Raw genomic sequence first — 139,759 nt, forward strand, 5'->3', positions numbered from 1 at the left:
TGTAGTTCAGTGTGTTTATCCAGCAAGCTTGGGAAGCCCGGTCGTGGCAGAGAGGCGTGAGAAGGGAAAACCCTAGGGCAGACTGTGCTCTGGCAGAGGTCTCCAAGCAGGGCAGCCCCATGCCAGAACCAGCCACATGCTGGGATTCTGCAAGCCTGTACCCCCGCGGCTCAGGCTAATGGGGGCTCAGCTCACCCCCGGGTGCAGCCCACATGCCTCTTGGCCCCTGTCTGCCCTGGGTTCCGCTGTCCCTGCAGCTCAAGCCTCCGCTGAGGGGGCAGAGCAGGGACAGCCCCCCACCTGGCAGGGCTGGCGTTTTGGCTGCATCGCCAACCCCACCAGCTCCTGGCTGGAAGTTTCTAGATCAGAGCCACAGGCACAGCTGCACCATTTGGAGCTGTGCTCTCATGAATATTCAGGAGGCAGCCCCAGCCAATCGGCAGAGCAGCTACCGTTAGTGAGCATCTGTCAGGTTTTTTAAATGAACTTCTTTTGACATTTTAGATTTTCCCTCTGTCGGCTTCATTTCCCCCCCCGCCCCAACCCCGGCCCTTCAGCCTGTGAGGCGGAGAACACGCCCGTGTGAAGGTGGGGGTGTGGAGGAAAGAAAAACCTCAACACAAGCGCCTGGGGAAATCGGCCACCACCCAACTTGACTTTCACAGCCAGGCCCTGCGACCACCAAATTCTGACAGTCAATGAAACTGAGCGTGGTACAGCGTCATCGACCCACCCGCTCAGAGCAGGCTCTGCTAGTGAATACGGCAGGCGCCGTGAGGGAAACGGACTCCAGCCTTGCTCAGCGTCGCGGGTTGCGTTCCTGGCTGCAGGGTGGCCCTCACCTTCCGCCAGCCCAGCCTGCAGGTCACCCACCCCTGCTGAGCTCTGGGCACAGAATAGCAGAGCCTGGCCACCGCCAGGTTCCCGCTCAGCAGGCAGCCTCTCCGCCGTTCTCTAGGGCCCTGCCGGTGGTCAGCCCCCTGCCGCAGCCCAAGGACATAACTGGGCCTACGTCCTTGTGTCCCTCCCACCCCAAAGCCACATGCACGTGCCCCACAAACCAAGCCCCTCTGCTCCCCGGCCACGCCGCTCCATCCCCTTTCAGCAGTACTAAAGCCAGCTCGGGCTGGGTCTCCTGACCAAGCGTCCCACGGAGCCCGAGAGAAGCAGGTTCTCTCGCCCTGCAGAGACGGAGGATAATACCGAGGCCCCTTTGTCCAGCCCTGTAGGAGCCTTGAGTGAAAGATGCCCTAGCAGGGACGTATTATTTGGGGAGCCCAGCCTGGAGGAAAAGCCCTTTCGCCCCCCCCCCACACACACAGCTGCAACTGGACACTCATCAGCTGTCACGATCTAGTGCCCAGTGCGACAGACGCAGGGATGGTCTCTGATGGCATCTTACCCTGCCCCAAGCCTATTGCTTAAGATGCATCAGCCCCATTCTCCACCAGACGTAAATCACCAGCACCCAGTAGCTCACATGCTTCACATTTATTGCAGGCCAGAGCACTTCAGCTCTGCCTTCTGAGCCAGGACAATGCCAGACGATGGGCTGGTGGAAAGATACAGGGAGCAGCAGAATAAATGGACCCGATGGGCTGAAAGCAGAGAGGCCCTGGTGGAAGCTGCAGCGTGGGATTGCCCATTCTTTACTAAGGGATTCTTTCTTCTGTTCTGCTCCCTTATGGCTGGCTATAGGGATCACCACCCTTTGCCCTTCCCCTTTGCCCTCTGAGCCGTTAGGCAGGTCTGTGCTAGCCAAAAGGGTTGTTCTCCTGCAAGAAAGCCCAGCTTGAGGGGTGTCCCACACAAAAGGGGAGCACAAATAAAACCACCTTCTGGCCTCATTGTCCCACCACAACACATTCCCCCACCCCTGCTGCAATGGAGGAATCAATCCTGCAATAGAGAGCCCCCAGGGAAAGCTCATTGGCTCATTCCAGCTGCACGCAGCCTGCAGGCCGAGCCGGGCTAGGAGGACCCAGGTGTGGAGGTGGTATCCATACCCAGCGTGTGGGCTTCCAGCTCAGCAGCTGTTTAAATGTGGCTCTCGGATGTGCAAAGGAGCACCGCTCGTGCCTACGTGGCCGTTGGTTTTTCAGAGGGGAATGCTACCAAGACTGAATTCTAGTTCTAAGAACGAGAATTCCCTGGGCATTGCTGGGACAGCTGCCTGATCTGTTGGACAAGGAGGGACAGCAGCTCAGCCCAGGGATCCAGACAACCTCTCTCCTGGAGGATCTCTGCACAGATGAGCATCCGCCTCCATGACCCAGCTCCAAGGGGACGGAGGATCAAGCCAAGATCAAGGGAGCTGGCTTTTGTTTTCAAACAGCCCCCATCCCTAATACACACAGGTCCCCCCACAAGAGCATGACACAGCCCTGGGGAGTAACAAACTTAGGTTCTACTAAGCACTGGTTCCCTTCTCGTACAGCTCAGCTGTGTATTCACCCAGCACCTGCCTCATAAGAGGACCGTCCAGAGGCGGCAGGAAGTGGCCACAAGCTTCTGGGAGTAGAGGGGCTGAAGGTGAGGACCACATGCCATGCAGGGTCCCAATCCTGCACCAATGGGAGCCACTCAGCTGCCCTCCTCAGCTCTCCGCAGAGCAAGAGCCGCTGCTCCCAGACAGGGCGTACAAGATCGTTTGTGCTGCTTATTCCGTCTCCGGCTGCTTCGTGGGAGAATCCAGGCTATCCGAGTGGTTGTCTTCCAGGCCGAAGTCACTCCAGCATGAAGGGGGTTTCAGGCAGCTCCGAACAGGGGGGCTTCCGAGACCAGCGCAGCTACAGAGAGAAGGCACAAGAAAGTCAGGAAGGAAGAGGGGTTCAAGGCAAGATGCACCGCCCCAGCTGTCCAGAGCTACACAAGCACCCTGCCCCGTGTAACAGCAGTGAGCCACTGGCAGAGAAGTTGTGTGAGCACCTCGCTCGTTCCACCCTACCCCCGGCTCCTGTGAGTGCTGGGGCCAAGCTGACAGCAGCATGAGGACCCGAGTGCTCTGAAGCCTGGCCCCCGACCCCAGCAATCCTGGGAGGAGCAGCGGGGGGGGGCTGGGAAAGTTGCCCTACTCCAGATCCACCTCTGCCCAAGTGCTCCCACGGAGCGGGGAGAGAGCAGCAGGCGGCTTCCTTTCAGCCACCTGCCCCCATCTGCCTGCAGCCGCTTCTCCAGGCTTCCACGGGGGCCTCTTCCGCAGCTGGCCCAAGGAGGAGCTCAGCCAGCCAGCTGCTCCCCTCCTCCAGCTCCGCACGCCCCTGCACCCCTCCTCCGCTTCCAGGCGCCCCATCCACCGAAAACAGCACAGAGCCCTCTGCGAAGAGCGGAGGGGAGGGGAAAGAGATGGGCGAATCCCACGGTGCGGCCAGGACAGGCGTTGCCAGGGAGGGGCTTAGAGCACGGGCAGCTGAGCCGGCGAAGCATCTAGCCTGCCGAGCTGCATGGATACCTACCCGTCAGCCCAGCTCACCGTGCCCATTCCAAACCCTTCGTTAAACCAGGGGGGCTCTCTTAAAAATGAGTCTTGGGCTGCAGCCCGCCCACACCTCCTCTCCTGCTATTTAAAACCAGGAGTGAGAGGCTTGATATTCCGAGCCAGAAACGGATCCCCCCAGAGGAGCACGGGGGCACAAGGAATCTCAGCTAGGCCTGGACTGAGCCCACCCCAGGGTCTTCCTAACTGGTGGGGGGGACCCAGCACCAATTAAAGAATTTGGTTAATTGGCAAGGGAACACACAAGCAATGCAGCTGGATTCATTTGCCTCCACAGTGGCTTACGGCAGATGTTCTAGGAGCCTAGGCACGACGATCTTGTCATGGCTCTATTCACCTCCCTTCCGGTTTGCCAGGGTGAGAAACGCATCTCCACTCCTCCAGGAACTAGGATTTTGCACAGCTGCTGGTGCATAGGAGCCTTTGTGCTCGGAGGGCAGCGGAATACAAAGTATTCTCAGCACCGCCGTACCCTGGGGACAGGTGCCTTGAGGTCTTGCAAGAGGCCGCACGACAGCGCTTCTCTATTAAATGGTTGCTCAGAGATGAGGGGGTGGCTCCCCCCACATCACACAGGAGGCTTAGAGAGATTCTACTCTTGGTGCCTGCAGTAGAGGGGCTGAGGGTGAGGACCACAGGCCATGCAGGATCCCAATCCTGCACCAACTACCAGCTCCCTGACCCAACTACTCCCCCCTAGAGGAGAGGGGCAGCTGGCAGGCTGCAGAAACCGACTCACTGAGTAATGGAAATTGGTACAAATCCTGAGCACGAGACGCTTCTCCTGTTACAAGATTACCACTGGGGCCACGGGTGGGGACGCGCAGGAGCTTGTCTCGTGGTGTCCTTTCCCCTTCCAGGATCCCTCCCGTCCCAGAGGGTGCTCGGGTCACAGGATCCCTCCCCTCCCAGAGGGTGCTCGGGTCACAGGATCCCTCCCCTCCAGCAAGGAAGGTGGAGGCGACTCCCCCCGGGCAGAGCCACGTCAGCCACAAGGCAGCTTTGCCACTGGAGAATGACCATCATTCCTCACCCGTGCCAGTCTGAGTTGCTCAGGACACGGTCTGGGTTTGCCTTGGGCCTAAACCAGGATGTGCGAGCCCGGCTGTGCAGTAGGGGAAAGGCCAAGGGAAGTGGGTATTAGATGAGTCAGGTGCGGGCTCCGCATTCAACACAGGGAGCATCAGGAAAGCGGCGTGTGCTTGTTTTGGTGCCCAAAGGGGAGCTGAGCCCTTCGGATATGCGGCCCCCATCACTCCAGAGCGCCAAACCTTTGCTCCTGATGAAAGGATGCGCCAGAGGCCCCTGGTGAGCACAGAGCAGCGATGGGACTCTGGACTGCTCCTTCCGGGCAGATGGAGCACAGCGGGGAGAAATCCTCCAAGCAGGCCGTGACGAGTCCTGGGGCGCTCAGGAGCAGATGGGGGCTGGGGATTGTGTGAATTAAAGCCACGTCCCTATTTGGATGTGGTGTGTTCTTTGGGAGGATCATACCAAGCACATTAGACCCCACTTGGTCACAACAGCTGATGCAGTGGCTAAGTTGCGGTAAGGCCCATAGCCACTGCCTTGTCTGGAGAGGGCACAGCCAGGTTCCAACTGTTCTCCAGCTCCAAACATGGAAAGGGGCTTGGTTCTTAGCCTAGTTCCAGCTATCAGTCTCACTGCCGGCAAGCCCCTCAGATGGCTCCCAGTACCTGCCGTGGAGTTCTGCCCTAGCCCCGAGCGCAGGGCGGGTGTCTTCTTCCTGCACCCAGCCGCAGTTAGACATGGCGTAGCGGAGGATGGCGTCCGTGACGGTCAGGGGGCTCTGGCCCTGCATGCACGCCTCGATCTCTGGCACCGACAGCTGGCTCTGCAGGAAGAGATGCAACTGGCTGTCTGACAGGAGGACCACGTTCTGCACCACCCTGGAGAGAGACAGGAAGTGAGGGGACAATGCAGAATGCGGTATAGTCCCCCAGGCCTGCGTACCAGCCACAGGGGCTGGTAGACAGCAAGGGCAGGGGAGGATCCTGCTGAAGAGGATAGTGAGCATTTTCCTGCCCCCCCCACCCAAAAAAAAATTAACATTACCCTCTCCCAGCTCAGGCTCTCTAGTGGGAACACTCTTCTCTGACCCCAGACCACCACCACCCTCAAGCCTGGGGGAACGGAGCAGTTAGGCAGTCTTCTTTCCTCCTGGGAAGCAGGGCTTTGGAGCGAAATAGCCCTTGCCCCAACCCATTTTAGGCACCAAGCGAGCCGTGTGGGAGAGCTGCATCCCTTCCACTCACTTCTCCAGGAACTGCTGGAGCCCCTGTCTCCGTTTCTCAATGAACTCATCGGTGCTGCCTGCAAAGAAGGTGGATTTCCCTGGCAGCTCCGGGACAGGCCTGAGGGAACAGAGCAGAGGAAGGAAACGGCTCGGTATCCAGAGACGGAACAAGGTGCCATGGGACGGACCTGGTGGGAGAAGCGGCTCGGAGCCGGCCTTGTGCTCTTGCCGTTTGCACGTTTTCACCCACTGCCAACCTTGGGCGATTGTAGAGATCCTGGGCCCAGGAACAGCCAGCATTTCCACAGCTGGAGCTTTAGACGCCCTTCCGTCCCCTGCAAGCGAGAGGTTGCCCAGCGGGGTGAGCGCTTTGGGTGCCGAGCTCAAGGCCTTTGTTTAGGCATCTACTTTGGTGCTGGGCACTCGCTCACGCCACGTGACTGGCCCCCGGTCACAGTTACTAGAACCCAGCTCACCTGACTTAGAATCTGTGGGTGCAGCCAACCTTTTGGGCCAGTTTCTATTTCCCCCGCTCTCTTCTGCCTACAGTGCCTTATCCTACGGAGGGTCAGGATACCCAGCACCTCTGTGCTAAGGGGAAGTTGGCATCTGGCATCAGAGAGGCGAAGGAGGAATTTCACACTCACACTAAGCCAGCGTTTTTCTGGAGCTGCTTCCTCAGCCACACGAACTCACGGTACCGTCTGCGCACGCACGAGGTCTTGGCAGTAAAGGCCTTGCTGTTGGTCTGTGAAACGAGACGCGGGAGGAAGGGAAAGATCAGAGGCGACTCCCTGTAAGATGCCCCAGGGGTGTGGGGTCAGATCGCCCTTCAATGCCAGCTCATTCTTCCCATAAGGTCCTGCTGTCCTGTGCTCCCAGGGGAACGTTCTGATCTGAACCAGAACATGGTATTAAGTTGCAAGCGGAGGGTCCAAGCCAATCTTTGGATGTCAGGAGAAGCAACAGGACTTTACGTGCAAACGAGTTGGGGGACAGCATGGTGTCATGGCCTGAACATGGAGCTGAGAGCCTGGAATGGCTCTAATCATGACCCCAACTCGCTGCTGGAACCTGCTCCGACACCAAGGCGCTAGGGATCATTTAATTCCCTACATCAGGGGCTCTCCACCTTTTCCTTTGTGAGGCCCCGCAACATGCTTTAAAAGCTCCACGGCCCAGCTGTGCTACAACTGGTTTTCTGCATATAAAAGCCAGGGCAGGCGTTAGGGGGCAGCAAGCAGGACAATTGCCCGGAGACCCTCACCACAGGGGGCCCTGCAAAGCTAAGTTGTTCAGGCTTCAGTTTCAGCCCCGGGTAGCAGGGTTCAGGGCCCCAGGCTTCAGCCCCATGTGGCGGGGCTTTGGCTTTCTGCCCTGGGCCCCCCCGAAACCTGCTCGTGACCCCCCCTAGGGGGCCCCGGATCCCTGGTTGAGAACTACTAATCTAGATAGGGGCCTGCAGAGATGGCTTTCCTCATGGGTGGGAGTTAGAGATGATCTAAAGATCAACTAGTTAAAGCACCGTACAGGGCTAAGCAAGCTCCCCAGACCTGAATCCTGCCGGAGGGGCTGAGTGGACCATGCTGGGATTTGAATTAGTTGGAGTGCAGCGGCCCTGGGGCTCCGATTGGCCAGCACCCTGCACCGTCTCAGACATGGCTGCAAAGTGGTGCCAGATTGGAATGTGGCGTTTTACACCTTTTCACGGGGGAGAGGTGACAGCACGGTGCCGCGTCAGGCAGGCCTGTGCTGCTCAGCTCCATTCCTGTGTCCCCCCCGGAGCCGCTCTGCACTTACATGGAGGAAGATTTTATAATCCACGTAGGAATTCCAGGAGCCTTCGTTCTGGAGCCGAGGGTCCTGAACACGCACCGTGGTCAGCTCCTGAGGGCAGAGAACCTGTTGCCGAACTCCAAGGAGATGTTCACAATGGCCCCATCCCAAACAGCCTGTCCCTGACTTCCTGTCACCCAGCTGTAACCCACAGCAGAGAGCAGCTGGTGGCAAGGTCTGCAAGTGGCAGGAACAGGCAAGCGGTGCTGCCTTTGAGAGGCTGGGTACTGACCTCAGCAGCACCAGACTTTGATGGGGAAGTGTCTCAGCCATACTCTGAGGTTCGTTCTACCCGGTGATTCCCCCAAACTATAATCCTCCCACCCCATCCTACCCTTAAAGGCCCACACTGCTGCTGCCATGCTAAGCAGACAGCGCCTGCCCTGACCACTCTGACTAATCCCCCCACCTGACCCTGTAAAACACTTTACGTTATCCCCCTGGGTACCAGCTAAGGGCTGCCCACCTCTTCCCCGTATGTGTACCTCCCGCTTTGCTAGCATTAAGGTGCTCACACTAGGGTTCAATCTTTGAATTCAAAGGCTCCATACATCCCCCCAACCTGCCAGCCCCCCAAACATGGAACAGGAAACGGCAGAAACTCGGGAGAGCCTTACTTCTTGCTCTTGATTCTCCAACATCCTACAGCCAGAGCCCAGAGGGAAGCATCTGTCCAGATGAAAACAAACACACCCTCAGTTAGACGAAGCAGAGATGATCCTAAGATACACGTGTGCCTGGACTCATTACAGGCTCACATGTTCAGTTGAAGGTGATGCCCCCCTTCCCAGTCCTTCTTACTCTCCACACCAGGGTCCCCCAATCTCCCCCCTGCTAGAGATTCTGTATCCCCTCCCCCTACACCAGGGTACCCCATTTTCCCCCTGTTCTGCCCCACAGCTGTGTGCACCCTTCTTCTGCTTCCCCCCATGCCAGGGTCCTCCATTCCTCACCTCCATGTGCCCGTCCCCTTCCCCCACCATTGTTACTTCTCTTCTGTCTGGGAGATTAGTCATTCAGGGTGTCAAGATGCTAACCCATTGGGAGGACAGGCAGAGCGGAGACAGGGGTGGTGTTCTACTGAAAGGCGGTAATGGGTGCCATCAACTAGTTCTTTGATCTACAACCCATTTGCAGAAGTCTTGAAGCTGTGCATCTGCTAAAGGGTTGACAAGGGCTCTGTACAGCCCCCAAATCAATATGGTTCCCCCCATGGATGCCTAGAACCATGTGGAATTGATCAGATGCCACGTTCAGAAGTTACCGGAGTACAGACGGAGGCCATCAGATTGAGCGCCCGGCCTCACAAGCTCAGCCAACAAAGGTGCTGATCTCCTGCAAAGGGAGTTCCCCCACCATAACCCGAGTACTGCATCGGAAAGGCTACAGCTCTGGCCAGCTCTACGCTACAGACCTACGTCGGCTTCAGCGCCTCACTCAGGGGGTGTGAAAAATAAACAACCCGAGCGACGTCGTTATACCAACCTAACCCCCGTGTGGACAGCGCCGTGGCGACGGGAGAGCTTCTCCCGCCAACGTAGCCACCACCTCTCCGGGAGAGGGATTAACCACGCCAACAGAAGCTCTCCCATCGGCCGATGAGCGTCTTCACTGAAGCGCTACAGCGGTACGGGAAGACAGGTCCTCGGAGAGGCTATCCTAGCGGCGATGCTCAGCCTTCCCCCTCAGAGAGAGAGCCAGGTTCAGGTCTGAGCGTCCCAGCCCAGCAGGGATCCAGAGGCCATGCTCCCACATGTTGTAAGGAAGCTTGTGTCTGGATAAGCAATAGCACCCACTGTGGCTCAGGAGACCTACAGCTGGCCCGTAGCAACCATTCGAAAACCGTTGTTAAGCTCAGTCAACCTGTGGAACTCCTTGCCAGAGGATGTTGTGAAGGCCAAGACCATAACAGGGTTCAAAAAAGAACTAGATAAATCCATGGAGGTCCATCAATGGCTGTTAGGCAGGATGGTCAGGAATGGTGTCCCTAGCCTCTGTTTGCCAGAAGCTGGGAATGAGCGACAGGGGATGGATCACTTGATGATTATCTGTCCTGTTCATTCCCTCTGGGGCACCTGGCACTGTCCACTGTTGGAAGACAGGATACTGGACTAGATGGACCTTTGGTCTGACCCAGTAGGGCCACTCTTATGTTCTTATGAGAATGTTTTACCTGTGTAGCACCTCTCATCCCAGAGCACTTTCCGATCTCTCTGTGCATGGCGCTACTAAAATGCGGCCAGCTCGGGGGGGGGTCGGGGGGGGGAATGGTAGCCAGCTTCTGTACAGCGCAACAGTCACAGAGGTTGTTTTAAGCAAAGGCCCTTTCACAGGAAGGGTGACCCAAGATCTTTGGCCACGCAGAGCAGAGAGGACCCCTGCTTTTAAGGTCTAGTTCAAAGGGCCTGTGTGGACTCTGTTACTCTACCTTGGAAAGGTGGAGGGTTGAATCAGCCTCACTAGATTTTCAACCTGTGCCAACGAGTGGGTAGGATATTTCCCCTCCAAGATAACTGGTACTTCTGCCAGCCAGTCTTCCTTTACAGCTAGGTTACATTTCTAGCCAGAAACAGCCTTTTTTCCTTTGTGTTTGTACTTTGCCTAACACAATGATGTCCCGGGTGCTGCGGTAATACGCAGCGTAAGAAATAATTGGTGATCAGACAGGACGTTAGTTCAGTTCTTCAAAAACCAAGAGAGATCAGTCGAAAGGACAGGTAAGTTCCACCCAGTTCTCCATACATTTTTGGCGGTTTCAAGACCAGCCCTGCAGGCAGAGAAATGTAAGCCTGCCCTTTGGATTCATTAGGTCCTGAATGCGTGCGTGCACAAGAGGATGGCTGAAGATGGTCTCAGCTTTTGCTAGACCTCAGAGGAAGTTATCCTCTTAAAACAGCTGCAACTTTCATTCACTCCCCATGCTGGGAACTTGATTGATTTTTGCAGTTCACCATAATAAAATCTCAACCCAGCCTAGCAAACATAAGAACGGCCATACTGGGTCAGACCAAAGGTCCATCCAGCCCAGTATCCTGCCCTCTGACAGTGGCCAGTGCCAGGTGCCCCAGAGGGAATGAACAGAACAGGGAATCATCAAGTGATCCATCCCCTATCGCCGATTCCCAGCTTCTGGCAAACAGAGGTTAGGGACACCATCCCTGCCCATCCTGGCTAATAGCCAATGATGGATCTATTCTCCGTTAATTTATCTAGTTCTTTTTTGAACCCTGTTATAGTCTTGACCTTCACAACATCCTCTGGCAAGCAGTTCCACAGGCTGACACTGCGTTGTGTGGAAAAAATACTTCCTTTTGTTTGTTTTAAACCTGCTGCCTGTTAATGTCATTTGGTGACTCCTAGTTCTTGTGAAAAGAAAAGGAGTACTTGTGGCACCTTAGAGACTAACCAATTTATTTGAGCATGAGCTTTCGTGAGCTACAGCTCACTGCATCCGATGAAGTGAGCTGTAGCTCACGAAAGCTCATGCTCAAATAAATTGGTTAGTCTCTAAGGTGCCATAAGTACTCCTTTTCTTTTTGCGAATACAGACTAACACGGCTGTTACTCTGAAACTGGTTCTTGTGATCACATGGATGAGATTGTGGCAAAAAAAGGGGCAAACAGAGATCCCATCTTCTGAAGCTTTACAGCCCCCCTACCCCCAGTTTTCAGTCTTATCACAACTTATTTGCTTCAATATCCTGTTTTGCCAACACCAATGGAACCTGAGGAAGGATTACACTTTAACCTGTGTGGTGGAATCCAAAAATCCAGCCTCCCAAGTTGTCTTGATAAGCTATACAGTGGAGGCAGTGTCATCTAGTGGTTAGAGCAAGAGACTGCGCCTCTATTTCCAGCTCTTCTGATGCACTGACTCACCTGGAGCAAGCAGCAGAACCCTTGTGCCTCACCTTCCCCCATTTGTAATTATATTCATCATTTGTGCTGTGGTCGTACACAGGAGCCCATCAGAAACCAGACTCCATGGTGCTGTAAACACAGATAGCAACACCCAGCACAGGGTTAATTAACCTTTGTAAAGTATTTGGTAAGCCCTGAATAAGAGGTGCCAAAGGAGACCCGTGTATTATTAGTCACCAAGCTTTAGCAATTAAGTTACATAGCAGAAATATTAGCACAGTACTGTCATACAAACCACTTCCTTTACTGCATCCCTTCAGTAATTCCAAGTTGTACTGGATGGCATCAGTTGATCTGATGCACCATTAAATGCTTCTGACTTAAGCTGTTTGCAATACCTGTTCTGCAACATAATTAGCTTTCACTCTCAATAGTTTGAAGAGAAACAGATACAACAACAAATGGTGGCAATCGTCCAGCCAGTGGGACCCTGCAGATTTCAGAGACAAGGTTCTTAAACCAGTTCAGCTTGCTTTATATATTGCAGACACATCTGGGTCACTCATTGGGGCAGCTGGAGGGCTGAGCCTGCCCAGGGCATCCTGGCTTCACCTCTTCCAACTTGATTGTTTGTAGACTGTTTTTGAGGGATGGATTTATGGCTTTGTATGCAGTGTTGTTGTAGCCATGTTGCTCCCAGAATATGAGTGAGACAGGGTAGGTGAGGTAATATCTTCTATTGGACCAGTTTCTGTTGGCGAGAGAGACACGAGGTCCAGGAAGTGTACTCAGCGTCACAGCTAAATACAAGGTGGAACAGATTATTTAGCATACTGTAGGAAGTTAGCATATATTTCAAGAGACCATTCAAGGTGAAGTGACCCATTTACACCTCTCCTGTCATAAGGGGGGGAAATCCAGGATACACACTTTAACACCTTCAAGGTGGGTATGGGAATATCTTTTATTGAGCCAACTTCTGTTGGTGAGAGAAAGACACCAAACAAGGACACTCCGCCAGAGAAGTAGATCACATTCTGGAACATGAATGTGATCACTTTTGGGGACAATGTATACCTTTAAGTCAGCGGCGCTGCTATGGTACCCGCATGGCCCCACAGGATGCCAACATTTTTATGGCTGACTTAGAACAACGCTTCTTCAGCTCTCATCTCCTAACGCCCCTACTCTACTTGCGCTATATTGATGACATCATCATCATCTGAACCCATGGAAAGAAGCCCGTAAGGAATTCCACCATGATTTCAACAATTTCCATCCCACCATCAACCTCAGCTTGGGCCAGTCCACACAAGAGACCCACTTCCTGGACACTACAGTGCTAATAACCGATGGTCACATAACCACCACCCTATACCAGAAACCTGCTGACCGCTATGCCTACCTACATGCCTCCAGCTTTCACCCAGACCACACCACATGATCCATTGTCTACAGCCAAGCTCTAAGATACAACTGCATTTGCTCCAACCTCTCAGACAGAGAAACACCTACAAAATCTCTATCAAGCGTTCTTACAACTACAATACCCACCTGCTGAAGTGAAGTAACAGACTGACAGAGCCAGAAGAGTACCCAGAAGTCACCTACTACAGGACAGGCCCAACAAAGAAAGTAACAGAACGCCACTAGCTATCACCTTTAGCCCCCAACTAAAACATCTCCAGTGCATCATCAAGGATCTACAACCTATCCTGAAGGACAGTCCTTCACTCTTACAGACCTTGGGAGACAGACCAGTCCTCGCTTACAGACAGCCCCCCAACCTGAAGCAAATACTCACCAGTAACCACACACCGCACAACAAAAACACTAACCCAGGAACCCAACTCTGTCCACATGTCTATTCAAGGGTCACCATCATAGGACCCAATCAGATCAGCCACGCTATCAGAGGCTCATTCACCTGCACATCTATCAATGTGATATGTGCCAGCAATGCCCCTCTGCCATGTACATTGGCCAAACCGGACAGTCTCTATGCAAAAGAATAAATGGACACAAATCAGATCTCAAGAATTATAACATTCAAAACCAGTTGGAGAACACTTCAACTTCCCTGGATACTCAATTACAGACCTAAAAGTCGCCATTATTCAACAACAAAAACTTCAAAAACAGACTCCAATGAGAAACAGCAGAACTGGAATTAATCTGCAAACTGGACACCATTAAATTAGGCTTGAATAAAGACTGGGAGTGGATGAGTGATTACACCAACTAATTTTAGTATTATTTTCCCCCTACTGTTACTCATACCTTCTTGTCAACTGTTTGAAATGGGCCATCCTGATTATCACTACAAAAGTTTTTCTTCTGTGGATAACAGCCCACCTTAATCGATTGGTCTCGTTAGAGCTGGTATGGCAACCCATATTTTTTCATGTTCTCTGTATATATATCTTCTTACTGCATTTTCCGCTACATGCATCTGATGAAGTGGGCTTTAGCCCACGAAAGCTTATGCTGAAATAAATGTGTTAGTCTCTAAGGTGCCACAAGTCCTCCTCGTTCTTTATTTTGGAACGTGCCACTCCAATGCCCTGAACTGCTTCAATACAGAAATAAAACTCACTCCAACCACACAACCCTATCTGTCACCTGCCACTAACACTGGAACCCATACTGGGTATTGTCAAACAAACAATTACAACCTATACTCAATGGGAACCACATCTACAAAAAAAAATCCCTCCTGAACCCCTCTTCTGGCCTTCAAAACAACACCCCAATCTCTCCACAATCATCATCAGAAGCAAGCTCCCCACACATTAGGGCACACCAACTCGAAGCAGCACCAGATCTCACCAGAACAACAGATGCGAAACCTGTAGACATATCTCCACTGTTACAATGATCAACACTCCTCACAACACACCTTGCAAGATCCCTGGATCCCACATATGCCTATCACAACACATGGTACACCGCCTCCAGTGCTAAATACTCCAGCAACAACTAAGTGGGTGAACCGAGAATCACTATGCTCGCGAATGAACTCGCACAGAAAAAAAAAAAAATCATACATGACTAAAACAGTCTCACTTGTGGATGAACACTTTTCACAAAGTGATCACTCCATATCTGACCTCTCAGTCCTCATCCTCAAAGGAAACCTGCACAACACTCTCAAAAGATGAGCCTGGGGGCTTAAATCCATAACTTTGCTAGATACTAAAAATCATGAACTGAATAGCCACTGGATGCTCACTATAACAATCTCTAAAACCCACTCCCCCGCCCCCCTGCTTCTTCCCCCATCCCATGACTGGAGAGGCGTTAGGCCACTTCACTTCACAGCACAGCCGTGTCACTAAAAGCTGCATAGTGTAGCTATAGACTAAGCTGGAAAACTCATCTCTCTCACCAACAGAAGTTGGTCCAATAAAAGATATTCCCTCACCCCCACCCACCTTGCGCTTTGTGTCAGGCTACCCAAGCAGAAAGCTTCCCTCACGCAGGAAAAGTCCCCTTCCACCTATTCCTAATTTACCAGGCTCGTTCCACTTAGGTCCCTAAATGAGGGCCAAATTTCCAGAAATGCTCAGCACCTAGATACTACAATGGGAGCTGCTGGGTGTGCAGTAGGTCTGGAAATATGGCCCCAATTTTGAGTGCGGGCCATCGGAACAAACGAGGCACTGCATCCACAGTTCTCCCCCGAGGGAGAGGATGAGAGAAAGAACAGGCCACACACACGAGAGAGATGTTAGTCACAGCATTTAATGCAGTAATGGAAGGTGCTCAGACAATAGAACCAGCACCAGATGGCTTATCCCCTATGTTCCCTCTCCTCCCCAGAGATGTATGGTTAACAGTATTGCACACATAAAGTGGTTTAAAAGCATCAGCCCTGTTCTCATAATCTCATAAGGCCAGAAGGGACCATCATGATCATCTAGTCTGACCTCCTGTTGGCTTAGCTAGGTTAGAAACACACAGAAGGGGAAGAGGAGAATCAAAATGTGCCTAATGGAATGGCACAGAATTGGAAGGAAGAAGAATTCAATTTTCCAGCAACTGAATGGCAGAGAGGACACAGCCTAGCTCATGTGCCCAAATCAGCCAGGAGCCTGAGAAATAAGAGTGAGGGAGGATCAAGACAGATATTTAGGACTCGTCTACATGGGAGGTGATTTCTGATTTACTCCATATGTTGATACTATCTGAATCAGCAATGGATTAAGCTCTGGTTCAGAATAAAGCAGTCTTACTCTTATTCTGCAGGGGTTCTCACAACAAATTTTGCCGCTCTGACAATTTTTCCTAAAATACTTAATTAACTTTAGGAAAAACAAATGATATGCACATATACATGTCCAAATCATTGTAATTAATTTAGGAAGGAGTTGGGTTTTTTTGCAGACTCAATAATAAAAATAATGTACAGTTGTCTCTATTCTTTACTGGACCTAAACAGAATAGAAACACAGATAAGGTGCTTTGCACGTTCTTGTATTTTTTCTTATTGTTTCTTTTGCTTTTTGGGTGGCTTTTTTTTTTTTTTTTTTTTTAGACTTGCTAGCTACTAAGTCTGCTGTGAAAAGTGATATTAACACACACACAAATATCACTCTTCACAGCAATCTTACTCAGCCCTGGCAATCCTAGGGACAAATTGAGCCCTGGATGGGGAGGTGGGTACGGAAGCAGCGGGAGCCAGGAGCAATGGGGCACTAGGGGGGGCAGCGGGGGCCAGAGGTGATGAGAGGGGTGGCGAGCTCGAGGAACAGAGCCCAAAGTCCCGTGGCTGGAGCCTGCAACCCCAGGGCTGAAGCCAACTCCAGCGCCCCGGGAAGGTGGGAAACTCATTGACTGCCTGCTCCTCCAGCTTGTGTGTCTCCAGAGAGGGACCATTGTTTTCTCCCCCCCCCCCATAACCACCCAGAAGGCCATGGCTGCAAGAAAAGCCCCTGGTGGCCGCATTTGAGAAACGCTGTTCTGGAGTAGTCACACATGGAGTTAATCAGGAACAGTTAATCTATTTGAAATCAATACCCTACCTTATTCCAGAATAATTTTCAAGACATTAGAAGAGGCAAGAAGGGAGAGAGAGACCTTTCATGTCACTCTGCACAGTGAATCTGGACCTCTCGGAATTGCCTTTGAAGACCTGGTTACTATGAGTTTTAGCCTTTGCATTTCCTCTGATATTCCTTAAGGCCCCCTGCCTAACGGCTTTAAGGAACGTGCTTCTGTCTGGTGCTCCCTTGTACGTTAGAGATCAGGAAATACCCGACAGTGCCTCTGAGGCCCTATGTGCACAATCAGAAGACAATGTTATATTCACAGTGTAGATAGGATCTTAACCCCAGTCTTCATTGGCTGTGGAACAGCACTTTGAACAGCCAGAAACATTGATTTTAAGCATGGATTTATCCCTATTTGGACTCATCTACAACAGATTGCTTAGACCAGGGGTTCTCACAAGAAAATTTTTGGTGGCTTCAGAGTATGGCCACCAACTCTTGCTGGTGGCCACTCTGGCAATTTTTCCTAAAATACTTAACTAACTTTAGAAAAAACAAATAAATATGCACCTATACATGTCCAAATCATTGTAATTTATTTATGTATTTTTCTGGGGCAGACAAAATTATCTACAGTTGTCTCTATTCTTTACTGGACCTAAACAGAATAGAAACACAAATAAGGTGCTTTGCTCTTTTGGTTGATTTTCTTTTTCTTTAGACTTGCTGGCTAGTAAGGCTGCTAAGTGAAAAGTGATATTTGTTATTACTTTTCACAGCAGACTTACTGAGCCCTGGCAAGCTGGGGGACAAATTAAGCCCTGGATGGGGAGATGGGTAGGGAGGCGGGAGGGTGCAATGGCGATTGGGGGTCCATTGGAGGGCTAGAGGAGGCAGGAGGGGTCAGGGCGATGGTGGGGGATGAGCCTGGGGCCAGAGCATGAAGCCCTGTTGCTGGGGGAACGAGCCCACCGCCACACGGCCAGAGCCTGCCATCCACCACCCCAGGGATGAAGCCTGAGTCCCACCCCACCCCCAGGAAGGTGGAGAACTCCCACTGATCATCTGCTCCTACAATGTTTGTGGGGCTCCAGAAGGGGGCAGGGACCAGTGCTTTGCCCCCCTGCCCATCACCACCCAGGAGGCTGTGGCCACACAAAACGCCCCTGGTGGCTGCATTACAAAAACTCTAGCTTACATGGCGCAGAAACCAGTTTTTGCTGCAACTGTGTTTAAAGAGACAGATTCAACCTAAAAATGCTTAAAAACATGCTTTTTAAAAAATCTAGAACCTCTTAAATTAGAAGTGAATTAAAATACCCAATTTGTCACTCTGCTCTTTATTGTTTGGTGGATTTTTCAGGGGGTGGGGGGGAGTTAGGAGGCGCATTTGTCACCTTGGACAAGGAAAATAAATGAAATAGGTTTCAGAGTAGCAGCTGTGTTAGTCTGTATTCGCAAAAAGAAAAGGAGTACTTGTGGCACCTTAGAGACTAACCAGTTTATTTGAGCATAAGCTTTCGTGAGCTACAGCTCACTTCATCGGATGCATAGCTTTCAGTTTTGTTTGTAGTCAGTTTCGCTTTAAAGTTCCAAAGGCTGAAAAATTTCGGTCTCAGACACTGCCAATGCATTTTTATATGTTTAAAGGCAACCTACAAAGAAAGTTGGATTGCAACTTTGAGTCATGTCTCTATTCAAAATTGCACCAGAATACACTTAAATTTATAGAAGCAAAGTTCAAATTGGATTATCTTAACCTGGTTTATGTAGATTTAGCTTAATTGGATTCCTTGCCATCTTTAATTTGCATGAAACAGAGGTGCCAAATCTTGTGATATTTGGAATTTTTCTTAAAGACCCAGCTCCTGGAGTCACGTGACAGTTTGAGCTTTAATTTTTTGTAAAAGTTCCCAGCCCTCATGGTTGTGGAAAAAATGCTTTAAAATAGGACCCTTACAGAGACAAAAACCAGAACCAAATAAAAAACCCAACATTTATTCTCTGAATCTCATAATTTTTAACCTGATCTCATGACTGACTCATGATTTTTAAACAATTGTGGGTGACAATGCTGATTAGGGGTGTCTTCACTAGGTTTAGCTAAGGCAGTGTTTAAACTGATTTAAAATTCAAGTAGTGCACCCTTGAATATAGGCTAGGCCTTCGTTTTGTTGTGAAGTATAAAAGAAGTCAGCTCCACCCCCTGAAAAATTTAAAAGTGACTTATTTTTGCCTTAAAAATAAGGAACACTGGTTTGCCTCTTTTGCTGGAGAAGTTCCTAGATGACTCAAATGTCTCCTTGGGGACGCTCATCCTCTTCTTCCTCATTATTTGACAGGATGTGCTTTCCTCCCAAGTGTTTGTTGAGTAAATGTTTCAAAATCCTTGGGGTTTTTTAACGGTCTGAATAAAAAAGTGACCGCCACCAGCACTCTCTTCCTTCACACCGCGTGCAGGTCTTAGCCTCATCTGTCTAGAAATCCACACCAGTAATCTTGGTTACTGGGGTATCGAGACTCCAGTCAGCACAGAGACTTCCAGGTTAAGAGCTAGAGAAGACCTAGATTGCCAGGGAAAATCTTTTGGGTTGGCTTTGCAGGGAAAGAAGGGAACAAATCCAGTTTCATTCCTCCTTGTGCAGGTCATCTTTAGATGAAGCTATTTTGCACAGGATTCTCTCTTAAACTGTGTAGATTTCAAAGACAGACTTTACTCTCCTTTGATTCTCCCTTCTAGTGAAGGAACCCCAGACTGATCCCTCCACTGCCCACATCCATCTAGACATCCAGGGCCAGAACTTACAGGGCTCAACACTTACAGTTGGGACTAGGTTTTCAGAAGAGCTCAGCTCTCGTTTAAGCACCTAAACTAAGGTCCAGGCTTTCAGAAGTGCTAATTGTGATTGACTGACACGCTCACTCTCTCTCTCTCGTCCTAACTGCATTGAAATTGGAGGTTTACCATTGACTTCAGTGGAATTTGAAATCACTTCAGGATTTCACCCACATTTCCAAAAGGTCAGCAACCAACATACTAAGCTCTTTTAGAATCTGTCCTCAGACTTGCCCCATACAAAACCCCGTAACCTATGCTTTAAAAAAAAAAACACCCAAAAGTTACTATAATACTGGCCTTTTCCACATATATTTGCAGTTGACGTGGAGGAGAACCGAGAAGGCGGTTTCTATCTGAAAGCATTCTATTATTTCAATGCAACATTCAGGACTCCACTCACCCGGCTATCCTGTTTAGCAGGCTGAAATTTTAGCAGCCCTGATAGACTTATCTCCTGGCAATGCTATGGGCAGGGAAGTAGCAGGGGCCCATGGAGCGGGTTTCATAGGCAGAGCCAAGCAGTTACTCCCCATGAGTCACAACAGGAGCAATGACAATACGTTGCATTGGTACAGTAACACAGTGTCTCTAACTGGCCTCGTTTCTATTTGTGTGGCTTGGGTTCTATTTATATACGCTGCCTACCCTACGCCCAGAGAGGCCCGTGGGCAGTCTCAGCCCTCAGCTGACCAGCTACGGGGCAGGGTGGGGGCTACATTCCAGGCAAGCTGCAGAATTTGAGAGATGCCCCCACCCCTTTGGAAAGAGAACAATCCACCCCTCTCCCCCGCCCCTTTGAACATAGCGGTTCCCTCCCCTACCCAATTCCCCCTCCCCCCCGACATGGTTCCCTCCCCTCCCCATTTCACCCTCTCTTCTCCTTCCCCCTCCCCCCCGACATGGTTCCCTCCCCTCCCCATTTCACCCTCTCTTCTCCTTCCCCCTCCCCCCCGACATGGTTCCCTCCCCTCCCCATTTCACCCTCTCTTCTCCTTCCCCCTCCCCCCCGACATGGTTCCCTCCCCTCCCAATTTCACCCTCTCTTCTCCTTCCCCCTCCCCCCCGACATGGTTCCCTCCCCTCCCCATTTCACCCTCTCTTCTCCTTCCCCCCCCCCCCGACATGGTTCCCTCCCCTCCCCATTTCACCCTCTCTTCTCCTTCCCCCCCCCCCGACATGGTTCCCTCCCCTCCCCATTTCACCCTCTCTTCTCCTTCCCCCTCCCCCCCGACATGGTTCCCTCCCCTCCCCATTTCACCCTCTCTTCTCCTTCCTCCTCCCCCCCCGACATGGTTCCCTCCCCTCCCCATTTCACCCTCTCTTCTCCTTCCCCCTCCCCCCCGACATGGTTCCCTCCCCTCCCCATTTCACCCTCTCTTCTCCTTCCCCCTCCCCCCCGACATGGTTCCCTCCCCTCCCCATTTCACCCTCTCTTCTCCTTCCCCCTCCCCCCCGACATGGTTCCCTCCCCTCCCCATTTCACCCTCTCTTCTCCTTCCCCCTCCCCCCCGACATGGTTCCCTCCCCTCCCCATTTCACCCTCTCTTCTCCTTCCCCCTCCCCCCCGACATGGATCCCTCCCCTCCCCATTTCACCCTCTCTTCTCCTTCCCCCTCCCCCCCGACATGGATCCCTCCCCTCCCCATTTCACCCTCTCTTCTCCTTCCCCCCCCCGACATGGTTCCCTCCCCTCCCCATTGCCCCCTCGCTTCCCCCCCTACCTTTGGGTATGGCTCCCTCCCCTCCCCAATGCCTCCTCCCCACCTTGGACATGGTTCCCCCCCTACCCAATTCCCCCCCACACTTTGGACATGGCTCCCCCCGCCCCCCAACACTCACCCCCACCCTTCGCAGACCGCCCCCTGCGCCGAATCCTCACCTCTTCCCCCAGGACAGCGGTCGCCAGTGCCGGCGCGGCCCCTTTAAGAGCGGAGGGGCTCGGCTCCCGTTCCCTTATAGTCGAGCTCCCGGGCTCCTTCCGGTGGAATCCAGGGGCAGGATGGGAGATGTAGTTCTACTCCTAGGCAGGACTCCACCCACCCCACCCTGTAGATAGGCTAGCGAGGAGAAAGGAAGGAAGAAACTAGGATGAAAGTGAGAAAGAATAGAAAGAGAAAAGGGAAAGAAAGAAAAAACACAGTGACAGGAGAAAAGAAAGAAAGAGGCTGGTGCAAACAAAAAAGAGGCTAAGAAGACAGTGTGAAGAGGAGGAAGAGAAAGAAAGGAGGGAAGGACAGGGGGAGAGAGAGAGATGGGGGGGAAGAGAGCATAGGAGAGACTGGGGTCTGGGTGTGTTGGAAGGTCCTCACCCTGAGGAAGAGGCAGAATCTGACCTATGCACCTATTTGTGGAGGTCACCTGGTGCCCTGTGTGTACAACAGCCTCACAAGAGGACAAGGTGGGTGAGGTAAGATCTTTCCGTTGGACCAATATCCACTGGTAAGAGAGACCAGCTTTGGCGCACATGGAGACAACAGCTATGTCAACGGGAAAAGCTCGCCCATCCACATAGTGCTCTCTTCACAGGGGGTTACAGTCAGGAAAGGAAACCTGAGCAGTACCTTCAAAAGACGTGCCTGGGAGCTGAAATTCATAATTTTGCTAGGGTTCAGAGTAGCAGCCGTGTTAGTCTGTATCCGCAAAAAGAACAGGAGTGCTTGTGGCACCTTAGAGACTAACAAATGTGTTAAGAGCATAAGCTTTCCTGGGCTACAGCCCACTTCATCGGATGCATAGAATGGAACATATGGTAAGAAGATAGATAGATACAGATAAATTGGAAGTTGTCATACAAACTGTGAGAGGCTAATTAGTTAAGATGAGCTATTATCAGCAGGAGAAAAAAACTTTTGTAGTGATAATCAAGATGGCCCATTTAGACAGTTGACAAGAAGGTGTGAGGATACTTAACTTTGGGAGTGGCTGGGTCATTACACATGTTGAATCTATTTCCCTGTCTCTATTCAAACCCAAATATCTATTCCACCTTGTACCTTCCATTTCCCAGACCTGAAGAAGAGCACTGGGGAGCTTGAAAGCTTGTCTCTTTCACCGTCAGAAGCTATTATCTCCCCCACCTTGTCTCTCTAAAATCCTGGGACCAACATGGCTACAACAACATTACATATCACAAGAGGACAGCAGCCCTTCAACCTTCCCCACCCCTATGTCCACCTTATAACCCCCTCCTGTTTCACCAAGTCCTTTGCCACTTAGCCTGGTGGGGCTTTTGGACACAGGAGGTGTTGCCAACTCCCATTCTTTTGTCATGATGATTCTCATGCCATTTGATGTTTTTCTGGAGTCAAGTGATTAGGTGGGAAGGGAATCTCAGCTTTCATTTAAAACAAAAGTCAATTCCTAGCCCTCATGACTTCAGAGATAAGCTTGAAAATGTGACCTGGATGAACCCTAAAGGCTCAGGTTTCAGAGTAACAGCCGTGTTAGTCTGTATTCGCAAAAAGAAAAGGAGCACTTGTGGCACCTTAGAGAGGAACCAATTTATTTAAGCATAAGCTTTCATGAGCTACAACTCACTTCATTGGATGCATGCCTTTTCTAAAGGCTCAGAAAACAAAACTACAGGGCTTAAAGTGAAGGGATCAAAAAGGAGCTCCCTCTCTTTTCCTTGACTTGGGTAAGCAGTCCTCTTGCACCTCACACATGGTTGGTGCCATGACCACTTTCTTTCCTGTTTCACAAAAAGAACAGGAGTACTTGTGGCACCTTAGAGACTAACCAATTTATTTGAGCATAAGCTTTCGTGAGCTACAGCTCACTTCATTTGCTTTAACCAATAAAAACAATCCACTGAGAGAAGCAAAGTGTTGAAGACCGGATGCTCCAGGCATGTTTGAGTCAGACCCTGTAACAGGAGCCTCTAAAGCTGTAGCTCACGAAAGCTTATGCTCAAATAAATTGGTTAGTCTCTAAGGTGCCACAAGTACTCCTTTTCTTTTTGCGAGTACAGACTAACACGGCTGTTACTCTGAAATCTAGTGAGTCCGTGTCCCTGCCACCTGACAGTGCTATTAAGCTTTGGTAAACCTGACCCATTTCACTGAGTTCTGGAAATACAGATCAGTCCCATACATGCAGGTAGGTCCCAGGCCTTTCTGGACATGCATGGTATCACCATGCCCCATCCTTATATTGACAGGTTTCAGAGTAGCAGCCGTGTTAGTCTGTATTCGCAAAAAGAAAAGGAGTACTTGTGGCACCTTAGAGACTAACCAATTTATTTGAGCATGAGCTTTCGTGAGCTACAGCTCACTTCATCAGATGCATACCGTGGAAACTGCAGCAGACTTTATATATACACAGAGAATATGAAACAATACCTCCTCCCACCCCACTGTCCTGCTGGTAATCCTTATATTGTGTCTCTCCTACAAAGTGTATCTCAAAGATCTCTCCAGAGTTAAATAATGCAATTGCAGGGGAATACATTGGCATTGAAGCTCCTGGGGCATTTTTTGCCCAGGTAACAGTGGCTGTTGGGTGTCATAGGGTGTTGTATCAGTGTATTGTTTTCCACATTGTAAGGAGTGATCACTTTATTACCAGCAGGAGAGTGGAGTGGGAGGAGGTATTTTTTCATGCTTTGTGTGTATATAATAAGATCTTCTACACTTTCCACAGTATGCATCCGATGAAGTGAGCTGTAGCTCACGAAAGCTTATGCTCAAATAAATTGGTTAGTCTCTAAGGTGCCACAAGTACTCCTTTTCTTTTTGTTTTCCACTGTTTTATAGTGAATAGTGTGTTGGGTTATGGTTGTGCTGTATTACATTGCATTGTATGGTTTCGTGGTGTATTGTCATTGTGTAACGTGCTATAGCGTACTCTGCAGTACAGAAGCACTATTGTGTAGCGCATAGTGTTGTATTACAGTGTAGCATGCTGTATTGTAGCATATTAGTCAGTGTGATATCACATGCTCAATGTGTTCTCATTATATGGAGCGTGGTGCAGTTTTACATCTTATTGACCTGTGGTGTGCTGTAGTAGTATTGGCCACCTCAAGCTTTCCAAAATCATGAGTCAGGCCCCTAAAACTCATGTGATTAGCTTTAAAACAAAAAAAAATTTAAATTAATAAATGCCAGGGTCTTTTTTGTTTGCATTCTGGTTTGAGTCTTTGGGGGCTTTTTAGTATAAAGAAGGTTGGTTGAGAACTTCTGTTTCCCTGTCTCGTAATACAAGAACAAGGGGGCATTCAATTAAACTAAAAGGTGGGAAATTCAAAACCAATGAAAGGAAATTCTTTTTCAACCAAGCGTGATAAAAATGTGAAACTTGTTACCACAGAAAGATACTGAGGCCAAAAATGTAACAAGATATAAAAAGAGACTGGATGTTTAAATAGGTGTCAAGGATATGCAGTGTCATAATTAATTACAATACAGTTTTTGAAGGGATATTAAACCTTATGCTTCAGCTAAATCAATCTCTAACTATTAGAGATCAGGATGAGATCTATGTAAGAGGAAGACAGTCCCATAACTGCCTGCTGGACTATTCTTACACCTTTCTCTGAAGCATCTTGTACCAGCCACTGTCAGAGACAGGATGTGGGCTAAATAGGCCTTGGGTCTGATCCACTCTGGAGATTCCCGTGTTCTTACGGGGTCATGTTTTCGCACTATTCTTCCTAACCATGAAGGTAGAAATTTCCTTTCTGAATTAAATCTGATTCTCCCCTAATCACCTGCCTCCTGGAGCTAGAGCTTTAAGAAAATCTCATGACCTCTACTAGTTAAGAGTTTGGCTTGAATCCTGAAATATTCCTTTGAAGGTTTTTGTGGTCATTAATTTTGACCCCATGCTATTTAAAAAGGGAAGAGTTGGCAACACAGTGTGCGCTGCGGGCGGGCTCTTGTGCTGAACTGCCTCGCTCGGGTCACGTTGGTTGTGCAAGGTGAGCAAGGGGGTGTTGTAGTCCCAAGGCTTGTCCAAGCCCCGCCCCGGACTACCACACCCAGCAGGCAGCGCGGCGAAAGGTTCGCCGCAGAGCCTGCTGGGAGCTGTAGTCCACGGGGAACTTCACGTCCCATCGTGCCGCGGGAGGCGGGGGGTCGCCGCGCAGGCGCGGTGCGCTCGGCGGGTACAGGGGGTTGCTGGGCTCTTTTGTTTGGCGGAGGGCGGATCGCGAGCGGCCAGGCCTGTGGCGCGGCGCCGACGGTTACGGTTCCCCGCCGACCTCCACCGCCTCAGCTCGGCCCGGCCGCCGCAGCGCGCAGCCTCCGCCCCCACGGCTCCCTTTCCCCCCGGGCATCGTTGGCGAGGCTGTGAAAAGTGAGCGGGGGCCCCGCGGGGGGGCGGGGACGGAGCCGCGCCGCGCGGGGGGGGGGCTGGGTTGAGGGGAGCCGCGCGGGGGGGTTGCGCGCGGACGGGACGAGCTGCAGGGGCTGGGGGCGCGCGCTGGGGCTGGTGGGGGAGGGGGAGCTGCAGGAGGCGCGCGCGCGCGCTGGGACGGGAGGGGGGGGGCTGGGGTGGAGATAGGGAGGGGGAGCCAGGGGGTGTGTTGAGACTGGGGGGGGGGAAGCCAGGGGGTGTCCTGAGAGTTGTGGTGAGGGGAAACCGGGTGGGGGGGATGCAGGGGGGGTGCTAGGACTGGGAGAGGAAGGGGAAGAAGCCAGGGGAGCACCATGAGATGGGGGGGGCAGTTGCAGGGGAGATTGTTGTGGAACTAGGATTAAACGAGGGTATGAAGCTGCTGGGGGGGTTGGTGGGGAGCTGGATTTGGGTGGGGAGGGGGAGCTGCAGGGGGTCCTGTTGTAGCTGGGATTGGGAGGGGGAAGGAGAGTTGCGTTCGTGGTCTGCGGGGGAGCTGGGATTTGGGAGGGGGAGCTACCTAGGGAGGGTAATGGGGAATCTGGGACTTGGTGGCGGGGGAGATGCGTGGAAACATTATAGAGCTAGGATTAGATGGGGGTGTGATGAGCTTCAAGGGGACACCATGGGGAGCTGGGATTGGCTGGGGAGGAGAGCTACATCAGAGGTCTTTGGGGAGGTGGGGTTGTGGGGCTTGGAGGGGTGACGGGGGCGTGGCTGCACCTGGGGTCATGGGGGGGTGAGGATGTGTGCATGGGGGAAGATGGAGCGTCACAGAAGGGGGGACCCGGTCGGCAGCCTAGCGGTGGAGCTGCACCTGGGTGGGAGTTGTGTGGCTATAACGGAGCAGTAGGAGCTGTGGGAAAGGGCGTAAGATCCAGCTGCACCATGACCTCTCCAGAAGCTAGTTGTGGCAAAAGAGCTTCTACCCAGGGAGGTCCTAGGGAATGGGGGGGAGATAGAGCTGCACCAAGGGCTGTCTGATGGGGATGGTGGATATGGAACTTTTGGGGGGACAGAACAGAGCAGTAGTGGAAATGGGTCTTGAGGAAGGGACACGTGGAGATGGAGCTGCACTGAAGAGAGAGGATGAGGGCACCGAACATGAAGCTGCGTTCATAATGGGAACAATGGGGCGTGTAGAGCAGGAGCTGCACCCAAGAGGGGGACCAGGGTAAGGGGAGATGAAGCTGCACTGGGGGAGGTGAGGATGGGGCAGAGACCTGGTGCGGACCCCTGTTCATCTCGAGAATGCCACGGTTGGGGTGATAGTAAAACTGAAGAATGGGAGAGAATGAAACTATGGAGTTGCACCAGGAGTATTGGGGATATTTGAACAGGAGATGCTGGAGTTGCACTAGTGTGCCTGGTGAAGAGGAAGGTGTGGATGGAGCTGCACCAGGGTGACCTAGGGAAGCACTGAGATTTGTGCAGAGTTGGAGCTGCTCCAAAAGATCTTGTGTGTGTTAAAGGGGGGAGGGGAGAGGAGACACTGGAGCTGATCTGAAAACTGGAGCTTGGTGAAGCTGTACCAAGGGTGTCAGTTGGGGAGGTGAGAGCTATCCTGAGGGCCTGGAGATGGTGGAATTGTGCTGGGAGTGTTGAGGACAGTGGAGCTGCAGATGAGAGGCATGTGTCCTGTGACCACAAAATCCAGTGGGTAAGATAAAGAGACTGCTAGGTTGTTCAGGTTCTAAATGTAAGTTTTATTAATTAAAATAAAAATACTTTTAAAAAACATAACTAACTTAGAAAGATTCTACGAATCTTGGATTTGTTTGGATTAAAGAGCCCCTGCCCAGGTTTGCAAACCAAACATCACAGCCTTGTGTTAGTGCTAGAGAGCTGTGCAGTGAAACTGACTAGAAACAGACAAGACAGTCTAGTGTTTCACTGTCCTCCCAAAATGAAATGCAAGAATAACTAGCAGAGATTGCAAGTGAATAAAGGCAGTAACCAGTCTCAGTTTTCATGTGCTAGTAACACAGGCAAAAGGAGTGTGTATGCTGAAAAAAGATTTCTATCCCAACACTGCCTTTCTGTGTCCTGAAAGCACTAGTGTTGATTGGAAAAAGTTGAGTAAAAAGGTATATGTTTATGGGAAGGGAGGTTTGCATTGTCCTGCAGGCACTAGGCAGTTGGGAATCTTATGCCATTTTGAGCAGCATCGTCCCATGATGACTTCTTTTAGATGTCTCCACATGCTAAATCTGTCTTTACTAAAAATGAGTAATCAAGTCTGTGCCCTGCCTCTGGTAGCATTTCCCTGATTAGAGGAGAGAGTGTAAAAATACTTCTGTCTTCTCTCTGCTTCCTCCTCATGCAGATAGAACCTAGAAAGCCCAGCCACGCAGACAAGACTTTTCCTTAATCTCTTGTTCCCTTGCGCAGATTTCCGTAACTTCAGAGGTACGCTTCCCATGTGAGTTGTGAATGTAGTCCTAGCTGAGAGTGACAGGCCATGCTCAGTCACTTATAGCTCTCCCAAATTCTCCATCGAGCTTTCATCTTGCTTCATCTCAGCTCAGGCTAATATTTCTGGAAAGTCTGAGTGAAAGTTTCTCAGTTGTGCTCAGGTTTGGAGGGTGGAAAACTTAATACACTTGTTCCCACTTAAAAGAAATACGCATGCTGTCTTTTCCTGGCAAATGCTGAATAAACTTGGCATGTTCATAGACCTCAAAGAGGGGTGTGATCCTAACCAAATTTGGGAAGGGGAATTGGGGGAAATATTTTAAGTTACAGAGCATCAAAGTTGCACTTAACTCTTAATTCTCTGAGTCAGTAGAGTTAGACTGAGTGTATTCAAAGGAAATAGATCTCTGGGTCCTCGTGTTATGCTGGCTTAGCCTTCTATCTTAAAGCTATTGAAGTCTTTACAAATGCATCTGACATACTAGAAGGACACTATGTAGAACTTACCTTCCTCTAAAGACCGCACATTTTGCAGCTAAAGAGGTTGATGCTCCATTCAGCACTTTTGTTTGCTTTTTCTCGGGCTTGTTTTATAATTCTCTCACTACCTGGATGCTGCTCTGCAGAAGGCCATGCAGTAACGTGTGTTCTCTGCAGTGTTGCCAGATTCTGGCTCTTACCCCTCTGTCTGCTATTCTTGTCGCAATAAAGGAGGCTTTTGTATATACTTTGTGCTGGGCCTCTTTCCTTGTTGCCTTTTACTGGAGTTTGAATTCTTTTCAAGTGGTTTAATGTGTCTTGGATTTTCCCTTTAACTGCTGACATGAAGCTCTTCTCTCTCTTTCCAATGTTCTGCTTTATCCTTTATAAAGAATTCCACCTTATTCCAAATGCTGGTGTTTAAGATGGTCCAGTGAGGGAATTGTTAGCATTTAAGTCCTTTTTGGTCTTGGGTCAGAAAATATCTTTAATGCAAAGTTGGCTGTTTTCCAGACAATAAGCAAAAGAGAACTGAAAGTGAATATTAGGAAGAACATCCTAAATGTGAGGTCTGCTTAGAGTGGAATAGCCTAGCAATCAGCCTGGTCAGATGGGACCAATTTCCCCAGAAAAATGGGGGGGGAATATCTTGTACTGGCCATGGGGATGGGAAAAGTGACCTGGTATCTCTTCCAACTGTAACTTTGTGTGAATGAACATCATGCTGATGAAATCTGTTTGCTTGATGACCTGGGAGATCAAAGAACCCTTAATTGGTGCATCACTCCTGACATGTAGGGGTGAAAATGGCTCAGTCTCAATGTCCATTCATTCCTCTCTGCTGAGACTGCCTATAAGGAAGCCAATTAGCACTTCTTGTGTCTGGTGCTGTGGTAACTTGTTTTCTGGTGCTGTGGACACTTGTTGGTTCATTAATTTCTGTGACTGCTGACATACTCTAGGAGTCACCAAAGGCTCTGTGCCATTAAGGTCAGAATCTCATTGGAAACAGCACAGCTTCTCAACAGCACTCCTTACTTTAGAGCTGGTCTACAGTAGAAAATTAGGTTGGCATAATTGTGTTGCTCAGGGGTGTGAGAAATCCACACCCCTGGGTGGCATGGTTACACTGACCTGAGCCCCCATGTAGACAGCACTAGGTCGATGAAAGAATTCTTCCATTAATCTAACTACCGTCCCTTGGGGAGATAGATTACCTTTGCTGATGGGAGAACATGCCACTGTAGCATTTTAAATTTAGACAAGCCCTTTGTTTGATTACTCTTTGGGTAGTGCATGCTCGGAGTTTGTACCATCACTGGGGTCTTCAGTCTCTCCTCTCTCAAACTTCAGCAGGGTCCGTCATTTTATTACAGCAAAAAACACTGATTTATTCATCTTTCAGAGTAGGAAGGACAATATATGCAGTGTGTGTAAGAACAGATTGGAACTGGAAGCTGTAGCCAGGCCATGTATCTGCCCAGAGCATCCTACTGGATGCAGGCTGTTGAGAGCAACTCTGGCAAAGCCAGATGCAGTTTCTAGCGTAGGAACTATTCCAAAAGGAACAGCCTCTCCGCATGCCACCGAGAACAGACCCTGCATGTGAATGTCAGGGTTTGCCCTTGACACAAACCTCTTTGGAGCAAAGGGAGGTAAGGGGGCCTTTAACGGGATGGAGCATTCTCTCTCTGTGTGGCACAAACTTCATCATTTGAAAGCTGAATTTTTAGGCTCTAATCTCCGTGAGTTAGTTTCAAGTTTACCAAAACCAGTCCGAGAACCACAAAGATCTAATAAATGCACGCGCTAATGTGAGAACCTACTCACTGCATGGATTTAAAAAAATAAAATCTTGCGGATAATCTGAATCCTCATAATTTGAAACAGGCAAGTATTTCTCTCCTGATAGCAGCTGGCATCAGAGGAACAGACCCAAGACAGTTCAAAGCTCTAACAAGGGTACATGAGAGTCACCTTATGGCCTGGAGATTATATCCACTTACCTCTTGCTGATCAGTATGTTGTTGCTCCCTCCCTTGTTTGGTAGATGTTGGGCCTTCCTTGCAGTGCTTGTGGCTTCTCCATCAAGTCACCCCTGCCAGTCTTTTGCCCAGGAGCTGGATCACAGCAGGCTGACCTTTCCATAGTGTAGTTCTCTGCCTCCCATGCTGTTTGCAATCTGAGGGATGTTAGAACCCATCACCATTCTCTGGTTTCTGGCTGTCCTCTTTTTTGCCCGCTGTTCTTCACTGTCTCCTTATTTCTTTTGCTCTTTCTCCCCGTCCCTCCTTGTTTCAGGGTCTCTGCAGGAGCAGTCACAGTGCTCCTTGACTAACAGCACAATCCACTGGCAATCTTCTTAAACTCACACAGTCACCAGACAGCTATCTCACAGTACAGAGCCCCCTGTCTCAGTTCAAAGTGAGGCTGCACCATGGTTTGGTCTCATCTGTGCTGGTCCACAGCATGTTACATAGGGACTGTACTGTGTTAATGCAGAGTCCATGATCCAGTTGCCGTAGACAGGATCCTAGACCACAGAGCCAGCTGAATGATCTCCCTAGCTGAATATTAGATGCTTTATGAAAAACAAGCTCTGTCTCCAAGCATTAGCCACATTCAGCAGCATCTGTGACTGAAATTCATTAGACCCATGGTGAAAAACGTGGGTCCCTTGCAGAGAGAGACAGGCTCCCCGAGATCCAAACTGTATTCAAGTAGGTCAACTTCCTCATCACTGGTCATATTGGGGGTGTGACGGGTTCCGTCACAGAGATCCCCTTGGGACTGTCACCTGATGTGCTGAAATTACCTCTGAGCCGGTTTTCCCTGCCAGCTTGGGACTTCCAGAACTCTGTCTTGTTGAGCCAGACACGCTAGCCTGCTGCAACACAGACCCAGGGTCTGGTCCATGCCCCCAAAGCTGCAGACTAAACTGAAAACAGCTCAGCAGGTTACCTGCCTCCTGCACCCAGACACCCAGTTCCCAATGGAATCCAAACCCCAAATAAATCCATTTCACTCTGTATAAAGCTTATACAGGGCAAATTCATAAATTGTCGACCCTCTATAACACTGATAGAGAGATATGCAATGATAGAGAGAGATGTTTGCTCCCCCAGGTATTAATCACTTACTCTGGGTTTATTAATAAAACAAGTGATTTTATTAAGTATAAAAACTAGGATTTAAGTGGTTTCAAGTAATAACAGATAGAACAAAGTCACCAAGCAAAATAAAGCAAAACCACACAAGTCTAAGCCTAATATATTAAGAAACTCATTATAGGTAATAAATATCTCACCCTCAGATATTCCGATAAGCTTCTTTCACAGACTAGAGTCTTTCCTAGTCTTTTTTCTGGGCCCAATCCTTTCCTTTGGTACAGTCCTTGTTAGTTCCAGCAGACATCTCAGGTGGTAAGCACGGGTTTTCTCATGACTGGCAGCCCCCTTTGTCCTGCTACACCCCCTTTTATAGCTTTGGCACGAAGTAGGAATCTTTTGTCTCTCTGGATCCCCACCCTTCCTTCTAAATGGAAAAGTACCAGATTTAAGATGGATTCCAGTATCATGTGACATGGTCACATGTCACTGTAAGACACCCCGCACCCCCCCAGTCCTACACAGGGAGGCTTGCAGGTAAATAAACCATTTACAACCAAAAAGAAAAGGAGTACTTGTGGCAACTTAGAGACTAACTGCATTTAGCGTATGGAGTGGAAATCTATCAACTTCATGAAAATTAATTGGTTAGTCTCTAAGGTGCCACAAGTCCTCCTTTTCTTTTTGCGAACACAGACTAACACGGCTGTTACTCTGAAACCTGTCAGTTACAACCAATTGTCCTAGTCAATGGGAGCCATCAAGATTCTAAACCACCATCAATGGCCCACACTTTGCATAATTACAATAGGACCTCAGAGTTATTCTTCATATTTCTAGCTTCAGATACAAGAATGATACATGCATACAAATAGGAGGAATATATTCAGTGGGTTATAACCTTTGTAATGATACATTACAAGAGATCTTTTGCATAAAGTGTATTCCAGTTACATCATAATTACACTCATAAGCATATTTCCATAAAATATATGGAGTGCACCGTCACAGGGGGCTTTCCAGAAGTGGCGGCTGTCTCCCTCCAACCTTATCAGGTGCCCTTGCTGAGGCATGGAGCCTCTTGGAGTTCTCCTTTTACCAGCAGTGTCACAGACTATTAGTCTCTAAGGTGCCACAAGTCCTCCTTTTCTTTTTGCGAATACAGACTAACACGGCTGCTACTCTGAAACCAGACTATTCATTGCCTCCCTTCCTGGCACCCCTCTGCATTTTTGCTGTAGGGGATGGAGTATTACGCTCCCGCCTGAGAATCTGCTAGAGAATTCTAGAGCCTCTGCAAGTGAAACCTGAGCCCTCGGTTTCCTGCTGCATTGCTGGCTCCTTCTGGGGGATTAGATGTTGGTGGTCGGAGTCTGTGCATTGTTGTAGTGATGTGGTGCCAAGCAGCCTGGCCTCCATCAACAGCAAGTCCACAGGCAACCCGGAGCCTTGCTGCTTTGGGTTTGCCTCTGTCTGGCATCTGATTAAAGACCCTGTCAGAGTGTATTTAAACCCAGGAGTTCAGAAGGCAGCAGCCTCATTTCTCTCTCTTGATGTGTTTTTTCTAAGGTTGCTTTTTAAAATGCCACTTCAGCTTTCCAGCCATCCCCGATGAGTGAGACACTGAATGCCCTCGGCTCCTATTGGACCCAGTCTGTGTTGGAGGGCTCAGCACCTTGCTGGGTCAGGCCTGAATACCCTGGCATTAAATCCGTGATTGAGCTACATTTAATGTGGGATCCTTAATTGGGAGGCAGGAGTGCTCATCTGGAGGAAAGTCTTGTCTCTGTTAGTCACTTGCACCTAGGACTGCTGTGGGAGAAATTGTCAGCACGCTGCCCATCTTGGGATTCTCCCCTCTTTTGTTTAATATGTTAGATGAATTTAGTTTTGACCAAAGGTGGAGACCAAAGCCCTGTGTCCACAACAGCGCAGGCATAAGCAGAGCAAGCTGCCACCACACTAGCCTGTCCTCAACCCTGATCTGCAGGAGCCACCTGTAGCGGGAGAGGATAGTATAATCTCCACAGCCAGTTCAATCTCTGATCCCACTGCTGAGGCTGTCAACAAGGGGGCTGGTTAGTGCTAGTTGGGATTGGGGGGCGGGGGGGGCCGGGGTGTGAAATTTGATTTGGGCAGAAGTTTTTGCACAGAGTTTATTAATCAAAAATGCGGTTTCTGGTGAGAAGTATTTGCAAGTTTGATGTAAATTCACCAAATAGTTTCAGCCACACCCTCTTTTCAGGATTTAGGCACTGTTCATAAAATATGGGCTGGGAGGGGGTGCCCTCCCATCTTTTAGCTCAGTGGTTAGGGTGCTCACTTGTAATGTGGCAAACCTGGGTTCAGTTTCCCCTTCTGCCTGATGTGGAGAAGGGATTTGAACTCTGGTCTCCCAAGTTGCAGGAGAGTGCCCTAGTTACTGGGCTGTGGGATATCCTGATGTGGATTTCTTTGTCGCCTCTTGAATCTGTTCCACTTTGTATCAACAGTCATTGGAGTAGGGGGCTTGAGTTTGGGTCTCCCACATAGTAGGTGAGTGCCCTGACCACCAAGCTGATAGTCATTCTTGCCCCGCTGTAAGTCTTTGCTCCAGTGGCTATTTAATTATTTATACAAATTTGAACAGCTTCAATAGCAGAAATTGGGGGGGGGGGGCGCGGCGGGAGTGTCGTCAGAATATTCCACAGCCCAGTGACTAGGGCACTCTCCTACAATGTGGGAGAGCTAAATTCAAATCTCTTCTCCACATCAGGCAGAGAGGGGGAATTAAACCTGGGTCTCTCACATCCCAGGTGGGTGCCTTAATCACTGTGCTAGATGTTAGAAGAAGGGCACCACCTCTTCCTCTGGCCATTGTGTGACTCTAGCCCTCTAAGAATCCAGCATGTGGGGGAGGGATAGCTCAGTGGTTTGAGCATTGGCCTGCTAAACCCAGGGTTGTGAGTTCAATCCTTAAGGGGGCTATTTAGGGATCTGGGGCAGAAATTGGGGATTGGTCCTGCTTTGAGCAGGGGGTTGGACTAGGTGACCTCCTGAGGTCCCTTCCAACCCTGAGATTCTATGAATACACAGAACAAAGCGTTTTGGGTGGAATGATGTTTGTTCGACCCAAAATGTATTTTTTTAATTCACCAACACTTTTCGCAACGTTCAGAGTGTTAGTTTACTAAGTATTTTCGGAAGTGCCAGCAAACCAAAAACTCAATTGTTTGCCCAGCTCTACTTGTGATGTGGGACACTTAGTCACTTGAAACTACATTGAGACCCCCTGACTGGCTCCAAGGTCACTGAACAGCAATCAGAGTAATGGCTTCACCTGGTCTGGATTCCGTTGCTAATCCTGTGAACGCCCTGCTCGTAAATGGCACAGGGCTTTCCGCACTAAGGCAGATTGCCACCTAGGGGCAGGTATCTGGGAATCTCCCCTGTCAGGAAATGACTGACCTCTGAGGATGTCTGAAGCCCAGACTGTGTGGAAGGGGTTTCCTGATGCCTCTGTCCAAAGCAGGGCACAAAGGGAAGGTTGCCTGTTGTGTGCAGGTCACTTGGATTTAAAGTCTGTCTTCCAGCAAAACCCAGCTCCAGCAGAAGGCCTGCGGTGCAGGTGTGGAGCACTGAGTGACAAGTGAATGGTCCAGAATTGAGCAGCTGGTGGAACTTACATGCTGAGATCAGATTGAGAGATTCAGTCACAGGGTCCAAGACAGATAAACGTGAGTTACAGCATCTGCCAAAGGGAGAAGCCCTCAGAGGCCCTGCCTTTCCAAGCCCCTCACTGCACTTAGAGCATCTGGAAGCGATACAATAGGGAGCCCAGGCAGGGTGCCTTCTCTAGGAGAGAGGACTTTTGGTGAGTCTGAATTACAGTGCCCATAATGAGATCTGTTTGGCCCATGCCTGTGCCTCCCACTTCAGAGAGTCTTGTCAATTGAAGAAGATCTCTGTGTGGCTCGAAAGCTTGTCTCTTTTGGTCCAATAAAAGATATTACGCCACCCACCTTGTGTCTCTTGTTAATTGCATGACAGCTGTGCAGCCTTGAACAATGTGGAATTGTACCCATCTCTCTCGAATGTTGGAGTTCAAAAACCATTATTTAGCTGTTAAACCATCTCCCTCAGTGCAGAGGGATGACCCACAGGCTACAAGATTCTCTTTTAATTTTCTGCTTTTCAAGCTAACCCAAACTCGCAAAATTTTTGCCAGCTGAAGTTTCTCACATGCAAGTCAAAATGGCTTCAGCTGGAAAAAATTGTCTCTTGACAGGTGACATGTCTGACCTGCTCTGTAGTCATTTGCTTGGCAAGATTCCTTTCATCGGGACTGTTCAGAAATTGTTCCCTGGCATTTAGGCTGCAAAAACTCTAGCCAGCTACACACACTGTTCTGGTTGATTAGAAAAGAACAGTTCCTGCTGGAAGCATGATCTAGCGGTTAAGATACAGGACTGGGAGTCAAGAGATCTGCATTCTCCCAGCCCTGCAACAAGATTGCTGTGACATGCAGGGCAGGTAACTTCACCTCTTTGTGCCTCTTTTCCCCGTCTGTGATGTGGGAATAATAATGCCTATCTCCCTCACACAGTATTAGTGACCAAAGACTTACTTGCTTTAGCTTTCTGACCTCCTCTCCCAACAATGCAGATCCCCAAGACCTACCTACTCCGCAGTTAATACTGGGGGCATCCACCGTGTCAGCTGGACCATGCTGCCCTGGTGTAATGCTAGAATGTGAGTGCAGCTAATAACTGGGACCAAGTATCCTTGGTGGCTCAGAATTCCACTGATTGCTCATACCAGAAATGCCTGAATTGCAGGGAGAATAGAGGCTGGGTTATCAGGGGGCCTTTCCATTCTCGGAGTCCAGATCTAGTTGCAGCACTGAGACCCAGTGTGAGCTGGAGGTGTTTGTGGGGCTGTGGTACTCTTATGCTCCCTGTGTATCGTGTCAGTTAGGAGAGCAATTAGTTTGGCTCACTAGCAGGGTCAGACTGACGCTTGGCATGGGTGTGCCTTGCTTGCTGCAGACTTTCCTGGTGTGGAGAGGAAACAAGCCAGAGTATCTGCTCGTTATTACATTCCCTTTACTGATGAGGAAACTGCATCAAAAGAACTAGCTGGAGGCCACACAGTGAACCAGTATCTTTCCCTCCCATGCCCTCTCCACTGCTTCCTAATAGTCACTGGATTTAAACGGAGAAGCTCTTACTGAAACTACTGGTGCAGATGGGTGACACCCATATCTTGGGTAGGGGAGCTATATCCCAGGGTGTGCATGAGCTAGTCCCCTCCCTGTTTGCGTATAATAAATGAAAGGGGGGTAGTTGATTATCAGGGAATGTGGCTTGAGGTTACCTTGGAGAAGAAGCAATTCTGTTATCTGCCATGTGCCGTTCTCCTACTACTACATCGTTTGGAGATGCTTTATGCAGCACAGAACTTTGCAAAAAGGGAGTTGAATTAGGTAGATGAAGGGAGGAAGGCTGGTCATATGAATAAGGCAAACATAAAGAACAGCCAGACTGGGTCAGACCAAAGGTCCATCTAGCCCAGTGTCCTGTCTTCCCACAGTGGCCAATGCCAGGCACTGGAGTCAGGTGACCTGGGTTCTGTTTCTGGCTCTGCCACAGACTCCCTGTGTGACCTTGGGCAAATCGCTTAGTCCCTGTGCCTCGGTTTCCCATTAATAAAATAGGGATATTTCCCTGCCTCACGGGTAGGTTTTGAAAATAAATCAAGTAATGTCAAAGTGGGGGTAGGGAATAGAAATTCCTAGATAGGAGAATAAAATGAAGCAAGATGTAGGAGGCTATTTCACAAAAAGGCAGGTTTTGGGAGTCAGCAGTGAGAATGGAGCAGGGATATCCCGAGTGTGGGCACTTTGTAAGGCGGAAAACTCAGAGTGCTATGCAGATAGGGACTGGGACACTGCTCCACACACAGGCTGGTATGGTGGCAGGTACCATGAGGTCAGGGAATTGGGTGGGGGCGGGCATGTGTTGCAGAGATCCCATAGGGCCTTGAAGGTGATGGGAAGCTTGAATTTGATAGGATAAGAGATGGAAACCGAGGGCTGGGGGGGTGGGTATGGACTGTTCCGCGTGGAGAGGAGGCTGGATCAACATGTATCTGTTTAATAGCATTATCCAATGGGAAGCATCTGATCTTAGATGAGCCAGATTATTCTGCTGGCCAATCTCGCTCCAACTCTCCGAGGCTTTGTACATATGTTTCTTTTTCTCTTTTAGAAGGCAGCATTAGTGTCCTGGGCTCTGCCTCCTTGTATTGCAGCTTTCCCCGCCCTGACTTGTGTGTGTGTCTCCCCACTTTAGCAGCGTCGCCCTTAAGCTGAAAAACTGGCCAGCACAATGGGAAAAAAGCAGAACAAGAAGAAAGTGGAGGAGGTCTTAGAGGAAGAAGAGGAGGAATATGTGGTGGAGAAAGTCCTAGACCGGCGAGTGGTGAAAGGCAAAGTGGAGTATCTGCTGAAGTGGAAAGGCTTCTCAGAGTAAGTGGAGAGGTTGCATCCCAGTCTGTGATCCCTCCTTGTGCTGACAGTGGTTAGGGTGTCAGTCTGGGGCTTGGAAGACCCGGGTTCATTTCCCTGCTCCAGTACAGACTCCCTGTGTGACCTTGGGCAAGTCACGTAGCCTCTTTTTGCGTCAGTTCCCCATGTATAAAATGGGGATAATTGCCCTGCCCTGCTTTGTAGGGGGATGGTGATGATTAAGACATTCAACTACGGTGAGAGTACCAGTCCGACTGGGGGAGCAAGAATGTCCCACTTCCTTTCTCCATGAGGAGCCTTTGGGATGGGCTGTTCACAGGCCATGGCAGTCCCCAGCCCCTCCTTCCTCTCTGATCTGGATGGTCAATCCAGTTCGGTGTACGTGGGAGGAGTGGGGGAGACATTGCCTTAAAGGATTCCCCTTCCTGTCCCTACAAAGCCAAGTCTGAACTTGTGAGTGAAGTGCATGTGGGCTGGTATAGAAATGGGTCACACCTACCCATCAGGGCAAGTCTGTGAGAGGCTTCAGCTTCTACAACTCAGCCTCCTCCCTTCCAGATCAGGGTACCCAGAACGCAGCTAAGGCTGTAGACAGGGTGTAGACAGCTACGGCTCTGGTAGCATCTCTGTGGCCCTGTGTCCAGGGCGTCCCTTCACTGGCCTGAGCCACAGGCTGTAGTAGTGAGAGCAAGCTGTCTCCTTTGATTTCAGCGAGGATAACACGTGGGAGCCGGAGGAGAATCTCGACTGCCCCGACCTCATTGCAGAGTTTCTCCAGTCCCAGAAAACCGCACATGAGAGTGAGAAATCGGAGGGGAGCAAACGCAAAGCTGAATCTGACACAGAGGACAGAGGGGAGGAGAGCAAACCAAAGAAGAAAAAGGAAGAGGTGAGGCAGGACTACGAGAGGAGAACCTTCCCATCCCCTATCCATGAAGACTTGTTCCTGGATTCATCACTAGTGTGTAGTAGTTAGAGCCGAGGACAGGGAGCCAGGCCCCTCGGGTTCTATTTGCAGCCCTGCTGCTGACAGCCTGTGACCCGCCCCGCCACTTCCCTGCTGTAAATTGGAGATGATAATAGTCACCAACCCCACAGAGAGGCTAATTGTGTCTGTGAGGTGCTTTAAAATCCTTAGGCGAGCAAAAACATCCTTTCTCATCTCCCCGTCTCTGTTGGCGTGACGGCAGTTAGAGATCAAGCCTCCCCTTCTGAGCCAGCGGCCAGCTGATAAATCTGGGGCAGTGCTTAGGGCGAAGCTGAGGTGCCCTCCTGGAATGGTGGGCAGAGTCCACCGCCCCTCACTGACCTCAGGTCATCACTGACTACAGGGGATAAAAAAATGCACAACGGGGACAGTGGTGCAGGTTATTAGGTCAAAGCAAGGGAACGAGGGGGAGCAGAGAACAGAGAACCCTGGACAGTTTCCCCTGCCCCCAAAGGGTTGGTGGACTCTGCCAGATATGGACAAGGGACCAGAAAAGGGCCCCGCTGTCCCAGACAACGCCCCCAGTCTGGCTTCCTCCTCCTGGGCTGATGAATGAACATCTTGGCTGGTGCCAGGAGGAGGCTAGCAAGCAAGGTCTCAGAACTTCGTAGGACCCCAGCCTGGGAGATCAGGTCCTTTGTTCCACATCATGGGCCGCAAGGAGGTAAGCACCCCGGCTGCACCTCAGACCTGACCTGGCAGGATCCCCTCGTGGTGCTAGGAGAGTTCAGCTTTCATAGCCCGTTCAGCTTTCTGCAGGCACAGGCCTGAGGCCCACCTAGTCTTAGTCTCCCGCCCTCCCTCCCGCCCCTCTGGACAGCAAATAGAAACTTCCCTCTTTGTCTTTCAGTCAGAGAAACCACGAGGCTTTGCCCGGGGGTTTGAACCTGAGCGGATTATCGGCGCCACAGATTCCAGCGGGGAGCTCATGTTCCTGATGAAATGGTGAGTGTGTCTGTGTCAGTCACTTTCTTCACTTACTCTGTGCCAGAGAGGCAAGGAGCTGCACCTGGGGAGTCTCTGCTCGCTGGCCTGAGAAATCTCACGGTGGTGCTGCCGCCTGACTTGACCCTCGGCGCTGAGGCTAACGTGGATTTGCTGCCAACAGGTAGGACCCTTGGGATTCTGGGATTCTTAAGATCTCTGCCACAGGCACAAGCTTGGGGAGAGGAGGGTATGGCTTGATGGTGCTGGCCTCCAGTTCCGTGTCTGGAATAGAGCCACGTCGGACACTGCTTCCCCGGTCAGCTGTGCCAAACAGGGTTGGGCCACTGGGGCAGGGGGAATCGAGGTCTGTTCAGCCCCAGCTGTGGCCGGAGGTGGGAGCTACTTGTCTTGCTTGGTGTTGCGTACTGCAGATGAGATGCGGGGCCGGGCTGCAGCTTTGACCCCTGCTCCCCACGGTCCCTTACAAACCAACAGCTGAGCCCAAGCTTACACCTGAACTTGTTTGGTGGGCTTCCTGCATCTCAGCCATTTGGAGCATTGCTTGGAAAACCCATCTGGCCGAGGCCTTCCTTACCTGCTGCCTCTTGGGTTACGCCAGTGACACCTGTTTCCAACCCCCTGTAGGAAGAACTCTGATGAGGCTGACCTGGTCCCCGCAAAGGAAGCTAACATCAAGTGCCCCCAGGTGGTCATCTCGTTCTATGAGGAGAGATTGACATGGCACTCTTACCCCTCGGAAGACGACGACAAGAAAGAGGACAAGAACTAACCCACACCTGCTCTGGCCAACCTTTGTATCAAGATCAGACTGTGGGTTGGAGCGACAGTGAGAGAATGCAGCTCTACTTAGCGGAGAGGTGGCTTGAGAAGATGCCCTTTGAAGAGGCAGTATGGTGTCTGTGCCCTGCAGCTGCCCGAGTGTTCTGTGCAGCCCCATGCCAGTGTCCAGCTTCAAACCAGCCTGACATGAGGGGGAGGGGGAGACGTGTTTCAAGGCTGTCTGTTCTGCAGCTTTCTGGAGAGGAAGTGAAAGCCCCTTCCGCTGGTGCTGGGTAGGCTGGGGAAAGGGAGAGCAGATGAATACTGCTTGTTCTTCAAAGACCATCTCAGCAACCCACAGCCTTCTTCCCAATAGTGTTAACTCTGCATTTTTACAACGTAGCATGTGTGTAGGTTTTTTTCTTTTTGCTATTACTGGTGTATCAGTTTGAGGTGGGGTGGGTCTTTTTAATGGGGTGGGGGGGGGAAACGGTTGACAGTGTTCCAGATCCATGACCAGAATCCTCTTTTATAAACATCTTTATTAACTTAAAACCCCAAGTATTGGTAATAGGACTAGGGGGAGGGACAATGGTATGAGACTGAAGCTGTGAATGTCCAAATCCTCAATCCCTAGAGCAATGTTACTGGGAGCGAAGGGGGGGAGGCACCGACAAAGATGCAAGCCTGTAATTAGTAGTGTCTCCAAACAGAACTGACTTGTGCGTTGTAAGTGAGAGGGTGGGGAATGGGGAGGGAATTGATAACCCCTTAAAAGCCTTCTACCCCCTTTGCGTTAAGGTGCTATTTTGTGAAATTAGGGAAATAGAAAGTTCTGATTTCTATTTGATTTTGTTTCAACCCCAATTGGATTCTGTCCAGCTGGCAGCATTGGGAACCCCTTTATTCTCTGTATGTATGTATGTATGTATGTGATAACATGTTCCTCCCTGTTTTTAATCCTATTAGTGTAATGTGAGAGGGAGGTGAAATCATTTCAAAATCCTCCCCTAACAAGTGATTTGTTTTTCAAGCCCAAACTTCAGCACTGGAGCCAGCTCTGTTGCTCTGCTGACATTTTTTTTAATCAAACGGATTTATTAAAAATACTGAAATATTTAATGTCTGGAGTCATGAGCTCCTACAGGCTCCTGGCACCTCCTTGTAGGGTGATATGTATCTAGAACTGCATTGTACAAACCTTTTTTTAAAAGCATGTGTTTAGGTTTCTGTGAAAACATTGTTTAAATGTAAAGTAAGTGTTTGGATTTTAACTTCATACCAAGCTCTGTCCGTTTTTTGTCTCAATAAAATTTTAGATTTATAATCCCGATTTTTACTTTTTCTCTCTTTAACTTGCTCCCTTCTGCAGCTGTTGTTGTGTGAGTCGATCGCAAGGCGTAGAGCAGTTAATGGAGAGGAATGAACATGTTGCTGCAGATGTCCGCTCTCAACAGGACTGGATCACTGACGCAGCAGGGGTGATAGGCCCGTGCATTTGTGAATTAGGTGGCTACAAAGGCAGGAATTTCAGAGCAGACAGCAGTTTATTTATTTTGACTTCCCATCTGAAGAGAGCAAGAGTCTTGGAGGTTAGTGTCTAGTGCAAGTTCCTGAGTCAAATCTCCTAGGGTTTGAGTAGCCCTGGTTCTGATCATCACTGGCCAGAGACTACTGGGTCTGGATGCAATTTGCACCAGTGGGACTTACCCCGGCTTGAAGTTTGTGCGTCTATAATGCCACGCGTCCACGTGCTCTTCCCCACTTAGCCAAGCGGTCAGAGGGGAAAGTGCAGCACAACCGTGGAATGGGTGTTCTGAGGCTTCCCTCATGTTTAAAGTACTTTAGGATTCTGTGCAACGAGTGCAGAGTGTGGTCAGCTGTCTTGCCTGCAGCCGTGGTTTTTATAAAGCTCTCTTAATGGTTCCAGAGCCTTGGGTCCCAGGAACATCAAAACAGGAGGTCAGACCTTCAAACCTCACTAACTCCTGCGCCAGCCTTTCAGGAGTGACAGAATGCCGCAAGCTGGCAAGAATGAACACGCAAACCAAGGGTACTGCGTCACGAAATGTACTGTGGCTGGTTTGTTTCAGCCAACTAAGGCATCCTGGCGTAATAGGAAACGTGCTGTTGCATATTCTGAAACCTGAGTAATTCAGACAGCTGCAGCCCTGGGTCAGCGGGATGGGTCACTCGAGTTTGGAGTTCTGCAGTTAGGGCAAGAGGAACTAGTGAGATTCTCATCTGTTCAGGGCCAGTGAAATCAGGGTCAGCCAATCAGAGTGCTGGTGCTTAGTGACACCAAACTGTGCAGCCAATCGGAATGCAGCTTCTTTGTAAAAGTGCACTCTGGACCCAACAGTAAATGATGTTAGAGCTTCTGCTGGGCCAGCTGAGGATGTTAAACCTGTATCAGTGTCCAGCTAATTGAGCATCTTAAGGCTTGGATCCCATAGGAGGTTCTGGTGATATAAATTGCAGCAGGTCGCTGAAGAGGTTTTAGTGTAGTCAAGACCCTAGGGATGGAACTGCAGCTTAACAGGTAGCATCTGGCTTTCCTCCTAACAGTGTTAATGCTGCACACAGGGGGGGAGCTGCCTCGAGTGGGCTGGAACAGGGCCGGGACTAGGGGTTGGTGAGCTAGGTTCTATTCCCAGCACTGCCTTAGTTTCTCCATGTGTGAAGCTAATCCTCCACCATTGTAAAGCCTCATAGAGGCATGGAGCAGGACTCTTCCCTGGGCTGTGTTGAGTGGTGCCCCTCTGCTCCTGGCAACAGGCTGGTGTGCTCCCTGCCTAGAAGTCTCATTAGGAGTGGGGCTTTGATGGACCCTGACAGGGGAACAGTAGCTATTTCCTTGGCAGGCTCCAGCCGCAGTCCTTTCACCAGAGCCTGCATGTCTGGGAAAAGCAAGGGGCTGCCCTCTCTTGTCAGGTGCTTAATGAGACTGTTAATGTTGAACTGACTGACCCCAGTGGTGAATAACAGAACAGCCTGATGCTTCTTAGAAATGATGTTCTCATAGAAACTGAATTGTCAGTGGAGAAATACTTCCTGCTTTTGAAAACAAAGGTCTGAGCAGTAGGGAGGCAGCTTGAACCATGGCATGCCGCACAGGAATAAGGTGAAAGCAGCAATGTAGGTAGGTGTTTAAGCCCCTTCCCCTCTACCTCTGGTTTGTATTTAGAGGCCAGAGCCTGGCTGCCTAAAGCGAGATGCAACAGCTTTGGGCAGGGAGCCCAGAAGTAAACGGCTCTGTCAGGCTAATTTTCCTCTCAGACTTGCTGCTTTGCAACTGCATGGGTTTTGAGGCAACAGAGTTTTGGTTTTGTTTTGTTTTTTCCACTTGTGTCTGGCCTGCCAGGTGGGTAGGCTGAGAAACTCTGACTCCAACTCACACAAGCACAAATTTCAATCGCAGGATCAGACACAAAGGTGGAAAACACCCTGTTGGAACAGATTCTTTCCCTGCTACATTCTTCTAGAAATCAGCATGATCAGTGGTTAAAGCAAGACTCAGGTTCTCCCCCCTTGCTCTGTGGCCTCAAGAAAATTAATGAATCAATTTGGCCCTTAACACAAAAAATGGGTGAAAATATTCCTTTATTAACTGTTTGAGCTTTGAGATCCTTTGCTGAAAGGTGCCATCACAATGCAAATGTTGGCTATTGTAAAATGAAATCCAAGAAACATTGCTGGAGTAAGATGTGCCCTGAGCACTAGGACATTGTAGTTATCTTTGCTCAACAGCACTCTGTATGTGGTCAGTTTCATGGTTTCCCTCCCTTGTGTAGTCAAGGGGGCCAACTCACACACCTGATCAACTTTCCTCATGTAAGCATTTGTAGGAGCAAGGTGGGAATCAGTTTCCTGGGCTTACTGCTCACACCAACAGGAAGAAAGTTTGGAAAAACCTTGTAAAACAATTAACATTTTCAGGGTGTCTCAGCACCATGTGCAACCTCTAAAAATACTTTGAATTGACTAGATATCACATGAGTGGTGTCCATTTTGAGTAAACCCCAAGAAGTATTAGCCCAGGGGAGAGTAAAATTTACAATGCAAAACTGCCAAAACTAAAAATCCTATTTAAAACAAATATCCTGATGTGTTTAAAACAATTTAAAATTAGCTGCCTTATCGCCAGGGCTGCCTGCCTTTTTGCAATTCAGCTTGGAGTGAAGCTGGACTGCTCAGGGTCACATACTAGCAGCAAGACTGTTTCTAGTCCTGTAAAAGGTTTAAATCCTGCAAAGAAACCCATGTCTTCTCAGGAAAACACTTATTTATAGTATATAAAATCCCCACTTTCCTAAATGGGAAGAGGGGCTATTCCAATGGATGCACTAAGTAAAAAGAACACTTGCAGATCATCTCACACATTCAGTTGCTTTAAAGGCCCTATTCTGCCCTAAGTTTCGATAAATTCTACAGAGAACTGGCTAAAAAATATTAGGGCAGGAACCACTTTGGCCCATAGGTATAAATCCATAATAGGAGCTACAGGAAACATTTCAGGGCCCTTCCTGGGGGTTGTAGTCACTACTAGAGACTGAAGCTGATTTTCCTTACCCAGACTTTAATACGGGAACTTAATCACATCTTTAAAAAACTAGTTTGTGTTCCTAGTGATGTGTGCTTTGCTGAGGAAAAACAGCTATCTGTTTCACTTTTGTTTATAGCACATTTCCTTAGCGGAATGTTAATTAAACCCATCCACTTATACTATTTTCAGGGGGATTTAAGTTTAGTGAAAGCATTTCTAGTACCGGTTTGACTTTTGAAATGTAGAGTTTTGGCCTATAGGTTACGGTCCCTTTAAAGAACAGCTATTTATTCTCTCATAACCAGGGGGAAATTGCTGTAGTATGGTCATTTTTGAAATGCACTTTATTTTCATAAGTAATTTGGGGGATTTAGAAACAGGATGAGCATGAGCTTTCACGGGAAGCTGGGCTCCAAAGTACTTGTGAAAACGTTAACCTGTGTCTAATGTGCAGGATGCTTGAGTCTGCTTCCAGCTTTGGCAGCCCTGTTTCCTCAGCTGTAAACCAGGGGTAGCTCTTGTCACAGACCTGTCTGTAAGGCACTGTAGGATCCTGGGACTAGAGAGAGAGGTAAGTAGAAGTACAGTGAGTGGGGGAGCAGTAGGGGGCTTTTAGCAGGCCCAAGCCTCTCCTCTCTCTGTAAGAAGTGGGATTTTTACTCACAAAAGCTTATGCTCAAATAAATCTGTTAGTCATTAAGGTGCCACCGGACTCCTTATTGTTTTTGTGGATACAGACTAACATGGCTGCCCCCTGATACTTGTAAGAATAACAGACCCCTAAGCCTGGGAGGAGACGCCACTGCCACCAGGATTGCCTCAGAGCACCTCCTCCTACTTGCAAAGCTTCTGGCACAGGAGCAGCTCATCTTTAGGGGAAATACAGCGGAACGGGCTGAGGCTCAGAGAGGAGTAAAGGGGCTCTGGGCCCTCAGCTCAGATCTTTGAATGATGGGCTGCAGATTAAGGTACTGAGCTGGGCCTCAGGAAGTTGAGTTCAATTTCCAGGTCTGCTACAGCTTCCCTAGACTTTGGCCAAGTCACTTCATCCTCTAAAGCAGGAACAATTACTTCCTTTCTCTCACTGTTTATCGTGGAAGTTCTTTGGGGCAGGGTCTATCAAAGAGGCCAGACTTTCAGATGACAAGATAGTCTATGATATTAATGGAGCTATTATTCTATCAGGGTTGGAAGGGACCTCAGGAGGTCATCTAGTCCAACCCCCTGCTCAAAGCAGGACCAGTCCCCAATTTTTGCCCCAGATCCCTAAATGACCCCCTCAAGGATTGAACTCACAACCTTGGGTTTAGCAGGCCAATGCTCAAACCACTGAGCTCTCCCTCCCCGAAAGTAACATCAGGATCTGGCCCAGACAGGTGCTGGCTGAGGCAGATCCAACTCCCCCAACATCTGCCTCAAGAGAACTGGGCAGGGTGAGTGGAGGGTGTAACCCCCTGGGTGGGTTTGGCACCTGGAGAACACCCTCACTGCTCAGGTTATTAATCATTAGTTCTGCCTCAAGAAAGGTCTGGAAAGGCAGCAAATGTGCAAAGAGGCACACTGCCTGCAAATGACTGAGCTTGGATTTGTCTCAAGCCTCTGCCCGGCAACCACCCCATGGCGCTGTGCCAAAAGTTAACACCACAAATAAACCAAAAGGGGGAGGGGGAAGTTAGGTGCTTTGGAAAATTCTACTCACTAGCTCCTTACCTAACTCCCCTTGACTTTGAGAGAGACTCCTTAGTACTTGTCACTTGACAATGGGAGGGAGGTGATGTTGAAATATTTATCCCCTGCAGACAAGGGAATGAGGCTGTATTTCAGGATAAACTGCCATCCCTTTCTCTCAGGCTACTTTCATTTTTCTTCTTATTCCCTTTCCCAGCTCCTGGCTCAGGTTAGTCCCTCAAGGGAGTGAGAGAGCGTTATTTGCAAGGTATCAGGTAGATTGTGTCATAACCAAGGATACAACCTATCACTCACTAGCTGCTGGTTTCAGAGCAGCAGCCATGTTAGTCTGTATCCACTAGCTGCTGTGTCTGCTGAGGACTGAAGGGTTCTTGTGAGTATAACAACCCCGCTGCTTTGACTAACGTGATATTTTAAGTATTCATGGATGTTCCTAGCTGTATTTTAGGCTGCCTAAGAGGAAGCAGGACTCCTGGGTTCTACTGGAGCTACTCAAGCCTAGGCCTGTACTTTTCCCTCTCTGGTTTAACCAGAGGTTTACAGGTCAGATGGAGAAACAGAACAGTTTGTTAAAATGGTCCACCCCAGGATGCAGCGTTAGCATCATGAGGACCTTCCCTTTGGCAGGCTGCTTTGCTGCCTGCAAGCTTCAGTCCAGCAGTAACCAGGCTGCCCACTCCCTGTAACATAATACTCACGTACCCACCGCTTCTTGTTTAAGCTTCCATCAGGACTTTGTTTTTGACACACACCTGGCAAGAACGTCTCTCCTATTCCCCTTCTGTGCAGCTGGCTCTTGTATCAAGAAGCTTTCCAGAGAATTACTGCAGCAGGAGGAAGACCAAGCATTGCCATCACATGCAACTCAAGGCACCCATGCAAACTGAAGTCACATTCTAAATTGCCTTACTACTGCTGAATGGGGGGGAGGGGAATATTGTGGTTCCATTCACAATATATGCGCTCTCACTCCTGGGGCGGGAAGGAGGTAAGATTTTGGCATCTGGCAGGTGCAAGGGGAAGGGAGGCTTGTCTTAGTAGCTGCTTTTCAATGGGGAGGTATGAAAGTAGCTGCTGTTTTCCATGGAGCATCCATGCTTCAACCCCCTCCCTTGCATACTGGTTTTTCTTAGTCTATCCCTGAAAAGACCCACCCTCTGCAACCACCACTCAGACTCCAGGGGAAGGTTAAGGGCTTATTGATACCAATTAGTTGATCAAGTGTGAAACCTTTTAACCCACTAACACAAAGTCAGTTGCTCAGAAGTAGCTCTACTCCATGGATGTCAGAATCCAATTCACTCCCGTCAGGAACTCTGGAGAAAGCCTTAAACCAGGAGTGTCTCCCTGCTGGAGGGTACAGCAGTGTACTTAAATCAGATATGCAGCACCCTTGAAACAGAGGCTATTTTATCTTAAGAGTCTGACCCGACAGTGAGGGAAGCACAAACTCAGAGATCTTTAAACAAGAGGGCTGGAGCCAGAAAGAGAAAGGAGAGCCTCTTGACTGGAGACTGTAAAGACACCCTTTTAAGGCTTTCCATTTTTTTTTTAAAGTAGGAATAAGAATTAAGCCAGTACCAGACACATGCAATGGTTGGGCCAGTTAGTGCTCAAGAGGTGAACCCAGTTTACCCCCAGAATGTCTCTAATCCAGGAGAGGGCGCAATCGGTGCAGACAGGGCAGTTATTTTATACAAGCAACGGCCAGGTAGGATCATTAATATTTTAGCTTCCCTTCTGCTCAGTAATAATAATTTAAAAAAAGACTCCATGAAACAAATGCACATACAGCGAATAAGCCATTTTATTTTTGTCCTGTGCGCTCACAATCTCTCCTCTCTCCCTGACAGGTCACAGATCATTAAAATAAAGGTTCTAAGAGGAAAATAATTTAAAACATACACTCAGGGCTCCATTCCAACCTCCCTGCACCCGGCCACATCTCCACTACTTGTGCTTCATCTCATGCATATAAGAAAGTAAAGCCATTGAATCACAGAAGTTAAAGATGGAAGAGACCTGTTTGGTCCTAGCAAGTCTATCTCCTGCTGTTCAGCATGAGATCATGGCACAGTGAATATACTAACCAAGTGCCCTAGAGTTCTCATCGTGATGCACTCTGACAAGATGCAGCTGCTTTTAAAATAGCCTGGAATACACATTTTAGACAGATGTCTTCTTTTGCAGTACTAGAATATGAAAGTAGACTTCTCCAGGCTGTCCACAGCAGACCTTTGCTCTCACTTTTCATTGCAAGGTTACTTTCACTGCAGATACTGCCTCCCTCCCCAAGTCCTCCACAGGATGCACACTATCCATTCAGTGCTATGCCCTCACACCATATGACATGCACAGGACTGGCTAGGAAAGCCATTTTGCTTTTCAGTTGCTGGTAAAGTCAGTACACGCCCAGCTGTGCTATATTGTAAATACAGCTTCTAGGATTGTCTCAGTCTTACAGACCAAGACCAGCAGCGATCAAGGCACTACCCCCACCCCCCTTCTTAAAACAAAGGAAGTCAGACCAACACCTAGGGACAGAAGAGACTCCTATAATGTGATCACACACGGGTACACTGAGTCTTTATGGCAAAGAGAACACTGAGCAGCTTTGAACATTGGGGCTTCCCAGTTTTACTCAACACAAGCGCTCTAGAGCTTATTGGGAAAACAGGGCTGAAGCCCTAAAAAACAAAGCATGGTGGAGAAACAGGAATCCTAACAGATGTCTATTTCTAATAAGTGACGAGCCCACTTCATGGGGTAGGAACCCTTCGCTCCCCCTATTGTGCTCTATACCAACCAGAATTGCTACACCCCAACCCCACATACCTCTCCTTTCAGGCCATCCGGCAGCCAGTTCCCCAGGCTTCTGCAGCTGGAAAGGAACTGGTTGCAGACACGCTTTAGACTCAAGTCCACCCACCCCTTTCCACCCTGGTTCCTCAGCCAGTCAGTGGGAGAAGACAGTGTTTGCATGCAGGCTACTGCTTGCCATCATCTAACGCCATGGTGTTGGCTCATTGGCAGTGACATGCTCCGAGTTTTGTGGGGGATAAATCATCACATTGGTTCTATTAACCCTTTCCAGATCCACCGACCCCAAAGCTGTAGCGCACATGAGGATTAACAGCTCTAGAGATGGTAAGATAAGAGCTCTCCCACTTCTCCTAGCCCCATCTAAGGTTCCTCAGAATGGAAAGAGTTAATGAAAAACACACCACTTTGTGTTTCCATGCGTGCACTGGTCTGATCTAGGAAGGGAAATTGGTTAATCTGGAATTAAGTCAGGTTTTATCACACACCAATGTCAAAACTGGTTCAGAAAAAAAAACAAAAAAAAAACAAAAAAAACAAAAGCTACCTGAAGTCACAGAACTTTGGAAGTTCAGAAAAATGTCTCTCCTACAACTTTAAGTTCATTTGCTTAAATCTTTTTTAAAGCCAGTTCCTAAACAGTAGTTTCTCCATCTTCTGCAGATTCTCACCACCAAGGATGCCAGCTTATTCCCCATACTCAAAGGATTCCAGGTTGTAGAGGGAGCTGGGCTTGCCCAGTTCACTGTCTGTTCCTCCCCGGTCACTCCCTGACGGGAGCCATCAGAAATTCAAAGTGCAGGTCCTGCACCCTCCACGTGCAGCAGTCTCTTCCTGTACACTGACCGGCAGCAGTCATGTTTGAGAAGATATATTGGATAAGAAGGCATGAAAGTTCCTCTAGTACTTCCAGGCTCAGCCCTTCTCCAGTTTCTAACTTTAGTGAGCTCCCTCCTCCTCCCTCTGGCTCACTTCCTCCTGTCTTTCTGTTTCCTCTCCTTCCGCCTGGCCTGTTGGTCTGCCAAGGCGCGAGGTATCAAGAGAACACTGCCATCGCTGGCATACTGTAGGGAGTATTGATTTGGAGAGTAGGGCTGGCCATTCTCGTCACGCAGGTGCCCAAACACTTCCTGGTACAGGTTTTGCACCTTCTGTTTCATCTGGCGAATGGACTTGAGAAATTCCACCTTCTCCCTGAGCAGTTTGGACTTGTCCCTCTGCAAGTCTCCCACATCCCGTTCCAAGTTCAGGATGGTGTCCAGTTTCCTCTTGCGGCAGTTTTGGGCAGCCATCTTATTCTTGCCCCTCCGCCTGATATCCCGGATCAAGCTCAGCTGTGCCTCACTGAGCTGGTACTTGGAGAGAAGTTCATTGAACTCCTCCACTGGCAGGTTTATAATCTTGTCATTGGTGAAAGGGATCTTCATGGCTCTAGCTCGGTGCTCGTCCCGGCTCATCTGCTTATCCAGGAAGTCAGATTGCTTCTCCTTGCTCTCAGGTGCCATGTTGTAAGTGTGGTTGTGACCAACATGCTCCAAGTAAGGCAAGTAGCGTAGCTCGGATGGGTCTTGATAGCTCATGCGGCAGAACTTGCTGTACTCCGGTTGGTATCCAACTGCCCCTTCCGTTTCTTCGAAGTCCACATTTTCAGAGTCTGAGCTGTAGCCTACAGCTCCTTCCTCAGAAAAAGAGGAAGAAGAAGAAGAAGAAGAGGAGGAGGAGGAGGAAGAAGAAGAGGAGGCTTCTGAGCTACTGAAAGAAGCAGGACTATGGCTAGAGTCCAAAGAAAGCCCTGAGTCAGAATCAAACTCTTCTTCCAGCTGAGAGGCTTGCACTGGGTTGAAACCTTCTTCAATAGCCAAGTCCATCAAACTGATCTCATCAAGCATGGCTTCATCTAGAAGACCCCCTAATGGATCTGGTAGTTCAGGGCCAGTTGTCTCATTGACTGTGCTATTCACCTGCGGAGGGAAGAAGATGCCACTCAAGTTGGTAGATCCAAAGGTGGTGTTGAGGCCCGTGGAGTTGTCAGGAGCCAGCTGGAGCAGGGCTGAGCTGCTAGCCATGGAGGGGCTCTCAATCTCTGAGCTGAAGAGGGAGGAGAGGTCCTGTGTGCAGCTACCCAGAGATGCCTGATGCAGGCTGACATTCTGATTGATGGGAGTGTTTGGAGCTAGACTGTAGTTAGCAGTCAGCAGGTCTCCATTTGTGCCATTATACAGGATTTCAGCAGTTGTGTTGTTCACTTCCATAGCCTGAAACAGATTAGAAGCAGTTCAGCAAATGATCCAGCCTTGGGCACGATCCTTCTCCCCCATTTTCTATATGCATTACAACCACCACCAGAGGCTAAAAATAGAAGAGAGAGGAGCCTGCAGAGATCATGGGGTGAGTTAGTTCCAGCAGCGCTCATGAGGTCTGGAGGATCTGGAAGATTTCAGACTCATGTTGCCAACAGTAAGAAATTCCCCTCCCTCTATGTTCCCTCTCCCCACCCCAAAGACACAGGCAGTTTTGATCTCAGCTGCTTAGAACAGCCATCAAACCACTAAAATGAACAGAAGCAGCTTGAGATGGGAAGGGCACACACCAGGTAGCGCCCTCACCTAAACATTCAGCATGTTGACATATACTTCAGCTAGCCCAAAGGGGATGAGATACCACATCCTGGGGGCATATGTATCAAGCATTTCCAATAGCAATCCTGCTCTGCACTTACACATAGCTCAGGAATGCCCACAATCCCCCCACACACACCCCTCTCCATCAATCCTGCTTCGGATACCCACTGGAGAGAGAAAAGGGAGCAATAGGGATCCAGACAAGTAACCACCATAAAGCGATTAGCAAGAACTAACCTGCATTTCCATTATAGACATAAGGTCCTGCCACTGCTGCTCCAGATCGAATGGGGACTCTGTCTCCGTCAGAAGAGGAGACAGGAGGCTGCTCTGGATAACAGAGGACTCGCTTTCACTAGGCACAGCTTCGTTTAGGTGGGTGGCATCCGCAGCTGGAAACTAAATACAAAGCAGTGTTCGTCCACATCTGGTCTGCCAAGGAGAGGCAGGTCAGCAAAGCCCTGAATGCCTTTCAGGCTCCACAAAAAGGAACTGCTTTTGTTTTATTCAGACTGAGAACTAGCTGTTGTTATTCCCCTACAGTTCACTGCGGACTAATTAGAAACAAAGTCAGAAGCCCTTAATTAATTGTGACCATCTTCCCCACTGGCTGCTTCACAGGAGCTGTGCCTGGAGCCTCCTTAGACAGATTAACCCAATTTACTGCCTGTTTAGTGGTCTCTGATATTTGTCTTAAATGGGAGGCAAAAGGCATCAAACCCCAAAGCACCAACAAAAAAAGGCTCTGGATCTGTCACACTTAGAAATGAGTCATGGAGAAATGGTGTTAGATGGGGTGGGATCTGAGTTACTACAGAGAATTCTTTCCTCGGTATCTGGCTGGTGAATCTTGCCCACGTGCTCAGGGTTCAGCTGATCGCCATATTTGGGGTCAGGAAGGAATTTTCCTCCAGGGCAGATTGGAAAAGGCCCAGGGGTTTTTTTGCCTTCCTCTGTAGCATGGGTCACTTGCTGGAGGATTCTCTGCACCTTGAAGTCTTTAAACCATGATTTGAGGACTTCAATAGCTCAGACATAGGTGAGAGGTTTATTGCAGGAGTGGGTGGGTGAGATTCTGTGGCTTGAATTGTGTAGGAGGTCAGACTAGATGATAATAATGGTCCCTTCTGACCTTAATGTCTATGAGTCTATAAGAATGCACAAGCTCACCTCAGAGTTCTCCCCAAAGGGGAAGGTGGCTTCCAGCAACCTAAGGCACTCCTCCAGCGACAGGGCCGTCTGATCCGCCACGCCAGGCACCTGGGACAATGAATCATTTCAGCACAGTTTACTGAAGGGTAAGGACCTCCCTAAAGGGTAGGACACAAGTTTCTGAACCAAGGGCATCAGAGACTCAATGGCTTAGTATGTTCTTCATAGAGCCCAAATATCCAGAGTCCCCCATGCTTTTGATCAAGTTGCAATCACTATCCTGCTAGTCAAGGAGAACCTGCCATGACTTTCTGAAGCTAGTCAATACTGCTCCTAAATGGGCCAGGGGTCAAATGAACTCGTGTTCGGGTTAGTTTCACACTGACTTTTCTGCATTAGCTTCGCTGACCCATGCTGCAGATAGAGACTCAGCTTCAAACTTCCCATAGCCTAGTGAGGATTTCGCTCAGTGCCTAATCTCTCTCTCCCGCCTTGTGCCTCATTCACGACTTTTGCAAAGAACCCAAAAGCCGAACAGGAGCCAATGACTCCCACTCCCTAACCGCTCACTGGAATAAAGCTTTGTCAACACTCAAAGAGACTCTGGCCTTGTCTTGCTCTGTGTTAGTGACCCTGGATCCTCCTGCCTATTTCCTGGCAGCAGATAATCAAGGTGCCAACAGCTTCCTGGTTATTTCCCCTAGTTCACCTCTGTATTTGGTTCTCTCTAGCCTGGGAGAGACTGTTCTCCAGCATCGCAGCCTGTCATCCAGATGGGTCAGGTGTTCTTCATGCCCTTTCTTACTTTAACAGCCATTACCATCAGCCAGAAGGGAGGAAGAGTGTCCCCTCTAAAAATCACTCAGTGCCACTGCTAATAACAGCTAGCTGATGGTTCCCTCTCCTCCCCTGCTGGGTGGCAGACACACAAATCCCAGAACACAGCAATACACCCTGGAATGAGGGGTGAGCCCTACTCAGGGGGGCTGTTACCTGTGCAGGGAAACTCTCCCCCGTCTCTCCATCAACTAGCAGGTTTCTATCCAAGGTCTCGTTCCCTCCGCTCCTCCAGCTGTCCGCGTGCTCCCTCCCATCACTCAGTTCTTTGTCCACTTCGCTCTCCTTCTGGCGATGGCTGTAGTCAAAAATCTCTCGCCCAGCGCCAAGATCAATATCCTGTCTCCACAGGATGTCAATCAAATCGATGTCCTGAAAGACACACAAGTTTTCCTTCAGCACTTGGCACCCCACCACAGAGGGAAGACCCTCTTCTCCCCTTGCCTCCCCCCCTCCGTTCCTGCAGCACGTCAACCTCCCCAGACAAGCACCCCTTCCACCCTACAACACAATGTCCTCATTCCACCCAGCTTCAGAGCCACCCTTCCTGTGCTACATTGCATCCCCCACACCAACACTCCCACCCACTACACCACCTTTCTTGGGCACAGTGCCCTGTCCCCACCCATCCATTAGTACTGGACGCAGTTCCAACCTTCCACGATGGTTTCTTTCACATACCACCCCACCCCCACCATCCCCATCGGGGACTCCAGACACCAGTCCTTCACCCCTGCCTTGCGCAGAGGCCAGCTGCTGTGCCTCCTTTGCACAAAAGCCCATGGTCATTTTGCCCTGCTAGGTCTCTAACAGCAGCTGTACAAAGGAGCCAGGCTGGAGAAAGAACAGAACTCCATTGGAAAGCGACTTTAGCGGTCTCCTCCCTGCTCTCCATGCTATGCTGGGGCCTCCTCCCATCTCAGGGAAAAAAAGGAGTCTGCAGCTTTAACTCCTCTGGGCTGCACGATGCCGGCTGGATGGCGAGGACCAATTGTCATGCAGGGTTGCTGCTCCATAGAGGAGCTTGCATCAGCCTGTGGTGCCATTCTCAACATTTGCATAAAGGGGTGGAGTGCGTTGGAGAGGAAAAACCCTGCATTCCCAGCCACCTGATGCAACTTGAGATCCTTGCCGCCGGCCTGCTGCCTGCTCACCACTCCTCTACAGACGGCCGAGATGCCAGCCGTGCCCAGCCCTTCACCTACAATGAGAGACAGCGCAGCCTTCCAACTGAAAGCACCCCCCACCCTGCCGGAACTTTAACCCCATTCTGAGAACTGTCATCTTCCCTCCCTGTACAGCCCCAGGGTCCCCATGCAAAGAGTCCGTGACCCTGAGCGTGACAGGAAATGCCTGCTACCACCCTCCTGCTCCCTTGCATCAACATGTTCAAGAACCCAAATGCCTCATCCCTAACCACATATCATGAATCTGCAAACACTTGTGTCTCTTCACAGCCACCACCACCCGCTAGCCCCTCCCTCTAATGCAAGCCTAACCCAGGGCACACCCCACCCCCCTGTGCTGGCTCAAACCTCAGGGGCTTTTAATATGACCAGGAGCCAAGGCCCTACCCTAGAATTACCACCTAAGCCTGGGAAGTACAGATTCCTCCCCACCCTGCATCCCACAGCACAGATGGTTTATTTTACTGAAAAATTATTGCAGTCGACTTCAATTTATCAATGAGCCCTTAGCACCCCTCCCCCCACCTCAAAGCAAGGAGACAGGACATCTCTGCTTCCTTAAAAAGCTTCTTCCCGCTCTTGTGAAAAAGGCTCCCCAACAGCTGCCATCACATTTGGGACTTGCAGAAACTGACAAGAGGAATCCACAATAGCCTCCGGCCCCGACTCCAAGAAACAACCAGAGCCCCCTAGACATCAGCCTCTTGTGAGGTCAATGTCACCCTACACAATGTCTAAAGTATTTAAGCTCTACACTCCACAGTATCCCAAATGCTACCGTGAAACCATCCCCTGACCCCTATTTCTGCCCTGAGCATTCACTATCACACCCTCCCCAAAGACCAGTCCCCCCAGGCCCAAATGTCACTCAGCAAGGACCCTTTCTCTGACTACCCCAGCTATCTTGTGCTCTGATCATATATCTGTCTCCTTGAGACAGACTTCCTAGGTCTCTCCCCACCGTCTCTGCCTCGCCTGGAGCAGCACACTATGCTGGGACAATAAAAGGGTTAAGGTAAGGGATACCTTTTTCATGTCCCCAGCTGCTGCTCATGGAGCTGTCCCTGCAGATCATGGTCTATGTGGGGCGCATTCCAGGCAGGCAGAGCTGTGAGACCCGGGCACGGTGCCGCACAGACATCTCCGAGTTCAGTAACGGAGCTTTTTTTGGCAGGCCGGACCCCGGGTTGTTTGGAAGCCCCCCTAACAGCATGTGATCCACAGGTGCTGCGTGCCAGCCAACCCTCCGCCCCCTCCTCCTTCCCTGAGCCACAGCTCCAATAATGGGCCCCGCTTGTTGCTTAGGAAGGAGTGAGACCGAATCCCCACCCCCTGCTCATGGCCGAGGCTGCAGCGAGATGGAATCCCCACCCCATGCTCAGCGCTCAGGCTGCAGCGAGACTCGATTTCCCCCCCCCCGCCCCCTGTTACCTAGGCTGCAGCGAGAGCCAATCCCCTCCCCCAGGTCACCGCGGAGGATGCGGAGGGAGCCAGTCTCCTCCCTCCGCTTGTTACCTAGGCTGCGGCAGAGCCAATCCCATGCCCCGGGTCACTGGTGAGGATGCGGAGGGAGCCAGTCTCCTCCCCCCCCCCCCCGCCCGCGCTCGTCACCTAGGCTGCGGCGAGAGCCCGGCTCCTCCCCCCGCCCCTTGGGCTCAGCTGCTCGGGCCTGTGTCTCCTTGAGGAGACGCTCCCAAGCCAGGGCGCCCCACCCACCGCTGCCTGGGATGGTGCAGTGGGGTGGGGGGGGGGCAGCGAAGCGTCAGAGGGCTCTCTCTCCCCACCCCTCCCTCTCCAGGGACACTTACAGCGTGCTCCAGGCAGTGACACCCCACAGGAGGCCTGGCCTGGGCCGCCAGGAGCTTGGGCCGAATGGCACCTTTGCCAGGATTCCTTATATTCGCCCGGGAGGTTCCCAGCAGCTCGGCTCCCCACTTTGTCACAGGCAAAGTCTCCCCCCAGTCCCGTCCCGGTTTATCCAGGCCGGAGAGGGGACCCAGCTTTGCTGTGGCAGGGCCCCACATCCTGCGAGACCAGAACCCACTAGGAAACAGGCACCTGGCCTCCCCTACCATAAGGGGGGGAAATAGGTCAGAACCAGAGACAGGGTGTCTGTGTCATCTGCACATGTGCAGTGATGTCACAGGGAGATTGGGGAGGATTTGCACATCATATTTACATGCTGGATGAGAGCACGAGCCTTGCCACTGAGTCAGTCATGGACCTGCACCCATCATTCCCACACCAGCAGGAGGGGAGGGAGTTAGAAATAGGAACTGTTATACCAGTCAGACCAGTAGCCTATCTAGTCCAGTGCACTATATCCCCAGTTGTGGCCAGTAACAGATTCTTCAGGAAGGTGCTTGAGTCCTCTCATTGTACAACTATGAAGTAAGCTGCCATAAGAGACATTTCTGCCTAACCCTTGGCAGTTATCATTTGGCTTATGCTCTGAAGCAAGAGGTGTTTATCCTTTATATCAGTGGCTCTCACCCAGACTACTGTAGCCTTTTCAGGAGTCTGATTTGTCTTGTATACCCCTAGTGTCACCTCACTTAAAAACTACTTGCTTACAAAATCAGACATAAAAATACGAAAGTGTCACAGCGCACTGTTACTGAAAAATTACTGACTCATTTTTACCATAAAATTATAAAAATAAATCCATTGGAATATAAATATTGTACTTACATTTCAATGTATAGTATATAGAACAGTATAAACAAGTCATTGTGTGTATGAAATTTTAGTTTGTACTGACTTTGCTAGTGCTTTTTATGTAGCCTGTTGTAAAAAAATGAGGCCAAAAAATAGATGTGTTGATGTACCCCATGGAAGACCTCTGCATACCACCAAGGGTTCATGTACTCCTGATTGAGATCCACGGCTTTATAGCTTTTGGCCTAATAACTGTGGATGTTCTCATTTTCTATATAAAGGTCTAATCCTTTTTTCAATCCTGCTTAGTTTTGGCCTCACTGATATCTTGGGGCAGTGAGTTCCACAAGTTAATTATGTGTTGTGTAAACTGTTTTATCGGTTTTTAATTTGCTGCTGTTCAATTTCACTGACTATCCCCTTGTTCTTGCATTATGGGTAGGGCTGCAGATTTGTCACAGCATTTAATTAAAGAAAAAAAAAATCACAGAGCAAGCAGTCATGGTAAATTTCATAAGAGTCACAGGTTCAGTGACTGCTCTGTAACCTTTGAGCAAAAATGTCCTGAAAAAAAAGAGGGGGCACTGACCACGCACAGTAGAACCTTCCGCACCAGCTCGTCCAGAGGGGGGAGAAAGGCTGGAGACAGAGCCTGCCCCGCACGGATCCCAGGGAAGGGCAGCTCCCAGAGTTGAGATGGAGCATACCCTGCACTCACCTCTGACCTAAGTTGCTCCTGCATCCCATGAGGCTGGGCCCAGCACCATGTTCTGGGTATTGCAACCTGGCATGCCAGGTCACAGCACTGCGTAGGTTTGACCTATCCCCCTCCATCATGACAAAGGGGCATCTTAGCTAAATCTGATTTGTGTTGCAACCTCACACTCCTGATCGTAATGCCCAGAGAAGGGAGCTGGGCCCAGCCCTGCGGGGTGAGTCATGGACACACACACACAGGACGCCACAGATAACAGGAAAATCAGGCTATCCTTGACTTTTTTCCCTGCTGACACAAACCTGCAGCTTTAGTTATGGCAAAGAGGGAAAGGATAAACAAGAGTGCCCAGTTCACCTTCGCTATATTATTATTTATTTATTTTCTCCCCCCCCACCCCGTCTCCTCTCTAAACTTAAGTCCTAACCTTTTCAATCTCTTTATGATATTCTGTACAAGTTTCAAATCATTTTAGCTCCATGTCTGGATCCCTTCTGTTTCTGCTATGTCCCTTAGTTATCACAGCCCCACCCCCAGCTTTATGTACAGTCTGTCCTGGCTCCCCATGGAGCTTGATGGAAAAGTCTTGCACATCCAAAATGCTCATCTTGAAATATCCACTTACTGATCCTTATCTGACCCAAGTCATAACATCTTGATTGCAAGCTGAAGTCTGTAACCCCAGAGCTAACCCTCAGTACCTGCAGTCTCTGCCTTTCTCCTCTAAATACACCACTCCTTGGAGGCCTCTCAGAAGAACCAGCACTTAAAGTGGATGCAGTTTACAGTCTTGTGGCAAATTAGAACTCAGGACTGAGAGTTAGTAGACCTTAATTATATTTCCAGCTCCACCTCTGACTTGCTGCGTGACGATGGGCAACTCACTGAGCCTCTCTGCGCCCTTGTTTCACCATGTAAAATGACAATACTTGGTACGTATATTGGATTTTGCATCCATAGATCTCAAAGCACTTTAACAAAATGGATGGATGTCATTATCCCCATTTTACAGATGAGTAATTCATGAGTTACCTGTTTAATAAGGTTTTCCTCTTTGAAAGAGCTTTGACATCTACAGAAACACTTTGTAGTCAGTAAATACTATTTCAATATTTAAAAGGAAGTTCTATATAACCTTGGGCTATCCCTGTCTAACATTGCACCTCCCAGTCCAAGCAGACACCTAAATCCTCTCAACCGCCCCCCACTGCCCCCCCCCCAAAAAGAGCTCCCATTATCCCTCATCTCTAAGGTTAACAGAAACTGTATGTGCTCAGCTGATCGCTTTATCTGGTTGCTGTCCCTAGGAACTGACCATAAACAAGTCCATTCTATGCAGACAGCCAAGTGTAAGAAGATCTTCCCCAGGTTCTAATTCCCTGTTACCAGAGTACTGGTTGGAGAGGGGCTTTGTCATACTGGGATAATACCCAGCACCAGCAGTTTGTCACATGTTCCACTTGCTGGGTATTTTTATCCTCTTGTTGTGGAAACGTTATAGGGACATCACAATCCACAGGGCCAGTCTTTCCAAAGATCAGCCAACAGGACAACAATTCCCTCCCCCATGCTGTGCTAGAGAAGAGGAAAAACCCCAGACAAGAGACACTGAGGACAAAAAAAACCCAAAACATTGCCCTTGGGATGCTAGAATAGCAAAACAACAAGAAAGAGCAAGCACTGGGATGCTCCTGACTATAACCCTCCCCAGGATACAGCAGCATTAGTATGTTTACAGAACAGGATAGTAAGTCAAATTCCAAGTCAGAACCATCCTCAAAGCTAATCAGAACAATGGAACAGAGTGTCTTGCACCATACCACAGGGTGAGCTCCAGCTCCAAGATACAATGCATTTCCCCCACAGCAAGATCTGGTCTGGACCATAAAATGTTGCCACCCTATTCAGATTGTAAGTGCCAGGAGAAGACCTGGGAAATGCATCTCCCCTACTTCTGCAGCTGTCCGCCTAACACTATCCTCCTGTCTGCTTCCCACAGGATAACGGCAGGAGAGTCAAACCTCCAGCCAGTCTCAGGTGAATTCCAATTACAGTGTCTGCCAGGAACCGCACAGCACACACCTGACAGAAAAGCTTTCAAGTCCCTCTACATTTACCAGCCACACAGCTGAATGAGGTTCAAGGTTCCAGACAAAGAAAAATGATCATGTAGATAAATAATGCTGGGAATCAAGACTTCATGCTTTGTAGCCTCACATCAGCCGCAAGTACAGTCTTGTCCACCCCTTGGGGAACATAGGGAGGTACAAAATGCACGTTCACCAGGAGAGGAGGGATTGGGAGGCAGGATTTCCAGCACTGCATGCCATCAGTGCCAAAAATAAATTGGGGGGGGGGGGAAGAGGGGAAAAAAAAAAAAGAAAAAAATCAGGGAAGTGCCATGTCCCAAAGGAAGTCACAGCGCATCTTCTGGGTGCCGGTTTAAAGAAAAACTCTACAAGGTGTGAGCCAGACTTCTTAGTGAAAAATGGAAAAGATGGGAGGAGAAAACATGTACTTGAATATGTAGAACACAGAAAGGGTTAGCAATCCCCCCTCCCAAAAAAGCAGCAATAATGGTAGTCCAGACAAGTACACTTTCCAGAAGCCTTGAATCTGGATCATCCAGGAGACTCATTTGCAGCAAATCCAGTTTGAGCTGGCCAGGTTTGCACCAGGGTCACTGCATCCTGCTTACGGAGAGCTTACAGTTGGAATGGTATTTAATGCACAATTTTAGTTTAAAAAAAAAAACACACAGCTGAGCAGGCATTAGGAAACCACTGATACCACCAACCTACAGACTACACAAATCAGTAGTAGGATTCTTCCTACAACCCATACACTCTGCCTCCTCTCACTCCTCTAACTACCGCTTCCTAAATACCACTCCCACTTTGTATTTATACAGTATTTGTCATCAAAAGATCTCCAGGTACATTATCCCCATTCTAAAGAGGGAAAACCCAAGCCACAGAGAAGGCTGATCTTGTGGTGAAGCCATAGGATGGGAGTGGGAGAGCTGAATTCCTTTCCCCACGCTACCACAGACTGTGTTGACCTTGGGCAAGTCACTTCAATCTGTGCCCCAGTTTCCCATTTGCAAAATGGGGGTAAGTATACACCTCTCTCACTGGACTGGTAAGAAGCTAGATTTGTGAATGCTTGTGTAAAGTGTTTTGAGATCCTCAGATGGAAGGTACCATAATTATTGGCTTGTCCAAGGTCACACAGAAAAGTAAGTAAGTAATAGAAATGAAAATAGAAAGTACTTCTTACTCTGAGTGCCCTGCTCTAAACACTAAGGAACATTGCCAGACTTAGCTCTCTTAGCCTTTGTTCCTTCCCCTAGCAGATACCTTTTCCAGTGGATAGGGGAAGGGTCTCATATTCAAGCAAGCTATGCTCCATGCAGGCTTCCAGTGGCAAGATTATGCCATTCAGTAGATTATCAGATCTGAAGCAAGTTTCACCTTTTTCCTCTCCTGGAACACTTTCACATCAGAGACACATTTATGCTGTTTCCTACCTGTAGCTATACTGAAATCATGTGACAGAAGTTCAAGACAGCCTCAACAGCTGCCTGCAAAATTCCCCTGCTTCTGACTCCAAAGAGCTGCCTCTAAGCTTCATCACAGGAGATTAGGGATCAGGACAGTTAGGAAATCCCCTGCCTAGTCCCCACCATACATAATGGCTTGTCTGAGCTGCACAGTTTAGGAGAGAGGCTGTAGCATCCAAGCGAACATTCTCTACTGGAATCCATCACTAAAAGCAGTACAATACAGCCACAGGGAAGCGAAGTCTGAACATGCCTTGCCAAAGAAACCTAATGGAAAGAAAGAGTAGCAGCTGCTGGGAGGTCAAACACATGACTGTGTCATAGCAACTGAGAGAATACACTCAGATGGAAAAAAAGCCACTTTCTAATTCACCATCCTCCCCACTCTCTGCTGGCAACCAAGCTGTAAACATTATTTGGACAAACTCCAGAGTCAAGTAATCTACCACTCAGGTGACTCATGGGATGCAACTGTTACCCAATACTGGGAAAGAGAAGGTGCTATTGTATCATTCCCATAAATGCAAATCTGCACTCAAACTGGGTTACTGACTAGCCACCCAATTTCAGACCAAGACACAGCACACATCAAGAGAAAGTGCCCAGAACCACCCAACCTCAATATTAAGTTCCATGCCACGTGGCTCCCAAATTAAGGGACCCGATATTTAGAGGTGCTGAGTACACATGGCTCCCATTGACTTCAGCAGGAGCTGTGGAAGCTACGCAACACTCAAAGTTAAGCTCTAAACTACTCCTCTCCCACGGAAATCCTCAAACAGTTCCCTTTCTTGGGCATGTATCTTTCATAAAAGAAGGTGCTGCCTACCTCTTTGGTCAAGTCTCCATTCCCTGGAGAAGCCACTGCTCCAAGGTCTTCCAATTCTTCACCAAATCCTTGCTCAGGTCCACTCTCCCTCACGCCATTGTCAGGATTGGTCCCATCTTGCAGGCCACTGCTGTTCTCTAGGATGATGGCTGGGCTGGGCTGGGCACTGGACACAGAACCTTCAGGGTCTCTGTGCACCAACCAGGCATTTACTTCAGTGGTGGGCACCTGAAACCTGTCCAGGGCCCTCACCTGGTTGAGAAGCCTGCGTGCTGTGAAATAATAGTCCAGGTCTACACTTTTTGGATGGATGCCATATCCGTCCAAGGTGTTCCGCAGGTTGTGGAACTGGGTCTGGGTGTAAGCAGAGCTCTGGCCCAGAATGATTTCCCTCAGAGGGGGAAGCTGCGAGTTCAGGTAGGTATCCACGTCCACACGAACACCTATCAAGCTGAGTAGAATGGTGAATTGGATGAGTCCTTCAGTGAAATATTTCTTCAGAGAAAGCATTTCTGGAGGAGGAAAAAAGCAAACATAGGTGGAAGGTTTAAAAACAAAACAAAAAAAAACACCAACCACAGCCAAGAACTAAGAGCTCAAAGTATCATAATTCACCAAAATTAAGAGTTTAAGGGAAAATTCAAAACTTCAGTTTTAGGTTCCCTTGAACAATTAGGAATTCAAAAAAAAAAAAAAAGTCATCAGGTTACTCAGATGAGCCAAATTAATGATCTCAATCTCCAGAGGAAAGAAATTATACCCCAGTAAACAACCTCCACTCTCCCCTCCTCTTCAGAGCTACATCTATTTGATAACAGTCCACGAGGCTACATATAAACCCCACGTGACTTACTGTCTCAAAAGTCCACATGCAGTCACTTCCTCTAGCCTTCCTGATTCCCCACCCTGCTTCCAGAGCGGGGTGTATTCTCTGATAGCTGGCTGCTGCTTCTCCCCCTCCTCCTCTTTTGAGAAACTGCCTGCAGGAAACTTCAAATTGAAGAGTCAAAGGTTTCCACCAAGGATGGGTTCAACGGACTACTCCAGTCCTGGCCGTTTCATCAGAAGCTGAAATATAACCAGAGAACAAACACGGTAAGAGGCTGACGAGATATCACCCTATGCATTACATATTCAGTTACTATACTAGGAAGTATCAGTTTCACCACTGTTTTCAAGCCATGTACAAAATAAAATCTATTTCTCTCAAAAGGATGGTTTGCTGACAAAATAGCCACAAACACACATAAAACAAAGGTTATCTTTTGAATCAATATTGTCTGAGTTCCCACTCCCTGCTCTATTCTTAGGCTGGTGCGTCAGCTTCTACTCTCTGGAGCAGGAATTCAGCTCCGAGTCCCTTTCACTCCAGTTTTCAGAGAGATTATAATAATCCAACAGGGGCTTTCTGTGGCAAATAAGCAACCGAGAACAACATTGCAACACACTAGGGCTTGGTACCTTCCTCTGCAGTCCTTTCGCCTCCGCCTGCCCATCACTCACAAGGGAACTTTAAAAACAAAAAACATGCTTATGATGCCTTTATTCCACAATGTGACCTTCCTGGGCAATTCACCACACAGCAAGAGTCCCAACTGAGGAGACTGCAACCCCCAATTTTGTAGCAAAATTTACCTCCACCATCTGTCCCTTCAAACACCTGTCCCAGTTCAGGGTATTTTGAGGCTGTCAAAGGGTACACCCCTATATTTCTCCTTCACCCAGCGTCCCTGTTTTGTTTTGTTTTTTTAATAGATTTCAAAGGTCCCATCACCTGAGGATTGTTAGTTGATAGATATCTGTTCTCAACTCCCAACATGGGCAAGAGTGGGAGGAACGTTTAAATTAACCCCTAATCCCAAAATCTCAACTGTCCCTTCTGAAACCAAGTAACCCATCAGTGCAAAACAAGCACAATTTCAATTCTCCACCTCATCTGTTACAAGTAAACGTATAATTAGGTTTGACAGAATTCTTCTTTTACAATTTCAACAGATAGTATCAATTTTATTTCTTTTAGCATTTTTTTCAATTTTTATCAATTTAAATTTTCACAGTTGTGGGAAATTATGAGGAGGACCAGACAATTATTTAGTGATAGTAGATATTGAGACGTGAGATTCAAAAAGTTAACATTTTATAACAATTAAAATCCAAATTGTCAACATCACATATCAAAATACACAAAGTAAATATCCTTAAATCAAACTCTAATAAATTCTCAAGCATTGTCTAAGTGTTGATTATCATCCATCAAAATATTTTCTCATCCGTTTGTGTATACAGTGAAATCAATATTTACTGCATTCACCGACAAAACCCTAATTCTTCCAAGCCTACATATAATTAGTCCAATTTTTCTAATGTATCAACTCACTCACTTGTCAGATCTCAGTTAATTAATCCAGTAGCAAAAATATTTCCTTTTGTATTGGAAAACTTTTGATTTCAGTCACTCAGAAATTGAAAGGAACAAGGAGCCCCTCCCCACCAGGTTACAGTTTCCTTCCAACCCTTTAATCCCAGCATCTAGGTCACCATGCTTTTCTGAGCTTTTTAGTCCCTCTAACAACAATTTTATCCTCACTAAATCTTCTCAAAGACACCCCCCCACGGCACATGTGGGAGCATCAGGAACTCCCCCAGTGCTGAACACTAAAGTAACATTCATGCATCCGATGAAGTGAGCTGTAGCTCACGAAAGCTTATGCTCAAATAAATTTGTTAGTCTCTAAGGTGCCACAAGTCCTCCTTTTCTTCATTCATGAGACTATAGTACGGGGTTTACCACCTCTTATTTAAATAGCATCATGGGGTGCACGGTCCTCAAAGCCATGCATTGCTTAAATCTCTTTAGTCCCCAGCCACCCAAAAAAAAAAAAAAACCCCACCCCTTAACAAATTCCCCTCCAGCTATTTTACTCCGCCTTCCTACACCCCTTTATCTCCTACAATTCTCTAATTCACTGACCCCCAGTTCTGATCCCACAGAAAAGACAACCCCCTCCCACCAGGGGGAACACACTCCCCTCACGCTTCCCATTAGAACTGCCCCATAACACTCCTAACCCCCGTCCCAAACCTTTTACCCCGTATTTCGGGGGGACGGTCAGCGCCCCCACATGCACCGGGAGGGGGGACAGACTCTCCCTATAGCCCCCCCCCCCGAGGCCTGGTCTCCCCTTATCCCCCGACTGCCCCATATATACACACACTCCCATACATACACCTCCTGCCTCTCTTCACCCTCACCGTCCATTACCCCCAGGTACCCCACTACTCCTGCCCCCCCACTCCTAGCAGCCCCTTGCCCCTACTCCCCCTTCAGCCTCCCCCTAAACTTACCCCGCCTCCCCCCGTCTGCCCCACTCCGCTTCCCCTCCCCCTCACTCCACTTGCCCCCCCACTCACTCCGCTTGCCCCCCCCCCCACTCCACTTCCCTTCCCCTCCCCCGACTCTGCCCTCTCCCATTCTGCGCCCCCCTCCCCCCGGCCCGGCCGCTCTCCGGTACCCGCTCTCCGCGCTCCTCAGTCGCGCCCCTCCCGGCCCCACAGGCAGCCACCGCCGGCCGGCCGGGCCCACTCTCAGCCGCACCAGCAGCCGCTTCCCTGCCACCGCGGGCCTGAGCCCGCCACGCGCGGCATCCCCTCCAATCCGCCACCGAAAGGACAAGGACTGACAAGGCGGTCGTCAAATCACCGGGTGAGCACTTACACCCGCCCTCAGAGCCTGCGGAGTGGCAGCCAAGACACCCAATCGGAGATCGGCGAGTTCATCGCCCCCTCTCCCAAACCCTCTTCAGTGACGGAGCGCGGGTCCAATGAGCCAAAGAACTGCGCCCGCCTACCCTCGCGTCCGATTGAGTGACAAACATGGGGACCAACCGTATGGGCCACCTTGGCCGAACGACAGCATTTCTCACCAATCCTCGAACGCGCAGGTACGCCCGCCTACCGAACAGCTTGAATAACAGCATCTCTGACCAATCACCTCGTGCAATACCACTACCTCTCCCTTTGCCCCATTGCTGTTGCCATGGGGACTGTGTGTCCTGGTCTCTAAGCAGAGTAGGCCTGTGGAGAATCTAGGCTCGGCCTGGCCATGTGAAGCCATTACCTCGCTCCCAGGCTCTCACTAGGCCTTGCGGATCCTACTGTCACCCCTCACGGGACGCCACATTGTAACCCTCACATGACACCGTTCCTCAATGCCGCCGCGGGGCCTCGAAACCACCTCAAAACTGCCGGCTGCCATCCTGGGGGCCTCGAAACCATGCACTGTAATCCCCGGGGGCCTCGACACCATCCACTGCCATCGCCAGAGCCTCAAAACCACCCGCGGCCATCCCAGGGGCCTCGAAACTGCCTGCTGCCGTCCCGGGGGCCTCGAAACCGGCAACAGCCATCGCGTGGGCCTTGAAACTGCCCACTGCCCACCTGGGGGCCTTAGAACTGCCTTTAAACTGCCTACTGTCGTCGTGGGGGGCCTCAAAACCCTCTCTCCCTGGACCTTTGTGTCATAAACCTGTTTATCCCCAAGCAGCGAAAAGCTCATGTCAAACACACAAAGTAATGGGGTCCCCCAAACTCCTGGAGCTACCTGGGCTTCATCACCAGCTCTCTCTGGGAACTGCCCTTCGGTACCAATACACTATCCACACTGCTTTTCTGGCAGGGGAAAGACAAAACCAGGTGCAAGATCCAAGATGCCCGTTGCATGGACACATTGCACCACCCAAGAGGCTGAATTCCAGCAAAAACTTTGCCTCCAAAAATCCCTTACCCCAAAATCCTCCCGTGGAAGGCTACAGGGTAACCAAATGGCGCAGGAAATGCGGATGACCTTAGAGACCCTGGCTCCGGCCAAACAACTCTTTCCAGGAACGAACCTCGAACAAAAACATTGGCGTGCTCTAAATCGAGCGAGAGATGGGATGGCAAAGGCTGGAGACTATATGACCAAGTGTAAGGGGAGGAATGACTCCAGATGTGAATGTGGAGAGCCTAGGCAAATACTTGAACACTGCCTGGTGCAGTGCCCTCTGTCAACATCCTATACTCCCAAGGAACTATTCGAGATAAGTGATCACACCAGGTCTTGGCTGCGGTTTTGCAGCAATAAGCTATGGTGATGATCCTCTCTATTATGAATCACGCATAAGATCTCCCCAACCCCACCACAAGGCCTTGAAATGCCCCTGCCCGGCACCACCAAGAAGCTTCAATACATTCTCTCCCACCCCCAGGGAGGGTCAGATTAAGGCATTAGCGCCACACAGGGTCCCACGAAACCTTAATCCCTCTCTGGCATTAGGTGCTATGGGCCAATGCCTAGAGCTCAGCTCCTGGGCTCACATGATTACAACAGAATCTCAGCTTTCATTTAAAAAAAAAAAAACAAAAAGTTTCTAGCCCTCAGGAGTGCAAAGAAAAGCTTGAAACAACAGCTCAGAGGTGTGAACTGACCCTTTCGTCTTCACTCTGAAAGTTGCTGCTATCCCCAAGGCCATGGCATGTGGCCTGCCTAGGGCCCATGTTGTCTTCATCTGGCCCTTTCCAAAATGCTATTTATAAAGCGGCCAGATTCCGCCAGAACATCGCCCACGCTGTCAAAACATGTCCTTATCAAATACAGCTGCGGGGCACCCACAAGACACAAGAACAAATGGATATAAACTGGCCACCAGGAAATTTAGACTAGAAATTAGATGAAGGTTTCTAACCATCAGAGGAGTGAAGTTTTGAAATAGCCTTCCAAGGGAAGCAGTGGGGGCAAAAGATCTATCTGGCTTTAAGATTAAACTCGGTAAGTTTATGGAGGAGATGGTATGATGGGATAACATGGTTTTGGTAATTAAATATTCATGGTAAATAGGCCCAATGGCCTGTGATGGGATATTAGATGGGGTGGGATCCGAGTTACCCAGGAAAGAATTTTCTGTAGTATCTGGCTTCTGAATCTTGCCCATATGCTCAGGGTTTAGCTGATCGCCATATTTGGGGTCAGGAAGGAATTTTCCTCCAGGGCAGATTGGAAGAGGCCCTGGAGGTTTTTCACCTTCCTCTGTAGCATGGGGCACGGGTCACTTGCTGGAGGATTCTCTGCTCCTTGAAGTCTTTAAACTACGATTTGAGGACTTCAATAGCACAGATATAGGTGTGAGGTTTTTTGCAGGAGTGGTGGGTGATATTCTGTGGTCTGCGTTGTGCAGGTGGTCAGACTAGATGATCATAATGGTCCCTTCTGACCTAAATATCTATGAATTTATGAGTCTATGTCAAAACGCCAATGGCCCAAACCATCCAAAACATCGCTGCCACACGACATAGCTCTGCCGCGTCAAGATGCTGTTGCCTCATGCTGCGGTGACACTTTGCTAACACCAAACAGGGGCTCTATGAGGCTGTTTTGAACGGCACGAGGTTTCAACACTGCTTCTTAGTGGTGATTTGATGCTGCGTCTCAGTGATCTTTCAATGTGCTGTGGCCTCAAAATCTCAAGATACTGCACCATAGCGCACCCTCCTGCTGTGGCTGCTGTCCACAGTAAGAACAACTCTTTGCCCTCACATAGCTTCTTCATCTTCAAAGGCCTTTCCAAATGTTTATAAGGGAAGCTTCAGAACCCCACTTCACGGTGGGTAGGTTAATATTTTATGCTGATCAGCAATAGCTCAGCAGAGGACATCGTGAACCTCTTTTTGTCCCATTCAGGAGGAACATGGGTCACCAGGCGGTTCCATGGTAGTTGGAGAAGAGTGGGACATAAAGGCAGGGTGTCAGGTAGGATTACAGTAATTAGACTACTACAAAAGGCCCATCGGGTGCTAGAGCAGACATACCAACAGCACTTGCTTAGGAGTGTCACCAGGGATTGATGTACTATGGCACCCCAAGACAGGGTAACAGTTACAATACTATGCACAAGCAACTAAAAATGGTCCGGAACTTAAAGGTCACACTGTTTGAAAATGTTTAACCTAATATTCTTGCAAGTCTCATGTGAGACAACTAGAAGGGAATGGTTAGAGAAAATATTTTTGTAGTGTGTTTATTTTAAGTAGTTGTTGTCTACTCAATTTCACTGTTTCTTTCTCCCCGTCTGCTATCTCCCCCAATCAGTTTCCTGTGTTGTGTCTATGGGTCCCAGTAACAGGAGAGAAAAAACGCCTTGTAAAAGAGAGGGAAGTGTGATGTAAAAATTGGCAGAGGGATCAGAGGCAGATGTAGGACCAAAAGTACTTTTAATGGGCTGGTTTCCAAGTTGACCATGACCCTTTAACTGAAGCACCATGAAGTACAAGCCAGTGGTTCGATTTTGAGCAAGGGCCGGTTTTGGATGCTTCTAGGATCAACGAGCTCTCCATCCAATGGCGCCATGGCGGCAAGGCTGAATAAGCCATCAGTCTCAAGTGCCATTGACAGTCTACTCCAGGAAACTGCACAAAACGATTGTAACCCTCTCTCTGTGTGGGGCTCCGTATCCTCCTCACCAACAGCCAGAACTGAACTGAAAACCAGCCAGAAAGGGCTGCAGCTGCCTTTTGTAAACTAGGGAAAGGATGTCAGCTCGTAAAAGGATGTCTCCCTCTAAATATCCATAGCTTCATCACAAAAAAACCCAAACTTTTTCTACCTCTCCAAAGGAGGCACAATCTATATTTCAGCACGTACACAACAGCCTCTCAAACAGCAGAGTAAATCAGACACACTAGTGAACTGGGCTGAGTGGAAAATACAACTAGAATCCTAAGATGACCCACTCTAGAAACTTTGCATTCAAAGATCTCCAAGCATTTTATGGACATCATGGAACTGAGCCTCAAACTCCCATGGGAGGTTGGTAAGTGTCGTTATCCAAAATAATTGCTGTTTAGATTGCACGGCAATACACAACCTAAAAATATTATATTGTGAGTAGATTAAATGCTCTCAATCTTCCAGACTACTGTACCCATTTCAGGAGTCTGATTTCCTTGCATACCCCCAAGTTTCACCTGACTTAAAAACTACTTGCTTACAAAATCAGGCATAAAAATACAAAAGTGCCAGAGCACACTAGTTCTGGAAAGTTGCTTACTTCCTTGTTTTTACCATATAATTATAAAATAAATCCATTGGAATATAAATATTGTACTTACATTTCAGTGTGTAGTACATAGAGCAGCATAAACAAGTCATTTAGTTTGTACTGACTTCGCTAGTGCTTTTTACATAGCCTGTTGTAAAGCTATGCTAATATCTAGGTCAACTGATGTACCCCCTGGAAGACCCCTGCATACCTCTAGGGGTATGCGTACCCCGGTTGAGAACCATTGGGTTAAGGGATTTACCCAAGTTCCCACAGTGAGTCAATGGCAAAGCTGGGAATAGAACTAAAGAATTTTGTCTGCTAGCTCTATGCTTTAACCACTGGCCCATGATTCCTCATCTCAGGGTCTAATCACTGATTTCTAAGGTCTTTAATCTAGTGCCAAGGTACTTGTTGGACCATTTTTTGTCCTATGCCTTTGTTTACTTTACTGAGTTTCTGACAGTTTTAGACCAGTCACAGAGCAGTCTCCCTTAGTTCTAGGGCCTTGTCTATGGAATGTTTTGCTTTAGTAGTTTGGTCAGAAACCCCCTGCAGCAGTTTTCAGATCTCACTGTAAGTCCTTCATGTTCTTAAAATGAAACATTGAATGTTGTTCATCTGTAGATCTCAAAGCACTTCACAGAGCATAGCAGTATTGCTCTCCATTCTGCATTTGGGGAAACAGGGGGGAAGCAACTCGCTCAAGGTCATCCAGCGGTAGGGTGACCAGAGAGCAAGTGTGAAAAATCAGGACTGGGGTGGAGGGGAGGGGGTAATAGGCGCCTATATGAGACAAAACCCCGAATATCGGGACTGTCCCTATAAAACCAGGACATCTGGTCACCCTATCCAGTGGGCCAGTGACTGAGCTCCACCCTATTGCTCTGTCCACTGGGTACCTAATGCGGGACCTTTAACGTCTCCTCTTTCCATCTGCCCCTCTCTGCATGGCAGGGGAGTTTAGTGCACAGTCTGATTATTAACTATTGGATTATTCCATGAACAGCACCCAGGAGCCTTTCCGGTGATGGATACCCTGTAAGTTATTTAAATAAACTAGCAGAAATGGGCATTAGTGTCACAAATCATCACATCCCAGAAGGTTATTTGTATCTTTCCCAATTGATCCACGTTAACGAGGGCTGGGCTTCCTGCCCAAATCAACGATGGCTACTACCAACCAGCCTTGCCACGAAGTGGTGGATGCTGCTGGCTGGCTCGGCCCAACTCCATGCCACGCCACCACAAGGCAGCACTAGTCAGGAGGACAGCGAACCTACAGGGTCAGCCCCTTGGGTGGGTATGTTCCCAGTGAATCCCTACATTTGTTTAGCACCAGTGATCTTCTTTGATGCACAGAACAGGGCACAGGATGGGCCTTGGCAGGCAAGCTTTCCTCCTGCTGCCCCTCTGGGAAGGAGGCAAAAGGTGAGTCAGTCCTTGGCATCTCTGGCCAGGCTGCCACTTGTGGAAACATTTTTTTCTGAGGCGGACATCTGGGAGCTGGGCTCAGCCGACCAACTTACTGCATGTAGGTCACAGAGGGGTGTTGCCAACCTTAGCTGGATTTGAACTTGGGACGGAAAGGGTCTTCATCCTGCTACCCTGAGCCATGTGCGAAGTAGGATGATCAGGCGCCATGGAGAAGTTGTGGAATCCCCATCATTGGACTAGGGGTACTTGGTCCTGCCTCATGGCAGAGGCTAGACTAGATGACCTCTTGAGGTCCCATCCAGCCCTACATTTCTATGAATATTAAGCTTGTCTCCCTCGGTTGTAGTCTTACATGGGCTGTGGAAAATGGCCCTCAACCAGGAATGGGAAGGATCATAGAGATTCATAAATTCTTAGGCTGTAAAGGACCACTGTGATCACCCGGTCTGCCCCCCTGAATTACAAAGGCCATAGGACTTCCCTGAATTAATTCCTGCTCCAGGCCAAACAGCTGTGGTTGATCAAGAGCATCTCTTTTAGAAAAGCATCCAGTCTGTTTAGTTCCAGGTTCCACCCACCCTCTATGATGGAACTTTCCCAGCAATTGTCTGAAGCTGGGTGGCTAACTGAGGGCGGATCCATCAGGAAGCTAAGGCATTTAGCAGCACCACCCAGCTGATTGCTATTTATACAATGCCATAGCTGCACAGAAAACAGCTGCCTAAAACAGACACCCTCAGCCCCTGCCCCAGGGAGCTTACAGCCTGGCAGACAAATAGGATGTTTGAGACAACAGTGCAGGCACAGGAAGATGTGAAGGCAGTGCTGTATAACTCTGAAGCCTGATGAGGTTGGGTTATGTTGAAAGGTGAGAATGGCTGGTGAGTCCTTGATTTAAAAGTAGGGGGACCAGATGTCCCTATTTTATAGGGACAGTCCCAATATTCAGGGCTTTGTCTTATATAGGTGCCTGTTACTCCCCACTCACTGTCCCGATTTTTCACACTTGCTATCTGGTCACATGATTTAAAAGCCAATCACAAACCTAGGTAAAGTCAATGGATGGGCCAAACACACTTGTTCAGACTCAACGGAAGGTGCAATCAAGCCCCTTTATACAGGAAACAACAACGGCAATCATCAATGGAGGGACTACCCAAAGCACATGGCAGGTTTGTGTGGGCTGAGGGGTTTCCCTGAATATAAATGCAGGGGCTAGGAGAATGGTTTTTCAGCTTCCTTTTGTGTGAGTTAGAGGCAGAAAGCCTGGAGAAACGTTTGTGAGAATGACCCTGAGAGAGAGAGAGAAGGAGGTTTTTTGGGGTGCAGCACTCACTGGAGAGGCAGACTTGGTGATTTCTGAGCAAGGAGCCTGCCTTCTGTTTGTCTCTGCTGTGTGCAGGTGAACAGGACTTTGAGTGCACAGTAGACAAGCCCGAGCAACGAGGACAAAGCTGACACAAGTGGGCCATCGAGCACATACATAAGCCTACGTTTTATAGCTCATCACCGGTTAATGCCGGAAGGTCCGATGTAAACTCCTCCTAGCTGTTAGGAGCAGAAAAGGTGGAAGGTTGATTTCCCCTAAACGGGCAGTCCGGTCTCTGATTTCACATGCAGCCTCAGTGTCAGGATAATTAGGGTGTCAACCCCACTGGGGTTAACCACATCTACAAAGAAGAAAAGAAACAAAATTTCTCTCGAGCAAACCAGTCCCCTGAGCAGCAAAGCAACTGTGACTGCATGGAATTCAATTCTCCCCGCAGCGTAGAGAGTCCTACATAGAAAGGTTTCAGAGTAGCAGCCGTGTTAGTCTGTATCTGCAAAAAGGAAGTGCAGAAGAGGGGGTGTTTGATGCAATCCAATCTAGCTGTCCCTGCATGGGTTTATTTTTAGTTTCGTTTCTGTGCCATTTGAAGGGAGTCACTAATATCCAAGTCATGTGATGATTAACTGCCGTGACTGCTCCCCACATTGGTCTGCACTTAGGGTGACCAGATGTCCCAATTTTATAGGGACAGTCCCAATTTTTGGGTCTTTTTCTTATATAGGCTCCTATTAACCCCCACCTCTGTCCTGATTTTTCACATTTGCTGTCTGGTCACCCTATCTGCACTCTTCAGAGTTAATCTGATTTGGAGATGCTAAATCGCAGCCAAGAAAGGAATTCTATGCCCCTGATCCTGGAATCCAAGCCATGCAGTCAGAATCTTAGCGCCCACACGCAGGCCCCATGAAATCAATGGCCGGGGGCCTGCCCACACAAATCAGCTGGCAGGATCAGGGCCTGTGTAGAGACAGAGCTCTACAATTATTATTATTATTTGTAATTCCGTAGTAGCTAGTCATGGATCAGGACCTTACTGTGCTAGGCGCTGTACAAACACAGAACGTAAAGACAGTCCCTGCCCCCAAGACCTGAAAATCTAAGCTTCCGTGATTCTGCTCAGCCAGATTTATTTGAACTTCAAGTATCAGAGAACTTCATTTATGATCAAAATATGACCATGGCCCACAATACTCACCAATTGTAATTTATTTGAACTTCAAGTATCAGAGAACTTCATTCATGATCAAAATATGATCATGGCCCACAATACTCACCAATTGCACTGAATATTCTCTCAATTCCCTGCACCCTCATCTGTCCAGATTAATTCAGTTTTCCCAATGCCAATCACACAGTTGAGGTTTGACTGCACATCATGTAATTTAGGCCTTTCCCTGTTGCCTTGCTCTGGTATCATTTACTATATTATAGAGATAGGGCTTTGGTGGACTGTTTTAAACGTTCTAATGATGCCTCTAAATGTGGGACTGGACTTGTGAATTTAGTGGTGGGATGCCATCCGTTCAAATTCAGTCTGGATCAGTAGAGTCTAAAAGTCATTATTACCCTCTGACAGCTGTTCAGTAGAATGAGTTTGGTGGGTCTCAACTCTTAGTCAATTTCCAATGAATAAGTGTCCCTCCATTACAAGACCCTGTCTCAGAATGGACACGCATTGGCCTTTTCTTAGCAGTCTCAAGAGAGAGAAAGAGACCTCCAGCCCCTGTAGCTGTTTATCCATCACCTTTCACCAACGCTTACATTCATCAGGATATTTTTTTAAGGCTTCTGCTCTCCATCCTCTTTTCACGTGCAAACGCCTTCATCTCCTGCACTGAGGTGCATGCCTGGTTTAAGGCCTAGGCCTTTTCCCACTGACATCAAGAGCAAAACTCCCCTGGACTTCAGTAGGGCCAAAGCAAGTCCTTATTAATTGATGCATCCCTCGCATTTTGCTCGGAGTTCTGTCAGGGGATGGAAAGAGACAGCCAGCCTTCTTCAGAAGCAGCATGTGGCAGCTGGGAGTGAAAAGGTCACAGCATGCTGCAGGAAACTGAAATACCCACCCACTGGCTGAGTGGAGGGACAGCACAGCATGGGTGCGAAGCCCTTAATAATAACTATACTTAGAGACACTTCTATAGCATGTTCCGGGCCCAAGTCTGTGTTGGGGAGGGGCAGCAGAGAGGGAGCAGCTCAGAAGAGGAGTGGCTTTAAGCCACCTTTTCTTCTGCAAGATTTCAGGTAGCCCCATGGGTCAGTGCAGCTCCTGGCATAAGTAATTCTAATTCACAGTATCTGCAGCCCACAACTGCCAGAGCACAGAGCGCTTCTCCACTTCCCCTGCTGTACCCAGCACACTCCCTTTGAAGCCTCTGGCACTAGAAGGGATGGAAGGCCTGCCTGTGCAACCCTTGGCTCATCTCGGTGGGAGGTAGAACTTTCCCAGGGGCTGGTCCAAGACCATCTCACACCTCCCCTCTTTCTGCTCCCGGGACAAGGCGTGTTTCTTTGACCCGCCTTCTCTAGCATGAACCCAGAGCAATGTGTCTATTTTCCAAACAGAACCTAACCCAGCCACAATATGACACTCCGCTGCACACGCTTCTGCCCCGGGACAAGGCAGTGAGAGGAAAGGCCACGTGATGTATGTGTGGGCACGTTGCTAAATGAAGTAACTGGAAGGCGCTCGGACACTACAGTGATGAGCCGTAAAAGAACCTCTATAGCATAGAAGAGAATAGACCAAAAGCGTAGTTCCTCGGGAGAAGTGAAGTCATGTTGTTTATTGCTGGTGGCTTGTCCCCTTTATTCAAACTCAGTGCAGAATGCAGTGGTATTTTTTAAAGTGAATCAACCCATTCCCAGCACGCGCACACAGACAGACACACACGGGTTAAAACCTTTCCATTGTCCTTTTTAACCCTTCAAGTCTGGAGTCTCCCACACTGCAATATTTCCTACGGCCCCCAACTTTTCCCTCAACATATCCCATCAGTTTCCAAACAGATCCAGACAACGGGACCCTCTACATCTAACATCAGTATCTTTAGCAAGTTCATCAGGCCTCACGACAATGAATGAGCTGCTCTGGGTTTGACTAAAACAGCTCCAAAGACACAGGGCCGGATTCAGACCATGCATAAGCAAGCACAGAACCATTGACTTCCATGGAGCTTGCACTCATTTACCCAAACTGAACTTGGCCCAATAAATTCCAGTGTGACAGGGCTTAAAGCCTAAACCTCTAATCCTGGCTCTGCCACTGACTCTTCCTGTGGCCTTAGGCAAGTCTCTGTGCCTCAGTTTCTCCCTTGGAGAAAGGTACCATTGTCCCCCTATCTAATTCACAGGGGTGTTGTGAGGCTATTTTAGATACTGTTTTCTGCATCCGACTATGAAAGGGGCTAGTATAACCTACTGGTTCAGTGACCTACATACAAGGATAAGAGCCTACTGTTGCTGCCAGTTAATAGCTTTACTCCTTTAGCACAAGTGGTAGAATTCTGTGCATTTAGTCCAGAGGGTCTTGGGCTCAATCCCCAGTGATGACCCATGTGGTGGATGGGAAGTCATTACAGCGGGTGACTCATACACACATAAAGACTTGGGTACCCAGTACAGGTTGCCCTGAAAGTCCTGATGTGACAAGGACAGTGATCAATTAGTCTCCGTGCTCAAGTGAGGACAGGACAAGAAGGGATCGGCTTGACTTGCAGCAAGGGAGATTTAGGTTAGATATTAAGAAACACTTTCTAACTCCCAGGGTAGTAAAGCTCTGGACTAGGCTTCCAAGGGAGGTTGTAGAATCCCCATCACTGGTAGGTCTTAAGAACAGGTTGGACAAACCCCTGCCAGGGATCGCCTAGGGCTACTTAACCCTGCCTGAGCGCGGAGAGATGGGTTAAATGACTTCTTCAGATTCCTTCCAGCCCAACATTTCTATGATTCTAGGTACAAGAGAATGGTACCAATCACTGTGAGATATAAAAGGGAAACTTACTGGAGGGGAGGAAAGAGCTTTTCCTCCACAGAGAAGACTTGTGGATGGGCATTTTCTAAAGATGGGGCTGAATCTTACAGTCCTCGCTCAGGCAGAACTCCAAGAGACAGCAGTGGCAGCGAAGCCTCAGCAAAAGTCTGCAGGACTCCTCTCTCGTGGGGGCACAGGCATGACTGGAAATTCACTATAACAGCTTCAAAAGTTCAAAGCTGAAAGGTCAAAATATGGGCCACAGCCAAGGCCAGATTTGCAAAAGAGCCCATCACTCAGTCATCAGGGCCAGCTTTTCAGCAGCCCCCTACTTCGACCCTCCACACCCAACATGCTGGGAACTTCAGAGGATCTGTCCCCCGATCACCAGTGCAGGAGTCTGTCTCCTTCCATCTCATCACTTGCCTACAACCCCAAAGGTGACAGCAAACAAGGAAATAAAACAGGTGGCACTTTCTGTGAGTCATTGAGAAATCGAGCAAGCAACCCGGTTACACCATTTCAGCAGCATCGGGATAAGTGATAAGACTTGAATTACCTCATGTCGAAAGAGAGAGTGTGGTGTGCAGGGGTGTTTGGTGTGCGGCTGAATGTTCCAGGTACAGCCTAAGAGCGCAGAGTTGTGTGTCTTAGAGGGGGCCCCAGAGAAGGAAGCTGAGAGAGAATTAGTGGGAGTACAGGAATGTGTCCTTTGTAATATTCCACTGTAATATTTTATGGTTGCTGGCAGGACAACAGGTGCCGTTGAGGACTGGCAAAGAAAGGATTAACATTAGTGTGTCTGCTGCTGCTTCTGGCATCAGTGCCAAAGGCAAATGCTGTGAACACAGCACAGACCACACTGAAAATGATTGCCCTTGAGGCTCTTGCACCTGATCTCCTAATTCCCCCTTTCAGATGTACACCCACCTACCTTGCATCACTCTCTCCAACCCGCAAACCTGTTCCACAGGAATCAGAGCTACTTCTAGAGGCATATACAACGCACGCCATCCCATAGGGCCTTCGCTCTCCAGACCCCCACGATGCAGGAAGGAGGGGAGAAACAGATGCTTCCCCTGGGAGCTAATCTAGAAAAGCCCTGATCTCTCCTATCCCATCTGAATCCAGATGACAAGAGCCCTCCACCCAAAAGGCAGCACTCAGATAGTGGGTGATTAGAAAGATAGATAGATCACCTTCACCTGTCACTAAACTTTCTGATCACCCCCACTTAAGTTCCCATAACCCGAAGCCCCAGCTCGGAGTGTATTACGGAAGCCTGCCTGTCCATGCAGAACCCCATAAAACCTTGATGCTGTCCCAAGCCTCGCCAGCCAGGCTGGTTCTTGCTTCTCAGCTGTTCGCTCCTGTGTCTCACTCATTCACTTACAAGCCATTTTCTCTCCTGTGCCAATCCCAGCCTGTTCCTGGGCCCAGCTGTGAGTGTACACAGACACACCCATCCACTTTCTCTCTCTCCCCATGCTCTGCCCTGGATTCTTCTGATGCTTCCATGTGTCCCATCCATAGGTGACACAGAAGCCCCCTGAGTTTGAGCCGCTGGACCCAGGGATCGGGTTAGCCAGGAGCTCTTCCACAGTGGAGCTATAATCCTTGTCGTCCCACGCCTGCTGCGAAGACACACCTCTGGGCCATCTGCCAGGCCTTCACCTTCCACCTGCCCGCCACCCCAGATGACACATACATAACTATATGGACTCACCTTAACAGCCAGATCCTCCCATCTTCCCTGACTGGGGGGGACACGGCTCTCCAGATCACCCACATTACTGCAGACTGCCCTGGGGTGCCTGAGGGTACCCCCAGATCCTTCCTATTATTGCAGGGGGAGCCCATTTAGGGAATAGCCCTCCCCCCTTTTTCTCTCTCCTCCCCCCCCCCCCATTGCTGACTGCAGAGGAGACAGTTTGATGGGGGGAGAAGGGGGGAGGAATCACCCTAGGTCCCGCCATTATTTCTGTGTGGTGGGTGCAGGGGAGGACCCTGATTTTCGCTACAAGCCCCCCTCATTATTGCAAGGCTGTGGGGGTGGGGGCAGATTCTCTAGTATTGCGGGGTGGGGGGAACCCCCGATTCCCCCTCTTAGTGCAGGCTGCCCGGGGGGGGGAGAGTTCTCCCTAGATGGTCTAGTAGAGAGGGGAGCCCAGCGCCCCAGGACTGCGTCCCCCGCTACACCCTTCCTACAGCTCCCAGGGGGCGCGGCTCTGCTTCCCCCCCACCCCGCGGTGCATGGGGCGGAGCGGCCCGGCCGAGCTCTCTGTGCGGCGGGATGCAGCGGCCCGAGGCCCGGCCACGTCAGCACCCCGAGGGGGCTGCCCCGGGGGGCGGAGGCGGCGGGGACCGGGCAGCTGCAGCAGCCGCCGCGGGAGCCATGGACCCCACGAGGCTGCTGGTACGGTGGGGAGCTGCGGGGAAGGGGGCGCGGGCGGCTCCCCTGCCCCGGGGTTCGGGGGGCGCCGCCGCGATGCCAACTCGCCAACTTCCCGGCCGCCGGGCAAAACTTTCTGCGCTCGGAGCTCCGGGGGCGGAGCCGGGGGACCCGCGGGGAAGAGCCAAGGGGGTGCAGGGGGAGTCCCCGGTGGGGGGAGTCCCAGGAGGCAGAGCCCCTGGGGCCGAAGAGATGGGGGGACAGCGCTGGGGAGAAGGGGCAGTGCCAGGGGGCTGGAGGGGAGCCTACTGCAGCAGCTGTTCTCAGTTCTGGTTCTGGGGCCACGTCCCTGCGAACTGTCCCAGTCCAGGTTCTCAGGCCAGGCCCCTCTCTCAGCTCTGGTTCTGGGGCCAGGTCCCTGTGAACCGTCCCAGTCCAGGTTCTTGGGCCAGGCCCCTCTCTCAGCTCTGGTTCTGGGGCCAGGTTCCTCTGAACCGTCCCAGTCCAGGTTCTGGGGCCAGGTCCCTGTGAACCGTCCCAGTCCAGGTTCTTGGGCCAGGCCCCTCTCTCAGCTCTGGTTCTAGTGCCAGGTTCCTGTGAACCGTCCCAGTCCAGGTTCTGGGGCCAGGCCCCTCTCTCAGCTCTGGTTCTAGGGCCAGGTCCCTGTGAACCGTCCCAGCCCAGGTTCTGGGGCCAGGCCCCTCTCTCAACTCTGGTTCTGGGGCCAGGTCCCTGTGAACCGTCCCAGTCCAGGTTCTCAGGCCAGGCCCGTCTCTCAGCTCTGGTTCTGGGGCCAGGTCCCTGTGAACCGTCCCAGTCCAGGTTCTCAGGCCAGGCCCGTCTCTCAGCTCTGGTTCTGGGGCCAGGTCCCTGTGAACCGTCCCAGTCCAGGTTCTTGGGCCAGGCCCCTCTCTCAGCTCTGGTTCTAGTGCCAGGTTCCTGTGAACCGTCCCAGTCCAGGTTCTGGGGCCAGGCCCCTCTCTCAGTTCTGGTTCTGGGGCCAGGTCCCTGTGAACCATCCCAGCCCAGGTTCTGGGGCCAGGCCCCTCTCTCAACTCTGGTTCTGGGGCCAGGTCCCTGTGAACCGTCCCAGCCCAGGTTCTGGGGCCAGGCCCCTCTCTCAGCTCTGGTTCTGGGGCCAGGTCCCCGTGAACCGTCCCAGTCCAGGTTCTGGGGCCAGGTCCCTCCCCCAGCTCTGGTTCTGGGGCCAGGTCCCTGTGAACTGTCCCAGTCCAGATTCTCGGGCCAGGCCCCTCTCTCAGTTCTGGTTCTGGGGCCAGGTCCCTGTGAACTGTCCCAGTCCCGGTTCTCGGGCCAGGCCCCTCTCTCAGCTCTGGTTCTGGTGCCAGTGGGGTGATCAGACAGCAAGTGTGAAAAATCAGGACAAGGGGTGCTGGGTAATAGGCACCTATATAGGAAAAGGACCCCAAAATCGGGACATCTGGTCACCCTAAGTGCCAGGTCCCTGTGAATTGTCCAGGTTCTGGGGCCAGGCCCCTCTCTCAGCTCTGGTTCTGGGGCCAGGTCCCTGTGAACCGTCCCAGTCCAGGTTCTGGGGCCAGGTCCCTCCCCCAGCTCTGGTTCTGGGGCCAGGTCCCTGTGAACTGTCCCAGTCCAGGTTCTGGGGCCAGGCCCCTCTCTCAACTCTGGTTCTGGGCCCAGGTCCTTGTGAACCGTCCCAGCCCAGGTTCTCAGGCCAGGCCCCTCTCTCAGCTCTGGTTCTGGTGCCAGTGGGGTGATCAGACAGCAAGTGTGAAAAATCGGGACAAGGGGTGCTGGGTAATAGGCACCTATATAGGAAAAGGACCCCAAAATCGGGACATCTGGTCACCCTAAGTGCCAGGTCCCTGTGAATTATCCCAGCCCAGGTTCTGGGGCCAGGCCTCTCTCTCAGCTGTGGTTCTGGGGCTAAGTCCCTGTGAACCATTCCTGTCCAGGTTCTGGGGCCAGGCCCCTCTCTCAGCTCTGGTTCTGGGGCCAGGTCCCTGTGAACCGTTCCTGTCCAGGTTCTGGGGCCAGGCCCCTCTCTCAGCTGTGGTTCTGGGGCCAGGTCCCTGTGAACCGTTCCTGTCCAGGTTCTGGGGCCAGGCCCCTCTCTCAGCTCTGGTTCTGGGGCCAGGTCCCTGTGAACCGTCCCAGTCCATGTTCTTGGGCCAGGTCCCTGTGAACCGTCTCAACCCGGGTTCTGGGGCAGGCCCATCTCAGTCCTCTCGGCCCAGGTTCTGTGGTACACTTGGACTTGGACTCTGAAGCAGTCAGTGCATGACAGAACTTGGGTTTGGATGGACCCTTTCGCAGACCACCCCTAGCCCTCAAATCCCCTCTGGCCCTGGGACTGGGGATCCGGCGTGGAGTGGGGCCTTTGGGTTCACAGGGATGGACGTGAATCAGAACAAGGCCAGGCGCAGAGAGTGCCAGGCTCTCTGGGCGCTTTCCGTGGGAGGAAACAGTGCTGTGGCCCCATTTCAGCCTCAAGGAGTCACTGAGGGGGACAACAGGGAGAGGCGTCGCAGACCCAGTCCTGGGGCATGGGAGGCACCTGGGTTCTGGACACACCTTGGGGGCTGCTGGATGCAGCCTCTGGCTTCACCCTGTCCTTGTGTCAGTTTCAGGAGCCTTCCCTCTACACAGTCAAGGCCATATTCATCTTGGACAATGATGGACAGCGACTCTTAGCCAAGGTAAATGCCACCCACCTGCCCTAGAAGAAAACCCTAACCCCAGGTCTCTGGCCTCCCCGTGAGGTGGGGAAGACGCTCCTGTGAGGCGAGCAGCAAAGCCAGGGGCATCATGGCTTTATGGAGGCCGCTGCCCTTCCATGGCAGTTCTAGACAAGGTTAATTTCTCTTTTGCAGCAGCCTGGAATGCTTTTAGGAGATGTATAAAGCTACCTGGGCAAAAGTTACATCCTTGCCCATATGGGCCAGCATAGAGGGCACCCATCAGGACTCCTGGGTTCTTTTCTTGGCACTGTGTGGCATTAGGCAAGTCATTTCACCTCTCCGTGCCTCAGTTTCTCCCATCTGTAAAATGGGGGTGATGACACTCGCCCTGCTCTCAGAAGCGCTTTGCTAACTCTAGCTGGGAATCATGCTAAAGCACAGATCCAGTTGCAGGATTAGGTCCTGTGATTATAATGTTCCCATGCTCATCTCCCAGCACCTGGAAGACTGCCACTGACCTGGGCCAGGAGACCTCCTCAAAACACACTTCCTCCATGAGGCCTGTGTGCCCTGTAGGTACTTGCTAGATAAGGCAGCAACCTAATGAGCCTACAAGGCCTGTAAGACAATAGCTTAGCAGCTAACCCTAGATCGTAAGTTACCACAAAAGAGAATGCTGCTGTAATGACTGAACTGCTGACAGGTAACCACAAGATGCTGGTCTATAGCAGTTTGGGATATTTTACATTAGGAACATCAGCAGATGTTTGACCACAAGAATGCCATGGTAACTAATTGACAGATATGCTAATAAACTTCAGTTAATCTGACTAGTAACCTATGGGAGAAGGGCACCCCAACAGTAGCAGGATGAGGAAATACAAACAAGGAAAAGGGGAGTATGCCTTAGGCATAGGGACGTCATCAACCGGCCTGTGTGCCTTGGGAGATGCCAGGTTGACAACCACTGGTGATGATCATGATGATGGTGAGGAGGAGGATGACTTACGCTTTGGGTCCTTTTGCAAGGGATGGCGTGAGTATATGGACGCTCAGGTGCACGTTCTGTGTTGTCTCTATCTACCTTGCTGGGTTGGAGTGTTTGTAACTTTGCTAACCGGGTTAACAAAACTCTTGCAAATTCAAAAGTGTGAGGGCGAGCGTTGCAGTTGCACATGTCGCGGTTCCCAACTAAACTTCAATTTTAATAATACTGGGCATGGTCTTGGGATAAGAACCTACTAAACCTCACAGTGTAATCAATGTAATTAATACACAATAATAGATCAGGCAACACCTATATTCAGTTAAGTGTTAACATGCACACGTATACACACACACACACACGCAAATCATGGAACTAACATGGCAGGAAGCAAACAAAACCCATCAGTCACTTGCTTTGCTGTATCCATTCCTCCCAGCCTTTGTCTGTTCAAATTATGAGCCTTGTCTTTGTAGCTGTCTGTAAGACACCTGGCAATTTCCTCATTTCAACAGCATTTGCCGTTTTAAATGTTCACCCCAGACAGAATGGTATTTTCTGATACCTCCGCTGAGTGGGCCGGGACTGCGTTATATACTGGACTCGCTGGGTGTTGGGCTAGTTGATCTTTATAATTTCTTGCATCTGTGATGGTTATGGAAGCTCCTGGGGTAATGGACATTGATTGCAACTTCTTGATTATTATTACTGGTATCATGGTAGCATCTAAAAGCCCCAGTCATGGATGAGGAGTTGGGGAGGGGGGAGCTAAGTGCTGGACAAGCACAGAACAAAAAAACAATCCCTGCCCCAAAGAGCTTCCAATCTAAGTCTATGAGAGACAAACCAATGCAGGGAGCACATGGAAATAACACAGTACTGGTGGGCATGATGAGCAGCGATCTCATCACACCTATCTGATGTCCAGGTTTTGGGGGCACCACTGCCCAGGCAAGTTTTAAGGAAAGAATTTGAAGAGGGACAATGAAGTGGCCTTGACTTGCTGAGATCAACAGTGATCCCAAATCTATTTAAGCAACGATTTCCCAGCCACTCCAAACTGTTCTTTAACATGCCTGTCAGTATAGATAGGGGTCTCTGTATTGATTCTGTGTCCATGATTGGTTCCATCTAGCCAAGCTCTCCTTCCTTTTTCTGCCTGTCCCATTGGCTGGTCCCAAGGCTGCTCTAACTCCTTTGTTCCCATCCCCTGCAGTACTACGATGACACCTTTCCATCCACGAAAGAACAGAAGACCTTTGAGAGGAGCGTTTTCAATAAAACCCACAAAACTGACAGTAAGTAGCTGAGTTTTGGGAAGGGGAGCAGAAGATGGAGAGGAGGGTTTTCCTGTGTGTTCCTTCAGGCCACTGGCTGTTTATATTGCTGGGTTATATGAAGTTTGCCAGCAGTTGTGCATCCCTTGGGTTGTGTGATGACATCTTTCTCCCACGGGCACTGCAGTCCAGGGAGGGGTCCCGATATTGACGATAACACCATGGAGGTGATCATCTCAAATCGCTCCAAAGATAGCGCGAGGACGCTGGCAAGGCCTGTACAACATCTCACATCCGCACACACCCGCTGGCCCAGGAGGTTGACAAGCGGAGCTTGCAACACATGAGATGAGGTCTTTCGCTCAGCCCTGTGCCGTTTACGACACTGCGTCCAAGGGTGGGTAGGAAGCTGTAAGACGTGGAGAGGTTTTAGGAGTCCCAGAATGCACTGGGGCCGTCACAGTCACATGCTGGCAAATCAGAGAACCAGCATTGCCATGCTGGGCACACTGGGCTGTTGATGGCGAAAGGAGGCAACCAGGAATTTTAAGCATTTGATGGCCCTCCCATGGTGTGGATGCGTTGCCTGCTGCCCTGCCATAGGGGTGAGGCCAGGTTTCCCGTCCCATCTCCCCGTCTGGACGGCCTGTTCTTACGTTACAGAGATCTGTGCTCAGCAACAGCCTAACGCTGCCCCCTCTTCTCCTTCCCTCCCGTTGTGTCAGGTGAGATCGCCTTTCTGGAGGGGCTGACCATTGTCTATAAAAGCAGCATTGACCTCTTTTTCTACGTGGTGGGGAGTTCCCAGGAAAATGAGGTAACTCCCTGGGGCCTGCTCCTCCCAGAGGATACAGAGCAGGCGGTCCCGCTCCATGCTGGGAGTTTCTTCTCTTTCCCCACTCACCCTGTCGTGTGGGAGAGAGGCGCTCCGTTCCCACTCACCAGGCCCCGCACACAGACAGCCCTTCATGTCCTCAGGCCCCGCCCCCACTCTGTCTGCTCTTGCTCTGCCCCACAGGAGTTTGAGGAGGGATTTGTCTCCTCTTCCCTGATGTGCCCAGGTCCCGTTGCATGAGCATGTTCCTAGGAGACCCGTGGATGCTGCAGCCATGGCTTTCTGTCCAGCTGCCAGTAGTAGGATTGGTGTCCGTCAGGCACCTCGAGACCCAGGGGCTGCTGGCAGAGCAAGCATGGGAAGGAGGTTCCTGTGGGCAGGAAGGCAGCTCTGCACCGGGTTGACCCATGTCTCCTTCTCCTCCTTTAGCTGATGCTAGTGGCAGTTCTCACCTGTCTCTTCGACTCCCTCAATCACATGTTACGGTGAGTACGTGGTCACGACCAGCGATCCCGATCCCATCTAGCGAGATTGCCCAGGGCCAGGTTCCAGGGTCCCAAACTGGCTCTAATAACATCAGCGCTTGAGCCTTGCCCCAGACCCTTCCACCCAAGGGTCTCAAAGCCCTTTACCCACATGAAGGAATCAAGCCTCATAGCCTGAAAGCCTGGGGTGAAGTGCCTAACACACCCTGGGCGCTAGCGGAATATCCCAATAGCAGCCCTCTGTGGGGTGGCTGCTGTGCTCTCCATTTTACAGATGGGGAAACTGAGGCGCAGAGAGGGAAAGTGACTCACTGAAGGTCACCCAGAGACTCAGTGGCGATGCCCAGGAGTCCTGACTCCTATTCCATGCTGTAACCACTAGACTGCACCTGCTCTTGTGGATGGAAGGGAACCCAGGAGTCCTGGCTCCCAGCTGATTGCTCTCAGCACGAGACTCCCGTATGCTAGGCATGCCGTAGAGCTGGAGACCAGTTCCCGCTGCAGGGCCTCAGAATGAGACAGCGGGTGTCACCCTTCCCCCGCAGATGAGGGCCTCTGGCAGCTGGCATTACTTGGCTGGGAGTCGGGGGAGGTCTCTGCAGCTGTGTTGGGACTCAGAGCTCCGGAGCAGCGCCACGTCTGGGGGCTGGTTGTACGGAGCATCCCAAGCTCTCACCAGCTCATACTGTCTTGCCCTCAGGAAGAATGTAGAGAAGCGCTCCCTGCTGGACAACCTGGACGGGGTGTTCCTTGTGGTGGATGAGATCGTCGACGGGGGGTGAGGCGCCATGTGCAGTTGCTCTCTGGGGCTTCGCTTGGAGCTGGGGCGGGGAAGAGAGGGAGAGGGAGACGGGTTTCCCAGTACAGTGCTGGGTGTGGGACGGCTGCTGGCTCGGGGCGGGAATCTTCTGTCTCTGGGTCTCCAGTTCAAATCTAGCCATGTCGCTAGTAACCCAAAGCCTTTACCATCTGGTGGCTGTTAATGGCCAACATGAACTGAGTTTGGCAAGTCTCTGTCCTGCCCCCTGTGGACCAACCACAGCCACCGTCAGCGCTAGCCGACCCCTTTGTCAGCTGAGTACTGAATAGGCCGAGACCACGGAATTTCACTCCCACTGCTAACACCACAACCTGGTTCTTACATCGCGCACCTTGCTATCCAGAGATCTCAAAGCGCTTTGCTAAACCAACCCCATTTTACAGATGGGGAAACTGAGACACAGAGAGGGGAAAGTGACCTGCCTATGGCCACTCAGCAGGCCAGGGCCAGAGCTGGGAATTGAACCCACATCTCCTGAGTCCCAGTCCAATGCCCTATCAGAGCTGAGGTTTGCTGGTGGGGAGGGGGGAAAAGCTTGCCCTGCTAGGACCTATGCTGTACCCATTCCTGGGGCAAGGAGAGGGGGTCAGTTTCTATGGCTGTCCATCTGGCCCCTTGCCCCAGCTCAGAGCTCATGTCCCATTTTATGGCAACGGGGAGTAAATGCACCATGAAAGTGCCCTTAAGAGAGCTGTGATCTGACTGGAAAATCCCATTTCTCCCCCTGGTCATAGCGTGATTCTGGAGAGCGATCCTCAACAAGTGATCCAGAAGGTGAACTTCAGGGTGAGTGCTTCCCGCTGCTCCCCTTCATTTCTCTGCCCTTCGAGCCCTCTGCTCTAATCTCCCTCTTTAACTCTCTCCACCCCAGACGGTCTCGGAGCCTGCGGCATACGGGTTTGTTCTCTTTGATTACATCGCCAGTAACTCAGAGCAGAGTGAATCCGTGCCTGCCAACGGCGGTAAATAGGCAGCGGCCAGCTGGGAAGCAGGTGTGAGGTCACTTCTTTCTAAGCATGTCACACGTGGCCCTGCTACATGGCCATGGGGAGCTCTGGTGGGCTAGCTGGATAGGTCACACCCTCTTCTGCATGCCATGGGTGACTTTGGAGTGGCAGTCAGGCTTGGAGAGATTCTGTTTTCATTAGTAATCATTATTCATTGTCAGTTTCTGCCTCCATCCAAAAATCTTTAACAAACAAAACTGACACGGAGGGAGCGGGAAGGGATCGATTTTCACACGGATCCGGCACCCAACCACTCCCATTTCATAGAATCATAGAATATCAGGGTTGGAAGGGACCTCAGGAGGTCATCTAAACCAACCCCCTGCTCAAAGCAGGGCCAATCCTCAACTAAATCATCCCAGCCAGGGCTTTGTCAAGCCTGACCTTAAAAACCTCAAAGGATGGAGATTCCCTAGGTAACGCATTCCAGTGCTTCACCACCCTCCTAGGCACCTAAACAGAGCTGCTGGGCTCTGAGCACTTTTTAAAATGTTCCCAGTAGGACACCATGCTCTCATAGAGAACTAGAGTCTCCCGCTGCCTTCAAGTGTATCCGACAGGTATGATGATGGAATATTAACGACGGGACCTGATTTTTATCAACAAACCTACTGCAAATCTCAAGTGTTGCTAGATTTTGAGAAGCTAGCAAGGAGCATCCATGTTCATTTCCCGCCAGGATGGAGTTTGTTGATAAAAATATTGTAAAAAAAACAAAAACCAAAGTTCTCCGAAATAAACATCCATCGCCTTCAAAACGGATTGAAGCTAATTGGATCGTTCCAAGCCTGGAGTAGCCATGTGTGCTTGCTTCTGGGGTTATCCCATTTGAACCCTGGGCTCAAGGAGAGATCTAAATCACAGTCTGAGCAACGCTAACAGAGTGAGAATTTTGCTGTCTGCTCAGGAGTTTTCGGCAATACCAATTTGTACTGAGGTTGTACAAAGTTCATGTCAAGGCGCAGCTGGGTCCCCAGCCTTGTGGGGTTACGGTGTAACAACTCTGCCTAGGACGTGATTATCTGGTCATTACCAGCTTCTGGCATGGTTGTCCTGCTGTGGAGGTTGGATGATCTAACTGAGTAGGTGTAATCAAATTAACCAGTTGTCCTGCCTCCCAGGCTTCTGGCCGGGAGGATATCCCAGAGCACACTGCACGGGCAGTCCTGTGCACCAACAGCTAAGGCATTGTGGGATAGCCAACAGTTTCCCAGCATGCACTGTTGTATAGTAGGGGTGGAAAATCCAGCATGGTTGACACAGAGCACCCGGGGGAAATGGTGCTCCATGAACACACTGAGTCACGTTAGCTGTGTGCTGTCTGCTGGGCACGTCCAGAGCTACGCTTGTCATGCTTGTACCAAGGCCTAAGAGAAGCAGAACAATCCCAAGCAAGACTTGCCTCTTCCACAGCAGCTGATCTGTGCTGATGTAATGTGAGCCCAGAGCTGCCCGGGCATGTCATTAGCCAGAGTGGAGGCGGTTGTTCTATTTGAGAACAGAGTAAACAAATACAGCGGACATGCAAGCCACATCGGCGTTTCCTAATCCAGCTCCCCCCAAGATTGTTGGAAACAGCTGTGACGGGAGGCACTGCTATGTCCGGCGTGCTCTGTGTTTGCGTAACACAAGGCCTGGGCCGATAGCAGCGTGGCCACAGGCAGCTGGGAAGGAGAATGGCATTCCACCGCCATGATGTCATCCCAAGGGGTTCCAGGGGGCTGAGCAGTGGGTTGCAGGGCAGCATGGACAGCTGAGCGAGCCTTCCTCATGGGTTCTCTTGCACTGCGCATGTGTGTGGGCCAATGAGAATAACCATCGTAATGTCGTGCCCGGTTCCGTCTGAGGATCCCAAAGAGCTTCATCTTATAAAAATCCCATAAGGCAGGGGAGGGCTCTGCCGGATTCACTCCTCCCATGGCTGAAATGCAGCCACCTCTGGGGTGGAATGTGGCAGCTGTTTTACCAGCTGCCCAGCACAACAGGAAGTGAAGCTGGTTTCATTCAGATGAACCTACAGAGGGAATTTAGATGGACAGGATGCGATCACCTGACTGGGAGCATGGCCAGGACGTTGGGGTTAATGCCCCTAAGTGCCTACGGGTCTTTAATGCTGGCAAACAGTCATAATGACCTCAGGTTTGTGCGTCGCCCCAAATCTGACCCTCCAGAGAACAGCTCACCCTAGCCTCAGGCATTGGCTTTAGGGGCTTGCTAAGGAACGAGGCAACCAAGTCCCTATAAGTGCTTTTGAAAAATCTCACCAGGTATTTCATGCAGGGTCCCCCATCCAAGGGCTGAGCCAGCCTGCATCCACCTAGCTTCCTTGTAGTGCTGGGATCCCAAAGCAGGTGGCCTGGCTGTAGGTGAAGGTGCATGCAGACAAGCTAGCACCCGTGGGGAGTGGTGCAGAGACACAGCCCCTAGCAGAGGCTGAAAGCAGGTGCCAAGCAAGGCCATGCCCCGGTGGGATTCCCCGTCACATCTAGTGAAGGGGAACTTGCCCTCAAGCCTGCGTGATCTCTCTCCCCGCCCCCATGCATGCAGCCCACATGCACTATCTCCGAGCCATGGCTGCCAGCCTGCACCTCCCGCCAAGCCAAGGCAAGAGGCTGCAGCTCAGAAAGGCACAGCCTGGGGAGAGCCAGGGAAGCCGCAGGTTGGTTTCTGCGCCTCCCTTCGGGCCACCCCAGGTTAGCTCCCACTCTGTCTCCTGGCCATCGTCCCCTGACGATGAAATTGTCCGAGCTCCTCTGATCTGCTCCCCCCATGTACCCTGTCTGATCCAGCACCCCAGCCCTGCACTCGCTCCCATTCCCTTCCCCCCCATCCATCTGCCTCCTTAAACCTCCCTGTCCTTACCCTTCCTTTAGGTGGACGACAGCCCTCTGTCTGAGCAAAGCGTCGCCCAGGTAAGGGTCCCAGGACTCCCCTTTCCTCTCTGGGGGCTGGCATGGGCGGGCAGCGCCTGGGCAGTGGAGGAGGCCTGGTGAAGTGGCCTGCCCCTGGGGCACCAGCATGGAGGAGATGGACACCATGCGCTTCAGGGATCAGCTCCTGAGCACACTGTGCTAGCCATTGGGAGCACCCAAGCAAGGCTGTGTGACACAAGGAGGAGTAGTGGGTATTCTATAGTCCCAGTCCCTGGGGGCACATGGACCCTTGGAGGGGTTCTTCTACCCCTTGAGGCTGTCCGCATGGATGGGTTGGTCAGAATCCCCCCCCTGCCCCCTCACCCACGGCACCTGTAGCATCAATACAGCACCTCCCAACATTGGGAGCTGTCACCCTTTAAATCACCAGGTCCCACTCACAACAGTGTGTCAATATCCCTTCCGTGGCCAAGGATGCTTCAGAGCCCCCCCGGGATGTGTATCTTTATCTCCATTTAAAGACCTTGTGGCACAGAGAGGTGAAGTGAATTGGCCAAGTTCACACCGCATGTCAAACACAGGAGAGGGAACTCACCAGTCTTGATTTATAATCTTCTGCTCTAACCCCAACCTCCCTCTCTAGAATAGAACCCAGGTGTCCTGACTCCCAGTCACCAGACCACACTCCCCTTCCCAAGCCAAGCACAAAATCCAGGGTTCCTGGCTCCCAGTTCCCCCTGCTCTCACCACAAGGCATCACTTTGGGGTCGGGGGGAGGTCGGGAAAACCTTGGAATAGAAATGTGCTATGCCTGGAACTCACGTGCCTCTAGCAGGCTTTGCTCTGCTGGGTCCAGCCTTGTAACAACGCGCCTTAGCGCCCACAGCAGGTTTGAGAGTCATCAGACCAAGCCCCCAGCTCCACCTGGTTCCTCAGAATGGGGCAAGGTGAGTGGGTGGCTTGAGGACGGGGTGTCCCTCTCTGGGCAGGTTCCTTACATCCCATACTGGGCGGGGGGATGGGCGGCTCTCCAGGCAGCTGGAAAGGCAGGGTCTGCGTGGGGAGTATCAGCGGGAACCTTGCAGTGCCCCTCATGCGCTCTCTCCTTGCAGGTCTTTCTGTCTAGACTAATCCTGTCAGCATGAGCCCTGTGGCCGAGTCCGTGTCTAACCCAGCACTAACCACCTTCTCACACCAGGCAGAGTAAGTGACTCCCACAGCTGGGGCCCATCTCTGCACATGCCTCTGTTGCCTGTGGCTGCAGCACCCATGTCACTTCACTTAACCCCTTCCTCCCCTCCCCTCCAAGGAACCAGCTGGAAAAAACCTTCTTGCCCTGGTGTCTGCTCTGTATCCACGGTGCAGCCAGTGCTTGCCGCCACCTGGTGTACCCACTCACCTCTGTGCATGGCTGGCATCATACCTCTCCTAGGGAACTGCCTCTCTCTTCTGTCCTAATTCCTCTCGCCCCAGGTGGTTTAGCATGTTTCCACCCATAGACACGCTCAGCTCTGCAAATCGCCAGGTGGTCAGGACGGCTGGATGGAGAAACCCATTTGAGATTGAGGGCGGGGTGGCTAAAAATGACATTAAACCGCGACTATAGTTGCCCGGGTTCTTTGACAGTACATGGTCACCTGTTGTAACGGTCCCAACCACCGGTTTCCCTTTGCTGGCTGCCAAACACACACTGTGGTATGTAATTGGCATGTGTATCCAGGGTGATCACAGCTTGGAGTCCCCAGTCAGGTGGACGGGTCTAAAGCCAGTTCCCATCAGCACTGATGTCTTTGCTCCTTGGAAAAATCTACCCTCTACGTTGGATCAGGAACTGTATTTGGTGGACAGGTGCGAGACCTGGTTTTAAACATCAGTTCCAGCCAGCATTTCCCCTGAGCTGCGATATGAAGACCCCGATGTGAAGGCCTCCTGGATCCAAGGATGTTCAAACCAGGGGTTCTTTCTAGGATCCAGCTCTAGCCCCAGCAAACTCTGTTGATGAGGTGACACCTGCTGATTGGTGCTTAGTGTCCAGGATGCTGACTGAGGCTAAAACGGGGTTCCCGGACACACCGAATTCCTGGAATGGAGTTTGCTGGCTCAGGTAGAGCCCTCCTCAGCTGGAGGGAGGGTCGCTGAGACATGGCGAGTGGAGAGAAGTGCCTTCCCCCATGACATTGCAAAACTGCTTGCATCTTCCTGAGCGTCTGAGCCCAGAGAGCAGCCTGAGCGCTTGTGAGAACGAGGGGAATCTATGGCTGTCGGGTCTCTGGGACTTGAGTCCCTGTTTCCTTCCAGGGATGGAGGGAGCTATAGAAATATACAGGCAAAAGGAGCTCACTCACCCCCTTGTCTGGAGTCCTTGCTACAGCCGGTGCCACTCCTAGTGTATCGAAGAGGCACATCTGCCACCTAGTGGCTGTTTGAGAGAAATCAGGACGCAAACCACCCTGCTTGTCTCATGGAGACACATCAGAAATCTCCCTCTTGAATGGGGCAGGTTTATGTTGGCACTGAATGGGTCTCCTGGTGCCCGTGAAGGAGTCCTGCTGAGTTCATATGGAGCTGTAATCCGTTTGCAGAATCCCTGAGGCTGTGGGGCTTAATGTCTCTCTGTTTTTCTTCTCCTTTCCCTCCCCCCACTTCCTTAATAGGTTCTGCAATCTGCCAAAGAGCAAATTAAATGGTCCTTATTAAAGTGAACGTCCCAGAGGAGAGCGCCTGGATCTTCCTGATTGGATGGGTCTGAACCGCGACGGCAAATGATTCCTCACCTTATTCGATTAGCCGTTTGCAAATTGGCATGAAAAGTCTGATAAAAGCTTTGGGGTAGGATGCAAGATGGCTGACATGGGCCGTGCCTCCTGGGGGAACTCCAGCCTTTCACGGACACTGCTTTAAACCCGGTCTCAGTGCCATGAAATTCTCTGCATGCTAAAGGGGAGGGTTGGGGTTGGGAGAATTGACTGGTTAACAGACCAAATTCTGCTCCTTAAACCAGTGTAAATGTGGAGTGACGTCAATGGGGTTAGTTCAGGTGTAACTGAGAGCAGAACCTGGCCCAAGATCCATAAAGAACAACAGAACTCCTCAGGAATGAATAGGAGGGTTGATCATTTGTATTTACACCACCTAAAGCGCTGCGTGAGAGTCAATTACAATTTGTTTGGTATGAGCAGAGCCAGAACATACCATAGTTGAATCTTCAGTTTCACCAGTAAAGAGCTGGCTGCTTTTTTTGCGGGGCTGTCACTAGTGCCTGTACCCTTGTTGATCGATGCAGCAAGCCAATGCTTGCTTGCTGCTCAGTGAGGGTTGAGCCTGAGACTTTCAAAACCATAGGAAGGGATTTGCTTGCCCTTTTCTCATTCAAACAGCTGGGGCTTGGGCATCCAGGTCCCCCTAAGCTCTTTGGAATATCTCAGCCACGTCCAAAATCTCTTCCGCTGTCTCCCAAGGCAACCAACGCTTTGATCCCTTTTGGGAATGGCCAGGCCTGTGCAGAGGGTCAGCGTGAAGTAAGTGCCACTGTCACGTCCTCTCATATGCAGGGTGGAGATGAGTGCACAGGAATCATTGTCACCCTGTCAGAGTAAGATTCAAAACATCCCAATGATGAGCACTAATAACCCCCCCTCCCCAAAATACCCTCTTACAAGGCGCTTTTCATCAGTAGATCTCAAAGCACTTTACAAAGGAGGTCAGGTCATTATACAGATGGGGAAACTGAGGCACAGAGCAGGGCAGTGACTTGCCCAAGGTCATCTAGTAGGCCAGTGGCAGAGCTCAGAATAGAATCCAGGTCTCCTGAGTCCCAATCCAGCACTCCAGCCACTAGGCAGTACTGCCTCCCTCGTGCAGTTTTGGCTGTTGTTAACTTTGTAAAAACAATCCTGTTGCAAATAGCTGTCGGCTCAAACATCATTAAAGGACCCAGCTATGGGAAAAATCCTATTTCCAGAGCTATCATTTCCTTCCCTTTAACACCCCCAGATTATCAATAGCAAGAAAAAAATGAAAATCGAATGAAGGAGAATTGGCTAGCTGTGTGATACTTACCTCATCAAGGGCTTGGTACGTTTCAATCCACTTCTGTAAACTGGGCATGCCCAGCTTCTTTTATGATCAACAAATAAAGTTTTATAGCACATGGGTCATTTTTCCCGATTGGTCTCTCCTGTCTGTAATGCACGTGGGTGCCTGCGTGCTCCTATTACTGTACCATGCAGAATTAAGACTGTCACTTTTTCCATTACAGGGCTTGATTTTTTGAGGGGTTTATAACTCATCCATTAAAATCACTCTGGATGCAGGCACAGCGTCAGCCTGGGCTGTGTCTATTTTTGTTAAATGTTTTTCCTTCGGTGGCAGCCATGCTCCCGAGGAGCCTGCATTTGTTATCTTTGCAGTGAATTTCTGCACCCTGCGGCTTCATACCATAGCTTTAAGGGGGCTGAAATATTTATTTTACTTCGGGACAGCAGATTTGTTTCATGGCCTAGTGTACATGAAAAACGGTCCATTCTGCCTTCAGCCCGCATGGCTGCTGCGTGTGTTCTCACAGCACTGTAGGACCAGGCGTCTCTCTGAGAAAAGGGAACGGCGGGTGATTTTTCATCCGGAGCTGCTAGAAGCAGCTCAGATCAAATGCATAAATGTTCTAGGGTGACCAGACAGCAACTGTGAAAAAACAGGACAGAGCCTGGGGGGTAATAGGCACCTGTATAAGAAAAAGTCCCAAAAAACAGGACTGTCCCTATAAAAATGGGACATCTGGTCACCCAAAAGTGTGCGGGGGACTATCTTTTCACATCTTGCTCTTTAGCGGGGGCAGGAAACATGTCTGGAGTAGACCCAGGGTGACAGAACGAATTAATGCAGCACGGCCTCGGCAAGGTTGCAAACTGGGTGACCAGATAGCAAGTGTGAAAAATTGGGACAGGAAGGAGGGGTAATAGAGTCCTATATAAGACAAAGCCCCTAATATTGGGACATCTAGTCACCCTAGAGCCAAGAAACTCACTCTGTTGGGGGTGGCTTCCAGGAGATTCAGACCTGGCTCCTCATCTCTTGGGAACATCATGCACCTGGCTGGCCTGGGCTCCCCCAAAGATCTTCGGGTAAAGCCAGAGCTCTCTTTAATCACGGCTTGATTTCTCCTCCGTTTGTGACGGTCCCTAACGCCTCGGCTTGGGACTGTCTCTTGTTCCCCACTCCCTCGCATGAGACAGAACCTTTTCATAACCCCGCCCCTAGCCACTTGAGACTCCGCCCACAGTCCCACTTAGCCCCGCCCCCCGCGGCTCCCCATTCGTGATCCTGCAGCGCCACCTGCTGGCGGAAACTGGGATGGCAATGTTCAGGGACCAAACCCCGTCTTTAGAGCCTCAAGCGCTCCCAGTCTCCATCCCTACCCTCCACCCCCAACTTCATCTTTTCCCCACAGCCCCCCCGCCCCAGACCCCCCCAACTTCACCCTTTTCCCCATGGCTCCCCCCACCCCAGAACCCCCAACTCCACCCTTTGCCCTGTACCCCTTCCAGCCTCACAGGTCCCTTTAGCCAGTCTCTTTGCCCACTCCCAACCTGCCAGGCTCACTACGCCTGCCCCAAAGCCCTGCACTCCCTTGTCTCTAGCCCCTCCTAGTCCAGAGGGCTTAACCGCCTGCTCCTCAGGCCCCAGCCCCATTTCATCCTCTCAGTGCCCCCACCCCCAGCACCAGCCATTCACTCTGGGGCCTTTGCTCCACTTTCCCAGGTGTGGGAAGGAGACATGAGGGTCTTGGCTCGTCACAGAGATGCCCCCCACCCCCAATTGCTGGCCTGTGTATCCTGAAGACTGGGGGGGGGTTAAATTCCCCAGAAAATGTCAGTGGCCCAACATTCACAAGCAACCCTACACTAACAAACCAGTGCACACAGACCAGCCTGGGGGGTGACCCTACACTAACAAACCAGTGCACACAGACTAGCCTGGAGTGACCCTACAATAACAAACCAATGCACACAGACCAGCCTGTGGGGGTGGGGGGGAGGGGAGAGAGCTTATAATAACAAACCAGTTCACACAGACTAGCCTGGGGAAGGGTGTGGCCCAACAATAACAAACCACTGCACACAGCCCAGCCTTGGGGGTGACCCAACAAAAACAAACCAGTGCACACAAGACAAACTGGGGAGCAGGAGGGAGTGACCCTACAATAACAAACCAGTGCACACGGCCCAGACTTCAGGGAGACCCTAAAATAAGCCAGTACACCCAGCACTCATCAGCGACCCTACAATAACAAACCAGCACATCCCTCCCAGTGCCTGTGGGTGTAGAGGGATACTTGAGAACTACTTTGATGAGCCTCCTGTAAAAGTGTGTCTGGCTGGACGCTGTTGCGGGCAGGTGCCGAGCAGCAGCAGCAGCAGCAGACTGGGGGGCTCTCTGACCAGCTGGTCCCCACAGTGGCCGGAGCAGAGCCTTTGCCTAGCTCAGACCAGCATTCTCATCTGCAGGTCGGCGCTCGCAGGGACACCACGCTTCGAGAGCCCCCTCCAAGGCAGGGCTAGGGGACTTGGGATACAGATGCTGCTTCTCAGGGCCTCTGCTGGGTGAGGGCTGGAGGGGTGGGGGACTTTCCTCTTGTGGTTACCAGCAGCATTGTCCCCCTGGGGCTGTGACCTCCTTGGGAGATTCCAGCAGCTCATTCCCTCTGGCCCCTGCCCCTGGCAGGGAGTGAGGAAAGAATCTTCTCTTCCTCCTGCCTTTTCTGCAGCCAGCCAGCCAGCCAGCCAGCCAGCCAGCCTTTCTTTCTTTCTTTCTTTCTTTCTTTCTTTCTTTCTTTCTTTCTTTCTTTCTTTCACCTTTTGTCCTTTCCTTCCTTCTCCCTTTCCTCAGATCCCCCCTCCAGCTGCCTCTGACGTGCCAAAGATGCCACCGACCGTCCCTGACAAGATGGCTCTGCCCTGCAAAGCATCTGCCATGCAAGCGTTAGCCTGTACAAGGCAGAGGGCCGCTGGTATAAACTCCACGGCCCAGTGGCTTAAGGGGCTGGGGTCAGGGTTAGGGAGTGCAGGGTCTCTGGAACCACATTCAAAATCCAGCAGGACCCTTCGTCCTTGCTAGGCAGACATTGCTTTGCGCCGTCATTAAAGATGCAGGGCACTTTATGGAAGAGGAGGGAAGGGTCTGCCCCAGTGGCGGTGGGGCTGTATGAGGAATGATTTGGGGATCACTCAGAGCATTAAGGGTTCTGTCACCACCTGCCCTGTAATTTTGGGTGTCTTAAAGTGACGCTGCTTTGGCTCAGAGCCCTGACACCGGTAGCCAGCCCACAAACATAAAGGTCTCACCTCGGCTTCCACCACCTAGTTACTCCTTTCAGGGTCACTCTACCAGCCCTTCCAGTTGCAAGTCTTCCCGAATCATCTCTCCGAGGTCGCAATTACCAGACACGCGGACTTTCCCCCTCTGGTTCATCACCCCCGAAGGAGAGAAACCTGCCCATCAGCTCAGTTTGTCACACACAATCCGCACTGTTTGCACAGCAGAGACCTGGGGGTAAAAATAAACAGAAGGTATAATGAAAAACCGCAAACTCAGAGCTGAAGTAGTGAGGGAGAGCTACCACAGACAAGCCACACAGAAAATATACATACGGACACAACTTTAGGCTTTCCACTTCTCCACTAGCTAAATTCCCTTTTCTAATAGGAGATACTTATTGCCTCTGGACAGTTTCCCAGTGTACCCATCATAGAGGGGACCAGCGTTTCACAAACAGGGCTCTGCCTAGATGCTGGCTCTCGGTTTCTGGTTATGCTTTACATCAAACCCCTTCTCTTTTAAAACACTTTGCCATTCTTTTCCTTTCACTCAGACTATGGTGATTCATGGTGGGGGAAATTCCTGCCTTTCCAGCAGCCTGGGCTTGAAATGCTTCCATTAGCATAGATAATCCACCTCCCCAAGAGGCAGTAGCTAGAAGAATTCTTCCACTGACCTAGCGTTGTCTACACGAAGACTAGGGTTGGCTTAACTATGCCACTTGGGGTGTGTGGATTTCTCACACCCCTGAGTGAGGAATTTATACTGACCTAATTTTCTAGTAATTTTCTGATGAAGTGAGCTGTAGCTCACGAAAGCTCATGCTCAAATAAACTGGTTAGTCTCTAAGGTGCCACAAGTACTCCTTTTCTTTTTGTTAATTTTCTAGTGTAGACCAGGCCTTAGTTTTCCAAGACTGGGGTTTTCTTTTCAGTTTCAAGTTGTTTCCATGTTTTCCCATTATCTCTAATGGTCTGCCATTGTCCCTCCCTGGCTGGACAATGGAGGGGTACTTGAAGTTACAGAGTAACAGCCGTGTTAGTCTGTATCCGCAAAAAGAAAAGGAGTACTTGTGGCACCTTAGAGACTAACCAATTTATTTGAGTATAAGCTTTCGTGAGCTACAGCTCACTGCATCGGATGCATACTGTGGAAACTGCAGAAGACATTATATACACAGAGACCATGAAACAATACCTCCTCCCACCCCACTCTCCTGCTGGTAATAGCTTATCTAAAGTGATCACTCTCCTTACAATGTGTATGATAATCAAGTTGGGCCATTTCCAGCACAAATCCAGGTTTTCTCACCCTCCGCCCCTCCCCCCGCCCCCACACACAAACTCACGCTCCTGCTGGTAATAGCCCATCCAAAGTGACCACTCTCTTTACAATGTGTATGATAATCAAGGTGGGCCATTTCCAGCAAATATCCAGGTTTTCTCACCCCCCCCCCTTTTTCCAAAAACCACACACACAAACTCACTCTCCTGCTGGTAATAGCTTATCCAAAGTGACCACTCTCCTTACAATGTGTATGAAAATCAAGGTGGGCCATTTCCAGCACAAATCCAGGTTTTCTCATCCCCCCCGCCCCAAACACACACACACAAACTCACTCTCCTGCTGGTAATAGCTTATCCAAAGTGACCACTCTCCCTACAAGGTGCATGATAATCAAGGTGGGCCATTTCCAGCACAAATCCAGGTTTTCTCACCCCCCCACACACAAACTCACTCTCTTGCTGGTAATAGCTCATCCAAACTGACCACTCTCCTTACAATGTGTATGATAATCAAGGTGGGCCATTTTCAGCATAAATCCAAGTTTAACCAGAACGTGGGGGGGGGGGGGGTAGGAAAAAACAAGGGGAAATAGGCTACCTTGCATAATGACTTAGCCACTCCCAGTCTCTATTTAAGCCTAAATTAATAGTATCCAATTTGCAAATGAATTCCAATTCAGCAGTTTCTCGCTGGAGTCTGGATTTGAAGTTTTTTTGTTTAAGATAGCGACCTTCATGTCTGTAATTGCGTGACCAGAGAGATTGAAGTGTTCTCCGCCTGGTTTATGAATGTTATAATTCTTGACATCTGATTTGTGTCCATTTATTCTTAAGTTAGTTTCATGTAAAGAACTGGTTTGGGAGGAGACCCTTCCTGCTCTGAGGTGCATTTGAAATTGTAGTTCTGGTCATGAGCATGCTATTCTATATACATCAATACACGGATTCATATCCACAGTCCATATACATATCTCCTCAAGCCCAAAAGTTCAGAACACTACAAGCTTTCATAAAAGACGTTACCTAGCATATTTTTATACACAATAACCTTGTATACAACCCATTGATCCAATTGCTCATTTTTTGGGGTTCAGACCCCTTGTTCTTCCTTTGCGGTGTCTGGATCCTGATGGTCACATAGCCCCACCCCAGAACTGGCTGTTCATAGCTTTGAAGGCATTTTGGATGGAAGGTGCCCTGAAACGTACGTGGTTACGTTAAAGCAGAGGCGAGGCGAGTTTGAGAGAGCTAGCACAGGATGAGGGAGAAAAGAGGTGGGGATAGAAATGCGGTGGGGACACAGGGAGGGCTGCTCTTGACAGCAGGAGCTGCAGAGGAGATGGCTCTTGCAGTACCTGCGGGGAGAAGTGAGGTGAGGTGGGCCGGAAAACCTGATCGGATGATTGGAAGGGGAATGGGAGAGTCCCTGCTTTTGCCTCCAGGCTGTGACTGAAGGACCTAGAGCTCGTGTTCTCACTGCCTCACTGACATTCTCTATGGAGCCGGATTGGCGAGCTCCAGTCACTCGGCCTGGCCGCCAGCCAAGCCCCGTTCCTGCTGGCACCAGTCTCCCCGGACAGCTTCATTAGCTGTTGGCATGTGGCTGACTTGTCCCAGCTTGGAGACAGAGTGCAAAGGGCAGTGCATGGGTACCAAAGGCACAAATTGCTCCTCACCCACCCACATATGAGCTGTGCCTAGCAGCTGCTGCTCAGCAGAACAGCCTCAGCAGGGGAGGGTCTGTGGTCCAAGAATCCATTCTTCTGCCTCCCACCCTCACCCATCTCATTGTCTCGTGCTCTTTTCTTTGGGGGAGGGGAAGGATCCCCCCATTTCTCACTTTCACCCTCCCCCCCAAGCCTCGCCTGCTGGGCTCACGCTACACCCTAACACTGCTGCTCCCCAAGTTTAAAGGAAGCTGGGAGGCCCTTGGGGAAAGTGCAGGGGTTCGGGTACACCATGCAGCGCACAGGTCTGGTGCGGGACGCAGGGTGGCGCTGGGATGCAAAGCATGGTACCAGGGTTCGGAGCAGCTGCATTGTAAGAGTGTTATGGGGACACAGTACAGGATCACTGTTTGGGGTGCAAGGGTGGAGCAGTGCTGGTGTTCAGTAAGTGTAGGGCAGCACTGGGGCTTGGGTGGGGCCTTGAGGTTCGGGGAAGAGACAGGATAGCACAGGATGGCCCTGCAGCCCCTCCCTGAATCCCAGCATCATTCTGCTCCCTGAACTCCATCCCCCAAACTCCTGCAACCCCTCTCTGAATACCAGTGCTATTCTAGCCCCTCAAACTCTGGTACCACCCTGCCTCCCCCCAAATCTTGATGCCACCTTGCACTGCACTGGTCCCGTGGTGCCACCCTGCACACACACCCTGAACTCCAAGGCCGCACTATGCCCCACAAACCCTATTACAGCACAGCTCCCCTGAATCCCGGTGCTGCATTTTGCATCCTTGAGCCCCAGCACCACCCTGATGGAGTTGGAGGTTGTGGGGGGATGCAAGTATTGGGGTTCCACAAGTAGGCGCTGGGTTTCAGAGGGGTGCACAGGCTGGCACTGGGGGTGCAGTGCATCTGGGGGACTGGTAATCCACTGAGCTGGTTTCCCTGCAGCACCTGGGAGCTCTGGTCCTGGCAGTGTGGGGTGAGGGAGATCAGTGTGTGTGTGCCTCAAGTTACTGTCAAAATATGTGTGTGTGGCACCCCAGTCTGGACGGGTCACTCTCTTGCCTTGCCCTTGGGGCACCCATGCCAGGCCAAGCCAGCCTTATATCCACCCACCCCTTCCTCCCTGCCTGGCCTGGCCCAGTCTCCACGCCAGAAGGACCAGTCCTGACTCCCAGCTTCCCCCACGTGCCCTACTTTTATAGCCACTGGCCATGAAAACAGGCCCTCTTGTCATTGACTGCGTGGCAGCAAGGCAGCCCTCGCCTGATTGGCCCCTGGCCAGACATTGATGAATGGCTTTTGCCTGTGACTGGCTGGGACCCAGGTGGCGTCACTGGCTGCCCAGACCCCGCCCCTTTGGAGGAGCCTTGGTCCCAAGCTAGAGGGAGCCCAGTGGCCTAATCAGGCTGCACCCAGTCCCCTTCCTGCCCTCACCCCATCTCCCTGGCTGGGCTCTGGCTGCTGGGGATGGGGTGACTTTCCCTGAGCCCATCCGTCTTCCCAGTACCAACCAAAGAGAACCACAATGTCCTTACCTCTGCCCTACACCAGGAGGCGCTGTCTGGGTATCCCCCACCACATCCCCGAGCTCCCCCGTCCCACACCAGGAGCGGCTGTCTCTGTACTCCCCCTCATGCATCTCTAAGCCCTCTCCACCCCACACCAGGCAGGGCTGTCTGTGTACCTACCCCTCCAGAGCCCCTTCTGGTCCACACTGAGAGGAGCTGTCTCTCCACTTTCCTCCCCTCCCCTCTGCCCCACTTTGTGATGGGGCTGGTCTTATTGGATTACTTCATGCTGCCACCCGCAACCTAACCCCCTTTAAACCATCAACAGGGGCAGAGTATGTGGGGTGGAGAGGGGGCGGCACCATGACAACTGCTGGAGAAACTCCTACCTCCCCTTTCACAACAGAAACCAGAGCCGTGGGGCAGAGGAAGGATCCATGTGTCCCCAGCAGATGGCAATGCAGGACCAACCAGAGTCTCTGCAACGACCCACAGACCCCAGAGAGAACCACACACAGATACAGAGGGCCCACAGCACGCCGGCCACACGCTTCAGAGTGAAGTGGGAAGTCATATGAACAGTGCACGGTGAAGTCCAATTACACAGAACCAGCTCCCCCCAGGGCTGTGGGTTAGCCCCAATGTCCAGCCCCAGCTTCCCCAGCAGCCCTGGGTGTTACAGGCAACACTCAGTCTCTCCATGCTGAATGCTTTAAGCCATGCTTGAGAACTGTTCCTAGTCCAGTCTGCGTCAGGTAGAAAACCAGAGCAAGAGAGGAGACGAGACTTGGCAGCATTTCAGCACCTCTGGCCGTCAGCTCCCAGGAGCGCGAGGGGAAAGCCCCTGGTTGCCACAGGACTGGTCCTTGCAGTGTAAGCCCCGGGGCTTTGCTGCCTCTGCGTTTCATGACTCATTGGGGCTTTTCTTACACACGCAGAGGTGGGCCCTGTGTGAGCCCCAGGCAAGAGGCTGGGGCACCCTGTGGGCACCACAACTGCAGCCGCTGGAAGAACGTGCATCTCCCCCGTGGCCTCCCCGTTGACACGGGGAAGAAGAGGAGAAGCAGGCCAGAGAACAGGACAGTACAAGAAAGCAAAGACTGGGAGGGAAGCTAAGGAAACTGCCTCCCAGCTGCTGCTGCCTGCTCTGCCCCCTGAAATGCCTGCAACCAAAGGCCAAGTACGGAACCCTGTCAGGGCATCCCCTGAGGTGACAGGGCCCATCTAGTCTGGCAGAGACCACATGGGAATCTAGCTGTCCTGGCTAGAGAAACACAACTCCATTTCGCCCCAGCACCACGTTCGCTGCAGGGATCGGTTCCAAGTCCCTCTCCTTGTCTTACACGGTGTCTGTGTACGTCTGCAGCCCTCCTCACCAGAGTGTCTGAGCACCTCACAGTCTATAATGTATTTATCCCCTCGGTGAGGTAGGGCCGGGATGTTACCCCTGTGGTACAGCTCGGGTACTGAGTGACTTGCCCACGTCACACAGAAAGTCTGTGGCACAGCAGGGAATCAAACCCTAGTTGCCTAGTGGTATAACCCCTGGACCATCCTTCTTCCCCAGCCCCATGGGCTTACTCCAGCCAAACGCATAGGCTTATGCAGCCAGAGTGTTTATTGCCCTGTGACCCTAGCTAAGTTCGTGCAAAAGGGCCCCAAGGCAGCCATAAAGCCCTCTTCCCTTCTGCTCCCACCCAAAATAAACCCAATGCAGGGAGCCCCTCTGCCTGGTGTGGTGGCCCGGCACAATAGGCACCAGGAGATGGCCCGGGGGGGGGCAGGCTAGGAGCATGGCTGGGTTGTGCCTATGCCCTGATTATTCTGAAGTGGTATTCTCAATACCCCCACACACCCAGTATACTAGGCAGCAGCAAAGTGGGTACCAGTGCCTTCGAAGAGCATTTCCAACTAACAGCACTGGGTCGGAGCAGTGGAGAGAGGGGGAGTCTGGAAGCAGCAGGACCTGGTGTCTGAAGAGGGCTAGCCTTGGAGTTGAATCCTGTCCCTGAGGCACTTGTGTGATACCTACAGCTGCTCCCAAACAGGGTAGGAGGTGGGGAACAGATCTGAGAGCTGGCTGCAGCAAAAGAAGGGACGCTGCATCCAGGGAACATTGTATCCATGTTCCCGGATGAGCGGGCCACTAGTAGAGATGACAAGGAAATAACTGCACCTAGGTAGGGCAGGGTGGTTGAAGTTTGCCCTGTCATTGCTCAGGTTGCCTCCCACTCTGGGGCTACTTCATTCTCCAGCGCTGTCAGTGCAGCCCCTGCTTAAACCCTCCTTTCAGGAACAAAGAGGGTTTGGAAGGAGGGAGAGGAGCGGTGGAGAGGGAAGCCGGGAACAATGGCTGCACTGCCCACTCCTTTCACCGCCTGCAGCATATCCCTCCCACCCCCTCCTCAGTGACTCACTTTACCCCCTACCCTGACCTCCCAATCAGTGGCTCACCTCTGACACACACACTGACAAAGACAGAGCTACAGACAATCAACTCGGAGGAGCCTGACAAAAGACATCGCTTCCAAGGGGGGCTGCCACTGTGTTGGTCATAGATGATGGGACATTGCGATGACACTGGAGGGGTTTTGGAAAGGCACCTCAAGTGGCCAGGATTCTGGCTTAGCTCCTTGGGAAAACAGAGGCGGCTCGGGATTTCAGCTAGCTGCTCGCAAGGTGTGCACTGAGGGACTGGGGAGGGGAAGCCAGAGAGCAGAGGCCAAGAGGGCAGAGAACAGAGCTCCCCTCCCAGCCAAATTATGGCAACTGGTCTATACGTCAAAGGAACACCCTCTGCTGGGCAGCCCAAAAAACGAAGCGATGGTCCCAGTGGCTGGTTAAGGATCAAATGGGCCACCTCCACTCTTACCTCTGGGGATGGTCCCTCCAGGTTGAGACACATGGGTAGGGTAGGGTGCGAAGGGGAAAGCTCCCTGAAGCTCTCTGTGCTGCACCTGTTCTGGACATAAAGAGGAATGTTTGGTCTCCGGGCTGTGAACCTGGTACCTTCCACCTGGTACCTTCTACCCATTTCCTTCCCTATGTTCTTATGTTCCTGCTACTCTCCCCCATTTCGCACAAATTCAGAGGGTTTCTAGCGAGGCTGGTCTTGTTATTAGCACTCGGATAATGCTTCTTCCTGTGCCTCACGATTGCGGGATTTCTATGGAACTGGAGCCGAGAGTCATGCAATATTTGATGTTTTACATAAAGCCCCAGCTCCTAGAGCCAAGTGATTCTGAGAAAATCTCAGCTTTCATTGAAAACAAACAAGCAAGTTTCTAGCCCTCGTGGTTGCAGAGAAAAGCTTGACCACTGGACTGGAGTGTCGTTTTGTTTTGTTTTAAATCTCATGACTTCACGGGGCAGGAGGTGTCCGACGTATGATTTTTGAACATTTGGGGTTGGGCAATATTGGATTTCGTAGGGGAAAAGGCTGCTGGTGTAATGATACCACTACCTTGCGTGCTGACCGGTACTGTCTCATTGTTTTCTCGTACTCCCCCATCTATTTGTCTGGATCCATCTGATGACTCGTCTTAGACGGTAAGATCTTTGGGACTTTTTGTTCTGTATTTGTGCAGCATCTATCACCATGGAGTCCTGGTCTGTAATTAGGACCCGTAGGCACTACAGAAATGCAAATAAACAAAAATAAATAAATATTTAAAATAAATAAATGGGGCCTAGCTCCAACAATGTGGACCCAATCAGGCATTGTTTACCCACATACACTACAGACCGTAGCCCCAATAAGCACAGCCCCTTCCCCGGCACAGACAATCCTTCTTAGCTAGCAACCCTCAATACCCAGCTGGACTCTTTATCTTCTGCCTCCTGAATCATCTTTCCCTTCTGTCTCAAGAGAAGCCGCTCAGATATTACAGTGGTTAGGATTATATACCAATAGCACCCAGCGGCCCCGGGGGATCAGGGCCCTGTTGTGCTAGCAGCTGTAAAAACGTATAGGAAGAGAGAGTCCCTGACCTCAAGAGCTTCAAATCTAAACACAATAGTGATGGGTGTATCTGAAATAGAGTCAGACAGGAATGGGGGATCCATCCCTGCCCAGCACCATCCATCCCCCCCCAGGGAATACCCACAAGGTAGGGAACCTCGTAGCAGGCACTGAGCTGGCATAGCTGACCCTACGCCGGCATAGCTGACCCTACGCCATCCCTCACAGGATTCTCCAACATAGGGGCAGTGAGGGGCCATGCCCAGGGTCTTCCTATGGCCTGGCTATTCCCAGCTGCCACAAGGGCCCATGGGAGTGGTGTGTAGTTTGGCACAAGTTAGGGCAGCCTAGAGATCAGGAAGGCACACTGTCAGCCTTCTCAGTCTCTGTACTGGTGAACTGGAACCACAGAAAAGGGGAGACAGGGAATGGGGGTGGCAAATTGCAACGGCATCCCAGCAGCTGCGCGCGCTGATCTGGCTCCCAAATCTCATTGTTCCTGGGCAGACCTCGTTGCCCAAGGAGCCCATGTATTGGTCCCTGGTGGAAAATACACATGGGCAGGCAGGGCTAGGGTGGGGTGGGGGTGGGGGCCAAGATGCCACCGCAGCCCAAATATTCGTACCCTCCAACCCCCGCCAGTCCCAATGGCCCTTCATTCTTCTCGCCAGCCTCACCCTTTCACCTCCCACCCAATGACACAGCCAGGCCTCGAGGGGCCATTGAAAGCTGCCTCCGTCTGAACGCCCGCTCTGTGTGCGTGGGTGGTGGTGGGGCTATCCTGGGGGATTCCCTGGACCGGGGGGTGGGGGGGTGGGGGCAAGGGGATTTGATTCTAGCGCGGGCCGTATGGCGAGGGCTGCGGAGATGGAGATAATCACTGAGCCAGCGAGACAAGGCAGAGCATCGACAGCAGGAGGTCTAGGCAGTCGTCATGGCAACCGAGGCCTACTGGGCCACTTGAGCCTCGGCCTAGCTCCATTTCCGCAGCCTAACATCTGCTTTCCCAAGGGCTGCTGGGAATTTGAGGGGGGGGCGGGGGGGGAGAAACAGGCGGCGTTTCGCCGTTTAAAAAAAAAAAAAAAAAAGGAAGGAGGGGGGACAAATTAGGCCGAGTGTCCAATGAGGGGAGGGGAAGGTATTTATTAGTGCCAGGGAGAGGTTGTTCCGCTGGCCGCTTTGATTGATGCCCCAGCCCCCATCTTGTCAGTCTGTTTTTGTCTCTGGGACGGGGAGGGGGGAAGAGGGAGGAGTGGGGGGGGGCTGCAAAGCACTGGGGCTGTTAATGGGAGCTGGGCGCTTTTTCTTGTTTCCCGAGGCTGTCACCCTTGATTGATAGCTCAGACAATGATTGGCCGGCGCAGGGACCGGCTGCTTATCCGGAGCATCTTCCGAGAGCCCCACGCGCTTGAGGAAGGGAGAGAAAGAAGCGATTCCAGCGGAGGGCTGCTGGGCAGCAGCAATTAAAGAGCCATGATTGTGCAGCGTCCTCTCTACCTGCCGCCTACCTGGGCGCAGGGCAGGGGAAGCGCGGTTCCCGGGAGAGGGGTGGCAGGGGCAGGAGACGGCTTCAGATCTCGAGAGACACTGCCCACCAAATCGGACGGCACACCTAGTCGCACGGGGAAGCCTGGGTCCCGGGAAGCCAGCTGGGAGGAGGGGGGCTGGTTCGACAGAAATGCCACTCAGGGCCAGAGTATTTATTGAGTCCTTAGCTTGGTGATCTTAGATGCGAGATCCAAGACTGGCAAAAGCTCATGTTCTACTAAAGCACCAGAGCATCAATGTCCTGCTTCTCTCTCTTCCATACCCTCTTTCCCTCTCCTTCTCTCTCTGTCATTTCTCTCTCCCTTTCTCTCCCTCTCTATAGTCTTCTTTTTCATTCTTGCTTTCTATACCTCGTCTCCTCCTCCTCCTCTTTTTCAGCCTTCTTTCTCTCTCTTTCTATCCCCTTCCTTCTCTGTCCGGCTGTGACCCCACAGCCCGTGCACGGCTCCCCCTGAGAGGAGGAGGCTGCTGAGACAGGAGATTGGATTCCGAGAGGCCAGCTTAGTCGGATTTTATAATGAGTCTTCCTGCCTTCGCTTATATCTGTGATGCCCTCCCGTGCAAGGTGAGAACCAGAGCTCAGCCAGCCAGGAGTCAAAGTCGACAGTCTGCTCAAGCACAGCTCTGCCAGACTCTGCCTCGCCTGCTCCCTGCGCAGCACGGCTGAGCACCATGTCCAGGGGCCATCAGGAAGCATCGTGTACAAGGGCAGGAGCACAAGAAGAGGCTGGTGGCGTTGGGGGCACTAGCAATGTCTGCCAGTAACTAACAGCTTCTGGGCATGGGCAAGACGTGTTACACCTCCAAGATCATCCAAATGCAGGGGATGCCCCCCCCAGTCTGAAGGCAATGGGCATAGCACAAGAATTTGCACGTCCTTCACACTGTCTCTCGTGCTGGGACTGACAGATGGACCATAAAACATGGCCTCTACACACTACTGCTAGGCATAGCCTCGCTATCCAACACACAGACAGGGGCCACTTCTGCTCCCATTGACTCTATGGAAGCAGTTCCATGGCTTGTCATCTATTTTCTTATGCTCACTGTCTGGATCAAATCTCGAAGTGGGCGAACTATGCCTCATACAGTCTCGGCTAATGTGTCTCGGTCCTAATTTACACCATCCTTGTTATTCCAGTCCTGGGATCCCCCACAGCGCTGTCAATGCACCTCAGTCATGTCATGCAGCACCCCGCCACTATTCCAGTCCTGCTCTCCCTAAGCAGCTTTGCCAATTCTCCTCAGTCCTCACCTAAAGCATTTGCTGCTGATCCACTACCAGGACACACCCAGCATTGTCCACACACCTACCCACATCACTTTCAGCTAATCAAGTTTAGGGCGACACGTAAATCTTTGCCGGTACAATTTAACTCTGATTTACCACCGGCTTTTCCAGCCCTAGGATCCCCACACAGCTCTGCTGATATGCCTTTTGGTCTTCACTCACAGCTCCCCTGCTATTCCAGCCCTGAGCTTCTCTGAGGCAGATATTGATAATCATGCAGGGGGAAAAGAAAAACACAATAGAGTTTTGGGGATGTAAACAAAAGGGCTGGCTGACACCGCCCAACTCCTGTCACCTCCTTAGGATTTAAAGCCAGGTATCTAGAGATGGAAATCTGGGAAAAGAAGGTCGCTCTTCAAAGCAACTTTCCTTAGAGGGAGAACGTTAGGAGCATCTTGGCATTAAACAGCAGGGATCAGGGTGTTTTTCTAATATGGTTAGGAGGGAACGTTAGTTAGAAAGAAATGTTCTGAGTCAGGATAGATGCAGGGATTTTATCATACTCTAGTGCTGGCTGGCAAGGAATGTCCCTATCTGGAACCCCTGCTACGGTGAGGGATCTTTATATTATGACACAATGTTAGCTGGTGGCTCTATAGAGTTGAGGATCTTGGGAGAGTCCCCTCCCAACAATATCTAAATGACCAGGCTCAGGCTTGACCTGGCTTTGCTGTATTTTTGTAGGCTGTCTTAGCTTTCAGCTGTTGGTTTGCCTCCTGTTTTCTAGGCCAAGGTTTTTTTGCTACCCAGCTGCTAGGCAAAGCCCCTTTGAGAGGACAGTGAATTCTGCTGTGGTTCAGACAATGCATGCACCTTGACTTTTCCCACAATGCTTTGTGTCCTTTTTGCCTTTGCTTTTGCGGGTGCCGGGCTGGGGGGGGAGTGTTTCTAGAGCAGTGAAGTGAAGACTGAGGCCTGGGCTATGCAGGCCCGCGATGCTAATGCTACAGCCCAAGTAGAACAGTGAGTGCTGGATTAAGCAACAACAGACCTCCAGGCTGGGCATTTCCTGCCCGTTAACAGCCACCTGGGTTAAGGGCCTTAGGCTCCTAGATCATTAACAGCCAGGAAATGCCAGGACCTAGAGGTCATCACTACTGTTATAAACCAAAGAGCTTATTTTCTCCCTGATTTTTTCCTTGTGTCTGAGACTCCACATGCAACAGCTGGCACGGCTTTTCGGTTCAATTTCAGGAACAGAACCTGCTCCCACAGGAGTTTTGCGATTGACTTCAACCGGGAGCAGGGACAGGCCCTCTGTCTTCAATAGTTAAAGGCAGGTGTAGAGTACGCTAATCAGGGGTTCAGTCTCAACCTGTTATGACGCTTCGAATATTTGCTTTGGAAAGTACGACACCTCCACCACATTCCTGAGGCATTCGATTTTTAAGGGCTCAGCACCCCCAAATGAGGCTGGATTGTCAATAGAGCTCCGACTGCTCCCACCTAAATAAGGGCCAGATTTTGGCATTGCCAGCCACTAGGGTTCCAAAATCCTGTCAGATCAATACTCCCCGCCCCCCCCCCCCAAAAAAAAAAAAAAAAAACCCTCATGAAACTGGCATATAAATAGCCAGATTTACAAACGAAAATAATAATACATTTTGGCCCCAATCCTCAGAGGTATTCAGGCATTTGAAATCAATGGGAGTTAGGCATCTACATACCTATGAAGGTAGATCTTTGGGGTTCTTTGTATTTACCCTTTGGTTTTTGAGCCTTGGCTCCTGTTCTCAAGCTGTTCTCTGCAACTGGCAGATGCTTATATTTTTTTCCTTTTAAATCAAAGCTGAAATTCTTCCTTGTTCACATGATTCTGGGAGCTGGGGCTTTAAGGAAAACCTCATATATTGCAAGGGCTGGCAATATTGAGATTTTCAGCAGTGTTCTAGACCCGGTGGCAGCTGTTGTGACACCAACATGACAACATCTTTTGACTGTCTAACTCTTAGTTTGCTGCTTAGATGGGAGCTGGCCTCTTAAAGAACCCAGCCCGAGATCTCACTTGGACGGAGAAAGGTCTAACACAATCCAATGGCTGGAAGTTGAAGCTAGACAAATTCAGATGGGAAATAAGGTGTAAATTTTTTCCCAAGGGTCATGGTGGATCTTCCATGATGGACAATTTTTCAATTAACATTGGATGTTTTTCTAAGCGATCTGCTCCAGGAATTATTTTGGGGAAGTTCTCTGGCCTGCGCTATACAGGAGGTCAGATGAGAGGATCACAGTGGTCCCTTCTGGCCTTGGACTCTATGAATCGATGAGTGCTTTCTGTTACTACAATTCCACAGAGAGCGAGTCCCTGACTGGGCTTTTCCTACTCTGGTAGGTGGATTAGGTTGCACCTAAACAAGTTATATGCCTTTCATGAGACACAGATAGGTCAGCTTACTTGCCCAAGGTCATACAGTATCAGAACCAGGAGTCCTGGTTTCCAGACCCCTGCTTTAAAACCTGACCACATTCCTGAGAGACACAGCATGGAATCTGGACCAGTATCCTTCCCCACCTCCTACCCTAAACTATAGTATGGCTGTGAAAAAGCTGCCAGACTCCACCCCAGATGTGACTGCATTTCAGAGGCAGATGAAGTAATCTCTCCATGTTACTTACCTTCCTCCCTGGGCTGTTGTGAAGAGAGGCAGCATTGTCTAGTGCGGTGGTTTTCAACCTGAGGTCCGCAGACTATGTCTAAGATATCCACCTCCATTTGAAATTTTTTAGGGGTCTGCAAATGGAAAAAGGTTGAAAACCACCAGTCTAGTGGTTAGAACATAGGCTTGGCAATCATGTGATGCAGGATCTAATGCTGGCTTTAACACTAACCTGCTGCATGACCTGGGATAGTCATCTTTCCTCTCTGTGCTGATCAAATGCTTTGAGATCCTCAGGAGGAACACAGCCGGGGTTCAGCCCAGTATTTATCGTTCTCCCTTGGCTGGTTTGTATTGATTAAACCTTTGGGGGTGGGTGGGTCGAGTTGGTAAGACAGGAAAGGAAAGTTGCCTTGCACTGTTTGCAGATCTGGGTCTATAATACATTCGTCCCAAGGTGCACTGGGGCATCTGTCGCACAGTTAAGTATTGTTTTAACGGGAAGATTTAGAGCTCTTTAAGCAGCTGTATTGTCTACACATAAGAAAGCAAAGGCAGAATAAATGTTACCAAGGGGGCTCTGAAGTGGCAGGACAAAAGCGGGTGGGGGGGGAGTTTGAGGTATGGGGGAAGGAGAAGCATGGGGGGAGGGGAGGAGAGTGAGCCATCCTAACCGTAAGGCACTGGAGGAGGCATAGAAATTGGCTGCTTTGCTTCATCCATTCTGCTTTCTCCTAATACAAATATTGCTCTGAGGTCTGGAGTTCTTGTGACACAACCGAGGGTGGGGGGACTGGGTGGACAGAATGATTGGGGGGGCAGGAGATGGACAGAGGGACAGGGTGGGGCTGGGACAAACAGCAAGGGAGGGAAGGAGAAGATGAGACGGTGTGTTAGGCCCAAGGGGGAAAATAAACCATGCAGGCAGGCTGGTCAGATGCGGAGAGCGGGATACAGACGAGGTGGTGCAGGGATGGAGATGGATGGACACTTGGTGAGGCCGAGGGACAGACGGACCGAGGTAGGCGATGGAGCTGGACACCCAGATGGGCCAGCCGTGAGGGCGCCCCGGGTTGCCTGCATTCTGCCGTGTTTAGCAGCTAATTGAGTGAAACTGTTGTCAGCAATGTAATTAAAGGGGAGCGCGAGCTTTCGGGCAGGCCTCAGACAGATGGAAGGCCCTTTAATTGGTAATTAAATTCCAGCCTGGCAGGTGAGGCAGGAGCTGCAACCTGAGCCCCACAAGGCACAAGAGGCCTGGGCTCCTCTCAGGGGTGCTGCGGAGGGGGCTGCAAAGCAACCCATCCCCTGGCAAAGCGGGCCTCGCTCCCCCTGGATCCCCGTCACCTTCCACGCAGGGACCGCCTGGTGCCTTCAGATCCACAGTCATGACGAATACAGGGGACGTGGTCAAGGGATCTACACGGGCTCGGCAAAGGGGCTCTGTCAACACCACCCCGTCTCATCCGCTCCCCGCGGCTCTGCTTGCGTCGTTGGGCTGCTAGCTGCACCCAAGCATGGCAGCTGTTTTCCAATGCGAAGGGGTTTCCCTGTCTGGTGCTGGGGGGGGTGCAGGCGGCTTGTAGCAACTCTGCTCGCCCAGATGCCGCTAGAGATGTCACCCTCCTGGGCTGTGTCCGCCCCAGCTGCACCTGCCCCATTATCCCCTCAACCGGTGCCCAAATCGGTTATTTCTCTGGCAGAGGCCCCATCAGCTGAGCTCAGTGGCACCCCAGTGGAGCTAGGGGTTTGCCTTGATGGGGCTTGAACTCTGCTGGTCCCCTCCACGCAGCTGGGCCACCGTTTCCACCACCGCCTGAAGGGCGGCAGGGCACCACCTTTGGCCCCCATTGCCAGAAACAGCCAGGTTTCCTAGCTTACATTTCAGCATGGCTCCTTAACCCCGGTAGTGCCTACCTGCCTCTCGCTTGTGTGCGTCTTAGGTCCTAGCCCAGGGTTCCTTGCAGCTCCTGGGCCAGCATCCAGCATCGGCAAAGCCAGTTTCCCTCTGGGGAAGGCCCCTAAAGGGGATTCCCTGGTAGCAGAAGGACATACAAGGGGTGTTTCTGAGGAAGGCAGAGGCAGACATGCTGGGAGAAGGAAAAGGTGTGGCCAGAGTTTACTGCTCTGGGGCTATTCCGAACAGCAGCTCCTCTGAGCTGTTACAACCCCCTGGGGCGGCTCTAGCTCATGGGGGGAGCTGTAGCCGTCCCTGCCTGGACGCAGACTCCAGGTGCCTGTGCTGACCACAGCCAGAGCAGACTGGGGGCCATCACAGCTGTGTTTTAACCCTAAACTTGTAGCTAGAACGGGGAGTCGTTTGTACCCACACAAGCAGAAACTGGGTGTTGGCCACAACATGCTTATGTCAGGAGCGTGGACCCTAGGGGGTGGCAGCTTGGTACCAGGCTCGAAGAGGCTTTCAGACAAGGCCTGCGTGTCCTTTAAATCACAGCGTTTCCCGCCCCTCCTGCAGAGCCCAGGCAGCCAGGGGTGGCAGTCCATTCTCCTTCGCGCTCTGTCTCTGTCTCGAGAGCAGACTCGTCCTTCCAGGCCATGAGGTTTGGCCCTGGCTTCAGACCAACCCGCGTTAGCCAGATGCGCCTGTGAAGAGGATTTCTGCTAGGAAGGGGATAATGGGTCCAATCCCCAGGGAGCCAGGGTCTCCTACTCCAGTATGTTGTTGGCCAGGTCTCTAAAGAGCAGTGAAGAAATCCAGCTCTCAGGTGGAATTTACAGTGCCAAGCTGTTGGGGGAAAACCCCTGTGGGATTGAGGAGGAAGCATGACTGAGCTGGAAGGGTGGAAAGAAACCAGCTCTGGGACTTGCCCAGATTGCAGGACCTACAAGTGCTCACTGATTTTGAGTGCCCAACCTGGGGCCTGCTTTTTAAAGGCCCTGAGCACCCCCAGCTGCAGTCCATGGGAATGTTTTGCAATCACAGGTTCAGCTCCACCTGTGAGGCACGATGGCCAAGTGCTAGCTTAACTCGGAAGGCCAAAAGTTAAATTCCCTACTCTGCTACAGAGGTTCTGTGTAACCTTGGGCAAGTCACTTAGACCTGGATCCTCAGAGGTATTTAGGAGCCCAACTCTCATTGATTTCACCCCTTTGCAGTGTGAGGCACCCAGACACTGCAGTGACAGGGGATTATTTAAGTGCCTTAGATCAACAAGGGCGCCCACCACTGGATCCAATGAAAGAGGTGATCTCTTCCTACCATCCTGCTCTTACTGATGGTTTTTTACCCACGCTCCTGTAACCACGGCAACTGGGGCTTCACGTTTGCGTCGCCCTGGGTGCAGTTGACAGCGGTCAGTTCCTCTGTACATCACGTCAGCACCAGGACTGTGCTGATCATCACAATCATTATAATCAAGAACTAGTAGGATTAATCCCTGCAGCAGAAACCTTCCTCCTTAAGACCGCAGAGAGCTTGCCAAAAACGGGGCCAGATTCTGATCCCCCTTCTGCCGGGTTAAATCCAGAAGGAGTTACCGCACCGGAGCAAGGGGCATGAGGCTGATAGAAGTGAGAGGGGACTCGGGCCTGTCTTTCCCTTCGGGCTAATCCTCCATTGCCCTCTGTCTCGTGAAGTCTTGTGCACCGTGGGCAGAGTGGGGTCGAGGGCTGCCATCCGCTGCCATGTTCTGGGGGCAGCGCTTTGCACTGGTGTGCTGGTCGGCACGAGGGGCCTGATTCTGTGCTGCCCTGTACCTGGCGATGTCACAGTTCCACTCTGGGTCCTGCCTCCGCACCGCTTTCTACCTGCACGGAGACCCAGCCAGCCAGCACTGTCCTGGGAGCTAGCATTGGCCTTCCATCCCTTTCCTCTGGGACATGCCGTTTTATTCTGTGCGTTCCTTTCTCCGTATGCTCTGACTGCCCTGCCCTGCCCACCCCCGCCCCCAGCCTTGCAGAGCCCCCGGCTTCCTTTCTATCGCAAACCCTGCAGCGCTATCCCAGCCATGCAATGAAAGGGACAGCTGATCCCTGTGGAGGAAAGGCATGAAGGTAAAGGGGTGTCAGGCTGGTGACCAATGCTCGGTCCTTCCTCCCCTGCTGGTGCTATGTGTCCATCTAGCTATCTCAGGTGGCCACTGTCACTATAGCATCTAAGCACTTCACACTCTTTAATTGACTTAACCTCACAACCCTGCTGGGAGGAAGGGCAATTAGCCCCTTCTGCAGATGGGGGAAACTGAGGCACGGATCACGTAAGTGAGTTGCCCAAGGGCACACAGGAAGCACTGTAGCAGAGCAAGTACTTGAACTCAGGTCTCCCAAGTCCTAGGCTAGTGCTCTTACCACGGGACCACCCTGTCTCTCGTGTGAGGCAAAGGGTCAAGGGATGCAGGTGCCTGCCATTGGGGAGCACTGAGGCTGTGCTAGGCTGGCTAAATAAGGATGCAGCCAGATCCAGCTCCTTGTTCCAGGACCCAGGCTGAGGGCAGCATCAGGCCAGCCAACCATTCCCTTCAGCCAGCAGGAGTCACTAAAGGGAAAGGAGCTGACCAAAACAGGGTGAGATCTGTGGGTCAGGGTCCCACCGGGGCCCAGATAACACTAATCCTTAACTCTTCAATCACAGATAGACCTCAAAGCACTTTACAATGGAAGGTAACTGTTCTTACAGGTGGGGAAACTGAGGCACAGAGCGGGGCCGTGGCTTGTCCCAGGTCACCGGAAGAGCCAGGCATAGAACCCCGGCATCCAGACTCGCAGCCCAATCCCGCCCCGCCCGCCGGACGCTGCTGCCCCCCCGGTGCAGTAGCTAGAGTGCAGCCTGGCCACGCTTACACCACCTCAGCCCGGCTCTAATAGCTTTCCCCAATGGATGCTCATGGGTCTAGGCTAGACCAGCAGCCTCTTCCGGACCTACCCGGCCGATCAGCACAGCAGCTCCAGGGCTCGAGGAGGGGACGGGTCCCATCCCGGGCCCCAGCGCTGCTCGCTGCTCCAGCCACTGCCACCCCCTCGGCTCTGGTCGCAAGAAGCGAGGTGGGTTGTGTGGCTTGTCGCGCCGGACAGCGACCCTCTCCCTCCCCTCGCCTTTGTCTGCCTGAAATGGATTGTGCTGAGCGAAAGCCTGTTATCGCTGCTCCAGCGCTGTGTCTGCCTGATAAAAACCCAGCCCGGATCTCGCGAAGGGGCTGCAGCCCCCCTTTTTCAGCAGCCCCATCGATCTCTGACCGGCCGGCTCGGGGCGACAGTTGCTGGGTGGGAGGGGAAGGTCCCGCACGCCATGGCGGTTAATGGAAGGTGGGGTCAGAGGTCGTCCAGCTGACAGCGGCTGCAGATCCGGCAGGGGAGAGCCGCAAGTCTTCCCAGAGGGAGTTCAGGGGTGGAGGAGGGGGGGGGTCCCTTTCTCATCCCATGGCCCATCAGCTCTGACATTGGCACCTGGGACTGTCAGCAAAGGGTCACCCGCTCGGGGCCACCCCCTGCTTTTGCTGAGGTTCAGAGAGAGCCGCTGAACTTTTAAAATATCCGGGCTGTGCACACATATTGGGGGGGCCAGACCCTGTGCTCAGAGAGGGGACCCAGCAGCAAGGCAGCCACACTGGACACAACAGGTTCCATTGGTTTGGCTAATTCCTTACGAGATAGATAGATAGATAGATATTGGGGTGTGTATGGGCATAGATAGATAGATAGATTAGATAGACAGATGCAGAGGGAGTTACCCCAAAGTCCTTGGGGTACAGAACTGGGGAGTAAGGGATAATCCTGTGCAGATAAAACGACTGGAGCAGGGGGAGGTGACTGTACCCCAGGGGGGTGACTTGTATGGCAGTGGGGGAAGCTATTGTGCTGTTCAGGAGCGGGGGAGCAGAGGGAGGGGGTTTATCCACATCGACTAGGCCCCCGACATTCCTGGGGCATGAGAGATTTCTAGGGGGAAGGGGGAGATTGCTCTGCTGCGAACAGGAAAAGCACTTGTTCCTCAGTGAGGCTCTTCAGCACCTGCCCCAGGTTCGACAGCCAGACTTAGGGGAGAGGGCTCAGGGTCCCGTGGACAGGGATGCTCTTCAGGCTTCATTTGGCCTTGGTTCAGCTGGGGCTTGAGCCACAGGATAGGGGCAGCATCTCTCCGCCGACATCACTGCAGTTTGGATCAGGCTCCTCGTCCCACCGTAAAGTGAAGGTGCAGGCTGCCCCGTGCACCGGGTGCACGGCTGGGCCCTCTGGCACTGCGCAGCCCAGCTGGGGGCAGGGGGGCCCAGAGCACTCAGCTCTGGGAGAGCCCCTTCAGCAGGCTGGATCACTCTTGGCACTGTGCCCCGGGGACCCTAAGACTACGGGACCGCCCCGCTCTCCCAGACGCCCACATAGGAGCCGGGGGGACCCCCTTTCCCCTGACAAGGCCCTCGCCGCACTGTCCCCCACGAGGGGGTGCACGGCAGCTCAGGCTCTCCGAGGCGCTGCCCGCTCCTGGCACGGGGAGGGTCTGGCTTTCTGGGCGGCGAGCAGCGCGGATGGTCTCCATTAGCTCCTCAATCTTGCGAGGATAATGCATTGCCGACGCGCGGCTGTGCAGCTCATTTGGGCAAGGGGAGGGGGCGGGGGAGGCAGGGGGCCTGCCAGCAGGGGAGCGGAGAATGAGGATGGAGTGGCAAGCACGGAGTGGAATGCAAATCAGGAGCACGGGGCAGGCAGGCCTGAGCTGGGGAGCCAGCTCAGCACAGCCCTGCAGCCTGGGAGACGGCAGGGTAGCTAGTGGGGTGAGGATGACAAGGGGAATTAAGAGGTGAACCCCCAAAAGACCCTCAGATCCTCCTTCAGCTGGGCAAAAAATCCCAGGCCAGGGAGCTGTTAACAATGAGGACCTTCCACCCGCCCCGACCCCTCCGGTGCACACGAGCTCATTCATCCCCTCCTCGCTGATGGGGAAACTGAGGCTCCGAGGGATCGCGTCACTTGCCCGAGAACGCAGCACCAGCTTAGATCAGGCCTCTGGAGTCCCTGGCTCTGGGACCACCAGGCCACGCTGCCTGTCTCTGTCCGCTGGGGTATTGCCAAGCGCAGAGACAGACTTGGGTCGGGGGAATAGGGGGGAGGGGTTTGCTGGGAGCTGGGGTCTCCCAGATAATCAGGATAATCTGGAGCATGGAGCCCCTCCTGTGGGGGTCCCCCCAGGCTCTGGCCCAGGCAGAACACCGCTGCCCACTTTGTCTGCCCTGCAGAGCAGCACCACCCCCCTCACACCCATCTGCCAGCCGCTCTGTGTAATCCTGCCCCCCGCAACAGCTGCCCTAGAGGCTCTCTCCCTCGGCGGCCTCTTCAGACCCTGCCCCGGGGGGAATCCTGCCTTCCACACCTGCCATGGAAAGGGTCCCAAACACACTCCAGCGGCCAGCTTCCCAGCTGGTGTCAATCAGCGCTTCCCCCATTGAAGCTAACAGGCCAGATCCCTGCAGCTGGCGTCAGGCAGTGACGTGCCAATGGACACCAGCCGAGGACCTGGTGCTATCCTCAGAAGCCACTTGGGCTGCTACCGAAGCTGGCTCCCCGCAGCGTGAAGGGCGAGGGCAGTATCCGCACAGCCAGCAGGGCGGCATGAAGCAGGGCGAGGAGGAGAACTGTAGGCCGAGGACCCTGGGGCGACTGCCCTGCCCGGATAGAGGGGCCACAGCCAGTGGAGAGGGCCTCAGATGTGAAAGGCCTCATTGGAAAGACCCCCACACAATACACATTTCTCCTCCTTCTCTCCTGCAGCTGGTGGTACCTGACAGACGCTCCACAAAACAAAGCTACCCAAATCCGGCCCTTCCAAAGGCAGGACAGTGGTGACGTCCTGACCACATGAAACCTCATCCCCACCTGGCAGGTTTGGGGGTACGATGTCCTGAGCCTTCCTGCCAGCCAAGGGGCTCTGGGATTCTGTACACCTTGAAGATACATGATACAAGAATCCAGTGGGGGCAGAGATACCCTGGTGGTAGATAGATAGATAGATAGATAGATAGATAGATATTGGGGGGTGTATGGGGATAGATAGATAGACAGATAGTTTGGTGTGTATAGGGATAGATAGATAATGTGCTGTGTATGGGGATAGATAAATATTGGGGTGTGTATGGGGATGGGTAGATAGATAGATAGATAGTGGGCTGTGTATGGGGATAGATAGATAGATAGTGGGGTGTGTATGGGGATAGATAGAGAGAGAGAGATATTGGGGTGTGTATGGTGAAGATAGATAGTGGGGTGTGTATGGGGATAGATAGATAGATAGATATTGGGGGGTATATGGGGATAGATAGATAGATAGACAGTTTGGTGTGTATAGGGATAGATAGATAATGTGCTGTGTATGGGGATAGATAGATATTGGGGTGTGTATGGTGAAGATAGATAGTGGGCTGTGTATGAGGATAGATAGATAGATAGATAGTGGGCTGTGTATGGGGATAGATAGATAGATAGATAGATCCCAGCTGTCTCCAGCTTCCCCCTCCATCCCTTCTGTTTACAGCTTGCCTGAGTCCTCAGCACAAGGCAGACCTGCCTTTCTCTCTCTCCCCCTCTCCCCCCGCCAGCCCAGAATGCTAATTACAGCAAGCTGGGGAAGAGGTTTATTTTATTTTTCTGTCATTATCGCCCGGGAATGTTGGAGATAATGGGAACAGCGATCGGCATTAGAGGCCAATATTTCATGCGCGATCAGATCTCGGGGACGGCGCCCAGACAGTTATATTAATAACAGAACTGAACGGCATTCTAATAAAACACTTTTTCTAGCAAGAGGGTTTTTTGGGGGGAGAGGGGCGGGGCGATGCCAAGTGGGACCTATTAAATTATAGCAGCGGGCAACAACAGTAATAAGGTGGGAAGGGGAAGGGGGAACACGGCAGACCCCCCCCCCCACTGCTTCCCACACAACAGCAAAATCTGGCAGCACCACCAACGGATTGCTCATCTGCAAAGAGTCTTTTAATTTCACATTAAAAGGACTCCCCCCAGCCCCAGCCCTCCTGATCCCACCCCTTCTCCCTGCCAATCGCAGGCGTGACCCCCGAGGGGGGAAGAGAGTGCAGCCCTTTGCCCTCTGCCTCCCCACCCTACCCCGGGAGGCCAAGGCTTGACCCCTCCGCTGACCCCGCTGTGTGAGAGGAGGAACAGCTGCAGCGCCCGGGGGCGAGGAATGGCCCCCAGAAAGCGGCGCGGGGTCACGGGGGGTCGGGCGCGGGGCTGTGTGAAACTCCCCCCTGGCCTTTTGTGAGCCGAGCAGCGGGGGGGAATTAGTTCCACAGGCGACTCCTGTGTCTGCGGAGAAAGGGGCTATTATGGATAGGAAAAAAATACACTGTCCCGGATTCTTTCCCCTCTCCATCGCCATGGAGACCGGACAGCTTTCCTGATTCATGCATGGAAGGGGGGGGGACTCGAACAATAACCCCCCCCCCCAACACGCTCCCCTTGGAGAACCAACAGATCAGCAGTTCCAGGCCAGAAGCTGTCCCCCTCCTCTTCTGGACCCATCCCCTGGTTCCCCGGCTCCTCCAAGCCAACGCGGGGCCTGGGTTTTCAGCACCAGGCAGGATCAGGCCGTTGCTCCCTGGGGGCAGCTGCCATTGTAGGGTAGGAATTGCCCGCCCGCATCACATCCAGCCCGCCCAGGATCCTGGCTCCAACCGGCCAGGGCCAGCTGCCTGAAGCACCCCCAGAACAGACCTTTGGGCACTAGCCTGCCTAGGGGGCAAGCGGCATCCTGGGTACAGCTCGAGTGGTCCCGTTAGCAACCCTCAGGCAGACACACAGATCCCTCCCTCGGGCGTAGCAGCTGGTGTGACCAGGGGTGTAGGGCAGGCCTGGGGTGAATCTCCCTTGAGAGCCAGCAACTGGGGCCACCTGCAGCATCTGCCTCTTGAGTTTAGATCAGGGATGCAACGAATCTTCGATCCAGGTTTGATTCACCCACGCATCCTGCACCTGGATTTGTCCAGTGATCTGGGGCTGAGCCCCAGGCCTGAGCAGAGCGCCGGGAAATCGACGTTCTAACCTCGGCTCTGCCTCTGTCTTGGGCCGGTCACTTCTTTTCTCTCAGCTTTGGGGTGTCCCTGGATTTACCAACACAAGTTGTGGTTTTGTGGTGCCCACCTGAGTCACCTTATAGGGCCCTGGTTCTCAGAGGGCAAGTGCTCAGGCCCCTTTAAGGCATTTCCAGATGGGCAGCCAATGTCACAAGTCACTTTGGCAAATCTGGACCCCCGTGGGGCTGGCAAGGCTGAAGGGCTCCGAGATCCCCAGCTGGAGGGAACGCTCTGAGTGGGACACATCATGGGGAGGTTACCCAGGTGCACTAGCTCACCTTCAAGGGGGGATCCTTTCAGAGGGGGAGAGGGGGCTGGGAGGCGCCCCGGGGAGCACTGGACGACAGCACTAGGAATCCCAAGCGAAACCAGCCGCTGACCTGAGGTCTGACGCCCCAGGGATAGAGATCTGGGTGCTCTCACACCGGCGTGAGCGAGGGCTGGAGGCGTCGGGTTCGACTCCCGCCCGTCTCGTGTTGTTTGGCGAGAAGGTTCTCAGAGCCGGCAGAGTGGGGGTGGGGGAGTGAGGTCTGTGGTCACGCATCCTCGGGGTCTACAACATGGTATGGGGCACCGAGGTGCCCTGTGATCCTTAAGAGAGTCTGTTGCTCTTTGCAGGAATCAAGGGGATAATCCTGCTGGTATTTCACCCTGGGCCATTCCGTTCTGCAGCTTTCTTCAGCTTAGTATCGATTATTTCTACTGCGGAAGCATGGAGCAGCCCCAGTCGTGCACCTGAGCCCCGTGGCGCTAGGTGCTGGACAAACACAGCACAAAAAGACTGTCCCTGCCCCCAAAGAGCTTGCAATCTGCTTTTCACTACAATCTCTTCAATGTCCTGCGCTGTCATGCAACGCGGCTGCGCTCTGTTAAACAGCTGCTGTGCCCTTCCCCAGAAGTGGCTGCTGCATCTCACCCTGGCAACAGGTAAACTGAGGCCAGATTGGGGTCCTTCAGGGTGAAAGTCCCTGGAGAGGTGGAGGATGCTATTGCTGACGGGTCACAACCTACAGCAATGAGCTGCTGGGTCTCCTTCTGTCTCCTGCCCTCTGCTGGCTGGCTCAGGCCCTCTCGTAAGCCCTCTACTGCTACCAGCCGGTGGAGATTCTCCTTTCGCTCATCTAAGAAAGGGCTCCCGTGCTTTCGGAGCAAGCGGAGTGGAATTCAGTTGCAGCGAAGCTGTGAGCTCGTGGCACCGCAGCAGACATGACAGGCAGCGAGCGTGATTCACAGACGGAGGGAGAGCTGGGCGGGGTGGACGTCCCGCCAGGGACGACATGCCCAGCACGGGGCCCCTCACTGAGGCCACACCAAACTGAGCCGCGGTAAGAGCCAGGCCCCAGGACAGCATGGCTGAGAACAGGAGGTGGGACAGAGAGAGAGCGTATAGTGGGGATGGGGGCTGTTGGACTCACCTCTACCCCTAAGGATGGGGCAACAGGAGCAAGGCAGGGGCCTCCTCTGATACTGGCAGGGGGGACTGGGTCAGCCCCGCCCCGATACTGGAGGGGGAGTGGGGGAATTGGACCGTCTCCCAACTCAATACTGCAGCAGGGAATGTGTGTGTGTTTGGGGGCCCTGCCCCGATACTGGAGGGGCAGTGGGGGCACTGGACTGGCCTGTTGCATCCACCTGAGTGGGGCCATTTAATAGCCATGACAGCTGGGTCTGTGTGAGTAAATCGGGGTGATGGGAGTGGCCCGGCTGAGCCGTCATCCCCTGCTTTCTGTGACAGCCCCCCCAACTCTGATTGACAAAGTGACACCACAAAAGATGGGACCTAATCCTGCCTCTTCCTCTTTGCTTTGATGGACTGTCCGTCCGTGCCGCCCGTTGGCCTTGCTACCCGGGGCGCCCCGCAGAAACGCCCAGGCCCTTGGCACAGGGGGGAGGATCCCCCTGCCGATGGCCAGGCATTCCTACCCCCTGCCCCCAAGGACAGCACCTTCTTGCTCTGCACCAGGGAGTCTGTCAGGGCAGCCCACCCGGGGATGGCACCCTTCTTAGTGCAAAGGGGGGCAGGGCTGGTCAGCCTCCTGCTGGGGCTGTCACATGCCTACTGCCTGCCCATCTCACTTACCGCCCTGGGGCCCTTATAAACATGCCTGAAAGAGCCTAGAGCCGGGCTGCGAAGCAGGGGAGGGCTGCAGCCTGCCTCTGGCTAATTGCCCCTACAACTATCTCCCTGTTACACTGCCCATACCCATGCCAGGGGCACGCCCAGAGAGCCCTCGCCTTGGCAGACGAGAATGACACGCCCAGCTTGTGATCAGGAGTCAGGACTCCTGGGTTCTCTGCCAGGTGACCTCGGGCGGGTCACTGCACCCCTCTGGGCCTCATTTCCCTATCTGGACAAAAGGGGCCAAACGATGCTCCCAGCTCATCTCTTCAGGGCAGGGATTCCCTCTGTACAGCACCTTGCGTGCCAGGGCACGGATCTCAGCTGGGGGCCTCTGGGTGCTACCGGAATACACACAACACCCCTATTACTGCAATGGGGACAAGAGCAAATCTGCCCCAATCGCCGGAGTTGGGGGAGATGGAAGGGGACTAGTGCCAGGCTCTGCTCCTGGGTAAACTCATGCATGCCTGGGCGGGCCCTGGAGACAAGGATGTGGCCGGGATCAGAGCAGGGAGATGGGGCTGGAGTAGGCCAGGGAGAAGCTAGGAACCCCCAGGACCCTCTTCCCATCCTGGAGGTGGCTCCTTCTCCCTCCCTCACAATCCGCCCCCCCTCAAATTCACAGGTAGCTTCTGCACTCCCTGCACACAGTGGGCTGGGAGACAAGTGTTCATCTGCCCCACTCTGACACCCACTGCCGCCCGGAGCAGAAGCCTCCTCCCGCTGCAGAAAGGGCTCCACCTGGATTCGCTGCCATCTCGCTCTCCTGGCACCAGGCAGGGAGTTGGGGCCTTCGTGCCTGTGGCCAGGAACGAGTTAAGGGCGCCGTTTAATTCGTCCGTTAATCACAGTTACGAGGAGTAATGAGAGTCTCCCCCAAGCCTGGGTGTTTCTCTGCAGATTAAGCAGCAATTTGCATAGCCCCTTTATTCATCTTCACCTTCCCCTGCCACGGCGCCTCGTCCTTTCAGACACAGCCAAGCGCAGCCTGCGGCAGCGTTTGACAAATGGGTTCGCGGCGCGGGGGGTTTTGGGGGGGAGGCGGCGCGGGGGGCCAGGGCAGCGGGGCGACGTTAATGGATCGCCAAGGTGGGAAATAGCCCAGAACTTTGGATTAGACGTGCCGGAGAAGTTTAAATATTTCACCCGTGTTGATTTCAAATGGGGACCGGGCGGAGGGGCAATGGGGCAGGGAGGCCAGGCAGGGCATGGTGAGGTGCAAGGGCAGCAGGCAGGATGGGGCATCTCTGCCATGCTAAGGTAGGGCAGTGGGATGGGGTGGGGGCAAGGAGGCAGGGGAGATACCAGGCTAGGGCAGTGGGATTCAGCCAGAGAGTAGCTCCCCCCCAGAAGTGGTCCATCAGCTCAGTGTGGGGGAGTCCCGCTCACAGGGGGAAGGGCCGCGTTGGACCCCCCCTGTCCCAGCCGACCCTGCTAATGCCCGGCTGGGAGCACTAGGAACGGGGCTGTTTTGGATCCACAGGAATGCAAGGCTGGGGACCCTCGGGAGCGGACTCAGACACAGAGCAGGCCCACGGGGAGGTGGGTATTGAGGAGGGGATCAGGCCCGCACGGGCCAGCCGCACAAGGGAGCCCGACAAGGCTGGCTGAGCTGGGCCGAAAGGGCATGGCGAGGGCAGAGGTTGGGCTCATTCCATCCAGGAGCAGCTCAGCAGTGACCCCTCCTGGCTGGGCAAGGGAGCGGGATGGGGACAATCTCGCTGGGGCCACCTGAGGCAGAGTCCACAGCCCCTGCAGGTTCCCACAGGGGGATGTGGGGAGGAGGCGTCCACTGGGTGAGGAACCCCCCCACAGCCACTGCCCCTCGAGCGGTCGAGGGAGCTTGATCTGGAGCAGTAAGCTTGATCTGGAGCAGTAACTGCCGCCCAGCATGGGCTGGTCCGACTCCAGGCCTGGGAGCAGGATGGGGAAGGGGCCTGACTGGGGAGGGGGCTGGGGGAATGAGATGTGGGGGGAGGGATTAGGACAAGGCATGTGTGTGAGGGGAGCTGCCGCAGGCAGATGAGCTTCCGGTGTCTGGGCTGCAGCCTTATCACCCCCAAACCCAGCCTGGGGAGGCAGAGACCCAAAGGCGAAGCTGGTTACGAGTGGAGGAAGCTCTCAGGCCAGTTCCTCCCCTTTCACCCTGCAGGAGCTCAAAGCGCCCAGCCAGGCTGAGATGGCCCCTCGGTGGCCCTCTTGTCCCAGCGAGGGGCATCTGGGGTGGATGAAGGGCCTTGAGAGGAAAGTTACAGAACAAGGGATACCAGCAAAGGGCACTGAAAGCCCACTTCTGAAATCAACACACAGCTCAGCTCAACCTCTGGCCCCGTCAAACAGCGCCACGCCTGGGACCATCCCTGCCAAAGACGCTGTGCAGGGCAAAGCTGCATTGTTAACCGGGGGAACTCACTGCCCCTGGATTTATTCTGGCAAACAGCTGACAAGCTCTCTGCCTGCCTCACGTGTACCTAGCTGCAGAGGACGCCACCCGTGTGGGGGTGCCGGGGCAGAGCTGATGGGCCCTAATGGAGATTGGCAGCGCCTGTCCACGACAGCAGCTCACCAAGGGCTGGCCCCGTTGCCCACTGAACTCATGGGCTCTGGGCCCAGCCCGTAGGCAATGTCACCAGCACTATGTTATCAAGCTACAAGGGGCCCCAAGTCTGCTGCTGCAGGGTCTAGGTGCAGGGCAGGCCCAGTCCAGCAGCAAGCCCCACAGCAGAGGGCGGGGGCCTGCCAGGACACCCTAATGCCAGGCACCAGCTGTGCCAGGCCCCGTGGATTCCCTGCTATGTGGGGATGGTGGCACCGGGATGCCCCCAATGCTCTCTCCTCCCCCAGGGAGTCCCACAACAGCCGTGGATGCAGAGCCATCAGTCTCCAGCCCCTCACTGCTCACGGCAACGCCAGGCCTCTCCCCTGCTAGCTCGGCTTCGCCCCGTGCCACGCACCAACCCACGAGCACTAACCGGCCCAGCTGTGTCACCACCTACTCCTGGACTCTCACACTGCTCCTGGCACAATGCCCCTCCCTCAGCCCTTGTCTCTTTCTACCCCATCACCCGCCTCTCCCTACCCCCAAACCAACCTGGAGCCAAGTCGCTGCCCAGATCCCCACCTGCCTAGATTTCTCTGCTGGTGGGCTGCATCCCTTCTCCCACCCTGGATGTTCACACAGGGAACTCCTTGGGGCAGGGCGATCTCTTCCTCTCCAACTGCACAGCTCTGAGCACGTAGTGGGCGCTCTCCCCAACACTGCCAGAGCTGAGGTGGACCCCCCCCTCCTTGCGGGGAGGGCACAGCAGGAGCTGAGCAGAGAGCGGGGCTGGGGGAGGACTGGGGATGGGAGGTGGTTTCTTTTGAAACTCCAGGTAGCATCCAGGTCCACGCTGGAGGTGGGATGGAGAAGGAGATGGGACCAATGGGCTGGTGGGAGACGACAGGAGGCGGGACAGCAGACGGGATTGGATCAGTGGCCTGTGGCAGGGAGAGCCTGTGCAAAATAAACAGCTTCCCGGGGGTGCCCTCTACTGGCTGAAGAGCCACGAGGGGGTTACAGGCCTTCCAACCCCGGCACGGAGCTGGCCTTGGGGGCTGGCGAGCACTGGAGGGGGATCCAATCAGTGCAGGAGGTGCAAACGCTCCTTTCCTGTGCCTTGCCCACTCCCGCCATCACCGCCCCCCAAAGGGGGCGAGGCCGAGGGGTGACGCCTCTTGACGTTAATTGATCGGAGCGGTTGCCGGTGCCTTATCTCTCTCCCCCTTCTCCTGCGGATAGCGCGTGTCCGCCGGAGTCCGCGGGGTCGGTGATTAATAGGGACCATCACTCACTGTCCGAGCCGGTTGAAAGGCAGTGGGGAGGGGGCGGCCCTCCCCCACGACTGAGATAACAAGCAGCAGGAATAATGAGCGGTGTCACTCCACTTTTCATTTTGATGGAAAGTCATTACGGGAGTCAACGCCAGCGACAAAGAGCCATGAATCAACTGCTCTGCTATGAAATTAAAATTGAATCCCCCCCAAACCCTCACCCCAAAAGCCGCCCGGGAGCACAGCGGGAGGGGTGGGGCAGGGCCCAGCCTGGAGCAAGGCGTCAAGAGGGCCCCTGGGGAGCAGAGGCAGTTCCCAGCAGGCTGGGGGGCATTTCGCAGCACTGCCGGCCTCCGCACTTGACACGGGCCAGCTGGGTGCCACAGGCTGGACTGGGAGCTGTCTTGATAACAAGCAGCCAGGTAAAGCACTTGGCAGTGGCTTGATGGAAGAGCATCGGGCCGGGGGAAAGGAGGGCTCCTGCTGGCAGCCCCACTTCTTGCCTGACCCCGGCTCAGATCCCTAGACGCTGGGCCAATTGCGGGGGGAGCAGCTCCGGGGAAGGAACACTAGGTCCCCACCCAGTGACAATCTTCCTGCTCAAAGCGGGGCAGGGATCAGGGTCCCCGTGAGATGCACAGGGGGTCTGCCCTGATGCAGGGGGAGGAATCAGTGTCCTGGGTAGACGCACAGGGGAGGGGTCTCTGCCCCGTGCAGGGGGCGGGGCCAGCGTCCCAGTGAGAGACACTGCAGGCCGCGCCAGAGGAATCGAGCTGTGAATTCACATGAGGAGCAGGCTGAGGATGGAGCTTCCCCCACTTTATTGAACAATTCCCTCCTGGCTGCCTGGAGTCCCCGGAAAGGGCAAAAGCCGCAGTTAGCAGCCTTCCCCCCGTACACGTCTACTCCTTACAACGTGAGCAAGTCCTGATTAGCAGAGCCCTGGGGAAGCCTCCCCTGTCCAGCCCCTTCGGGGGACCCCGGCTCCGTAGGGGGCTGCGTCACCGTGGGGGGGTCACAGGGAGGTGCCCATCAGATTCACAGGGCGCCCGCTGTACCGTTTGGAAATGTCTGCTTCAATCTGAAAGACAGGGCACAGGTTCAGGCCCAGGGTGGGGTTACTGGGGGAGAGGGCAGCCCCCCCCAAGGATGACTGGTGGGAGGGGCAGGGACTCCATGGAGGGGGAGGAAGTGCTGAGGACAACGAAGCCTGAGTTACACAGGCTGGGAGCTGTCGTGCATGAAATCAAACTCAGGGGCCTGCGGCTACATGGGAAAGAAAGGGGGCACCATGCGGGCAGCATCTGATTCGGGACCCCTACGTCACAGGGAGGGGGCACCGTGAGGGTGAGATCTGACTGGGGCCCCGTGTCACAGAGAGGGGGGGGCGCCGTGTGGGTCAGATCTGACTTGGGAGCCCTGCCTCATGGGGGAGGCGGCGCTGCACAGATCTGACGGGGGGGGGGCCCCGCGCCATGGGTGAGATCTGACTTGTGGGCCCCGCGTCATGGCCAGGGGGCACCACGCAGGTGAGATCTGACTCGGGGGCCCCGCCCCACAGGGGCGAGATCGCACCAGCGGCCCCGTGTCCCAAGGCCCGGGGCGCCGGGGGCCCTTCCCCATTTCTCACCAGTTTCTGCAGCTCCTTGGTTTTGTGCACCAGCAGGTCGAGTTTGGGCTCGAGGGCACCCTGCTCCTCCAGCACCTCCTGTCTCTTCTGCGCCGTGAGCTCCTTCTTCAGCACCAGCAGCTCCGCCTGCTTCAGCTTCTGGAGCAGGAGCTCGCTCACACGGCCCACGTACCTGCCCCACGAGACCCAGGTGCGCCATCAACACCCTCCCCTCCAATGCCACCAAGACCACTGTCCCCCCGCCCCCCCCCCGCCAAGGGGCTGCCTCTGCAAAGGCTACCCCAGAGCTAGCTTCACTCTGTCCCCCCGACCCTAGCGTCCCCTCCCTTGAGGACAAACCTCCCCATCCCCACAGGAAAGAACGGGCTCGCCCCCCTACAGCGCAGGCTGGGAGAGAGGAGGGGGCCCCCACGCACCTCGGGGAGGCCAGGATCAGGAAGAGGTGCTGCATCCGCAGGTTGATCAGCCGGCCAATCAGCTCCCGGACAGCCGCCGCCATGGCGCCCACCTTCTCTGCGGTCTGGCCCTGCAGGACGGGCGGGGCCAGCTGGAACTGGCTCACTGACACCACGTCGGCCTCTTCGCTCATTTCCACGATGCGCTGGGACAGGAAGGTCTCTAGCTGGGGAGGGGCGGGGAGGCGGAGAGTGGGGAGCAGGCGTGGACACCCCGGCGTACGCGGAGCACGGCCCTTTCAAACCCCTTGGAGAACACAGAGTTCCCGCAGCCCAGGAGAGGCCCGGATGCGGGGCCCCTTCCCACCCATGAGCCAGCTCAGCCCTCACTAGAAAGGCAGAAATCCTTTGGATGCAGGCTCTGGGCAGAGCTCCCAGGAAATAACCAGGAGTTTGGATCGCTGGGTTCTGTTGCCAGCTCTGGGGGCTCCAACTGTCAGAACAAGGGGGTCTGGAACTCAGGACTCCTGGGTTCTATTCCAGGCTTTGCCATTGAGGCAGTATGTCTTAGACTGCTCCGTGACTCAGTTTCCCCAGGTGTATGAGGGGGGATAGCAACATACCCCACTCCCCCTTAATTCCTTAGTGTGTGCTAAGCCCTGTCCCGGGATACCTCCATCAGCTCGTCGATGAACTGGCTCCGGGTCTCCGGGTTCTCCAGGAGGGTCAGAGCATCAGGCCCTCGGGCGACTCCATCTGGGACTGAACAGGAGAAGCACACAGGGCAGGGGGAGACCTCACTGAGCAGCCGCGGAGGGTCTGGGTGGGCTCCCCACCCGGGCACCAGATCGCCTCGAGTCACTGCCCCTCACCACAGCGCTCCACATGCTTTCCTGGGGCAGCCACCCAGCAAGACCAGCCTGGCGAGCACAGCGCTGGGCCCAGCCGCCCTGGCGAAGCCCCCAGGGGAGCAGCCGGCCTCCTTCCAGACCTGGCATCCTTCTGCATTGAGAGCCAATGCGAACCCAGTGCCCGAGGTAGGACGTGCCATCCCCCGGCGCCCTCTAGTGGCTACCTGATTTTCCTTCTGGTGCTAGCTCCACTCACATGCCAGGTGTGCCCCGCTGGCCGTGCCAGGGGCCTGACTCCCTTCCCCCACCCCAGGAAAAGCTCTGCTGGCTCCATGCATTTGGGAACCTCAGCCCCCACCGCCCTGTCCCTTCCGAGCAAAATTCCCCCCACCAACACCCCCGAGCTCCGCCAGGGAGTCAGCCGGCACCCCAGTGTGACAGAGTCTCTGAGGCCAATATCGGCGCAGGTTAGAGACTGGGAAGGAGAAGGCCACAGACAGGCACCTTGGAGGGTGGCGGAGGTTACGATCCCAGCTGCACGGTTCTCAAATACATTCCCCGCCCTGCCTCCGCACCAGCTGCCTACCCCACTTTGCTCGACTGCCCCTGACACTGCCAGCCGCCCCGGGGCTGCGGAGAGACAGAGAACGAGGACCTTACCCTGGATGCCAGCCTCCAGCACCGTGATCTGCACCGGGTCACCGCCACTCCCGTCTCCCCAGTCTATCCCGTCAGTGCCGGCTCCCTGCAGCGAGTCAAACGCAGCCTCCTGTAAGAACAGGCGCTCTGCCCCATAGCGCCGCCCCCAGGATGGGAGCCCTGAGCTGCCCTCGCCTTGAGAGAGAAGCAGCCAAGAGCTAGCACTTTACATAGGATCATCCCCATTTTACAGACAGGGAAACTGAGGCATGGGGCGGGAACTCACTCAGCGGGGCCAGTGGCAGCGCTGGGAATGGAACCCAGGTCTGAGTCCCAGTCCAGTGCTCTAGCCACTAGGCCACATTGCCTCCACAGTTTACGCCTTCCCCCAGGGTCCCAGCCAGACCGGATCCAGCCTGTACTGTGCGGCACAGCTGTGATCCCATGGGGTGAGTAGCTGCCCGGCTGGTGGCTGCTCAGCAGGGGGAAGAGGGGTACAGCACACACCCACCTGTGGGTCAGGTTCCAGCGAGATCCCCCAGTCCACCTCCTCGGCCTGGGTTCCGTCTTCACCAGAGATGCTGTAATCAACCCCCACGGGAGCAGGTGCGGACTCCACCCCTAAGTCCCCCCAGTCGATCTGCAATGAGAAGAGCAAGACACCCCCCGAGAGAGGAGCTCTAATCGGCACCAGGCTGCGAGAGCCTGGAGCATGGGGCTGCCTGCCCTTGTGCTCTCTCTATCTGGCAGCTCCAGGCTGAGCTGATCTCCTTGGCCCACGAAGACACCTCTCCTCTCGCTGCTCTGGACCCCCAGGCGCTATCCCGGCTCGCTCTGGAAGATGCTGCCCAAGCACCTGGGAGACCAGCGTCCCCTTCACACAAGCCAGGGGTGACCCTCAGAAGCTTGTTTCAGATGCTCTCCGGGAGGCTGGAAATCACGCCAGAAGTCCCGGAGGAGCCGCCGGTTCTCGTGGTACCTCGGCATGACCAGGCAGCGCTGGAAAGCGCAGGGAGGAGGGTGATCCTGTATGTTTACACTGCACGGAAGGACCCCTCAAGCGCTAGGGATTCCTTCCCCCAGCAAAGAAATGCAGCCACCTCTGGGGCGGAACCAGTGCCCAGCGCAGCCTACAGCATGGAGGGGAAGGAACATTCTGGCCAAGGACCCAGGAGCAAACCCCAGAGCAAACCACAGGACCTGTGAGCTCCATGCAGAGCAGAGAGGACCTGCTTTTCTCAGGTCTCTGCCTGCCAGTGAACTCCTGGGACTCAACTTCTCTCCCTGGGGAAGATGCAGGGCTGAGTCGGCCTGGCTGGGAATGAGAATAAGCCAATCAGGAAAGACTGGGTTGAGTCTGGGTCAATTCACTGGGCCTGCCCCACTGCCTCTGTACCATGCAAGGCAAACTGGGCATTTAGACTTGGGCCCACCTGCTTAGCAACCCCCCTCGGGCCATAGTCTCTTCCATTCGATGGCAGCCTGGCCGGCACCTACCGCCTCCTCGTCCTGCTTCTCGGGCGCCTCCTCCGCCCGTGGGCGCTCCACCGTGGTGGGCTCCACCCCCCTCCTCCACTCATAGACAGTCGTGTTCCCGCGCTCCTGCACGTGCCGCAGCAGGGGTACCACCCGCTCCGGGGGGCTGGAACACACGACAGGGCCGGGGCAGCGTCAGGGCAGCCGGGCACTGGGAGCCCTTCTGCTCCTGCCAGCTGCACCGATGCACGCAGTGCCACGGGGCTCCGGGGGAGCAGGCTGGGGGTCTGCATCAGCTGTGAGGGCCTCAGCTCAGCTCTGAGCGGGGAATCTCCCTGACAGCGGCTGCCAGGAGCGGCAACAAGGACCCCGCTCGACTCTCTGGCACTGAGATAACGACCCCTTCTCCCAGCACTGCCACAAGCTGGACGTGGGCGGCTCAGAGAGGGGGAACATAGAGCCCAGAGATGGCAATTTACAGCCACCTTTCTCCTTGCAGTCACAGCAACCTTATTTGGATTTAAAGCAGGCTTATTGCGGTCTCTGATCCTCCCAGCCAAGGAGGGATGGGGAAGCTTGGAGAGACACCAAGGAGCCAGCAAACCAGGCAGCTCACTCCTGCTGAGAGGGTCTGGGACTGAGCCCAGCAGTGCTCTGTCCGGAACGGGGGTATTTAAAGATGGCCCCAAAACAGCCAGGAAAAGCCCAGGGCTTCCACAATCAGCAAATTCCAAGGGCAGATCTCAGCTGGGAAACTGAGCAGCAAAGGTGGGTGTGAAACCAGAGCCAGGGCGCGGGGCGGGAGGGTTAGACCTCCAGAAACCACGTACCGGCAGGATCGGGGAGGGAGGAAAGAGACACCCTGGAGCAGAAGGAAGCTCCAGAATCCCCCTCCCACTCAGAGGCTCTGCACATCTGGCCTGCCTGCCCCTTAACATGCCCGGACCGGGGAGCGACCCAGCCCAGCAGCGTTAACACCTCTGGATTCAAATTCCGGAGCACAGGGAGTCTCAGCACAGAGGATCAACACCTGCTCGAATTGGGGGAGAGGAGAGGGACCAGTCTGCCTCCCCCCTCGCTCTGTTTGGCGTTCCCAGTGCAGGTGTTTGGTTACCTCTCACACACGAACTGCACACAGGCCTGGTATGAATCGATGGCTTCCGAGAGCACCCGGGCCCCGGCCCCGATCTCAGTCAGCAGCGCCGGCAGGTCCTTCACCAAGGCCAGCAGCTCCCGCCGCACGTTATCACCCTGCCCAGTGAGAACAAGCGGGGATGCATTAGAGCAGGGACCCGGGTACTCAGGTCACCAGCCAAACCACAGGGCTAGCTTGGGCTGCCAGGATGGAGCATTTGATCCCAGCAAAGGGCAATGGGTGGAGGAAGGAGCCCTAGAGAATGCTGGAACGCAAGCTGACCTAAGGCCAGGAGACCACCAACAGAGCCAGGGGGAGCTGGGGTGGGGTTGCCAGGGGACAGCCCCCGGGGAAGATGCTCAGCTGCTGGAGCGCAGAACAGGCAGGAGCAAGTGGATCCGATTGTCCTGTCAGCATGTGGTGCTGAAGCGGCAGGTGGGGCAGCTGATGAGAAGCAGAGGAACCGGAGCCCAGTGGATCTGCAGGGGTGAGCAGTGGTAGAACGAGCAGTCCCACGGGCACAAACCTGGCACTAGCAGCCTGGGCGCAAGGAGCCAGCTCAATACTGGGTGTGGGGGTGGAAGAGGCAGTTTCCAATGCAGGTGTCCCCCTCGGACAGGCACATCTGGCCCTCGGCTGCTCAGACAGCCTGCCAGGGGTGCGGGGAAGGCATGCCCAGGGTCCTGGCGAGGCCCCGAGGTTTGGAAACGGGGAGGTTCCCGGGACAAGCCATTGGTAACAGGCAGGTGAGGAAGAGCCAGGGGCAGGGCTGTTCAGGGCACCGGTGGGAATGGCTGTGCAGTGCTGAGAGCGGTCCAATACCATGGGGGTGGGTCACTGGAGAGGGCACTGAAGGCCCAGGGATCTAAGTGATGGGGAGAGGTGGCAGGAGCTGGGACCCTCTCAGAAAGAAGAGACCCAGCCCACCCCGGGCACAGGGGGGCACATGGCGAGCGCTGTGCGGGGCTAAGGCGTTGCCCACGCTCTCTGAGCAGGCCCAGCCCCTCCCGGGCACGGGGGGGGCACACGGTGGGTGCTGTGCGGGGCTAAGGCGTTGCCCACGCTCTCTGAGCAGGCCCGGCCCCTCCTGGGCACAGGGGGGGCACATGGCGAGCGCTGTGCAGGGCTAAGGCAGTGTCCAGGCTCTCTGAGCAGGCCCGGCCCCTCCCGGGCACAGGGGGGGCACATGGCGAGCGCTGTGCGGGGCTAAGGCAGCGTCCAGGCTCTCTGAGCAGGCCCGGCCCCTCCCGGGCACAGGGGGGGCACACAGTGGGTGCTGTGCGGGGCTAAGGCAGCGTCCAGGCTCTCTGAGCAGGCCCGGCCCCTCCCGGGCACGGGGGGCACATGGCGAGCGCTGTGCGGGGCTAAGGCGTTGCCCAGGCTCTCTGAGCAGGCCCGGCCCCTCCCGGGCACAGGGGGGCACACGGTGGGCGCTGTGCGGAGCTAAGGCAGCGTCCAGGCTCTCTGAGCAGGCCCGGCCCCTCCCGGGCACAGGGGGGGGCACGGTGGGCGCTGTGTGGGGCTAAGGCAGCGTCCAGGCTCTCTGAGCAGGCCCGGCCCCTCCGGGGCCCAGCGAGGGACTCACAGTGATGCCGTACTGCTTGCAGGAGGCGTAGAAGCGCTCCCGCATCTCGGCGGCCCCCAGCTGGCACTCCTCCTCCTTGCGGCTGCACTCCTGCTGCAACTGCTGACACTTGCTGATCTGCTTCTTCAGGGACGGGATCTCGTAGCTGACGTTGCGCAGGAGCAGGCTGGCGAGCTCCACTGTGGGGGGGGGGGAAGGGACAGACAGGAGAGGAGACGCGTGGGGCACCGTCCTTTCCTACCTGGAAAGCCAGGCCAAGCGCTGGCAGGCGCCCAGGTTACGGGGCCGAACAGCCCCTAAGCCGAGGCCGCAGGAGGATTCTCTCTCCTAGCGCTGCCCCACTCGCCCCAGCCCCACCACTCACTTTAAGGACATGCAATTCCAGTGCTGAGCAGTGGGCCGGGAGAGCGAAGGCTCCTATGCCAGAACGGGCACAGTGCTCAAGCCACCGCAGCCACGTCCCCGCCACCCCTGCCTACGTGCCTCAGTTCTGACACCGCTGAGATGGTTAGTGCCGCCGGTGCAGAACGGCTTCTGTGCTCCCCGCCCTCACGCGGCTCTGGGTGAATGACTCCTTTATACGGGCTGCAAAAGGCAGAGGGAAGTGGGGATGGGACAGGACGCAGGGACCTGGCTCAGCACGTGAGAGCTGGGAGTACAGGTGAGCTCACGCCAGGCAGATGCCATCCCCAGCAAGTCACACCCAGAGCTCCGGCAGGAAGAAAGCAGGCGGCTGCCCCCTGCTAAACACCTGCATGTCCCACTGCGGTGAGGTGAGGCTGCCTTACCTAGGTAGGTGTTTTCCTTTTCATACAGGGACAGGATCTCCTGCCAGTCCTGCAACAGAGAGCAGAAGAAGGGAGAGGCTGAGATGATGCCAAATGCAGCTGGAGCAGCACAAAGCCCCTGAGCACCAGCCCACGCAGCGTGAGAGCCAAAGAACAAGCAGGGGCAGGGCACGCGGCCACACTTGGCGGCGAAGGGGGAGTTCAGTGCTTGGGAAAGGTGCCCAGAGCCAATCAGGCAATGGCAGCACAAGCTTCCCGCAGACCCGTGGCTCAGTGGTGCAGGGCCTCTCAGCTGAGATGGTGGGCTGTGCGCCAGGTACCCTCTAACACAGGCACTGAACTGACAGCATCCACCCATCTGGGTTGATTAGTGGATACAGCACCTGACTGAGCCTCAAGAGACCTGGGTTCTAATCCTGGCTCTGCCACAGGCCTGCTGAGTGACCTGGGGCAAATCACTTCCCTGCTCCGTGCCTCAATTTCCCCATCTGTACAATGGAGATGATGACACTGATGGAAAGCACTAGATAAGAGCTAGGGATTATTGTTACTCGTTTCACATAGGGGCTGCTGTACAGGCCCGAGAGCAACAGCTTCTAATTGCTGTTGACTCAGGCTGGATTCGAATCGGCACCCTAGAGACGTTGGCTCCATGCATCCCGCTAACAGCCCAGCCCAGCCCGACTTGCTTGAAAGTGGAACCAACTTGGCAAATTCTTGGACAAGTCCGACTCCACGGGCTGCTCACCTTCATACGCTGGGAAGAGTAGCGACCAAAGATGTTTTTAGTGGAGGCCTCGGTCCCTTTAAGAATTTCCACAATCCTCAGGCAGTGAAAATAGTGAATATCTGGAATGAAACAGAGAGAGCTGAGATGGCAGCAGACGGGATGCGATGCCCTTCCCCCCCTCAGCCCCGGGTGACAGGGTGAGGAGCCCAGGTTTGCTGAGCACAGCTCCAGCCCTTGGCACTGTACACTGGGGCAGCAACAGGGCAAGGGGGCACATGTCACTGGGCTTCTGTCTCCTTTCTAAACAGGGACGTTTGTAATACCCGAAGCCCTTGGGGCTGGATTCCTCTGGCATCTGCAATGGGCCTAGTGCATGCGAGAGGTGACTGGGGGCAGGGAGGGAGACACACAAGCACCTCAGCCCCAGGATGGACACGCTCACGACCCTCGATCGCAGCAGCGAACTGCTACTGGGGCTACAGAATGCCAAGCAACTGACCAGGCCCCACGGACGTCAACAGCCTTCATGGCAAATCCCCTGCATTAATGGGTCCCGCCACCCCTGCTTCAGATGCTGGCACCCAAGCCTGCGTCAGGGAGATCCTCCCCCCACCCAGCTCCACTCACAGGATCCCGAGAGCAGCTGCTTGATCTCCTCGCTCTCCGGCATGTCCTGAATGGCCACGTTGATCTTCTCCCGGATAGTCAGCACGTGGCTCTGCCATTTCAGGTTGCAGTGTCTCCTGTCCACCAGCCAGTCTGTAGCGGGGACACACGGACGTTAAACACCTCGGTGTCCGCCAGCAGGAGCGAGGGGCAGCCGGGAGACAGCAGAGGGAGGGCACTGCTGGGGGTGCGTTTCCGGTCATTGGCTCAGGGACAGGAGTCCCTCACCTCTATGCAGCTGCTGCAAACGCGGTCAAAATGGGTAGTGACATGGGTAGTGACTAGAAGCCATCGTCACCCTCTGGCGGCTGTTCAGTAGCCTCTCTGAGCTGGAGGGTCTCCGGGGGGGGCTGCAACACAAGCTCCCCCCCCACTCCTTGCTGCCTGTCTCAGCAGAGAGAGATAAAGAATGAACTAACTTCTCTCTTACTTCCCTGAGCAGGGAGGAGGCACGTCAGTGTGCTTGGGGATCCGCACCTGGCCTGTTCGGGGGATTAAGGGAGGACTCCAGTCGCCAGGACTGGCAAGCCAGCACCCCACCCATACGCTGACCCCACTAATCTATACAAGGCCTGTGCTGACAGGGGCAACTCTGCTCCGCTTCCTCTGGGGTTTCATCCCAACGGGAGAAATGAAGACAAATTCTCCTAATTCCTGAGTCCTGTTGAAATCAGAAGGACATGAGCTTCACAGTGGAAGGAAACTTCTGCGCGTGCTGACAGCCAGTTCTCTGGCCGACCTAACCCCTCACCCTCTCCACCATGTGCCCCTCTCCCGGTGCATAAAAACGTGCACCACAATGCCCTCCCTCTCCAGCCAGAGACAGGAGCGAGTATCTTACCTAGCAGCTTGCTTGTCTGGATGTCAATCGGCAAATTCTGACAGTCCTGGCGAAGAGAGACATACATTGCAATAAACAGGGAGAATCTTCTGGATGAACAAAGCCTGATAATGCAGGGAACAAAGCCAGTGCACGGCCTGTAATCCTCCCCATCCAACACATCTTCCCACCCACACTCCTAGCATCTGCCATCTTCCAGCATTTCCTGCTCCGAGCCCATCTCTGACACTCTCCTGCAACCCCAGCTCCTAGCAAACGATGCTCCCCAGCCCTGGGGTTCCATGTCCTAAC

At 52.4% G+C, this 139,759-nt stretch overlaps 5 protein-coding genes across 15 annotated transcripts in view; 2 read left to right on the plus strand and 3 right to left on the minus strand.

Moving 5' to 3' along the window:
* Nucleotides 1-1,476: 1,476 nt before the first annotated feature.
* Nucleotides 1,477-21,258, minus strand: SNX11 (sorting nexin 11). Of its 9 annotated transcripts, none has more exons than XM_077806288.1 (8): nt 21,160-21,258; nt 11,849-12,250; nt 8,207-8,258; nt 7,554-7,640; nt 6,401-6,501; nt 5,773-5,871; nt 5,194-5,406; nt 1,477-2,789 (listed from the first exon to the last, which is right to left on the minus strand). In XM_077806288.1, exons 2-8 carry the CDS (start codon nt 11,860-11,862, stop codon nt 2,660-2,662), a joined length of 696 nt encoding a protein of 231 aa, XP_077662414.1. In that variant the 5' UTR covers nt 11,863-12,250; nt 21,160-21,258; the 3' UTR covers nt 1,477-2,659. The 9 variants fall into 9 exon arrangements, with proteins under 9 accessions (XP_077662414.1, XP_077662417.1, XP_077662419.1 ...); XM_077806291.1 differs by having other exon boundaries at nt 11,746-12,250; XM_077806293.1 differs by having other exon boundaries at nt 11,742-12,250.
* A 4,107-nt stretch (nt 21,259-25,365) lies between these two features.
* Nucleotides 25,366-42,148, plus strand: CBX1 (chromobox 1). Of its 2 annotated transcripts, XM_077806324.1 has the most exons (6): nt 25,366-25,577; nt 27,943-28,025; nt 37,951-38,126; nt 38,838-39,015; nt 39,965-40,059; nt 40,687-42,148. In XM_077806324.1, exons 3-6 carry the CDS (start codon nt 37,987-37,989, stop codon nt 40,829-40,831), a joined length of 558 nt encoding a protein of 185 aa, XP_077662450.1. In that variant the 5' UTR covers nt 25,366-25,577; nt 27,943-28,025; nt 37,951-37,986; the 3' UTR covers nt 40,832-42,148. The 2 variants fall into 2 exon arrangements, with proteins under 2 accessions (XP_077662450.1, XP_077662449.1); XM_077806323.1 differs by lacking the exon at nt 27,943-28,025 and having other exon boundaries at nt 25,367-25,577.
* Nucleotides 42,149-48,845: 6,697 nt separating this feature from the next.
* Nucleotides 48,846-67,087, minus strand: NFE2L1 (NFE2 like bZIP transcription factor 1). Its single transcript, XM_077806179.1, has 7 exons — nt 66,950-67,087; nt 64,291-64,505; nt 63,438-63,949; nt 54,643-54,858; nt 53,668-53,757; nt 52,735-52,896; nt 48,846-52,131 (listed from the first exon to the last, which is right to left on the minus strand). The coding sequence occupies exons 3-7, from the start codon at nt 63,945-63,947 to the stop codon at nt 50,845-50,847; spliced, it is 2,265 nt and encodes a 754-aa protein (XP_077662305.1). The 5' UTR covers nt 63,948-63,949; nt 64,291-64,505; nt 66,950-67,087; the 3' UTR covers nt 48,846-50,844.
* A 13,455-nt stretch (nt 67,088-80,542) lies between these two features.
* On the plus strand, nt 80,543-95,689 carry COPZ2 (coat protein complex I subunit zeta 2). Its single transcript, XM_077806282.1, has 9 exons — nt 80,543-80,665; nt 83,248-83,322; nt 85,506-85,587; nt 86,292-86,383; nt 86,831-86,886; nt 87,587-87,664; nt 88,441-88,492; nt 91,587-91,625; nt 94,241-95,689. The coding sequence occupies exons 1-9, from the start codon at nt 80,543-80,545 to the stop codon at nt 94,286-94,288; spliced, it is 645 nt and encodes a 214-aa protein (XP_077662408.1). The 3' UTR covers nt 94,289-95,689.
* A 33,139-nt stretch (nt 95,690-128,828) lies between these two features.
* The window catches only part of CDK5RAP3 (CDK5 regulatory subunit associated protein 3), a 13,355-nt gene continuing 2,424 nt past the window's right edge, over nt 128,829-139,759 (minus strand). Inside the window, exons 2-14 of one of the 2 annotated variants that reach the window (XM_077806443.1) lie at nt 139,469-139,514; nt 138,589-138,720; nt 137,980-138,080; nt 137,232-137,280; nt 136,444-136,622; nt 134,838-134,974; nt 133,745-133,889; nt 132,759-132,887; nt 132,269-132,353; nt 131,431-131,519; nt 130,779-130,984; nt 130,363-130,534; nt 128,829-129,813 (exon numbers count right to left, since the gene is read on the minus strand). In XM_077806443.1, the coding sequence (XP_077662569.1) occupies nt 129,748-129,813; nt 130,363-130,534; nt 130,779-130,984; nt 131,431-131,519; nt 132,269-132,353; nt 132,759-132,887; nt 133,745-133,889; nt 134,838-134,974; nt 136,444-136,622; nt 137,232-137,280; nt 137,980-138,080; nt 138,589-138,720; nt 139,469-139,514 (1,536 nt within the window). In that variant the 3' untranslated portion in view covers nt 128,829-129,747. Of the gene's footprint in view, nt 129,814-130,362; nt 130,535-130,778; nt 130,985-131,430; nt 131,520-132,268; nt 132,354-132,758; nt 132,888-133,744; nt 133,890-134,837; nt 134,975-136,443; nt 136,623-137,231; nt 137,281-137,979; nt 138,081-138,588; nt 138,721-139,468; nt 139,536-139,759 lie in introns of those variants that run through there. The other variant, XM_077806442.1, reaches the window with a different exon arrangement.

The sequence above is a fragment of the Eretmochelys imbricata genome, chromosome 27 (assembly GCF_965152235.1).
Source record: "Eretmochelys imbricata isolate rEreImb1 chromosome 27, rEreImb1.hap1, whole genome shotgun sequence".
Taxonomy (NCBI): domain Eukaryota; kingdom Metazoa; phylum Chordata; order Testudines; family Cheloniidae; genus Eretmochelys; species Eretmochelys imbricata.

Bases quoted from the DNA above. Each gene is read 5' to 3' on its own strand.
- SNX11 (XM_077806287.1), bottom strand. From the start codon at position 9,181: ATGGGAGAGCTTCTGTTGGCGTGGTTAATCCCTCTCCCGGAGAGGTGG. The intron at 5,872-6,400 runs GTGAGTGTGAAA...CTGTTCCCTCAG, and splicing joins CAGAAAAACGCTGGCTTAGT to GCCTGTCCCGGAGCTGCCAG. The intron at 2,790-5,193 runs GTACTGGGAGCC...TTCTCTCTGTAG, and splicing joins AGGGCAGAACTCCACGGCAG to CTGCGCTGGTCTCGGAAGCC.
- CBX1 (XM_077806324.1), top strand. From the start codon at position 37,987: ATGGGAAAAAAGCAGAACAAGAAGAAAGTGGAGGAGGTCTTAGAGGAA. The intron at 39,016-39,964 runs GTGAGGCAGGAC...TTTGTCTTTCAG, and splicing joins CAAAGAAGAAAAAGGAAGAG to TCAGAGAAACCACGAGGCTT. The intron at 40,060-40,686 runs GTGAGTGTGTCT...AACCCCCTGTAG, and splicing joins CTCATGTTCCTGATGAAATG to GAAGAACTCTGATGAGGCTG.
- NFE2L1 (XM_077806179.1), bottom strand. From the start codon at position 63,947: ATGCTTTCTCTGAAGAAATATTTCACTGAAGGACTCATCCAATTCACC. The intron at 54,859-63,437 runs GTAGGCAGCACC...TGTGTCTTTCAG, and splicing joins ATGGAGACTTGACCAAAGAG to GACATCGATTTGATTGACAT. The intron at 53,758-54,642 runs GTAACAGCCCCC...TCATTGTCCCAG, and splicing joins GGGAGAGTTTCCCTGCACAG to GTGCCTGGCGTGGCGGATCA.
- COPZ2 (XM_077806282.1), top strand. From the start codon at position 80,543: ATGCAGCGGCCCGAGGCCCGGCCACGTCAGCACCCCGAGGGGGCTGCC. The intron at 83,323-85,505 runs GTAAATGCCACC...CATCCCCTGCAG, and splicing joins GACAGCGACTCTTAGCCAAG to TACTACGATGACACCTTTCC. The intron at 85,588-86,291 runs GTAAGTAGCTGA...CCGTTGTGTCAG, and splicing joins TAAAACCCACAAAACTGACA to GTGAGATCGCCTTTCTGGAG.